At 43.0% G+C, this 142,050-nt stretch overlaps 8 protein-coding genes, 1 long non-coding RNA gene, 1 other non-coding gene and 1 gene segment (V, D, J or C); 6 read left to right on the top strand and 5 right to left on the bottom strand.

The window, feature by feature from the left end:
* galnt16 (UDP-N-acetyl-alpha-D-galactosamine:polypeptide N-acetylgalactosaminyltransferase 16) overlaps positions 1-1,017 on the top strand; it is a 26,840-nt gene extending 25,823 nt beyond the window's left edge. The window contains exon 15 of the mRNA XM_076146666.1: positions 271-1,017. Within this exon, the coding sequence (XP_076002781.1) occupies positions 271-414 (144 nt within the window). The 3' untranslated portion in view covers positions 415-1,017. The remainder of the gene's footprint in view (positions 1-270) is intronic.
* Positions 1,018-3,140: 2,123 nt separating this feature from the next.
* Positions 3,141-36,874, top strand: numb (NUMB endocytic adaptor protein). 6 transcript variants are annotated; one of them, XM_076146731.1, is made up of 11 exons: positions 3,141-3,297; positions 21,278-21,414; positions 25,747-25,821; positions 30,185-30,217; positions 30,913-30,987; positions 31,995-32,135; positions 32,273-32,477; positions 32,881-33,180; positions 33,430-33,573; positions 34,271-34,420; positions 34,671-36,874. In XM_076146731.1, the coding sequence occupies exons 2-11, from the start codon at positions 21,289-21,291 to the stop codon at positions 35,420-35,422; spliced, it is 2,001 nt and encodes a 666-aa protein (XP_076002846.1). In that variant the 5' UTR covers positions 3,141-3,297; positions 21,278-21,288; the 3' UTR covers positions 35,423-36,874. The 6 variants fall into 6 exon arrangements, with proteins under 6 accessions (XP_076002846.1, XP_076002844.1, XP_076002847.1 ...); XM_076146729.1 differs by having other exon boundaries at positions 34,668-36,874; XM_076146732.1 differs by lacking the exon at positions 30,185-30,217 and having other exon boundaries at positions 34,668-36,874.
* Positions 36,875-37,113: 239 nt separating this feature from the next.
* On the top strand, positions 37,114-43,860 carry exd2 (exonuclease 3'-5' domain containing 2). 3 transcript variants are annotated; one of them, XM_076146753.1, is made up of 10 exons: positions 37,114-37,232; positions 38,105-38,176; positions 38,271-38,696; positions 39,107-39,363; positions 39,488-39,614; positions 40,549-40,865; positions 41,091-41,197; positions 41,315-41,450; positions 41,641-42,009; positions 42,419-43,860. In XM_076146753.1, the coding sequence occupies exons 3-10, from the start codon at positions 38,286-38,288 to the stop codon at positions 42,633-42,635; spliced, it is 1,941 nt and encodes a 646-aa protein (XP_076002868.1). In that variant the 5' UTR covers positions 37,114-37,232; positions 38,105-38,176; positions 38,271-38,285; the 3' UTR covers positions 42,636-43,860. The 3 variants fall into 3 exon arrangements, with proteins under 3 accessions (XP_076002868.1, XP_076002870.1, XP_076002867.1); XM_076146755.1 differs by having other exon boundaries at positions 38,105-38,681; XM_076146752.1 differs by having other exon boundaries at positions 38,105-38,696.
* Positions 43,861-46,679: 2,819 nt separating this feature from the next.
* On the bottom strand, positions 46,680-54,072 carry LOC142995548 (BRD4-interacting chromatin-remodeling complex-associated protein). The gene is made up of 12 exons (XM_076146629.1): positions 54,032-54,072; positions 53,601-53,643; positions 53,325-53,390; positions 51,565-53,115; positions 51,250-51,483; positions 50,466-51,039; positions 50,191-50,339; positions 49,743-49,804; positions 48,460-48,608; positions 48,031-48,125; positions 47,739-47,841; positions 46,680-47,445 (listed from the first exon to the last, which is right to left on the bottom strand). The coding sequence occupies exons 1-12, from the start codon at positions 54,070-54,072 to the stop codon at positions 46,715-46,717; spliced, it is 3,798 nt and encodes a 1,265-aa protein (XP_076002744.1). The 3' UTR covers positions 46,680-46,714.
* A 2,364-nt stretch (positions 54,073-56,436) lies between these two features.
* LOC142995584 (enhancer of rudimentary homolog) lies at positions 56,437-59,087 on the bottom strand. The gene is made up of 4 exons (XM_076146687.1): positions 59,001-59,087; positions 58,192-58,279; positions 57,850-57,970; positions 56,437-56,753 (listed from the first exon to the last, which is right to left on the bottom strand). Exons 1-4 carry the CDS (start codon positions 59,001-59,003, stop codon positions 56,651-56,653), a joined length of 315 nt encoding a protein of 104 aa, XP_076002802.1. The 5' UTR covers positions 59,004-59,087; the 3' UTR covers positions 56,437-56,650.
* Positions 59,088-59,419: 332 nt separating this feature from the next.
* On the top strand, positions 59,420-67,761 carry psen1 (presenilin 1). The gene is made up of 11 exons (XM_076146715.1): positions 59,420-59,497; positions 60,485-60,570; positions 61,881-62,188; positions 62,623-62,764; positions 63,213-63,280; positions 63,437-63,657; positions 64,231-64,329; positions 64,411-64,503; positions 64,691-64,867; positions 65,570-65,688; positions 65,889-67,761. The coding sequence occupies exons 2-11, from the start codon at positions 60,535-60,537 to the stop codon at positions 66,042-66,044; spliced, it is 1,419 nt and encodes a 472-aa protein (XP_076002830.1). The 5' UTR covers positions 59,420-59,497; positions 60,485-60,534; the 3' UTR covers positions 66,045-67,761.
* Positions 67,762-67,904: 143 nt separating this feature from the next.
* On the top strand, positions 67,905-67,975 carry trnag-ccc (transfer RNA glycine (anticodon CCC)). Its single transcript has one exon. It is a non-coding gene; the product is annotated as a tRNA-Gly (tRNA).
* A 3,178-nt stretch (positions 67,976-71,153) lies between these two features.
* On the top strand, positions 71,154-90,241 carry paplna (papilin a, proteoglycan-like sulfated glycoprotein). The gene is made up of 27 exons (XM_076146769.1): positions 71,154-71,291; positions 73,034-73,096; positions 73,642-73,745; positions 76,459-76,519; positions 76,714-76,816; positions 76,979-77,109; positions 77,685-77,808; positions 77,996-78,076; positions 78,199-78,371; positions 78,709-78,832; positions 78,988-79,114; positions 80,723-80,927; positions 81,177-81,353; positions 81,921-82,071; positions 82,516-82,596; positions 83,814-84,012; positions 84,253-84,337; positions 84,545-84,671; positions 84,842-85,373; positions 86,458-86,616; positions 86,699-86,826; positions 87,270-87,321; positions 87,615-87,761; positions 87,909-88,036; positions 88,720-88,828; positions 89,324-89,499; positions 89,613-90,241. Exons 2-27 carry the CDS (start codon positions 73,040-73,042, stop codon positions 89,771-89,773), a joined length of 3,702 nt encoding a protein of 1,233 aa, XP_076002884.1. The 5' UTR covers positions 71,154-71,291; positions 73,034-73,039; the 3' UTR covers positions 89,774-90,241.
* A 1,818-nt stretch (positions 90,242-92,059) lies between these two features.
* On the bottom strand, positions 92,060-110,935 carry LOC142995539 (M1-specific T cell receptor beta chain-like). The segment is given in 7 exon segments: positions 92,060-92,494; positions 92,599-92,705; positions 92,981-93,001; positions 93,092-93,418; positions 95,357-95,416; positions 110,294-110,596; positions 110,847-110,935. Coding segments are annotated over 6 exon segments (804 nt in total).
* LOC142995541 (uncharacterized) lies at positions 109,268-109,829 on the bottom strand. Its single transcript, XR_012961531.1, has 2 exons — positions 109,657-109,829; positions 109,268-109,571 (listed from the first exon to the last, which is right to left on the bottom strand). It is a non-coding gene; the product is annotated as an uncharacterized LOC142995541 (long non-coding RNA).
* A 55-nt stretch (positions 110,936-110,990) lies between the features above and the next one.
* Positions 110,991-112,433, bottom strand: LOC142995540 (M1-specific T cell receptor beta chain-like). The gene is made up of 4 exons (XM_076146617.1): positions 112,345-112,433; positions 111,926-112,205; positions 111,154-111,452; positions 110,991-111,064 (listed from the first exon to the last, which is right to left on the bottom strand). The coding sequence occupies exons 2-4, from the start codon at positions 112,143-112,145 to the stop codon at positions 111,005-111,007; spliced, it is 579 nt and encodes a 192-aa protein (XP_076002732.1). The 5' UTR covers positions 112,146-112,205; positions 112,345-112,433; the 3' UTR covers positions 110,991-111,004.
* Between the last annotated feature and the right edge of the window lie 29,617 nt (positions 112,434-142,050).

Below are 142,050 nucleotides of genomic sequence, written 5' to 3'. Positions count from 1 at the left end.
AAACAAATAGTTTTTCTTTCATGGAATGGCAGGCCGCTGTGCTTTGCAGCTGCCTTTACTATCATGTTTCCACTGTGTGCATCAAGTCAAATATTCTTGTGATTACTGTAAGCTGGGTCTGACTCAGTCCATTACTCACTACTAACATGGATATCGTGCGCAAATGCATAATTGATGAACCGAGGGTAACTCAAACCAGACATGTGGGATGACTTCTGTGTTTTCTGTGACAGAGCTGAACTTTTGGCCTTTTCTTTTCCCCGCTCACAGAAGTGGAAGCCAAAGGGCACCGCTCTGCAGCACATGGTCAGCGGCCTCTGCCTGGACAATCAGAACCCAGCAGCCTCTCCGGTCATCACGCAGTGTCGCCCCCAGATGGCCAGCCAGATCTGGGAGCCACAGCTGATTGCCTGAGCCACAGTTACGGGGAGAGAGAGAGAAAGAGAGAGGGAGGAGAAGAGAGGAGCAGATTCTGGTCCTGACCTGCAGATGGACTCATGGGATCATTTCTGCACACTGTCTGTCACCTGGCAGAGGGATTGGAGTGAGGCCAAGAACTGTACTATTGTGATGTCTACTGCAAGCTCCTGTCCATTGTTTCTTGGTGACAAGAGCGTCGCTGAAAATATTCCAAGGCCTTTTTGAGCAAAACCGCTGAGGTCTGAACCTTTTGTGTACAGTGCTTCATCCTTCCAGGATGCTGCAGTCCTTCTGAGTAATCTAAGCTTTTCACTGAAAACAGTTGCACATCTCACTTTTTAATTTTCCTCTTTCTATCCTGGTCAACGATTTGCTTAAAATTGGAATCATGAAGAGCATGCCTCAAAATGAATGAGTGCATATTGTACTGTAGCAAATTTGTGGGGATGCACCTGACCTACTCTACTCAAAGTCACCGCTTGTCTTGTCGCCTAGTTTTAGGTTGAGGCATGGCCGATGACTACGTGGAACGGGGCAGCTTTATGTATAGCCAAGTAAGATCTTTTTAATGAATAGCAGTCTTGAACGTACCATGCAGAGCTCTGTCAGGAACATTATTTATTGTTTTGCATGGTCAGACCCAAAGAATGTTTTTTTTCTTCTTGTGTCTCTCTTCAAAAATTTTATGTAAATATTTGAAGCAGATAATGGCTTGTATTTTGTGTAAAGTACTCCATATGTTGTTTGAGAAATAAAATGTGTATACAAAGAGTTGTTATTAGTTATCCGTGTATAAATTGTGGTATACTGTTCTAAATGGCTCTAGACGGTGATTTTCAAAAATACAATCTAAACAGGCAATACCGCTCATTTTATAATGTTTGACAAGTGCCAAGTATGTGTTTACAGTAGGGACGTCCTAAAATGTCATTATTCCACTGCTGCTATATTCGCTTAGAGGCCCTGCAGGAATGATTTAGGATCCATAATAGGACATCTGTCCAGCAAATTGAGCCATTTCAAACAAGTCATGACAGCAAACATTTTAGAAAGAATCACATGAAGTCAGCATAGGGGGATTTCTGAAAGTGTCAACAAATGTCTCCCCTGGCAATGAACCCTCAACTGAGCAACAGAATTTACACATAGTAACCACAAGAGGGCACCCTACGCTAAGATTGGTGACAGACCAAGCAGGAATGTTTATGACTCTTCTCTGACCTTGACTGGTTGATGGATGACAGCCTGTTGTTAAAAAAGGGGGTAATGAAAAAGATGGAGTTTAAGATAAAGGGGAATGAGAGGGGGAGTGACAGTGACAAGGAGAGAAAGCGAAAGAACCTGTGTCTATGTATCTGCTTTGTGTGTGTGTGTGTGTGTGTGTGTGTGTGTGTGTGTGAGAGAGAGAGATTTGCTGCGGGTGCATAGTGGCAAAGGGAGGTAGACTATTTTAGCATAACAGGCTTGACAACTTTGTTAACCCAACTTCTACTGCTTCCTTGGTTTTGCAACCTTATGGGTCACAAAACACACCAGGCTGCAGCTTAGTGAGGTTTCATAGGTATGTCAGGAATGCAACTTAATACTGATAAACTACTGGCCTTTTAAAGAGGCTGAGGTTTCGTCATCAGGGGTGGATCGAGTAGAGGCAAATTATGGCAAGGGCTGAATCACAAATGTCTGTGCTTTGAAGTGCCCAATAAAGTGAGAGTTCTATTTTTTATACAGTAGCATTTTCTCAAATACAGCATGACAATTAAAACAACAGCAATTTGGATACTTAGAAGAGAATGTGACAGCATTTTCAGCCCTGATGAATGCTGTTAAGAGACTAAAAGCAAATCATGTAGTTAGACCTTGACTCAGTGTGGTTTCAAGAGTCCATCCTCAGGCAAGCAGGCGGGCATTTGCATTCAGTATGAGCGAGATAGTTGAGTTGTGATGAAACACAAGTCAGCTCAGTTGGTTTTACCACATGCATAATGTTGTGTAAGATTCCTACAAACAATTGGCACACTATTGAAAGGAATACAGTGTTGCTGGGACCAGTTTCGCAATGGGATGGTAATAGACTGCCATTATACTCACAAACTAGGCACCAGCACAGTTTTGCCATGGAAAAGAAAGTATTATTAAGATATTATTGGTAGATATTTGCTTTACAAACTTCTTTTATATCTAACTGTTAATTTAAAGTGTTATTATAGTATTTAAGTGTTACTGCAGTTATCAGACAAATTTGAAGGATCCCTCCCCCAAAATGTTGTTTATGGGATGTATGTGCTTGTGTGATATGCCTTTAATAGATTTGATATTGATGTTCAAGTCTCCTGTGCAGTCTATTGTGATCCAAACGCAATAGGGTGTTGCAGCGGAGACACACCTCAGTATAATGTGATCCCAGGAAAACCACTAAATTCAACTTCATTGGTCTTTAAAGTTTATGAGGAGGTGTTGAATTGTATTGGATTGAAAATATGAATGGTTTGTCGGCAAAGAATTAACTTAAATACACAGTCCACGTTGGAATATCTTGTAATAACCATTGAATAATGATGTTTAATGATGATTGAACACAAACTATGACCTGCAGCAAAAGTCAAGTTTACTCTACTTTGTATTGTCATCAATCGATCACCTCCGGCCTGTCTGGTCCAGCCAATCAGCGCGAAGGGGGGCGGCCCGTTGCTAAGGGGGAAGTTTGGTTGAATCTTCGGAGCGCAGCCATTCAGCGGCAGTGGCTGAAGTGAAACGATTGGACTGCGAGTGTCTCTCCAACACTTTCTGTGGAATTTGAATTATTTTGGCACGGCATATTTCGTGAGAAATAGGTGACAATTTCACGGGGCATCTTCTGGGTCGCAGCGGGGATCACAGGTAAGTTAAAACGGTGTTGTCTCTGCCAATTAGCCCACCCGGTAAACCTTGATAGCTCGCTAAGCTAAGCAACACTAGCTGTTGTTTTCGGATGCAGCTCACGCAGCTAATGGTAGCGCTAGACCACAGTTAGCCTAGCCGCTGTCCCCGTAGCACCCAATTACTTGTCATTTAGCTTCCTCGCTAACGTAATAAGACTCAGTGTGACTAAGTGTGAGGTGTGAGGCTATTCTACGACTCTTCACAGGTGTGTGACGAGGTCTGGCTCGGCCCTGCTTACGTGCTCAAACGATAGGTAGCACGTAACATTTGTTAGTTAAGTAGCTAATGTTAACTTGCCCAACCTTAGCCAACTTACCTGCTTAGGTGTCACATAGCAAAATTACGCACCCGAGCCAAAGTAAAGTAGAAGATGAAGTAATTGGTTATCGTTCCCAAGCGCACTTAAGTGTTGTGACGGTGTGAAATTGTCAGTTTTTATATCGCAATATTCAAAGCAGATGGTGTAAGAGACAGCTGCCCAGAGCATCCGACAGGTTGCCATTTCTTAAAAGATGCAAACTGTGACTCACCATCACTGAATATTTGTGTAGTGTGATAATGCACCCTACGTGTCTTATATGGCTATGTATTACATCATACCTTTAGCATTTATGGGAGTTTACTCCTTGGAATAACCACGCAACGACATTTCCATTCTAGACCACGGAGAGATAAATATCAGTGAGCAGATTACGTTTCACAGAAAGACTTTAGGAAGATAACTCCCTGATAAATCCCTAATCTCTTGTTTGTGGTTGCTCTAATTATTCATTCATCTTGTTTTGTTAACTAGAGGGGTGATGGAATGTGTGAGTTAAATGAATACATGCTGAGATAGACCTCTCCTCAAGGTGATATGAGGTAATAATAATTTGTGAGCCGCCTGATGCTGATTCTTGTAACACATGATCCTAGCAATTAAGAATCTGTTGGCGTTTGGTGTAACAGTCTGTCAGTGTGATATGATTTGTGAAATCCATTAACAGAGAATGAATCAGCACCAATTTTCACAGTGGGTTAATTGCGGTAGAGAAAATGCAAAATATCTGCTCCATTTCTGCCTGGAAAATCAATCTCATTTATGCTTTTTTGTAACTGTTATGACAAACTAATAAGTTGGTAGACATCACACAAGCTTCTGACAACTTTAGAATTTCAAGAGTATCCTTCTCAGCAGAGCTCGTCCCAATTATTGAACAGAAAGAACGCTGTGAGATTGGCTGTCTGCCATCCAACGCCATACCACTCTGTCAGCTGTTTGAGAGAGGAGGAGAGGACAAGAGCAAGTCATCCTAAAGCTCAGTGATTCACTATCACTCTCTCTCTCTCTCTCTGCTCTTGAAGGAGTGGTAGCTTCTTGGCAGTGAGCTGTCCAAGTGAATGCTGAATCGTGATGTAACGTAGGCAGATAAACTCGCGTTACGACAACGCAATCGAAGGCCCCTGATAGCAGCAAGATGATTAAACATCTTGACCCCCCCTGCCAATGTTATCGTCTTGGTTACTAGTCGTAACTGAATTGGTATGACATGAGAGAAAGGGTACTGCATACCTCTGTGGAATGTCTCATTCCGTTTTTAAACACAGTCTGGATCAAGGCAGATTGTCTATGACCATCTCCTGACTGCTCACCTCACCTATTTTATTTGTTATGGTAATCCTTTCTGTCAGCTGCAGCATTAATGCGGGCACTTGAATTTGCTGGCTGACGGTGTCATACATAAACAGTGTTTGATGTCAACATTACCTGTTCACAAGGGTTATATTCACACAAAGCAGATGCGTGCAAATGTGTTTACTCTTACATACATATTTGTGAATATTTGTGCTTAAAGTAGGCGAGAAGGTCATTAGGAACTTGGATCCAATGAAAAGCTCGCCGATTTGTTTTGGTTCTCTGTCAAGCGCACCGTACCTTCCAAGGGATGTATGAGTTACAACATAATCCGAGTTCATGTCAGGCCAACGCTGAAACAGGTCTAATGGTTACAGTCTGCCATTACCCTTGTTTTGTAATTGCATGAATACCAGATAGTTGAAATAATTAAAGAGAACACAGAGTCCATCGTGCAGAGATAAAGCAACTGGAGCTGGATTTGTGAGATTTGTTGTGATGGTCAACTCCATAAATGTCTCTGATTTTGCAGGATGGCAAGTCACCAAAAACAATGTGTTGTTTAGTCACGACTCACGACCCCTTCTTCCTCTTAACGATGCAAAGGTGAAGTCACAACCGCGCTTGTTACACACCGCTCCATATTCTAAGATGATTGGGAATGGATCCAACAGACGGACACTGAGGAGATTCAACCAGAGGGGAGATTTTAGAATCGGGATCTCAAATGTTCAGCTGACCCCATTTCAACATAAGTAGCCCGAAATAGGTCCTGTTACATTGCAGTGTTGATTTGATCTTACGTATGTCTTCAGTCTAGATGTGAGTAAACAGTGTCATCTTCTACCACATTGACAAATTGGGTGGATTGTCAGCTTGTCTATGCAAACGTTTTACTTTTAATGATTTCCATCTTTCACAAACTGTTTGTACATAGACACAACTTTATACAAAATCAAGACCAATGAGTGTCTTTGACTGTTTCCATCCCAAAATGGCAGATGTTACCAGGCACTCTGGTCTCTCCGGAACATATTTTGCTGTGATAGCTGGTTTGATTTGAATCCTATAATTATATAAAGAAAACTAGGTTCCATGTCTACAGAAACATTGGTGAAATCAGGTACATATCCATTGAAAGTGCAGAGTGATTCCATTACTACAGTTTATGTAAACATGCCATACTCTATTTGTCCCTAATGGTTGTTTCATTTGTTGTCAGCACTCATTCAAATACTGTATGGGTGGGTGTCTCATGCTATTTAGTGCTTTAAACACAACGTTCTGGCTGTGGTCATTTGGGACAATACCTTTAACTCTTAATTGGGTCCAATGGGCTTTGAGCTCCTCTCTGCTCTTGCTGTTTGAACTCTGGATTAAGGATGGGAGGGCCGGAGGGGGGGGGGGTCACTGTGTGCTATAAGTTGTCTTTCAGGTTTCCCTGTGTATCGCTGTCTCCTCCCTGGCTATAGTATGGGGCTCAGAGACTCCCTTTGTCTCCTCCGGCAGCACTGGGCCCCTACGTAGAGCGATACCTGAGCCTCCCCTGCAGGAACAGCTCATGCTTTATTCAGCCCTCTGATCTCTGCTTTAATTATGAGTGACCCCAGGCAGGAGTGACCGCAGGTGTATCTGTCAGGGTGGGAATTTGGCACCAGCCAGTGCCAAACGGAGTGCTAGAAAGCTACACCTTTTGGTTGCAATGCATACATGCATAATTGTGACCCATGCAAACAACTATAGACAAATTGGCAACCAAGAATTTTCACACCAATGTTGCCATAGGTAAGGAAGCTGCTAATTCAGAAATTAAAATACAGAAGCTGCTCTTTCTGCTCTGTGCTCTTGACAGCCACTTAATTGTGTTAAAACTAACTGTGGTCAAGGTAGCATGTTTATGGATTCAAGCATTGTTGCCTGCAAAACACCCAACTGTCTGTGTGTACAACTCAACCAACCACATTTCGGGTTCTCCAATGTTATTTGTGGTACCAATATTAAGTATACTACAGAATACCTCATACACTGTCACCTTAGCCTCAGAAAAGTAACCGTCGTGAAAAATAACATGACCTGTGTTCAAGATCGGTCTTGTAAAGTTGTGCTGTGGATTTTAGACTTTTTCAGTGACAGCTGATTCTTGCAAATGGCTGTATATCTAAAACTGGAGTTTCATGCACAGGCTCACCCCTTGGGGTGTGATTTATCCCTGTTAATCTTCAGCATATGCACTGACAGTTGCAGAAGCTGTGAAGACAGCAGCTACCTTGTTCACATTTCAGATCCTTCCTCAGGGTCTGCCCTTGGGCTCATGATGGTGCTCTTCCTACTTTGGTGAAGTGGTGTGACTACGAGTGGTAGTGACGTATGTAAGACCGAAGACTCAATCACTGATTATTGGTTTTAGACTCTCAGTAAGCAATTTCAAACTTCCGATTAAACTGCGATCAAGGCAAATGCCATGTCTACACCTTAATGCCATCACAATTGACACAAAACACCTAGATTATGTCGCTGCAAATTGATTTTATTCAGGTATGTAAACATCTTAATTGGAGTAAGCCACTTGTGCAGGTTTGCGTCATAGTACAATCAAACAACATCGCATGTGTTGTGTACTTGTTGGATTCTGTGCATGTATACGGCTTAACCACATTTTTATCGTTATTCACAGAAAGGACAGATATGCAAATGTTCAGAGTGTCACAGAGAAAGATAAACTGTACAAAGGGAGACATTTTTAAATGACCAACTCCCACGAGAACTTGCAACTCGTCAACCGAACCGACCAAAGGCTGGAACTGCAACTGCATTTCTACCAAAGCATAGTGAGAATCTGTACATGTTCCATCCCTACTCCGCAGTTCCTCTTAACAGGCTGTTGGGAGCATGATAATGCATGGTTGGTGTAATGACTCCCTATCCAAAACCGAAGTGATGCCTATATGCGGGTGTGCATGCTAGTGTCTAATGACTGCCTGTCTGTAGCGCAGGCCACAGTGATATTATTGCCTCACACGTGTTGCACAGTTTCCGTCTACCTCACTGAGCAGAGAGACTGAATGATCTTTGTTGGCCCACTTGCTGTCGTCACACTGAACGTGTATGGACGTTGCTCCGGCTCCCGTTCCCTGGTAACCACCGCTGCTGTTGCTGGGTGACGCAGTGATAAGAACAATATGACCACACAGAGGGAAATGTCCAGAGTTGATCCATGCCAAATATTGGGATTATTGGAAATGTTATTGGAGATAGAAGTACTTTTGAGATGGTTGTATTTTTGGCCATGCTTGTTTGTTAAGAGGATATTTTAAAAGCATGTCAGTGGTTATCAATGGAATTTGGTGACCAAGGAACATTGTTCAATCATTACGGTTTTATTTGGATGCAGGAATTCTTTGAAGGCTCCGTAAACATGGCAATAAAGGACTTTTGGGAATTTTCTTTTTAATGTAATTTCTTTATTTTTATCGTTTTTATTCGCTCAAGAACTTCTGGATTTCCAGTAATAAACAGGGTTTCGTTATCATCTACAAATGTTTGTTTTGACCCAGTTTTCCAGGTTTCTCACCCCTGTCACTGAAAAGAGAGGCGGTGCGGTGGCTCGGTGTTGCTCTGTTGCCTCACAGCATGACGGTCCTGGGTTCCATCCTTGTGCAGATTGTATGTTCCCCCCATGTCTATGTGGTTTCCTCTGGGTGCTGTGGTTTCCTCCTACTATCAAAAACACGTACGTTAGGTTTCTCCTGTCAGTGCCCTTGACCAAGGCACTGACTTCGAATTGGAGTGGTCCCAGGGTGCCGCACAGTGTTGATTTTTATGCTGTTATAGTACAGGTTTATAGTCTTTGTGTTAAGAGGAAAACCTTGTGCAAGTTAAACTCTGAAATGTGTCTCTGGAAACTCTTATACACAGCATCGAAAGAGGTATGGCATCAATATGTATGCACCAAAATACAGATATTATTAATGTGAACGGTACACTACCCTGATATCAGAAGCAAAACAATGGTTTCAGTAAATCTCTACGTGTGGTGCAAACCACTGCAATCCCCACACTCTGACCATGTGGTGATGTTGTAACATTGTAATGTAAACAAGCTCTCTCTCCCCAGTGTAACGTATCTTGGTCGTCCAGGCCTCGCTGCTGTGAGATTACGCTCTTCTGCTGACTCGTGGTTAACTGGGAAGCTTCTTCTGGCCCATATGGGTCCGCTTGGACCAGCAGTAGCTGTTGTGTAACCACAGAGTGTCTGATCCAAAGTCCACTGGCTGCTGTGAGGCTTTGAGATAACTGTATAAGGTATACGTTTGACCAAGTTTAATTGGTAAGCCATATTATTGGAGGGTTCTAAGACCTGTTTTCAGTAACCGGTTTGTTGACAACAAAGGTAGAGGCAGCACAGCTGCCAAGATAGCATTCCAGCCTAATCGATGATGAAGAGTCCCTAGAAGAAAGTTGTCAATTATTAATGAGCTGAGTATCATGTTTGGATTATCGCTTACTTGCATTTGTGCTAGACAAATGCTAGAATGCCACGGCGATGTTGATGACAGGTATGCTTGATGCAAGAGAGAGAATGCAACACTTGTATTGAGAGGACACTCAAGAAATAACTTTGTCAGTCTGTAGTCCTCAAGATAAGATGAAAAAGGGCAGGTAGAGGTAGTAGAAGGGTATTATCAGAGGAGGAGGAGGATGGTGAGGAGCGTGTTACATCAGTGTGCAGTAAGTGCTGCCTTAAGCACTGCAGCGTTTTGTTTATCACAGAATTACAGGGACAGGTGCAGGAGCAGCATGTGTTTACACATTTGTTTTTACGCATGTTACATGCTTGCATTGCAGAGCCAGGGATATGTCTGCAAAAAGCCTAAACCACAGAGAAACAAGTTCACACACCCCACGTCATTGCACCATTCCACCATCACTGAGTGGTCTGCAGAGAGGGATGTCTGGCTTGTGAGAGTGCCACTGTGCTGAGTCGACAGGAGGGGAACAATGGCTTCGCTGTGCTGCTTGTCCGTTTGGCCGCCTTCGTGCAGCCTTTCAGTGAGGGGCACCGTCAGCTTTTGGCTCTCTGAGCCTTGTTGACCAGGTCTTTGCCTGCTGGTCACTGACCCGTTGTGCCCACAGTGCCTGCAGCTCGTCAGGCCTCTAGGGGTTGCCGATTATCCCACAGTAATTGGTGCCTGGGCTCTGACTGATCAAAGGAGCCCAGCTGATTGTGGAGCCCTGGTAATTTTCCATACTCTGATGCTCTGCAGTCGTGCCTGCTTGCCTGGCAGTCTGTCTTCCTTCTGGTCAGACTCCATCTTAAGCGGCGAAAGAAAGGCTTGATGTCTCCGGGCTCTATCAACCTTATTATCTTCCTTATTAAATAAGTTTATGTATGCAACGAAATGGTTTCAGCTTGATTTCTTGTAATCAGCACAATAAGGTGGCATAGTCCTGCTGTGGATTTTAGTGGCTTAGAAATCATTTCCAGTAATTGAAAGGTTACAACTTCAATTGCTGGAGCAATCGGGTTGTCATTATCACATGTGAATCTCAAAGGTGTCTATGTGTGAGACACTATGCCTCGAGTGAGTCATGAGCCACGCCATGACTCATCTCGACCAAACACTCCACCAGGTGTCTTTACTTCAGTTTGCCAGTTGATTAAAATGGTCTTGGTTTAGCTTGTGATTGACTTCAAATTGTTATGCATCCATCCATCCCCAATAGAAAGCCACACGAACATGATAACACACACCACTTTGCATGTCTTACAACTTGTTGAATATAGGACTATCCCTAGTTAAATGTGAAATTCCTATCTTGGACCACAGACCAAGAAGCTTTAACTTGCATGTACATTTGTAAAGGAGAATTTACTTTGCGTCAATTGCTTTTAAAACCTTAATCTTTACGATATCATTTGAATACTTGCGATTTCATATCCTCACTGCCATTTTTGGGTTCAAATTCCAGCTGCACTCTGTCACAGGTGCCTTGTTGGCTGGTTTCCAGTTATTGTCACCACCACAGAATTATTGCAGTCAGTCATTGGTCCATTGCTCTGAAGTTGGCAGAAATTTGAAAGACTGGAAAGTTGTCTGTCACTTTCTCCGAGTATCTTTCCGTCTCAGTTTCTCAGTGGCGTCTTTGACACATCTCAACTATTGTGGTTTCCTTTTTGTAATGCTGTAATTCCTAATTCCTTTCCAACTTGAGAGCAGAGTACAGCCTCTCCACATCTGCAGTCTGGACACGACGCTGTGAGGGTGACAGCTGCTGCTGCGATACAAACGTGCACATTGCATGACTGTGAAACTGCCGGTGCACTTCAGCGTAACCAGTTGACAACCTTGCGAAAGAGGCGTGTCTTTTGTGGGTCGTATTCTTACCGAGGCGTCCCTCTTGCTGGATACCTATAGCTGCTGTGTGGATTCTTCTCTTCTCCCTGAACTCTAAATGGAGCATCCAAACTAGCTTGTTCCCGCTGCGCTTTTTGTTGTTGTTGTTTTATTTTCGTCTCTTAGGTACCGTGGAAAGAACGCATTCTAAAAAAAAATTCTTCGCATATTTTTAGTTTCTCCCCGTTCATTTCTCTTGGGGCACTGCACTAAAAACTCTTAAGGCGCTGCCCCTAAGCCGTATAATGGTCGGGAAAATCCTGGCATAACTTGGTCTTTTACAGTCGTCCATGGCTTGACAAATTGCTTAACTAGAATAAAAAGGCTTTGAACTCGGTTACAGTATGTGGAAAGCATTCCTGAAATGAATGAGCACCTACAGTATTTGCATTCATGCAGGCCCGACCTGTTTGGGTGGCTGATTGCAGACGTCACTTCATTGTGTCTTGCCTCATGCGGAGTCCTGTTACCGCCTGAGTCATTGTGTTTCCTCAGCGGTGGACTGCGGTCAGAGAAACCTCAGCCACTCATAGGTCAGCATGTTTTCAAAAATCCGTTTTTACTTAGGAAATTTTAGACTCGGAAATGGTGCGGCGTGTTTTCTCTCTCTCTCTCTCTCTCTCTCTCTCTCTCTCTCTCTCTCTCTCTCTCTCTCTCTCTCTCTCTCTCTCTCTCTCTCTCTCTCTCTCTCTCTCTCTCTCTCTCTCTCTCTCTCTCTCTCTCTCTCTCTCTCTCTCTCTCTCTCTCTCTCTCTCTCTCTCTCTCTCTCTCTCTCTCTCTCTCTCTCTCTCTCTCTCTCTCTCACCTGTGCCAGGTTAGAGAAGCCTTTTCGCGATTGCATGTCTGTTCGCTCAGCAGGAAGTTCCTGTTCCACTCCATCCTCTCATCACTCCTGCTACTAGAGTGTACTGTTGCTGCTGCTGACATTCGCACACAGCGCACACTGACCGTAATGCCACTTACCAGTGATGTCGTTGGGGTGAAAAGCTGTACTATTAGAAAGAAATTAAGAAGTGGATTCTCTATAATATTGATTCATCTATGAGAACTCTCCACGTAATCTCTGTGTTCTGCCTTATAATTATGCAGCTTTTCAAATTCTTTTCATGCTGTCGTCTTTCTGTACGCCTCTGCCTCTTATTTTCCTCGTACTTGTATGTGTGTGTGTGTTCCCCTTGGAGTCTTACTTTCCCCTTGAGAACACGTTTGTGTCTAAGTGACATGTGTGTTTTCCAGGGTGTATGTGATGACTCGCAAAGTGTCAAAGCACCTTCTGTCAACGTCAGAAATCAGCAGTGCAGCGTTTCAAACCCCAGGAGAATGTTTCCCCCGGAGTTACCGCAACGAGGATGATGATGAGGATGATGAAAGTACAAGCCCTGGCAACTGATAGGACTTGTGTTCACTACAGTATCAGTATCAGCTCTTGGACATGTGGACCTTTTATAACAACAGCTCAAAAAAAGAAAGATAAGAAACAAAATGCCTACTACCACACGAAAACAACTGCCACTCAAAGCCTGATTACTTTACCCCTCCTATATTAGCACCAAATTTAGGATTGAGAAATCACCCCATGCAGTTTAATTCCCCCTGGATTCACTCCCAAGCTCATTTGGGTCGTGACTTGATTGGCTCTGATTACTCTCTGTTTTTGTTCTAGTTTTCCATTTACATCTACATGGATTCGCTCGTTTCGTCAAATTTGCGTTCTTTAAAACAGTAGCCACATTTATTTAACAGTTAAATGTCTATTAACTGAGCTTTTTGCCTTTTGGCCGCCTGGTTGGATCCATCACCCAGGAGCCGGTACTGCATAATTACAGCCTCCTTTAAGAGCCATAGTCATTTAGCAGCTGCAGTGTAGACATCTCTTTTAGGTCGCCTTAACAGGGGGACAGGAAGAAGGATGAGGGGGCCTCGCGGGGAGGAAAGGAAGGCAGGCAGGCAGGCAGGGGGTTTAGCATTGTCACCTCACTATTGAAGAATCACTTGCAAATAAGAGTGTTTTTGGATGAAACACAAGGATCCCAACTTAACCTCCTGAGACCCCTCGTCCTCATATGTGGACATTACATTTTTCCTTCCCTGAACCTTACACGTCATTGTGCTTAAGTTAAACATATGGTTTTACATTTGTTGGGTTCCACTAATCCTGGATCTCAGGAGGTTAACAGCAGTAGAGGAGAATCAACAGCCTACATACAGTATAGTATAGAAGCATGTATACTTCCTTCTAGTTGACCTGGCGTGAAGACCAGCCGTTGGCAGCCAGATTTATTATTATTATGGTTTTACTCTCTCTGTACAATTTGTGCTCGTGATAGCCTCCTTGAGAATTACACCACATGTTTAATATCTTTGGAATGGTGCTCAAATTGAAAACATTTTTACAGATGGCAGGAGGGGGTGCCAGTAGTAAAGAAAGTGCTGAAAAATCCATCCAGCATTGGACTTTCACTCACTCTGTTGTTGTTGTTGTTGAATCGGAATTGACGGCGCTGTCAGCGCAGGGAAAAGAGACGAGGGATAACTGTGAGGTCATTGACCGCCGCCTGCCGAGGCCTACACTGCCAAACGCTGTGCGCCGGAACGGTGTTGGGTGTGTGACAAATGCTAATACGGTTTTGTTCCTGAGAGTTTAATGTTAAATCTTCAGTATTTTTGGCTTTTCTGTTCCCTGTCAAACATCCAGCATTGTTCTGCTATTCCAGTTTGCTCAGGAGGAGTTTTGATGGACTTGTTTTCCATATGAGTAAAGGCACACTACAGGCATATTATCTGTGACCCTACTAGATCAGCATTCTTCCTCTGAGACTCATTATAAATGTGCTCATGTTCACTTTTTGTTGCAAGTCAACCATAAGTAGGAGTAATAGATGATGTATTAACTGCCGTATGCCGAGTTCAGAGACTGCATTACCTCAGATCAGTTTAGTTCTTGGGTAGAATATCCAGCGTGTTGTGTTTGTCAAGGTTTACTACCGTGTGGCACAACTCTTTAGTTTGTTTGTTTCCTGACTAAAATGCAATAAAAGAGTCATTATGACTCTGGGGCCTTTAGACGCTGCAGTCATCTATCTCATTTTTCGTGCGAGAGTCTTTGCCACAGCACTGTGTCGAGTGTTGCGAGTGTTTGTGGGTTTGCAGCAGGTGTGGGTTTGTGTAAGTTTGTGCTCCACATGTGCAGTATTTGCGCGTTTCCTTTGCTGCTGTTTGTGTGTGTGTGTGTGTGTGTGTGTGTGTGTGTGTGTGAGAGTAATGTGGGTGATGTCAAGGGGAAAGTAAACATAGTCACCAAAAGTAGCTTTTTTTTTTTGTGTTCCAAAGTTTACTCAAACTTTCCAAGCGGAGTTCATGGACAGTGTGAGCGATCGCACCGCTCCAAGCTTCCGTCCCACAGTTTGCACACAACCAGTGTCGCCCCGGTAATGGAGGAAGATGAAGAGTAAGGAACACATAGTTGGTTTCAGGTCAGCCACATGCAATCTAATCACTTCCCAGAGCTGTCACAGGAGTGGCTACTTGTTTTCTCCTCGGCATCAGTCTGCCTAAGGAGGGAGCAGGATTGATGGACTTGGGGCACTCATTCTACTACATCAAGCCACTCTGAGCCTGCCATTGCTTGTAGTCAGCAGTCTCTATCCACAGCAGGCCTATAGTCTTTACAGCTCTATTCATTTAATTAAAACTACACTCCAGTTGGCATACCATCACCCCTGGCAACATTTTTGAAGAACATCCAGTTTTTAGGGGTCAAAAACACCAGACGTAAATCTCAAGGTTGCCATCTCGGCGCCCGGTGCAGCCCTATGTTAGAAACGAGGCCAGACCCTGCCTATTGATTGAGTGTGAATCATCGCTTGTGCACGCCTGAGGGGAGGCGATACGGCGACAGTGATTTGCCTCTGCGCGATGCCAGGGTATTGCCCCTGGCTTCTTAAACGTGGCCTCAGCTGTTCCCCTCCAGTGATGTGTGGCTGACTTGCTGTGCTGGGCTGGGCCCCCTTTAATGTCATGCCTGGCTGCTCCTAGACACACACACAAACACAAGCCTGACCACACAGATACTTGCAATTGATGCGCGCACATATTTTACAGACGGACACGCACGGAGCGGGAGGGAGCGGCAGAGAGCAACTTAATATTCCCCCGAGCAGCAGTCGGGTCCTTGTTTTCTTTCTCCGCCTCAACCCTAACCCAGGTCAGTCGTGCCAGGCGTGCTCAGGAAACAGGGGGGTCATCGTCTCTCTCACAGGGGCCAGGGAACAGATTGAAGTACCGCAACTGTTCAGTGGCAGACAGACGGGGAGCGAGTGAGCGAGCCCCGCGAACGGTAGCAAGCACTCCGATTCCCATTTCCCACCATTTCCTTCCTGTCAGTAGTACCGCCCATTTACCCGAGTCTTCACCTTTTCGGCATGAAAGTCCAAAAATAGACACTTGTTCTAAAGACTAAAACAAGAGCTTCATCTTTTCAGCGGGCACATGAATATCTGAATGACTTCTTAGGAAAGGAATGGCAAAACATTTCCACGAGCTTGGACACACTGCTGTCGCTGCGGTTTAAATGCACTTTGTTCTTCTGTTCCAGGTATTTTGCGCCTTTCAAGCCTTTTGAAAGGAGTTACAGTGATATAATGAAGGATGGATTATGTAGTCATAGCTGAAACAATAGCAAATATACCGTACGTAATCTGGTTCAAAAGCTTTGCGACGCCAAACTGCGTGACTCGAATCCGCACAAAACTCTTAACAATGGGATTGTAATGGCTAAAGGAAATGCTTTGCAGTCTAGAGTACGAACTAGAGTACGAACCTAAAAACGAGCCAATCTATCTTTGATGTCATAATACTCACAAAGATGGTGCTGTAATCTACAAAACACAACTACGCAACCCTGCTGAAACACAGTGTTTACATTTTGTCTGTTGGAAATTCCTACATATTCTGTTTTTGACCAAATGACTTCTCTATTTCACACTATTCCAAAAGCTTCTTCTCTCTCTATTTTGGAGCAAATCTAAAATGGCATTTGGCATCACAGACGGGGTGGTGCTGCAGAAATAGACTCCAGTAGAGAAAAAAAATGAATTGGCACATTTGTAGTCACGACACCGATCATTTCTTAACGCGGGGGTATGATGCTACTACCTGCATGTAAGGGGAAACAATGAGAGACCTTCATTCTGATCAGACCGTCCACCTAGTAGCGCAGCCAGAAACTGGAAATAACCATGATGTCATTTGATATAAAAAGCATCAGTACAAAATTGGAGGGTAGCATTTCTGGAACGGAGCAGGAGCGCCCGAAGCCTGTCGTTGTTTCTGCGCAATAAGCTTACAGTCTGTTCAATTCCAGTTGTTGAATGTTATTGAATATGCCTTGTGTCACCGTTGACACACCCACCAGTCAGCTATAAAGGAGGAAGGAGATTGCTTCACTGTCATTTACCCCTGAGGTAACGGTCATTCTAGCCTCACTCTTATCGCTCCACAAGCTCCAGCCTTCCCAACTGTCTCTCCTGACCCTTGACCCTGATCTCAGTCTGCTGGTTTTGTCCTTGACTCTCAGGGTTTCTTATCCTCTCCCCTGTGGGCTGAGGCCCGGCTTTCATATTTATGAAACGCATATTTTCATTCGGATTTCCCTCTTGTCCTTTTTTTTTCATGGCCCCCTTTTTTTTTTTTTGAACAAGAGCATACCAAGCCACGAACTGGGGCCTGGAAAATTGGATTACCACGGTAACAGCATTTTTAAAATTCTCTCTTCTTATGGCCAATTGGGAGCAGAACGGAGGTGCTATCACCTTAAGTCGGCTGGCTCCCAGATAACAAGGCACACATGCTTTGTATTACGGATGGCTGGCCTCACGGATTGACACTATCCTATCTTATTGTCACTCTCCCAGTCCAAACACAGACAACATGGAATTCCCAGAACAGAACTGTTTAAAATAGGATGAAGAGTATCGGCTGGCGCAGTAGTGGGGCCAGTCATGAAAGGAGACAGACAGTGGGGCCTTTTTTGTCTTGAATTGGTGCCCTCTCTCTCTCTCTATCTCTCTATCTCTCTCTCTCTGTGTCTCTGTCTCCGTCTCTCGCTCTCTCTCCCTCGGTCCCTCTAGCTCTTCTTTGAAAGCCCAATGCCGCTCTCATCCCTGGGATCCTTCCACAAGGATTAATCAGTTTTCCATTCCTAGAGAGATTATTCACATACTTACAGCTACAGCCAGCAGTGGCACACCCTATGTCTTCGCACTGGCAGAGGGAAAAGTCCCTCTTTCTCTACATATGGAGCTTTTTCTTACACTCTCGTTCCATTTAGCTGTTTCTGCACATTTCTCTAGTTTTCTTGTTTTGCTCGTCTCTTTCGGTCTCCAACATACAAGCCCTCTTGTGTGGGATTAGCACCGGTTTGGGCCGCGAGCGAGCCAACGTCTGTAGTTGTCCAGTGTAGCAAGTTGATGTTGAACACGAGTCTTTGAAAGGTCCATGCTTTCTGTCATTCACTTCTGCTTGTTTCTATGTATATGAACCCAGAAAGACTAAATGTTCCTTGGGTAATCACCCTCATTAGTGCTGGCAGGAGAAAGTCCAGGCCTCTTCACAGCACCAGACTGTAGCCGCACTGACAGCTCTGGAAGGGTTCAGATCCTGCTTTCTTACACCAAATCCTTCACCGTCCTGCTGTTTTTCTCTCCCATCCTCCCTCCCTTTCCCACTTCCTCCCCCTCCTCCATCCTTGCCTCAATCCCTCTGTTCATGTTACCTAAGTATAGACTTATTTGATTCTGTAAAGACTGACCCACAGACAATAGGTGCTCTTGTCTGTAGATTAGAGCGACATGTTTCAATGTTTCTAGACGGTAGCTGACGATCAATGCAATATCTTTCATTTCTGGGCTCGTGTTGGTGTTTATTGTGGTTATTATTATCATTATAATACTTATCCAAACAGGGGTAAACTGCTGTTATGCTGACCCTTATGGTCCTTACGGTCACAAGACCTTCCTCAGACATCTCAGTGATTCCCTATGAAATCAATAAGACAAGGCTTTCTTTCTAGACCTACCCTATATGTCCGGTTTGTCTATTGACAGCAGCCTTGATACGCCACAAAGTGATAAAGGCACAAACTATTTAGCATGTTTATTAAAGAGTGTGACTCACTTTTTTCAACAGGAAATATTGACATTGCCGCTCCGTCCAAGCAACGGCAGAAGGCAACACGTTTATAATTAGCAGCAAGTAGAGTCTGTAAATATGTGCAAACGTATTAGAAATGGGGCTACTTAATGTCCTGGTGCCTCTACCACCGTGGTACCTGTTTGTTTCTCATATTCCCGACTGTTCCGTTCCGTTCCATCCGTCTCTGTCCTTCCCTCCCTCTTGCCACTTGTCGTGAGGAAGGTACTCCTCTCCCTATTTTTCCCCTTTTTTGTTCGAGCTTTGTTTTCTACCTTCCCTCCCTCCTCAGCTTACTCCTTCTGGCTCGTGGCCAAGTCAGAGGCTAAACCCACCTCACATGACCCTCAACCCCCCCCCCCACACACACACACACACACACACACACACACACACACACACACACACTCCATCTCAGCACCCAGCCAAACGTTCCCTCTCACTGCTCATTCTCTGCTCTGCTCCCTCTGGCTCACACTGCCAAGCCTGCATCCATATCACTGCTTACCTCCCCTGCAGTGCCAACACCACACACATACACGATTGAGTTAGCAAAGGCTAATGCTGCTCGGAATACCAATTTCGTACACAATCCTGTGTCGGACATAGAAAATAATGAAAATGTGCCTGGCCCGTTTTGATCATCACCATTCAAAGATACCCAAAATTTGCAGAACAGACTCATTCAGACCAAAACTCTGCTGTTGTATTCTGTATCTTTGCCACAGACATGTAATGAAAAGCACCCCGTCTTTCTCACACACACACACACACACACACACACACACACACACACACAACCTGTAATGCGCTTTTACCCGCATGCTTTTCTGCTTCCCCTATTAGTGTCTCTTATGTGTGGGTTGTGCGACGACAGTAGCACAAGTGTTAAGTGTTTTAGGATGTGAGTTTAGTAAGGCACTGTGATAAGAGACAAAAACGGCGCAGTAATGGACCCACATTAGCCTGTAAGGGGAAGTAATGAATGGCTTTCTAGACTAATGGTCTTCCATCTACCTGTGTTCCTGGGATGCACTGAAAGAGGCCATTTCCAAAATGAGACTTCCTGTCAGGAAATGGCTTTTTTGTGTGTGTGTCTCAGCTGAAGTCACAGCGGTGGCTTCTTATGCGCAGAACGAACCAACATCCGTTTTGAGATTTTCCACGGCAGCTTTGAAAACAATTGTTAAAGTATAGGAGCAAAGGCAAACGACGGGATCAGGTCAGAGTTCATGGAGAAACACGTGAGAGCCAAAGTGTTGTTTATTTGAATTCACCTGTCGTTTGTGTCATTTTTGAAAGAAATGCTTTAATTCGTCTCACCGGCAATGAGATTCTCCCGCGTTCTCCTCCTCTTCAGTCTGCAGGCTGGAAGCACGCTGCCTTGTCCCTGGCACTGCAGTGAGCCCAAACATGATATGACCTAAATAAACGGGTTCATTAAAAGAGAATGGGAGAGTGGGATGAAGCAATATGTTTCACTCACTCTGTTATCAAACAACCTCCCTCTGCTGCAGTCATGACCTCATGTGCATGTGCAGAAGGTGTGCACATAGTATTTGTAACATTCAAATCATGTTAAACGTGTCAGAACACCTGCAGGGATCTTGTGTGTGTGTATATATACATATCCATATTTTACACACGTGCAGGGACCAGCATTACATGTCATGTGTCTTCTCTTTCTTCTTGCGTGATTTTTCACCGAGTGATGTCACGAACAGCCGATGAAGGGATAAAGGAGCGTTCATTGTACCACACAAGGGCCCCAGTTTCCAGTAGAGAAGTGGAAAAATGGATGAAAAAAATAACCTTAAACTACAGCCAAAATTTAAATTTGGCTGGTGGCTCGCAAGCCCGGCCTCATTGCCAGCCATCTGGCCAAGTGACCAACTATCGCTGAGAAGTCTTACTTTGTTCCCAATATGTAGTCGACTTGAAAAGCGGTGAAAGCAACAAATTTTTGGAATTTAAAATCTTTTGCGCCATTGGTGAACTCTACCGTCCGCTCTTGTCTCTTTGTTTTACTCCTCAGTCCACTCTCCATGTCCCCTTGAATCACAGTCGCAGGGTTGTTGTTTATGTGTGTGTGCGTGTGTGTGTGTGTGGATGGTCTAGTCAGGGCTTTAAGCTTTGTTTGTGCTGCCCACAGAGCTGGAGCCTGACAGGGACAGATAAGAGAGACTCACCTCAAACAGACGTTCTACCTCTGGTCATTGATGGCTCACGGGACAGGTTTGAGGATGCAAACAGACAGCCCAGTCCTGTCAGCATGTGCAGTTAAACATTTGCATCTTGTTGATGCATGATACCACGAGCATAGTTGTGTAGAGTTGGTGAGTACCAGTCCAATTAATCTAGTGGTACGGTTAGGTGATGTGTCCATGGTAATGATCTGCATTGCTTGGCTCCATGAATTTCGCAGCGATCACACCGGGAGGAAGTAGCTGTTCCCTTTCTCCCACATTTCTTCACCCACCTTATAATCAAATATATATATATATATTTGATTTGGCATAAAAGGAAAGTGTACGTTTGCATGTTTTGATTCACCAGTAGCACCGTCTAAGTCAACAGCTGCAAAATGCTGCAAAACAACATAGTGCTTGGCGATGATGCTCATTCTGCAGTTCCTACACCACATACGCATTTCTTTCCAGTCATGCACCATTTTATTTTGCTGCTCTGAACAGACCAATTTCCTCTACAGGATAAACAAAGTGTCTCTCGTCGTTTGCAGGGAGCTCAGCGATGAATAAGCTACGGCAGAGCTTCCGTCGGAAGAAAGACGTCTACATGCCAGAGTCGAGCCGGCCGCACCAATGGCAGACGGACGAGGAGGCGGTCCGCAGTGGCAAATGCAGCTTTGCCGTCAAGGTGACTTCTCCTTACGCCCAAACACACACACACACACACACACACACACACACACACACACACACACACACACACACACACACACACACACACACACACACACACACACACACACACACACACACACACACACACACACACACACACCCCTGCATAGGTTGGACAGAACAGCACACGTACATTCACAGATGCGCAAACACTCTTCTCACACAGTCGCAGAGTGTGAGGATGGCTTTATTGTGGTCCAATCATACCTCTGAGAAACTCACACACTGCCTGGCTCCCCAAGGACACCGCTTGTGATTAATCATGAGAATTGGGAGAGTGTGAGCACAGCTTTTATCTGGGTTGCAGGATAATCTGCTGCACCGTGCTGCACATCGCCGCTTGATTTGTAGGTTTTCTTGCCTTCCGGGCTAATTGGAACCACTTTTATCACTAAATATAACAACGTACACAATGTAAGAAATGTACTGTAAATGGTAAACGGCAGACATTTGGTTACAATGTAATGCAGGGCAGAGAAAGACACGGGAGCACAGTACAGACGGCATCTGTCTCCATACATGCATTCAACAATGGACTGGTGTTGGGTGTTTTGTAGCGAGGAAATGTTCCACTTTTGGAAACAGAAGTGCAACAGTACAAATCCTCACCTCAGTCAGGACAGAGGGGAACTGAAAACGTTTAAGTTGAGAAAGTGTTGTTTTGCTTTTCCCCTGTGAAGCACTGTGAGTGTGTGTGGTCGGTGGTCGTCCGGTTAGGGAGTTGTGTGTGGGATTTCCGATGTGAACTCTGCAGTTTGTTGTGTGTCAGTAGATAGTGGACAGAGGGAGGCTAGACAGGTGTCGGTTTCCGGACCGATTATTTGCATAGTTGCATTGTGTGTTGGTTTATGAGTTCAAGTAACGAGTCGTTCCCGTTGGTGTGTGTGTGTGTGGATTGCCTCAGAGCTCCTCCAAGCTGTCTTCCTAATGCAAATACAAACACACACACACAAAGACACACACACACACACACACACACACCTTTCCTCACTGACCTGCTCCCCATTATTGGCTTCTCTCTGGTGCATTCAAGACCCGGTTATTTTGTCCGATTTGTTAGTTTTTTGTGTGCGGTTTAATTGATGGATCTACGTTTTATGTGTTTTTGTATCAAAGCTGGTTTTCTTCTCTCTGTACAATTCCTATACATAAGTATTTAGTAGTGTTTACTAGCGTTTACTTGTGGCACAAAATAACAAAGACCTCCTGTTTACCACCGGCAAGGATTTGTGCCACTGCAATCAAATCTTTGTTGTGACTTTTGCAGTTACACACATTTCTCCAACCATTTTTCTCCCCCCTTTGCTCCCTGCACTAGCTTTCATCGTGCCACTGCAACCTACCTTGCTATGCCTCCTCTTCCCTCCCCCCCCTCCTCCCGCGCCGTGTCTCCCGCTCTAGGTGCCTCAGAGGTTGTGTGTGGGTTGGAATAGTCGCAGCGGAATGATCACTACTGCGCTTAGAAGTAAGAGCTCACCAAATAGCGGGGAGGAGAGGAGATGGAGGGTGAATAGAGAGGAGGGGAAGAAGCGACTTTACGTGGTGATTTGGGAAGCTTTTTTGGGGAGAGTTAAGAGAAGGTGTTGCTCTGCTCATTGCCAAGCGTTCCCCTCTGACTGAACACAGCCTACTGGCCATGTTTCATATTAAACAGCACGCCGGTGTGTCGTTTCCACACTAAATCCTCCCTTCGAAAGAGAATTCTTCATGACTCAAGGTGATTTGTGTTTTGCAGTCGCACAAAAATACAGACCGCTGCTATTTGTGAGCCGTATTCAGAAAGTGAAATTTGGAGAAGGATGTGAGACTCGATTGATTTTTCTTTTTTTTGTGTGTGTGTTCCTTACCAAGTCAAATAGTTCAGAAGAACAATAATTCACACCATTCGGGAAAGAAGTGTGTGTGTGTGTGTGTGTGTGTGTGTGTGTGTGTGTGTGTGTGTGTGTGTGTGTGTGTGTGTGTGTGTGTGTGTGTGTGTGTGTGTGTGTGTGTGTGTGTGTGTGTGTGTGTGTGTGTGTGTGAGAAACATCTGAGAAAACTTGAATGAATGAATTGACAGTGCCATAACCTTGTGCACTGATTCTATTTTGTGTAAGCAGGCGAGTTTGTGGACTTTTTGTCGCAGCTGACAGAATTTTGCACTTTTACTGATGTGTGGCCAATACCTGGTATTTAAACAAAGAAATTCACAAGTTCACTCTGTTGCTATGGTTGCCTACTGGCCTGTATGTGAGATGTTGTTTTGACCCAAGTCCCTGCTTATTATGGGCTGCTTATATTGTTAGCCTTCAGTGTTTACTTTATGTTCGACGCGGTCGCCCTTTACAACTGGGCAATTGCTGCTCAGGCGAGAGAATTGCTAATACAAGGTGTCATCTTACCTTGGTCCGGTGGTTCCCAAAGTGGGGGGCGCAACCGCTAGGGGGGGCCTGGCGGGGGGGCGCGGCACGGGACCGGAAGAGGAGCTATAGGAATAAGTACCGCCTCAGGTAAATGAATGAGGCTTATTCTCCTGCAGCTATACAAAAAACTTCTGATCTTTAAAAGGGGGGCGCAAAAAAAAAAGTTTGGGAACCACTGCCTTAGTCCTTAACTTTGCAGTTACAGCGCAATTTTTACAAAACTCATCCTACATGGATCTATACAAATCTACTTCATTTAATCCTAGTCCACTTCAGAATTAATGTCAGAATGAATTCCTGAGTTTCAGATCCTAAATGCCCCGGCCCACAGACTGTTTCTAGAGTTACCAACAGAGCAGAGCAACATAATACAATGGAGCATCTGTTCTGACCGTACGTCTCTCATGCATTTACTCATCAGACAAGTATCCTGATCCTCCTATTAGGATCATCAGCTCTACTACTTCTGTTGTCACAGCTGCCTCCTCGCAGCAGTATTGGCCTTTTTGTCTGTATCCATGTGTGTGTGTATATGTGTACACAATGTGCCACTAGGTCGAAGACGTGACTCGTAGTTGTGACGTCGCCTTCTCAAAATAGCAGGGCCCAAGGGTGGAGGTCTCAGGCGGCGGGGTCAGCGCGTGTGTGTGTGTGTGTGTGTGTGTGTGTGTGTGTGTGTGTGTGTGTGTGTGTGTGTGTGTGTGTGTGTGTGTGTGTGTGTGTGTGTGTGTGTGTGTGTGTGTGTGTGTGTGTGTGTGTGTGTGTGTGTGTGTGTGTGTGTGTGTGTGTGTGTGTGTTCTATAAGGGAAGGGTATGGACTTCCTCTCCGGCCCTTCACACACAATGGTTTGTGGGGTGGTCAGGTTTGCACCTCCGGATTGACACACACCGCAGGGCGTGATGCTGCTTGGAATCTTAGGCGGTAGGATGGGAGGTGAGGGTCGGAGGGAGCAGCCTTTTCCTTTCATTCATTTACACTTAAACACACCCGCGTAGGATGTGCGAATAATCCCGAATGCCTATTCTGGAGTAGAATTGGCCCAGTTGCACATTGTACAACGCATCCAGCAGGATTAAACATTTTTTGTAACGGCAGGTATTCTGTGACAGATGACCTGATTTGATTTGTATGACCGAGTTGTGTCTCACTCAGCTGGGACTCTTGTTATTTAGGCCAAAACAAATATCAGAGCCAGGGTCAGGTTACCCTCGGCAGCCGGCCACAGGAACACTTCGCCTTCCGGAATGCCGAGCGTATATACGAGGGTAGTCTAGTCACGCGTGTCATCCTTACCCTTCTCATGTCGGCTTCATGTCATCACCCACTCACTGGATCAGACACTTTTGCTATCACACACAGGCGCGTTTGTATTTCTTTGCAAAGTGTTGTCATGAGTCCAGGGTGATTTTGGACTTTGCCCCGTCCACCATTTTTATGACAAAGTCTGGATTACGGATTAAACTACCTGTGTGCTTGTATTCTGGTTATCTGTCTGCTATTCACCACAACTATAGAGGCAACAACCTTAATCCTAGAAATAGTAATGAATGAAAGTCAATTCCTATCGCCTTTGTTTCTCACAGTAGTTCGACGCGGCTTCACTGCGGTTATACAGCCTTCATGATTGTTATATAGCATGTTCTGTGGTATATCTACTCTTGGCTATCTTAACTAAATTGACAATATTGAGCTACTGATTAACCAGGGAGCCATTACACTAGGTTTGAAGTCAATGCAGTGATTAATTAGGTTTATAAATCACCACAAAGAATCTACTGTGGGACTGGAGTCAATCCGTCCTGCTTAGATACTTGACACCTAGCCACTAGAATCATTCGCCACTGTATTCTTCATTCTCTACCTTCTTTCTGCCCCCCACCAGTACCTGGGCCACGTGGAGGTGGAGGAATCCAGAGGCATGCACATCTGTGAAGACGCTGTTAAGAGGCTCAAAATGGTAAGTGTCATGCTGTTGTTCTGTTCTGCCAGGGATGGACCTTCTTCACGCCCTTTCTCTCTTCCTCCAATACCTTTCCATCTCTAAGATACCATCATCTTATTCCACTGACTCATTCACATTATCGTTATCTCACATCCGCTCTCCATTATCTTCATCTTTCCCCTTGTACATCTTGTAAAGTTTTCCCTCTTGCCTTTCGCCCTTTGCATAGAAGCCCGAGTGCGGCTGTACGTCAACGTTTGTCGTTGAGGGCCTCCACCCAGCATGACTCTACTTAGATAACCTTCAGAAATGTTTGGGCCTGAGTGTCTTTTCCCCCCCTCACACCCCTTATTCTCTCACCCAGAGCTGATACACATACTTCCTGTGGCAGTAGATTCCGGGTGAAGTTGCGCAAATGAACAAATTCCAGTGTTGGGGGGTGAAGGGAAGGAGGAAACCATGGTTTTCCATGTTGTCAGTTATTTACCAAGGCCCCTCCCACATCACAAACTCCTCTGGATGAATGTGACTGGCGCTTTCTAGGTCGGTGCCATGACTGAGTTTGAATGCCAGTCAGCTGAGGGTCGATGTGTTTTTTCCTGAGTTATAACACAAAGATGAATTGGAATTCTCTACGGAAAGAAAGTGAAAGTCTTGTTTGATTTGAATACCTTAGAATTAAAGTTTCAGTTTGAGATGTCAATCTTCACAAAATTCACAACAGTTTCCTCCTGTTATCAAACTCCATGACTTGTTTCATGACGTACTGCAGAATGTCCTTGCTTTGGGCCTTTTTAGCTGTATGAGCAATGTGTATTACTCATTGAGTTGCTGAAGAAACACTTAGCTCAAGGGTAATGTCCTCAAATATTAGAGACAGGTGCAACAAGGAAGTACTTAAGAGAGTGCAAATCTCCACCAAGGCTGAACATTCAGTCAATTTGTCATAACACCTTTGACCATGAATACAGAAGAAGATTAGGAAGCCATTTGCACCCCCATCACCAATCTGGATCTCAGCCATCTTATATTCCTAGCCCTAAGGTGACTGAAACACTATCCTTAACCTTTAGAGTTGTCCCTCCAACAAACATAACTGAAAACGCATTGACAACACACACAAAGATTTCACACACACACACACACACACACACACACACACACACACACACACACACACACACACACACACACACACACACACACACACACACAGAGTCAAGGCTCAGAGATAATTTACAGTACATACACAAAAGGGGGAAGTCACATTTATGCACAGAAGCATAGTGTCGACATAAACACAAGCCAAACACGTTTTAACACAACACACACACACACACACCGGCACAAGGTCACGTGCACACTCGCTGACGTTACACGGTGGACACAGAGCCTCTGGCAGTGGAGTCTTATTGAGTTACAGTCATTTTAACAAGGTGGACGTGATTGAGTCGACTCAGAAGGAGGGCGGCGGGTGTTTCTGCCTCCTGTCCTGCAGGCGGTGACCGTCTGACCTTCCTTTCCCTAATGATATTTCCTCCCCTTTTCTCCTCCATCAGTCTCACGCTTCCAGACTCCCCAGAGGACAGGAAACACACAGAGTTATTGATCTGTGTGTTCGTAGAAATAAAATGAAAAGGGAAATTAACACCCGCCAACTTCAAAATGTCATGTAATCAATTGATAGTGTCTGCGGCGAGCTCCTAAGGACCGTTTGCTGGTGAAATGGTGACATTAGTGATTACATTTAGCAGTGTGTCTTCTGTTATGGTTAGTGAACATTGACATCCCTGCTTAGAAGTAGCCAACATCCATCTTCAACTATTTCAGACAAAGTTACTGTTGTTTGACTGCATTGTTGGCTGTTTTCTTCTGCACGTGCATGTTTACCTGTACGTTTGACGGACCTGGCTTACAGGAAGTGGCAGAAATCCTTCACTATTTATTTGTTTGACTTCCCTTCTGGTGCCAGTCCAGACCAGACGTGGGTCACGTTCTGTAAACAGATATGATTAGTGAGGCCCCCGGCGGTTCCCTGTACCTCTGCCTCCTCACGGTAATTGTTGCCAGGCAACAGAAATGTCTCCTGATGGCAAACAAAATGTGGGTTATTACTACCTTGCAATAATCATTTCCAGAAACTAATAGGCGAATGAATTGGGACAAAGCAGTCTGACAGCATCAGCATTAACATCTGAGAGCAGGAGAGGCGAGGAACCGACGCCACCTGAGGCTCAAATGGGAACATGCCGAGAAATGTAAACACACACATTTCCACATGTGTCCACCATGCAGGAGGGTGTGTGTGTTGGTGGTCTGGCTGTCCGTCGGCTTGTTTGTGTGTCGAGATCCCCACTGCTCTAAGCTGACCCCATTGTATTCCCAGTAGCCTTTGGACCAATAATGAGAATTTCCTCAAAGCGCTGTGACCCATGACTCAGATAGAGGTGGAGGAGGAGGAGGCTGCACTGCGGCACCACCAACCTCCGAGCTACCCTTTTGCTTTGTCATCACGATGTCACTTCCTGCTGCCGTCGCCCAGGGTCAGATGTGTGTTCTGTTCTCTAGCAGGGGGAATGTTGATGTAGGTGTCAGTGATGGTCTCTGGGTTCATTATGGAGAAAATGAATCTAATGACTGGTGATTTAATTTGGAAAAAGCTGCATACGGTTTACCTTTACAGCAAAATCCTCCCTCACACTCATCAAAGCAAAACACGATTTCACGACCAAATCAAGGCGTATGCTTAAAGAATTAAATCTAAAAGCAAACCATCTCCTCCTGGCAGCTACTCCACAGACTGGTGGATTTACATTCCTAGACAGCCCAGGCAGGTAAAATGACACATCTACTGTTCACCGTGTGCTTCTAGGTATTGCAGTGAGAGTTCCAACATGTGATTTAATCCAAATGTCATAAAGTGTTATACGAGCTGTTGATTGCTTTTGCGGTCGGTTAGGTTTGTTTGTGAGCGGCGTGTCTAATATTTCCAAAAGAAAACCCAAGTTTGCAACAACGAGACTTCAACGAGGTGCTGCTGGCATTTAGGCATCGAGTAGAAAAAAAAAGAGTTTAAATATCTGCGCATTTGAAACGCCAATATTGTCTTATGTGAATAAGAATAAAGCTTATTAGATAGAAATCCATGTTCCTGCTGAAGTCCTTGTATTTTGCCTTGTCCGCCTCCCTCTGCTCTGCCTTAAAGCTTTTCTCCTTCTCTGTTCTCATCCCAGTTCACACACACGGTTTAACCTTTTTGTTGGTGTTGTACGTTGTGTCATAATGTTTTGTCTTTTTAAGCAGGTTATTTATTGTGGTGTTGCTGAGAAACAGCCTTCCAAATCCCCCTCCCCGACACTGCTGCTGCCCTCCTTTTCTAGTTTGTTAGCCTTATCTCCTAACCCTAGTTTACTAATACCTCGCTGTGCAAGCTCTCAATCATCTGCATGTCTACGGTTCTCACAAAAGCACACGCTGACTAACAAGCGCTTACTCACTGCTTTACGAAGCTCCTATGGTGGTAACACGTCAAATCATGCATTAACACAGCGCTCTGAGTGCCGTCTCCACTATGGCTGTGTAACAGGAGCGGAGTGGCACTCCTTTCCACAGCTTATGTGGAGGAGAGGAACTCTGGGGGCGTCGTAGGGAGTGGGGGAGGAAGGGAGGATTAAGAGCAAGTCTGGTCTGGTTGCGGGTTCTTTTTTTTGTGGTTGCAGCAGCCTAAACTTGACCTCTTACTTTGACTGACCAGTGAGCAGTCACAGGCCTCACTCAGAGGTCAAACAGCCGAGTGCGGGAATCAGTTCCCGTCTGCAACAACCATGGAATGACCACGTCTGGGTCATGGAATTGAAAGGAAAGCGAGTAAAATTGGATTTTTGGGGTAATCGCAGAATGGGTAATTCCCACACACACACACACCTGAAGATCAACCAACTCTGCTAGTTGTGGGTCCGTGGTTGTCCTGTAAGACGATTCAAATCTTCTCAGGAGATTCCCCGACACTGATTTACAATCTCCTGATCCGGAGAGGGCTCTGGCTGGAAGAGTGATGTGATTGACTGGTTTTCAGTGTGGCAGTACTAACACTGATCATAATAACAACAATAATAACCACAGTATCACCCACCAAACACCGATCAACACAGAATCATGTAGAACCGCCAAATCATTGCCTCGCTCACTCACTCTAACCCAATTTCACCTCCGCCTCCAAAACAACAAATCCTCCCCCCGCCCCCCCCAAACCAAATCCGTCCCTCTGGGTTCCAGACAATTTGTAGCCCTCATAGGTAACATTCTCATACCTTGTTCCTCCCCCCCGTCTCCCCCCCACCCCTCTCACCCACCCTCCCTTTACCACATCCACTTCCAGGACAGGAAATTCTTCAAGGGATTCTTTGCAAAAGTAAGTTCTGCTTTTGTGTGTGCCAGTGTGTTTCACTTTGTTATCAGTGTTGTTACTCATCTTCTCCCCCCTCACGTAACACTTTGTCACATCTGAAGGCTGCAAGAAACACACACACACGCACACACAGGAGGAAATCTGTCTGAAGAGAGACACGATGATGCATGTGTTTGTTTGTGTGTGTGTGTGTGTGTGTGTGTGTGACCGGGTGGGGTGGGGCACTTTTGTTGCGTTTGTGTGTCCGCGTGGTATTGTGTTAACCATTCTTCTTCCCATCGGCCCCTCTCCCATGAATGGAACAATGAACACTTTACAAATGAAATGGCGATTGTTTTTGCGCACAAATAATTGATTGTTATTATTCCCACTGTTGACTGCCTTATCGCACCAGAACTCATACCATCCTTGTTTCTTTGGTCACTTTTTGTTTTGGGTTACTACCACACAGCACTCAGAGGACCAACTCCTGACTTGTGTGTTTCTCCTCTCTGTCTCATACATGGTGCCTTCTCTTCGTTTGCAGGTGGTGTGTGAGGTTTTGTGTGCGTGCCGATTGAACTTTTGTTGCGTGTGTGTGAATTGTATGTACAGGTATCAAGGAAAGGTACAAAGGGGAAGTCATCTGGGGGTGGGGGAGGGGAAGGTACTGAGAAGTTGCCTGCTTTCTCACTCGTTGCCCGTCTCTGTTTCTGCAGGCGGGGAAGAAGCCGGTACGAGCTGTGTTATGGGTGTCGGCAGACGGTCTTCGAGTTGTAGACGACAAAACAAAGGTAATAAGTCCCTTCAGCTTTCGGCCCTCTATCACAGGATCTGAAACGCCTGGATCAAAAAGAAAAGAGCTGCCAGAGGAAATACATGTGGCTTTACTGGCTTTGAAAGAGGAAACAGATCTTTGTTTGGCTCCAAGAGTTACTACTGGTAGTGCAGTTGCTAAACTTATGGTCCAGTGACCTCCAAAAGGCCCTTTTTGGGGTAAAATGTACTTAATGCACCTGCAAGAGTAGATGAGTTGAGTAAAGGCTTTCATGTTGGTTTGGTTTCACATTCTGGGTCGCACTGCCACCTGCTGGAACATACGTGATCGTATGTTCGAATTTGCAGCAATTCTTACAGTGGGCCATGTTTGAAAGCCACGCTGTGTCGTCAGTGCTGATGGAGTTTTTGTGGGTGAGTGGGTTGTGTGAGGATGTGGTCACGCTGTGTTGTCACATCAAAACGTTGGGCTGTGAAAAGGAAAAGGTGCTCTGTGAAAATGAGTTGTCTGTTCAGAACAAGCACATCTTATTCAAATCTTATCAGATCGCAGAGCATAAGGAACATCTAAAAATAAAACCGGGCCCACGAAAGACATTTCTGAACCATTTCACCTTTTTTATTTAATGAAAACTAGAAAAAGCAAGAAGGTAGAGAATTCTAAATCGTATCTTTTTGAAATTCAGATCCTCTTCAAGTGCTCACTTATTGTGTCACTGTTCTGCCTATGTTTTGAACCGACTCACTTCAAACTCATGCAGTGGTTCCCAAACGTTTTCTTTCGCGCCCCCCCCTTTACATAGATCAGAAGTTTTTCTCTTTCTCCTGCAGCGAGACGAAGAAGTATCGCCTCATTCATTTACCTGAGGCAGTACTTATTCATACCGATCCTCTTCTGATCCTGCGCCGCGCCCCCCCCCCCTGCAGTAGCTCTGCGCCACCCACTTTGGGAACCACTGAACTCAATGTAATACTTCAGTTTTATTATAATAACAAGGTCATCGTAATGCTGCGTGTGTTACAGGACCTGATTCTGGACCAGACAATAGAGAAGGTGTCGTTTTGTGCTCCGGACCGGAACTTTGAGCGGGCATTCTCTTACATTTGCAGGGATGGAACCACGAGACGCTGGATCTGCCATTGTTTCATGGCCATCAAAGACTCAGTGAGAACATTTTATAATTCTATGTTTAGACAGAGTAGGTACAGTAGGACAATACAGTTGTTTTGTATGTATTTTTGTATTTTGTTTGAACTGAAAGAAACCCAAAGACGACTGTTTTTTTCCTTCCACTCGTTCAGGGAGAGCGTCTCAGTCATGCTGTGGGTTGTGCATTCGCCGCCTGTCTGGAGCGAAAACAGAAACGGGAGAAGGAATGCGGGGTCACAGCGACCTTTGACGCCAACAGAACTACCTTCACCCGCGAGGGCTCATTTCGTGTTACTACAGCAACAGAGGCGGCAGAGCGGGAGGAAGTCATGAGGCAGCTGCAGGACTCCAAGAACGGTTTGTATTTGCTGTCTGACACAGTTATTCCCTGACCCAAGAAATGGGCTGCTCTTCAATTTAGACTTGACACAATCTAAGAAAGGTCTGTTTGTGTTAATGCTCCTTCTGCCAGCTAATGTTATTGCTTCACTTCTTTGGCTTTGCTTTTCTTGTCGCCAAGCCAAGAGAAGTTTAAAGCTGTCATTTGAAGAAAGGCTAAAATGATGCATACTCAGTTTTAGCCATATTAAGACCATAAGATATGTCAGTCAAAGGACATTTGTATATTTACTATTTTGTAAATCAAAACGGTGTGTTCTAAAAGTAAATCCATCATGTTTGACTTGGCTTTTCTTGCAATTTCTGGGCACAGAAATTTTCTGTCATGGATTTTTTGCTGATCCCTGTTCTTCCCCAACAGGTGAGACGGATGTGAATGTCACCGGGAACTCAGCCACCTGTGTGACAAACTCCCTAGCCCCACAGTCGGGAGGATCCCCATCTCCCTCGTCCTCCCCACCCCTTTCTGTGGGTGCTCTAGGGCCCCAGGCGATACCTCGCAGACATGCCCCAGCAGAGGCTCTCGCCCGGCAGGGCTCCTTCAGAGGTTTCCCCGTCCTCAGCCAGAAGACGTCTCCCTTCAAACGCCAGATGTCCCTGCGCATGAACGAGCTGCCCTCCACTATGCAGCGCAAGTCTGACTTTCCAATTAGAAACACCGGTGAGCCTGGGATCCTGGCCAAACACTTACTCAGCTCCTTTGCTTTCCCTCACATACACGTTAGCCCTCAGCTCCAGCCCAGCGCTCTTATTACCTATGAAAAGTAAACAAAATCAGATTCAGTAGAAGAAGATGAACTTAATCGCATCTCTAATGTGTGTTTATTCTTAGGACTGTGTATTCTGGCTTCAGAAAAACAATCCAGTATTTACATTGTCTTATCTTCTTTCTCGGTTGTTCTCTCTTTAGTCCCTGAGGTAGAAGGAGAAGGTGACAGCATCAGTTCGCTGTGCAGTCAGATCACCACAGCCTTCAGCGGCCCCCCAGAGGACCCCTTCTCCTCTGCGCCGATGCCCAAACCAACTTCACCCCCGCAGTCTCCTGTCGCACCTGGTAATGAAAGAGAAACCTTATGGGATATTCTTCAATATCTAACATGTGTGCATGTTTTTAACAGTGCATTCACCCTGCAAGCAACTTGGGTCAATGGGTTGTTATATTCTCACCACAAGCGTCAAACCCCTCCAATTGCCTGTTTGAAGTGATTAAGTTTAGTTTTAAATGGACAAACCACATTTTGGATGCATTGTTATTGGTTATAGTCAGACGTTCACATGGCAGGGTTAGTAATTCTAATCAAGTAGCGTTAATTGAATATAAAAAGCATAAAAACCATTTATTTCAGATTTACTTTTGACCCAATATCAATGTGAAACGATTATCATTGTATTATTATCTAGACTACGAAGATTACAATGATTGCATTTAAATATATATCTATTTTGCAAAAAAAAGGCATAATTGTAACCAGACGTTGGGCCTAATTCTCTTTAGGCCCTGTAGGAAAAAAATAAACTCCCACTGACCTGTTAACGTTGTTGCTTGCGGTCTAAATATGCAGTGTGACTTCGTTTGCCTGCATAAATCTTCTCTTCCTGTAGTGTTACAGTTGATTTTGTACGCCGTACGATTAACACGTGTTGAGACTGCTAATTAAACGCACGGGAATGTTGCGCATGTCTAACATTAGATCAGACGACATCATCCACGGCCCGTCCCCGTACTAGCTTCTGTCTCTTATCTGCTGTAGTAAACGGCACAGCTCCCGTCTTCTGTGTTGCTGCTGTTGCTGCTGCTGCTGCTACCGTTAACCCCCCAGTTCTGCCGCCTGCTCTGCCTGCTAGAGACACTAACCCCTGGGCTAAAGGCCCTGCAGGGGTCCCGGTCTTAGCCCATCCAGGTAAGCAGGACTCATTTGTCATTATATTGCATGCCACGTTTGCACCCAGTGTATGCTACTGCCTTGACAAGTAAGTGAAATGGATGTTACACTTTCTGTGCCGTATCCATCTTATCGTCCGCAAACTCGTATCTAGATTTCTATCTGGATATTGCCCTCATCATCATCATCATCGATATACTTTGACGTATTTGATTTATTTGTTGGGTTGTGCTCCTTTTAACTTTTTTTGTGAACTTTTGCCCAGCAGGAAATGACTGGTCAGCATCTGCTCCTGTGATAGTTGTTCCCCCGACATCTTCCCCGTCCACGCTCTCACACAAACGCACACCATCAGAAGCAGACCGGTGGTTAGAGGAAGTCACCAAGTCTGTCAGAGCCCCGCAGCCCACTCCAATCATGGCAGCCACGCCTCCTAACCAACCGTACGCTGCTCCCATGCCCATGCCTGTGCCCGTGGCGTCTGCACCCCCGATGGCCTTCTTGCCAACATTGCCCGCAGCAGTGCCCATGTTGCCCCCTCGTCAGCCTGCCTTACATGCTCAGGCTCCGGCCTCCTACCCGATGTCTAATGGGCTTCCGTTTCCCCAACCCAGCGTGCCTGTGGTAGGCATCACTCCTTCACAGATGGTGGCAAATGTCTTTGGCTCTGCGACACAACCCCAGCCCTTCCCCATCCCTGTCTCCACAACACCCCAGCACAACGTCCATGCTGTCAGTAACCTTAGCCCATTCAGCAAGCCCCCGCAATCCACTGCTCTCAATCCTATTTCCATCCAGTCATCCAATGGTAGTGCAACCTTTAACGGGGCAGATAATTGGGCTGCTCCCGCCCAACTTGCTCCATCCTCCCCAGCCACTCAGTTTCCCTCACAGCAGCAGGAAGATGCCTTTGAGGCTCAGTGGGCAGCTTTGGAGAGTCGCTCACGGCAGCGAACCACACCCTCACCCACGAATCCCTTCTCCACCGAACTGCACAAGACTTTTGAGATCCAGCTCTGAAGACTGATAGTGTTTGCAATTAGACAGTACTGGACAATGAGACAATTTTGTTGAAGGAGAAGGTGGGTGATTGACTAGAGAGGAGGCCTTCCTCCCTCTCTGTTATGCAGGACAACCTCAGCAGGACTGAAAGCAACTCGGAGGCAGGTGAGAGCAACGGTTGAATCAACAGGGAGCAGGACTCGGCACAGCAGGGAGGCTTTAAAAAAAAAAAAAAGAAGAAGGTTGCTGTTAACAAGGGCTCCCCAGGCATTTCATTAGCATTGTCTGCATTGATGTGTTTGTGTTTTGGAGCGGCGCGGACGTTATTACCCTGTGGTATACTGGTGTCAAGCCACACCCAGCCCCCAGCCCCCACCACCCTCCTAACCCCTGCTGGCCTTCCTTCTCTGCTCAGATCAGGTCCTTGCACCCCCTGTTGACAGGACATGAGAACTCCCTCACCTGGCAGAGGATCTGCAGCACTGAGAAAAAACTCAGCTTCCATATGAGAAGTTCTCATTAAAAACTTCACAATCAGAAGAATAAAGTGAGACAATGCCAAAATCTTTATTTTTATGCATTAAGTATATTTTAAATAGCTTTGAAATCTAACAGAAGAGTTGTAAGTAATCTTGCCAAAGGCACAGGCTAGCTACCATGAGACAAATGTATGTGTGTGTATACAAGAAATGGCCGCATATATTATACATAAATATATATATATCTCTATAAAGAATCTAATCTGTACACACAGCCCACAGCAGTCGTCATTTCTAATATGATGTAAAGAGAGATTTTGTGAAGGGACAGCTGCTTTACTTGTGTTTTGTTTTGTTTTGTTTTCATTGTTTTATTTTCTCAGAAACATTGCCCTCTGTTTCATCCTGTGATCGGATATGAAGCATCTCACTGTAAATAGGGATCATTGCAGTAACAATCAATCCAGACCTAGCGATGGTGGTGGTGCCCAATCTGTTGCCTCTCTTACCTGTGCTCAGTTTAAAAACTTCAGTACTGATCAGTACTTAACATTTTATATCTCTGTCTTCATTGTCAATCTTTTTTGAGTGGTAACATTCTTACTTTTTTTATTTAACACAGTAGATTATGTCATCGACCCTTTCTTCACATCATCTATTATATTATTTAGGTGATTTCTAAAGTTTTATTTTGCACAAGCACTAAAGTAGATGATTGGACCTCACAGGTGACAAATGGCCAAATGTTTGGCTGACCCGCCGTCTCTGATGTTCCGGTCTGCTCCTCTCAGCGGGAAAACAACAGGGAGTTTAAAGGCTTTCATCTCTCACTTACTTATTTCGCTCTATCATGTTTTATTTTTATAATCAAACCTGTGAATATGATCTATTCTCTGAACTATTTTTCCATTTTGTAATTATTTCATTACTTTATTCCACTTCCTTGGAGAAATGTTGAAACTAAAAGATTGAATAAATTGATGGTGGTAGAGGAGAAGGTGGTTTGTGTTCTTGAATGAATTCTATCATATTTTGAAAGAAGACATCTATTATTGACATATGACGCACGTGACAGACGAACATGTATTATGAAAGACTGAAATTAGTTCAAAGGGAAAATGAATGAATTAAAACATGGTGCTTTAATGGAACAATAGAGTAGAAAACAAACGAAAACACTAATAATAGCGACATAATCGTTGTTGTTTCTCTCTCCGTCCAGTGGGCGGCGCTAGCGTTGTCGCACGTCAACACGGTTATAAATACAGCACGGAAGAAATGGGTCCATTCAGTAAAGGGAAACACGTGTGCATGTGTTTGAAAGCGCAGTGCTGGTTTAAAACGTGAAGGTAAGACGCCAAATGTTTCCACGAGCACGAAAGCGCTGCGGCGACACGAATTATTATCTCAAACAAGCCGCTGTGGTTAAGCTAGGCTAGCAAACCGGAAACCAGTTAAGTTGTGGTTAGCTGCTACGTAGCTATCGTTACCCTTGATTTGCGTCACACAAAGACACAAACGAGCCGCAATTTAACTTTATAGAACAATATACGTCGTGTAATCAAAATATGTTTGTCACGTTTCAATGAAGTGCGACGCTGGTTTAGTTTTAGACGCCGGAACGCCACGGTTTGTCGTTTATCAGTTAGCATTTAGCTCAAGTTGGCAGTAAATGTTGACTAATATGCAAGCTTACGACAGCGCACAGAAAAGGTTCGTGTTCGATTTAACCTCACTGTCGCTACTTCGGTCATATCCTCCATGCCTGCTTTGTGTTGTCACGTTATGTCACTCGTTTACATTGTCGGTGTTTGTGATTACAATTGGCTAACTGGCTACAAGCGACGAGACAGAACTTGTCCTGTGGTCGGTGTTTAGGATTTACGAGTGACCGTGTTAACTGAACCCGGTGTAGTCCGTTAAACTGTGACCACACTTGGCAGGTTTGTACACAGACGGTGACGTTAATATTAAGGACGCGTTTAGGCAGAGAATTTGAAACTTTCATCGGGCTCTCAGCTTGGGAACCGGAGGGTCGCCGGTTCGTGTCCCCATACGGACCAAGAAAGTAGACTGGCAGCTGGAGAGTTGCCAGTTTGCCTCCAGGGCACTGTGTTGTGCCATATGCAAGAGGGGCATACAAGACACATTTCAGATAACGTGTGTGCATGTGATTTGACTTGAGTGGGGCGCTGAGTTTGTAACCTACCTACTTTTCCAGAGAGATGCTGTCCACATCACAGAGGTTAAACCAGATCCAGCTTTACAGGGAAGTCCGCTGACACAGGAAAAGGTGAAAAACAGTTATTGGTAGGATCAAAACGGTTTAGTGCCTGTGGATGTGACCGCCCCAGACAAACTGGCCTCCTGTATTCTGGCTCCTCAAGTCTTCTCAGGTCAAGATGTCAAATCGAGGACATTTAACCGCTGTGATAACCACAGTGCTTGGAGCCACGCTAGGAGGACTGCTCATATGGCGTGTGTACCGTACACAAAAGAAGAAGCTGCCTTCCATTCAGAAGGTGACTGCTGCTGTGGAGGCGTCCCAATCTGTGGATAAGGGATTTACCACTGAGGAGTACCAATACACAAAGCCACTGCAATGGGTAGAAAACAAGGTGAAGGCTGTGGCGTGTCTGACCACACTGAGCCCCCCTCTGGTCCAGATCCCCTCTCCAGAACAGCTGTTAGGGGTGAAACCAGTGATGGTGAGCTCTGAGGAGGAATGGCAGCAGCTGTGGCCCCTGATGCAGAAGGAGCTAGAAGTCTTCCCTGTGCTGGGCCTTGACTGTGAATGGGTAAAGACCGGCTGCGTAAGAAACACTTTTTGCATGGCTTCATATTAACAGAGGAAACGGCTGATGTGTTTAGGATTACACCAGAGCAATTGTTAACATTTATCAGTCTTAAGCTGAAACTAAAGAAACTGACTGTATCCTCAATAGAAAAGACCCAAACATTTAAGTTGATACTATGGAATTTGACACACAATGATGGTAAGATGCAGCAAATACAAGTGTATGACGTTGATTAAAATGCAGCAAATTTAGAGCATGTGTGTAATTCTGAACCATCACTGTAACATACTAAATGCAAACGGCTCCTCAAATGCAATCAAGTGATTTATGTGTATGAAGGCTGAATGATAAACTTCAAGTTCTCATCTGTGATGTACCATGGGGCTTTCACTGTCGTCTCACCTTGGTGCCCTTTCCTCCTCCAGGTTTCGGTGAAAGGCCAAGCGTCTGCGGTCTCCCTGCTGCAGATGGCCTCTTACTCAGGGTTGTGTGTCCTGGTCCGGCTGCTGGCATTTCGCAGTGGACAGCATCCGTTCCCACTTAGCTTAATGGAGGTCCTCCGTGACCCCCACATTCTAAAAGTCGGGGTCGGTTGTTATGAAGACGGCAAGCGTCTGGCGCGGGACTACGGCTTGTCGTTGTCCTGCACAGTGGACCTGCGTTACCTCGCCTTAAGACAAAGGTACGGCTGGTTGAGCCTCCTTCAAGCTGGAATGCATCGATTTGTTTTCCTCATTTACATTGTTTTGTTTGTTGTGCATGTTGCAAATAGGCTAATAGTTTTTCCATGATGTTGCTATTTTTAGGCAAGCAACTGTGAATAATGGCCTCAGTCTTAAGTCTCTGGCAGCCGATCTGTTGAATATCTTCCTGGATAAATCCCTGGAGCTGCGCTGTAGTGACTGGGAAGCGGATCAGCTAACACTGGAGCAGGTAGGGATGCAGGCTATGACCACACCAGTCTAGATACTTTTGTCTTAAAGCTAAATTTAACACGTAACAAGCATCAACAGTACAGAGGAAAGAAAACAACAGCCCGCCATGCTCATCTGCCGTATGACAGAGTGTGAATCACTCTGCAACGTCAGTGTTTTCAGAAGCCTTCCCTCTCCACACTAAATCCATGAGCTGGCATCTACAGATTCAACCCCTCTGGACTTTTTTTAAAGATGAATTTTCATATTCATCCGTGTTTCTGTGGATGTAGTTTAGATTTAACATTGATTTGGAAAAATTACACACAGGTGCAGCTCAATGAGTTAGAATATCGTGGAAGTTAATTTATTTCAGTAATTCAATTCAAAAGGTGAAACTCTTATATTATAGATTCATTACATACAAAGAGAAATATTAATTTGTTTTATTTTGGAGATTATGGCTTACAGCTCATGAAAACCCCAAGTTCAGTATCTCTCTTTAACATTGTGAAAAAGTTCAATATTGTCGCCTCAGTGTCTCACCCTAATCAGCTCATTAACTCAAATCACCTGCTGAGGTTTCCTGAGCCTTTGAAGTGTCTCTCAGTCTGGTTCAGTAGGAGACACAATCATGGGGAAGACTATGATATTATTTGACTTATTTATTGAGCTGCACCTGTATGTTGCTGACGACAGTTGAAGTACAGGAATTGGGTTTTGAAATCGAATTGAAATTGAATCACAGAAGTACAGACTGCATTTAGTTGTGACATTATAGATGCTTTGTAGTAAATAGTGCAAAGAGCACTGTATATAAAACCAAACTTTTTATCATCATCGTCAGTAGACTATCCATCGTCTATCCATACTTTTTTTTTAATAAATCATGATTTTAGATGAGGTCATCGTTGACTTTTTGGTTCTAAACCTCTTGGTCCCGCTCACTCTAGATGACCTATGCGGCCAGAGATGCCCAAGTTTCTGTGGCTTTGTTCTTCCATCTGATTGGCCTCTGCTCCAACGCCAGCCCCGCTTCCTCCGGCGGGAGCGCTTACGCTGAGCTGGCCGCCCGCTGCCAGGGCCTGGTGGACGTGCCCTTCAAGGGCCGGGCCGGGGGCGACGGAGATGACAAAAGCGCCGACCGAGAGAGGAGACGCAGACTGCGGAAGCCACCCACACATGAAAGCCCAGAGTCTGGAGATCAGCAAGTCCCAGACCCTCGGAAGAATAACAAGAGAAAACCACTGGGTGTGGGCTACTCTGCCAGGTAAACGCTCCAAAAATGAACGTCATTTTAAAAGCATCTGGAATGTACATCCATATTGCGTGTTAAAATATTGTGTAATATAGGAGGATTTGATTACGTGTAGGCTGTGCTTATTTGTTTATTGCAGCAGGTGTATTGAAAGGATAGATGCACAATCGCCATCAGAACAGGAGTTGAATTATTACTAATTATAACTCGATTAACCTTTCACTCTTTCTGTTACAGGAAGTCTCCTCTCTATGATAACTGCTTCCTGCATGCTCCAGACGGCCAGCCTCTCTGTACATGCGACAAGAAGAAAGCCAAATGGTACCTAGATAAAGGAATAGGAGGTACACTAGACAACTTGACTGTATTCAGAACAAACGATCAGAATTTCTCTCTCACTTTTCAGCTGCAATGTAACAACCCTAACTTACAACCTTGTGATGTAAATCTCCCTCTTCCAGTGCTCCAGAGTGAAGATCCTTTCATAGTGCGGCTGCTGTTTGAACCATCAGGACGTCCAGACTCCCAGCAGGACTATTACCTGACTGCTAAGGAGAATCTCTGTGTGGTCTGTGGCAAAGAAGATTCCTACATTAGGTTTGGAGCTTTGATGAAACTTTCATTCCGAACCTGATGGGAGTTTGAGCCAAAGTTATGTCAAGCTCTATTGGTCACTTTTGTAAATGGAGTCATGTTGTTCTCGAGGAGTACATGACTGATTTTGTGACTTTTCAATTACTGTACAGTTGTGATCAACTTCTGTGATGAATTTCCTCTGCTCCCTCAGGAAAAATATTGTGCCGCACGAGTACAGGCGTCATTTTCCTACAGAGATGAAGGACCACAACTCCCACGACATCCTGCTGCTCTGCACTAGCTGCCACGGCGCCTCCAATGTGCACGACGGCTTCCTGAAGCAGCAGCTGGCCGACGAATTTGCTGCCCCTCAGGGTTGCGAGGAAGGAGTGCGCCTGCTGGAGGATCCGGACCGGCGGCGGGTGCGGTCGGCAGCTCGCGCTCTGCTCAACGCCGGGGACGGGCTGCCGGCACAGCGGCAAGAGGAGCTGGGGGCCATAATAAAAGGGTTCTTCAACATGAATGAGAAGGAGGACCTGAAGGCTGAGGCTCTGGAGCAAGCTGCTGGTTTAGAGACGAGGTGAGACCTAGTGACTCCATGGTTGGAGAGATGCATGAGTCATTATTTTGGAATTTTGCGGGACATTAAAACGATCTATAATAAATCTGGCTCAAGCTTTAAATCAGTACTGTGAAGTGATGCAGAAGTCGTTCTTCATCCCTCAGCTGAAGTTCTGTTCTTTATCTCTATCCATCATATGTAACAGACTAAAAGCTGAGCGTTGGTCAGTAAAATGCTGTGTCTGTTAAATTATAAACGTAAAAATTGTACATGGAGGTTGACCCGACCCAAACCTGTGACCTAATCCTGGTTCTTGTCGATCCTTCACATTCATTGGACCAACATGAACATTCAGGTCTTGTTGGGTTTGGACAGTCACATGTTGTATGGAGCTCTAATGCTTACCGTCCTCTTCTCCTTTCTGAAGGATATTCAACGAGGCTTACATTCCTCACGGGCTGAAGGTGGTGCGCATCCATGCCAAGCTGGGCCTGCGGGGCCTGATGGACCTGGAGCGCCGTTGGAGGCAGCACTTCCTCACCACCATGCTGCCGCGCCACCTGCCTCCTCTCTGGTCCGTGGACCACAACCACAGCAAATTCCTCCGCAAATACGGCGAGGACTTCCCTGTCCAACTGAACTGACCAATGAGTCCCGGTAAGAAGCACAAACAGCCAGGAGACGAAGGGGAAACGTACGATACTCATCCACCGGTCAGATTGCCGGATGGAAATCAAAGTCCTGCAGCCACATTGTTATTTTCTCGAGCCACATAGATTTCTAGGACAGTCGAGTCTGTTGGGTCAACATGTGGCTGCTGTCAAGTTCCCGTCCTGGGGTCAGCAAGGCCATAGGACTTTGGGGTGTGTGTGTGTAGAAAGATGTTTCACTTTCATTTGGTGATGACGCATATCTGAAGGTGATTGACCCGTCTGCTGTCCTGAACCTGAATGAACTCGAGCAACCAGCCTGTGGAGAGCAAAGCCAGCACTGAATCTGAAAAACACTAACTTTGCAATGCCATGACAGAAACATGTTATTGTATATGGACACTTTTTTATAATGGAAAACATAATTAATTTATGAGAAGTAAATGCGTTGTGTAAGATCTAAGCTACAGCCTGCTCTTAATTTCCCCCTAAATTTAATGAATCCCCCCCCCCCTTGCAGGTTTGCAGCTCTTATTACCTGTCGGTTTGTGCAAATGAATGTTTTGCTTTGCAGAGAGAGGGTCATTTTAACATGACCTGATACTCAAATATTTCCATTCTTTATTCAAGCTATTGTCTGTTTTAAGGCAATTGACAAGAGAATGTGATTTTTCAAAGATACCTTGAAATAACGTTCATCTTTACCTTATTCTCTTTTTTAAAGATGAACTTGGTCTCGAGGTGCCTTTTGAATGATCAGATCCTGGAGAATATCCATGCTCAGGTTCAGTTTTTTGCAGGGGGAGACGTTGTATCCTATAGCTAGAACAGAGTTGCCTCTCAGACTTCATCTTCACACGTCCTAGGGTCGACTCTGCTGCTAGATTGGACATGGCTCATGTTTTAATGTGCCTCTTAAATCCCCCAAACCTGACCAGAGACGTGTCCCAGCATCAGGACACAACCTCCTTCCCTCTGTAGTTTAATTCTGACACTGTTTTACCAAAACACACATTTTACAGTGAAGAAAGGTGCCAGCTGTGATGCATTCATTTCCTCCAAACGAAACCTTGCAAAGCATAGATTAACTTCTTTCGAGCATGTAAAGTATGAAACTATGAAAATTGTTGTTTTATTTGCACTTGATCAGGTGTAAACCCTCGTTCTGATCTTGTCCAATTAGTAAATGAATAAGTAATAAAGGTTGTGTTTGTAATAATTTCTGCATTTTTGGCATCCAGCATTTATTTTTCAAGACAAAACCACACTCACTCTTTTTCTTACAAAATCACAGTTTAATAAATAGTCTGTAAAAATGAGTACAAAAGCGTTTTTCATAACTTCTCATATATGAATCACTCGTGACTTTCTGGTCAAAGGAGTCTTTAGTTGGATTTTGTCAGGAATGACATTTTCTTACAATCTAGTTCTGCTGAATTAAGGCCTCTTGATTTTGGCATCAGAACAATCTCAGTCAAATGTTTTTGTATCTAAAGTTGAATTAGTGTAGCGCTATGAGCTCCCCTGGTTTCACAGTTCAGTCAGGAAAAAAATAAATAACATTACGATTAAATAATACCAAATGGCTCAACATGCAAATGTAATCTGTTGCTCCTAAAATGATACAAGCACATGTTCTAATGGTCAGTATTTCACACTGCTGACAGGAATAACAATGGCACATGAGGCTGCTTCAGTAAAGGGGATTCCATCAAAGTTGACCTGGTTTGTCATCCTTGACGCGAGAGAATTTTCTTTCGAGAAGAAGCTCAGGGAAAATACTTTTACCAAACAAAGAAAATAATTTTGGCAGGAAAATACTTAATCCGAACAAAAACCAAAAAGTAAATTTTGGTGGAATTCCCCCCCTTTTTTTTTTTTTTTTTTTTTAAAGTTAACGCGGTGGCGAGGAGTGTAATCCCGTTTTGTGAACGACACTCTGACATCTTTACTGCATTACAGCGAAACCTCTACCAGGACGGAAACACATCATCTTCTGAAATCCTTTTAAAAGAATGAATGATGTTAAGACCCTCTTGTGTGTGTCCACCCCTCACTACTGCAGAGGTTTCCACTATTTTCAACACTATATTACTGCATATTATAGCAACTCCTTTGTTCACTTCAACAAAAGACAATTACATTTAAAAATGATAATGCAATTCAACAAATGAGAAGGCCTGTTTGATTCAACCCCAAATGTTGTTTTGTTTTGAAGGGACGGTTGGCATTACTTTCACATTTCAGACCAATTATCACATTAGATATTGAGATGTTTATAACTGTTTTCTCTAGTTTCCTTTTCCTAATAGTTGCAATGAATTACAATAAGGCATATTCCAATCGGCAGTCAAACTATGACCTCTTTCAATACCTCCAAAAGCTCAAATTTGATGCTTTTTTTTCAATTTATATTGCAATAATTTGACGTGTAGCTTTCACAATGACCTTCAATGTGAATTCCATTTACAAAGAACATTATTACACACATTTTATGAGGGCGACTCGTACAACCAATACAAAAGTTTTATCTTAATGACCATAACTCTCGCGTCCTTCATATGAACAGAATTCACATTTTCCACACAGACCAATAGATTGTCATGTTAACATAAGATGCTGCAAAACCATATTGCTCCACAATGGCTGAGAGAACATAAATCTTAGGCTTAGAACGAGAGGCTACAAACCAGTAATTCAATAAATAAATGTAAAATACTGAAACGTGGTTCATGTGAAGCGGACGATTCCTCTAGTTTTTGGTCAAAGGCTGTGTGATGATGCAGTCAATGTTCTATCTGTCATGGAAAAACAACACAACTGCAGATATGGTGCTTTTCTTTGCATGATCCTTTATCCTTCGGAGTTTCGTGACCCTTGAGGCCTTTTGAAACGTGTTGGGACACACAATCTCTTAACAACACAGGCTTTAATGATAAAGTAAGCAGCTTTCATTCTTGAAAAAAACAAACCTGCAGATTTGTGTTTTTCATCCAACAAAACGGCATGACAGACAAAACTCTCCCTCCTCACTGCACCACTAACCACTGCTCCTAACAACCCTATCTCATTATTGCTTGTATGTCAATACACACAGTATGAGAACCATTCCTGTCTCACAGAAAACTAGAAGTATTTCACAGTCAGACTCCAGCGATGAATGACAACAAAACACAAAAACGCACAACTCTGCCAAACGTTTTTTGTGCCCCCTTGGATTCTTTCACAACAGACTCCAGTGTGTTAGTGTGTATACGGGAAGAGACACAATATGTATTATTGTATTTTGCTGGTGTATTCAGGATGTAGCAAGTAACAAATTCTTTGGAGTATATTCGACGAGCCAAGACGGAGCGTGCCAGATTCCACGTCGCAGGATGCCGTATCAGATCAAAGCACGGACACACTCAATTCCAACAAGCGGTCGCCTACCGGAGACATTCCGCGTTCACGCGCTCGCACAAACTTACTGCCTTTCTCAGCTGAATCATCTCATCGGAAAACAGAACTGGCACAGATTATCAAAATAAATACCCTGGAAGCTTGGCACTATGCAAAAAGAAAAATTCACATTTGAAAGGAATCTTATAAAAAACTATTGAATAATCTCAGTCTACTCCACGTTTCATTATCCTCACTATTACTTATATACTATATGCTGATGAAGGTTACACCAGTGTCGTAAACCTCTGAATGACTTTAATCTACCACTGAAACAATATAGCTCCTATTCAAATAGATTTTTTTCCACAAACATACATCAAAATGAAGTATCTAACATCTATCGATCTATAGATAGTGCTGTTGTCTGGTATGCATCTCTTTATAGTGCCTTTTGATTTTTTTCCCTCCTCCCCCTCATGTTGCACAATCGGTTCCTTAACGTAATCTCTGAAGTGCAGAGAAAAATCTCTTTTTTTGTGCCCAGGTGTTGCCATTTTGGTTCTGGGAACAAAGAAGTCAAGATCCCTGCTTAACAGGAAGTATGCCTTCTCACGTTCCTTTCATCCACCCTTCTTTCTGGTTTCACCTTTGTTACATTTCACTCTGGCTGTCTGTCGGGTAGATTACCTTTACAAGTGCCCCTCCAAGATGCTGGTGACAGCCTGGTCCAGTGTGGGGCCTGATGTGGCCCTGGGTTGGGCTGCAGAGGGGCCCTGCAGGCGCTGAAGCTCCAGGATGCTGTCGATGGCACTCTGTAGATGTTCGCTGAGCATGTTGTCCTCTTGAAGAGGCGCTGGCAGCGGACTGAACCTCTGCTCAGATCGAGGCGATGGATCTGGTCTGTAGCATTTCAGTTTTGGGGCACTGACATCTCTAGTAGGCAACTCGAAGCAGGCAGCCTGTGGCTCTGGCATAGAAAGAGGATTTGGGGCTTTTATTTTGGAATGGGGCGCTGTCTGTGGTTCCGCAGCTCTGTCACAGGGTGAGACCTCCTCAGCAGCTTTCCCAAGCTGAACCCCATTGGAAACATCCTCACCATTCTGAGGTGTTCCATTGGAGGCCTTGCGCTCACTCACAGCTCCACCACCATTTGTCAGCTGCCCTGTGTGATCTCTCTTGAGGCCAGGATCACAGGCCGAGTTGTGAACCACTTTACGTGAGCCAGATTCCTGCTTGATGGTGAGCCTGAGAGCCCCGCGGGAGCTGGAGCGGTATGTCTTTAGCCCTGGGGGCCGGTCAGAGAGTCTGGTCCAGGCTGGTGGGGAGGAGGGGCTGCCAGAGGTGGAAAGGTGGGCGGGGCCAGATGAGTGTACACCACGAGGGGAAGACGCTGAAGCAGCCAAGGCCATCATGAATGACTCTGGAACACAAAATCAGCTATGTTGATCACTGAAGCTTTGGTGAGCCCTTTTACGCACGTTTGTTGGCCTTGAACCAACCAGCAACTCACTTCACTTTCCCAGCCCTCATATTTACTCCCTCCCTTAAACACAACATTTCTTAACTGTAGCAAGTGTCACTAATTGACTTTACCCTGACCAGATTTTCTTCCTGAGGCCCGGAGTTTGTAACCATAACAGACCAGACAGACTCACACTGACTGCCTGTGTGTGTGAAGTGTTTCCCAGCTATGTTTCCTGCTGGCACACTGACCTGGATCTCTGCGGGCCTTCCTTCTGTCCTCCGCCAAAGCAAAGCGCTCAGCCTGGAGGAAGAGACGCTCCAGCATCACCATCTCTGCTGATGGACTCTCCTGCTGTGGAAACCAGTTAACATCCCATTACTCCTACTGTTCGTTTTCTCTGGTGCCAAAGGTAGTCAAGTGGACTTTGTCGCAGTGTAATGTTTTGTATCTACTTTTGCAGTTTAGTCACGTGATCCTTGAACACTTTTAGAATACGATAGGATATCTGCATGAATCTGATGATATGATGCACTGTCTTACCTGGGTTTCTCTAACCAGTAGCTGCCGGTATTTATTAACCATGTCCTTGGTGCGTTTCAGCAGGAAACCCGACACAGTGTCAAACTCCTCGTCCACTGTTGATGGTGAGAGGATGAATCTCATTATACACCACAAAACAGTGTTAATGACATAATCATTCCCAAATGTTACTTAATATGAATTTTAATTTCTGTATCGTTTGCCCCAAACTGTATTGGAGGCAGGCGTAAAAGCACCGGTGGAACATAATATTAAAATCAATACTCATATATTAATTACATTACATTAGAATGAACAAATCCATACTCAAGGTTTGTCATTCAATTTCTCAGAAACATTCAGGAATGTCTAGTTTGTTAGCATTACGGTACATAATATTGACAGGGTTCAGTTAGTCTATGCATTAGTCATCAATCAGAGCTCACTAACCTAAATTGAAGTCATCATGAGTGGGCAGGTGACCAGCACAGGAGTGGTAGGGCAGCAGGCATCTGACAGTGTCCTCCAGCGTGGAAAAGGCAGGACCGGTGTGCGGGCTCTGAACTGCTGCCCGATCCAAACAGAGCTGCTGCTGGAACCTGAAGGACACAGCTTCTCATTAATAATGACATAGATATTTAACCTTCTATACATGTAGGAACTCAAGGAAGTACTTTTACATTTGCTTTTCTAAATCTAAACCTACATTTCTGATCTGACTTTAATAATTAAAATGATGCCATATGGCAAATTTCATGCTTGCTTGTAATAAATAGAAGATTAATTGGATGGTTAGCCTGGACAGTAATCCAAAGCCTGTAGTGGTACTAATAGCAGAAGCAGCAGCAGCTGGCTCTAGAAATCCTTGTACTAAAAGTACCAGAGGCAGCACTAGTAGTATTTTGGGGAAATTGATAACGGGGATGAAAACAAAATGTAAGCAGCACTGGTATTTTTTCCCTCTCAAAATATTCTGATGAGATATGTTCTGTATCTATATTTATTTTGGACAGGCATTGAAGTAAAAGTAATTATTTGTAACCATATAATTACTCTTCCAAAGTACAAATTCTCCCAAAACATACTTGATAGATAGATAGATAGATAGATAGATAGATAGATAGATAGATAGATAGATAGCCCCCAAACTGGTAAAGTATTCTGTCACAGCAGCGTCACAGTTAAACACGCTAGAATAAATGAAAACAAAACACAGAAAGTAGTAAATAAATAAAAACACAGTCATAATAAACAGAATAGAATAAAGTAGTAAAAATGCAAAATACTGATTAAAAGGACAGAAAGAGTGGTAAGTATAGTGATGAAGTATTTTTATTTCATCACTTTACACCACGGCTGGTATTTTAGTAGTATAAGCGGTAGTAAAGAGCAATATTAGTAGCAATGGAAGTATTAGTGTTGAAGGTAAAAGCAGCACTTTCAGTAAGAGCAGCAGTATCATAGATGTACCAGTAGTTTATAGTAGTAGTAATATTACTTGTTGTAGAATCAAGCAGCAGTAGTAACAGTATCAGTAACAGTCCTCAAAAACAGTCTGGGATTAGACTTAATCCATGCAATCCTGTGAAAGCAGCCAACCAAATTAAATAATAATCAATCTCATTATTAAGATATCACAGAGCTTCTCCCCAGTATGATGAAATATGTCAAATGCGATCTGAAAACATGTATTTTCCCCTCAATGTGAGTGTTATGAGCGCTCTGCCTCTTACCTGTGTCGGCGCATTGCTGGTGTGAGTCGCTCCTCTCTCTGCTGCTCCAGAGAACCTGCCAGCTGGCATGCACAGGACATTTTCAATGAGATCAAAAGATGGAGACAGTGGTGCAATTTTGTAGTCATTAATAAGTGTGATGTATCTAACATCTTTTCAAAGCCTGCCATCTGTTTCATGACTAGGTGGGGTCAGTCCAATTGAAAACCCAAATTCTTATCAGCTCTTGTGATTCATTATGAGATTCTTAACCTCAGTTTAAAATAAATACACTGCTAGAAACACGATCCTCTGTTCTGCTGACTTTAAGTGATGTATGTGGACGCCATTTACCTTGTCATGTTTATATTTAGTTTATATTATATTACATTTTTTCATCACCTCGCTGTGACATCTGCATTCCGCAGTCAATTCCAAGATGAAAAGTTTGTTGTTGTTGTTGTCTCACCTTGGTGCCAATCTGCTGACCTATCTGCATGGGAACACACTCCCTGGGGTCCAGGGGCTCATGGACCTGGACACCCTGGGGTGCAGGAGAGGGTGGACGGACATCGAGAGTAAATGCTTTACTCTCCACGGCCAAGGCAGCTGTTGGCTCTGATGAGGGAAACATAGATTAATCAGTGATGATGGAGGTGTTGATGATATTCATAATCTTCACCAACAACAACCTTGCCTGTCAAATTTCAGTAGTGGGATTCATTTTCCATCTATGAGACTCACTGTTTTGTGTGTGCTGTTGGACAGCAGGGTCCTCTCCTCCACTGGAGAGACTAGCAGATACAACCATGGGATCAGGCTGCAGCTGAGGCACCGAGACATTGACAGGCAGAGGGGAGGGGCTGCTATGAACTGAAGCATGGATCAAGGACTGGACCTGGACCTGGGCCTGTGGAAATAAGGCCTGTGGGACATGGAGCTGGTTTTGGACTTGAGTCTGGACTTGGGGTTCGATGTGGGCCTGGGGAGCTGTTGCCTGCGGGACTGCAGTATCTGCTGCAGACAGAGTGAAAGGTGGCCCATTTGGTGGGGAGAAACTTGCTGGAGCAGTTCTAACTGTTTCCTGAACGGAAGGAGAGGAGGACAGCAGGGCAGCATCCTCTGGGTCTGAGGGAGGAGGAGAAGGCTCAACAGACTGGACCGCCATCACAATGCGGGTGTGAGGCTGAACAGGGACTGTGTGCGTCTGCGGTTGGACGTCTCCCTCATTGGTGACAGGGGAGGGGAGGGACACCATTGGCACCACCGGCAAGGCTCCAACCAGTAATTCAGACGTAATAGGGGAACTAAGTGCTTGCTGTCGTAACAAGAATAAAGAGACACAAAGTAAATTGTTACATACAGAAATACACAAACAGCAGTAATCAGAAAATAGAACCACAAATGCAACATGACACAACAGCCTTCATCGTGGAAGCTGAAAAATGTTTTAGTTATTCTTTATTACAACTATTTTAGGGCGGTTATTTAGGGACTATTTAATCTCAGGGTATGCTGATTCTCTGACCTGTTGCAATTCTTGCATAAAAGCTTGGTTCTGACTCATGGAGTGGGTCACCTCCTCCCCAACTTGGGTCATGTCTGCTGGGGGCATCAGGAGTTTTGGCATCTCTACAGCTGGATCAGGGGCCAGAGGTGGATCTGGAGGGGGCTGAAGGACTGTGACTACAGGAGGAGAGGAGGACTGGAGCCCTGCAGCAGTGGGCTGTACAGAGACATGCTGGAGCACTCGTCCATAGGGCTACACAGAAAGAGAGATGACAGGTAGATAGGTATCAGAGAGAGAACATGATCAGCAGGTTCTGCAGGGGTGGCACCTCACCTGTGGTAGTTGATGGAAAGTCTCTTCTGAACTGGTCCTTTCCTCTGGGACAGCGCGCTCAGGCAGCAGCACCACAGAGGCCTGCTGAAGGTTCAACTGTCCATCTCTCACTCCAGCCTGCGGACCCTGGGCCTGGGCAGCAAAAGGCAGCCCCTGCACTACCGGGTGGCCATTAACAATAGAGATGGACGTGAGGTCTGGAGGAAGCACCCCAGAGCTGTTGATCAAGGTAATGTGGTTTCCCAGAGCGGGACTGTGGACCAGGGTGGCACGCTGTCCCTGCCCTCCTGGTGTATAGGTTCCAGTCAGCTGTGCTGGCATCTGGAAGACAGTAGGGGGCGCTGACTGCAGCTGCAAAGGTCCTGAAAGCACAGTGGCCTGGCGGAGTGCTAGCTGCCCTGTGGGCGTGGTGAAGACAGGGCTGAAGTTCAGCTGTCTTTGGGGCACAGTTAGGATCTGAGAGCCATCTACTAGCTGCGCGGTGGAGGGATTCACACCGTGGACAGACGGTCCTTGGTGACTCGGGGTCAGCAGGGGTCGAGCTGCACTGGCAGGCTGGGAGATTGTGACAGGGGACTGGCCTGGAAGAAGGAACTGGTTTTGGCCATGGAAGAGTCCCTGAGGCTGAAGGACGAAGGAGCCTCCCTGATTGACCAGTTGCAAGCTGACTTGTTTGGGGAGCTGCTGGGTTGGTTGAGACGGTGGAGCTGGAGGCTTTTGTCCAGCAGTTTGGGACAGTAAAATATTTGATGAGGCAGTCCCAGGAACGAATGTAAGACCTGTGGTGTGTTTCTGCCCTGAAGGCTTGGGGCTAATTTGAACAAGTCTGGGCTGAATGCTGATGGGCAGCTTGGGTTGGATAGGAAGAGGGGCACGTTGCAAGACGATGCCCGGTGCTGCTGCTGCTGCTGCTCTCAGGGTCGGGGCAATAAGGGGACGGCCAGTCACACCGGGCATAGTCTTATGAATGATCATGCTGGAGCCCTGGGCGGGACTAAGGGAGAAAGAGGCCTCTGGAGAAGGAGCAGGGAACACATTTCCTGGCAGGAGCCCCATCAGCTGAGGAGGGGCAGCTGGCTTCAGAGAGGGACAGCCAGGCCCAACAGCCAGCAGGGAAGGCTGAGGAGGCTCCACTGCGGCCTGAGTGTCCCTGGGCAACGCTGGGGTGACAGGCAAGGTCATGGACTTGGGTATGAATGGTACAGTGGGTGGAGAGAGGAGAGGAGCAGGGGAGTATAGAGACAGACCATCTCCAGGTTGGACCAGACCCGCCTCCAAAGCCATGGTCTGCTCCGTGATATCCGCCTCCTGGAGGCTTTGCTGGAGGATATCGCACGCCACCTCCACCTCCTCCTCCTCCTCCTCCTCCTCCTCCACTTGTCCCTTCTTCGTCTCACATCCATCCTCCACAGGCCCACCCTGTCCCACCTGCGGGTCTTCACCTGACTCTGGCGATGACAGGAGAGCCTCCTCCAGGAAGGACAGATCCACACACCCGGGCGGAGGCGAGTCTGGGGAATCCCTGCCATCTCCCAGCAGAGAGACAGGGCTCTGGAGGACGCAGAGAAACAGCGGGAGACAAAGAGAGATGCAAACAAGAAGAGAAAGGAGGGATTGTGAAAAAGGAGGGGGAATTGTGTTAATCACACAACAGCAGAGTTAACAGAAAGCCGTTTCAGGCACAGAACGAGAGAAAAATCATTCTCTGGGGAAAAATGTAGGTTGTTGTGACGCTGCTGGCTGTGGTTCCAGACACTCACCGGGGCATCTGGGAAGAGGGAGGGCTCCCCAGAGGAGGAGTTAATGAGCAGGTCTTCAGTCTGCAGCTGCTGGGATAAAATCAGCCCATTTTAGGTTGCACTCGCATACTCATGGTGACAACAACATGCAGAAGTACATTTAGAAACTACTTCCACACCTTCAGCCCCCTTCTGCACATCTCCTACTCCAATTGTGCCAAGGACGAACTGCAGCTCTCATGTACTACACAAACTATTGAGTTTAATTTGAGTCCTGTTCTATTCTGTTTGTTTTACCTCATTGGTCCCATGAAGGAAGTCATTCAGGGCTTGGGGGTCACTGAGAACAGACAGAACAATGAATGAAAATCCCTTTGATCCTGGTGAATATTTCATGCACCATATAGTATGGGTAATAATAATATATATAAGTTAACCGGGACCTTAGATACATACACAAAACATTAAACATCAAGAAGAAAAGCCCTGATTTTTACAAGTACTACTCATATCTAGAGTACTGGTTTCCAAACCTAAGGCCATGACACCCTTAAGGGGTCGCACGATAAATCTGAAGTGAACCGATTATGCTTTTTTCTGGCCTGTAGAAAATCTTTACTAATCTTTATTATTCATAGTCAGCAGCATCACTTTGTAAAGCCAAACAAGTATGGAACTATTGATCATTGAATTTGAGCCGTATCCAAGTTACAGTCTAAGTTACTCACCACAAAACATCAAGTAGACAAGTCCCATCTTCATCCTCCATGTCAACTGAGAGGAAGAGGAGCAAAGGCAATCAGATACGTAAATCAAGTCATTACATTCTATACTATTCTGTCTGATTGATTGATGTCCATTAAAACTCAGTCGAGGACGCCTCAAATATAGTGACATCATTCATTTCATTACATTACATTGGAATGAAGGCCCGTTAGTTACCCAGTTAACCTTGTTTGAACTTTAATCGATCAGGGTCAATGAGTCTACGCAATAGTCATCAATAAGAGCTTACTAACATGAATTGAAGTCGTCATAGTGATATAGGGTTGATAAAACACCGTATCAGGAGTCCCCATGTAGGACTTTCGCCATACAGTGATTACAAAGACGATGAACAAACTGGTCCCCGTGAAAAACTCCACAACATGGGGAAGAAACTGTTCACCTGCTGATCATCCCACCTAGTAACATTTGGAGTGGTAGATGAACGATGCCTACCTACTTCATAAGTGTGAGGCCCCATACAGAGAGGTCAAGCTGAGTTCTGGTGGTGGCCTCATGGGAAGTGGTGGTCGTGGGTCAGGATCTGGAGACGGAGGGTTGCCAGTCCAAGGCGGCGGGACGGAGACGGATCCTCCCTCAGGTGGGGCATCTCTGCTGCGTCTTACAGGGTAGGAGGAAACCAGTGGAGAGCCTGTAGGGGCGCAAACCCAACACGTGTTGTCAGGTCACCCCGGGTTACCCTTGGCTAAAACACATTTTCATGTCAGTAGTGAGACATAAGATCAATATACATGATTCATCAGTCTCTCCTCTTGTTGTGGGCAGTTGTGTGGTTTTTTACAGACACACACCTGGGGAGAGTGATCTAAATCTACCAGTATACCAGTAATAGCATCATATTTTTGTCTGTATCGATTGTGCCTGAGGCTTGATGAGAGAGAACGGAAGCTATTGTTGTGGCAGCACAGACGTGAGGAAGGCAAATCTGGACGCCTCAGCTGTAAATAGATGGCTCCCCCTGCGCCTTGGATGTGACTTGCCCTCATGGCTGGCTGGACCAAAAAAACACACACACACACACAACGCGTGTACGTGTGTGTGTAAAGGCTGAGCACACTGCAAGCCAATTATAACATTACTCACTACCTCGCGCTCCGTTCAGCGGGGTGGTCTCTTCCAAAAAAAAAAAGAAAAGAAAGAGACAAACCTCCCTCACGGATTCCTGCTGACATATTTTTTGTTTACAGCACGACAACCGCATTAACACCATCAAGGTGCCGCATCGCCCAATGAAATCCACGCAAAACGAGCCTCATCAAAACCTGCAGCGGCGGCAAGTGCATCCTCCTATACACACCGATGCATATATAGGTTACGTAAGGTGAATGTGTGTGTTCATGTGAAAATAATGCCCGAACGATGCTGGATGGAGGAGCCGCTGCTTGCTTGCTGCGCCTCCGCGGTCATTATTTTCGTTATTATTATGATTTTTTGGGGGGGTAAAAAAGGGAACACGGCAGCTGACGCCTGCTGTAAATCATATCGCGGTAACAAAAGGTGCCTTGTGTTAAATATCACCGCCGCCCACAGCCATCCACGCATCGCTCTGCCAGAACGAGTCATTCCGCAATTCACAAACAACCACGGGAGAAAAAAAACTCACCCCTTCTTTTGTGGTTTATTGTCCTGTCAAGCGGGCCTCTGCGCCATCGATTCTCACTCAGTGGTCTTTTCAGATGCTAAAAGGAGGAGAGGGGGGGTGGCGGTGGAGGGGGGCTGGGGGGGAGAGGAGGTGGCGGTGGATGGGGTAGGGTAGGGTATGGTGGAGTGGGTGGGTAAGGTGGGGGTACCGGGGTGGGTGTGAGAAACAGACTGGGAGAGCCGATCACAACACAAAGGTGGAGGAGAAGAAGGAGGAGGAGGAACAAAACAGACGCGGATGATCCATGTTCAGCGGCAGCACGAGGCGAGACTGGCCGCCTCCTGCGCTCCTCCACGCGGCCACTCTACCTCACATGTCCCCTCTGCTCTTTGGACGGGGTATCATATCAGCCAAACAGATGATGACCCGTCCCCCCACACACACACAATTTTTTTTTTTACTCCGCTAGTCATAATAATGCAATCAGCAAATCATAACTCCTTAAAAAAAAAGTAACTTTGAGCAAGAAAAGAGGGAAATTGCAGTTATTCCATGTCTGTTTCCTGTGAGCACATAAGAGTGGAGGGAGGAAAAGGGCAGAAAAACAGAGAAAAGTGGTCTAAGACAGGAAAAGGAGCTGAACAAATTTGCTCAAAGGAGAAACTAGGGGCTCAAATAAAAGTCAGACAATGAAAGAATAATAAGAGGAAGATGAGAAGAAGGATCTCTGTTTGTACGAGCGCCACAGTCCATTCAAAGCCAAAGTTACTTAAAGCAAATCTTTATTACAACTCAGTCATGTGAATACAAAACAGACCTCCCCTCCATGAGAAAAAAAGTATTTGAAAACGCTTACAAATAGGAAAACAATATTGCGTCACATCGCTCCAAGCCTTCTCCGTTCATCGTGTTTCAGTTTCCATCGTGACCCCCCCTCCCCCTCCCCTCGCCCTCCCTCCTCCTCCTCCCATCAGAGGCTTCATTTTGCGGCCTGTTGGGCTTGACGGCGAAGCAGCACGTAGATCTTCTCTTTGATCCAGTCCTTGTTGTACGGCTGGTACGTCTGTGTGTCGGCACGATACCTGAGGCGCACAGAGAAACTGCATTAGGTCTCCGCTGAAGCGTTTCAGTCATTGTGTCGCGAGTGTTAATAGAACATGTCGATGATTGTCTCCAAGCATTCACAAAATCATGCCAAACGGAGTTATGAATCATGTGCAGGGTTTTGTTTTGAGTGGTTTCCCATTTGAACCAATTTGGCTGGTAAACATGTGGAAATATGAGGCTTGGGGGAATGTGGAAATAATAATAACATCTAACTATTCTTTCCATCATTTAACTAAGAACAAACGCAACTAGTAAGAGCATTATTGCAGTTCTACACACTTATTGTTAATATTTGTAGGGTTTCTCCCCCTGAACCAGGTGAACTATAGTGGGAGGCTCTTTTGATTTGCTTGCTGTAACCAAAAGCATTCCCACAGCCTCATTTCTCACCCATCTGTTGTGTTACATTATGTGTCGTTTAGCTGCAAACGCATGACAATATAATGAACATGTGCTATGAAATAATTGATGGGTTCCAATTGAAATTCACCCCGGCAAAAAAGATTGTTTTCCCATTTTTGTCTGAAGACGCTGTGGAAATGCAGTGCAAGTGTTTTTTTTGGCATTTTGAAGCCATGGCAACCAGCCAGTGTAGCCATGCACGAGGAAGGCAGAAGGAAAAAGCTGGAGCAGTAGATTTAAATCCTAGGTCACCAAATGTGACAGCACACACACAAACACATGTGTATGTGCTTCGAAAACTCCCTCTGCCCCTTTAGTTTCAACACAATGGTGATACTTTGAGAAACACTTGTAGTGAGGCGGTTTGTTGGTAGAAAGGTTAAGGTTGTAGAGCTGTCAACATTGTGATAATAAATATGTTGAGACATGACTCCCTACAAAATCTAGATATTCAAAGGGAAAGAATCTGTGGCCGTTTTCACCTCGCAAAAAGACAAAATATACCCCATTAAATAACAGGAGTTAATCTTTCAGCATAATGTATTTGAATTGGACCTAAATGTTGCAGTAGAGTCCAATCAGACTGAGGGGTTTCACCTTTGGCAATGCGCTAAAGATCAATTATATTTAATGATACGCTTACTGAACCCATCTCCCTGCCAAACTTACACCAAACAGCTGAGGTCGGCAAGGTCGTCGATGAAGTCAAACAGCTGGCTGATGTCGTACGTTATCGACGGGCTGTTGGGGTTCATTCTCTTCAAGTGTTCTTCATACATCTTACACACACCTGTACAGGGGATACAGAAATAAATATCACACCGTGCAGTTATAATCAAAAACTGAGCTGGACATTCATTTCACATTTACTAGATACTTTTTGAGTGGAATCTATTTGGAATATCATGATGCAGAAGACGTTGAATGCCTTGGCTGACTGTGCTGGATACACCAATCTGTTACAGCGCCGGTCTTTTTAAAGCTTAGGACACAAAAGCAGCATCAGTTTACCTTCCATGCACTCATTGACTGATTCATAATCAGCGTATGTTCTTCCCTCTGGCCTCTTAGTGGGCTGAACCAGTAAGATAGTGTGGGACTGAAAAACAAAAACACATATTCAGTTATTCAAAGGAATGAATCACTACTAAATGGAACACTTTTCCGAGCACTTCGTTTTTATCAATAATTATTCTAATTTTGCATTGGCTTGTGTATGTGGAGATCACAGCATGGAAACGTGTCTGTTTTAAATTGTTTAAATGCCGATTAATTATTCTTTTTCCTCCAAAGTGATTGTGTGCCAGTTTGCTCACGTTAAGACAACATAAAATCATTTTGCAATATAGAGACTAAATGGTTAAACAATTACCGAACATTAAATTAGTAACCACTTAATACATAATAATATGTTCAGGAGTTTTAGTAGTTCAGAACATTAGGTTTAGTTTAGCTGTAATGACCTCACGCCTTCACGTCTTTATTCTGGAACACAAATTAGCTTCGTTCCAAGAAAAAAATGAAATCAATCGAACTCAAACCACAGCCTAAGATCACTGCACTATAATTAAATAGATGCACCGTCGGTGAAAAAGACAAGTATATGTTTAATAGTAAGTCGAGGAGCCGGTGAATGAGCTTGTTTGGCCCAGTGCGGCTTGTTGCAGCTGTTGCAGCTGCATGCTAACGTTAGCAGCTACCTTCTAGTCTTAAAAACGCACATTTTGCAGTTATACGACGTTAAAAGTAGCAATCAAAGTCGACCTTTAATTTGCAATGATAGTACCACGGCCAAAAACATTGCGGCAAAACGTACTGACCATGTTTTAAACAGCGTAGGGGCAGATTCCTGTCGATTAGTGGATCCTGTTTCCGTTTGAGAACGAGGACCTGACCTTTGATCACCGGAAGAAAAAAAACAACCTAAACTAGCTTGATTTATTCTGAATTTGGAATTTCACCTTTTGAAAATGCTCGTTGTTGTAAATATACATCAAATATATATGTTGATTTATATTTAATACACTTGTATTTGTTGCTTGAATTACTTTCTGTATGATGTATAGTTATAAGTATAGTTATAGTTGCTTTGTGTATTGCCTTAGTTAAAAACCACAAATTATTGTTGTCATAAACACATTGTCATATTTAAGTCTTTTTCTATAACATTAACTTAATCAACTTTAACATAGTTTTCAGTCTTGAACACTCCGCGAATGCCGGAAGCGTTTAATCTGTACCGGAAGTTCTGTGAACAGACAGGAACAATAAAGAAAGAGGTGTTCGGTATTGATACCATTGGAAACCACAGCAGAAGGTAAAAAACACTAACACCACCCACACAAGACTACAAACGGAAAGATTTAACAGAATGCGGCCACTATTCAGGAATAATTTGGATGTTATCATGTTATAAGGATAGCTAGCTGCGAGCGCGGCCACTACCTGCTCTGCCGCTTTAACACCATTGGCTAACGCGCTACTTTAGCACTGATGATACCAAACCTCCAGCAGTGATTCATACAGCGGGCTAAACTGGATAACTAACGCTGTACTTGCTGCATTTAAATAAACTAACCCGGGGTGGTTTAATTGTTATCCAGCTATCTAGCTACGTGACTTTTACTTCACAGCTACTAATAATAACGTTATTTATGGTCCGTTATTGTCAAGAGGAAGTCCTCAGGGTTTTCTTCATATTACAATTTTGTGAGCCGGGTTACTCTTGCATTTAGATGCCCAACGCAGCGTTACTCATTATTTAGCACTAGGGCGGTAACCTCATCAGCTTCAGTGAACACGTTCATGCTGCTGGGAGCTAGCACAGGCTGAGGAATGAAGATCGCTCCTTCTCTTGACCCCTGACCTTTGTTAATTGCCGCAATTGATGATGTCATTATGAGGGGGTTGCTACATTGGTCGTATTCATGTTAATTGGGATATTATTGATGATGTCATTATGGGAAGGTGTCAAGATAGTTCCACTCATATCAACGTTTTGGTAAGGTTAATAAAAATGCGAAGTATTCATGTGAAATACAATGGTAATGTAGAGCGCCTTATACAAAAGCCAAATACCTGAAGTAATGTTTTGGTGAGTTTCGAGCCACAGCAAACACACACACACTCTCCAATGTTTCCTGCCGACCCTCCAGCTACTATAATGTGGTGATGCAGCACAATAGACCCTGTTAAAATATTGACGAGTTGCTTGTTCAACGTTTTAATGTCTTCTACAATTTGTTTACTTTTCCAATTTTGTCGTTCCTCTTACAAAATCTCTCCTATTGCTCTTTTTTTTCAGGGCAAAAGGATCTTGTTTGCATGTGAGTGCAAGTGTCAGTGTCGCCAACCATGGCCAACAATGCAGAGGATGTAGAAAACAATAGGGTCAGTATAAAGGCTGTGTCAGTCTCTCTGTCTCTGTGCAGTGTTAATGTCTTGCCTAATGGTTTCCTAACATTGTAGTTGCGTACATCCCAGTGTTTCAGTGCATAGCCTGTTATGAAACGGGCTGGAGAAAGTTTTTAAAGTTACAGTCTGGACGAATTTGAGTGCGGTTCTTTTGTAAAAATTACAGAAGTTGTAGATTAGCTACTACATTTTTCACTCGATTGCTTCACCAATCATTTTGTAATAATTTACCCATCACAGTGTAGTTCAAAGTCTAAAGAATTATTACTGTGTCAATAAGTCACGACAGCTGTATTTGTCCAGATTCTCAATTTTGTGTTTTGCTTTGCTGTATGCATTTTGCTCACCAATAAAGGTGTGGCCTCATAAGCCAGATCATGATGTCAGAGAGGGACTTTGACTTCATGATCAGGCTTATGATCATTGACTTCACTGTTACACTCCACTGTACAACCACAGCTCCCGCTCCCTCTACTGTTTTGTTTATAACAAGTATGAGGACTTGGTTTTAGGGCCTCACAAAACTAGGCCACATCTTTATTTAAACTAACCCAATTTCTTTTGTTGTTCAAAGGGAACTCTTAACAAGTTGTTACATATTTGCTTTACTGCCTTGAGGCACTGGCTGATTTAGCGTCAAAGTAAAAGTAAATAAAGTCGTCTCTGTTTCTGCCCGTCTGGAGATCAGCGTTGTCTTTCTTCTCAGGATTGAGCAACGGTTGGGCCTGTTGCACAGTGAGGTCATTTTGTGCTGCGTTCAGGTTTTCTCGCCGTCTCAGGAGAGGTCTGCCTTGATTTTTGTTGTACCTTGGGTGAGATTGCTCCTCGTCTGGGCTGCTGCTTGTCTCGACTTGCAAGGCGTGCTGACAGTTTTAGTTCAGTCTCTTTCCTTTTTAATTTTTTCCTTGGTTGACGGAGCTTTGGGGTGAATGGGAATGTGGGCAGGTCGTCAGTTTAGCTCCAAATTGAAAACATGGATCATCGAATCTAAGCTCGGTTCGATTTTAAGTCATTACTACAGCAAATTAAAAGCTTCAGGCGAACATTGAGCTGATAACAAAATAACAATGCTCCTGCACATCCAATGTGGTTAGTTTATTATTTTTCATTCAGTAGTACATTTTCTGTAATTGGACATGATTTTATTATGAAATGTTTGTTATGTGTCCATCTCCATTTCCTTTTATGATTGGTAGATACAAATAAATTCAAAAGGGCTCTGCCTGACTACCAAATGTGTTTACAAAGTGTACTTTTGTAATAAAGTGTTTCTTAAATGTTGACAGGATGCCAATGAGATGTCAGAACCCCGTCAGCAGCCACAGGAGGCTACAGTGACCAGATCACGGCCCGGAAGAGGTTCAGGAGGAGGAGGAAGTGATGGCAGCAGCGGACCCGAGCAGAACGGGCAACCACCCACACCGCGGCCTCCACGCGTGGTCGACGCCGAGGACGACGAGGATGAGGAGTTGACCTTGAAATACGGAGCCAAGCATGTCATCATGCTGTTTGTTCCCGTGACCCTCTGCATGGTGGTTGTCGTGGCAACTATAAAATCTGTCAGTTTTTACACCCAGAACGACGGGCAGAGACTGTGAGTGTTTATGGCTTTGACTGGACAGATTGTGATAAACAGAGAGACGGGAAAGGACAGGACAGGGACGGGTTCCAAATATCAGGCTCATTTGCTCCCGTGCTTGAATGAAATGCAATGTAACAGTCGTACCACTAGGTGGGGTTAAATTTATACGTATGATGCCCTCTTACTGTAGTTTGGATACAGAGGCAGCACTGTAATTGTGAAAAAGCACAGACAGATAGAAACTGATCTCCAAGCAAACAATCACACAAATATATAATTGTACAATATCAGCTGTCTCCCAGAGCCATTTAGAGCCATGTAAGGTTAGGGATATATTGAAAAATACATAAAGTGCATCTCTAAAAACTAATGCAATTAAGTTCTTTGGCTCCTGATTATCTTGAATGTGTTTAACTTAGGTGTGTGTTTGTAATGTTACCCTTCAGGATCTACACACCATTCCCTGAAGACACAGAGACGGTAGCACAGAGAGCCCTCAACTCAGTCCTGAACGCCATCATCATGATCACCGTGATCATTGTCATGACTTTGGTGCTGGTGCTGTTATACAAGTACCGCTGCTACAAGGTATGGTCTGGATTTTGTTCTATCACACTGTCCCTCGTATGTTATGGCCTTATCCAATGCATGCCTCAGATAGAGTAATGTGTGTTGTTTAATGCATTGCTTAAAGGTGATATTGGCATTTTGTTAGTGGTGGTGCTTTAAGACAGGAACACGACTGTAGAATTTGCCTTTTTTTCCCCACAAGCCAATATGGAGGAAACTTGAAATATATCATATTTGGCATAAGAATAAGATTAAAAGGTAAAAGTAGTTTGGCTGAATCTGTTTTGGCCCTCTCACTCAAAGCAGCAGGCGGGTGGAGCTGAGCCCTTCAGGACAATGGATTTTCTCTTTGTCCCACTCACATCTGCAAACCCCACCCATGTTGTAGTTCATACTAACATGTTTATGCAAGCACTGCTTTGTAGGAACAGTGTTGTGCATTAACTCCGCTCTTTTGCTCTCACAGGTGATCCAAGGCTGGCTGTTCCTCTCCTCCCTCCTCCTGCTGTTTTTCTTCTCTTACATCTACCTCAAGTAAGTCACTCCCAGCAACGTTTTCCCACTTTCTATTTTCCCCATGGTTCCCAAAAATCCCAGGTTTTTCTCATTTTCACTCTGATTGATGGACGTCTTCCTGTGTCCTCGGCCATTACACGGGTGTCTCTGACATGTCCCTGCTCTGTCCAACAGAGAGGTTTTCAAGACCTACAATGTAGCCATGGACTACTTCACCTTGGCAGTGATCATTTGGAACTTTGGAGTGGTGGGTATGATCTGCATTCACTGGAAGGGACCGCTACGGCTCCAGCAGGCCTACCTCATCATGATCAGCGCCCTTATGGCCCTGGTCTTCATCAAGTATCTGCCAGAGTGGACTGCCTGGCTCATACTGGCGGTGATATCAGTCTATGGTAAATCTTCATCTTCTCCTCTTCCTGCTCAGTGTCATAACAAAACAAAAATATATACTTTCAAAAATGGAAAATCTGCTAGAAGCACAATAAAAGAGGAATAGACGTCGACAAGTGTCTTGATATTTTATAATGTGTCGTGGCTAATGTTTCACCCAGGGGCTATGTCTGCAATAAGGGATGACTAATGGCCTCACTTGTGTACAAAAAGGAAGGAAGTGTCTCAAGAGGTGAAACCTTTAAACAAATGTTTCAAGGAAACGTGCAGAGAGGAAATGTGGGCAAGACAAACATAAGATGGCCACAGTGCAAGCAGAGATAGGAGCTGTAAGCTGAACTAGCAAGAGAGGCAGACATACATCCACCAAGTCAGACAACTGGCAGCCAATTGCTTGTTTGGTGCAAGAGACGTTACTGTGACAACCTTGTTCATCTTTGTAGAGCCACAGATATTATTTTTTACAGCCTTGTGTTATCAGTGGTGACATCTGTGTGTGCTGGTTTCCATCTGTCAGAGAGCTCTCTGTTTGGGGGCTGACATTCATCGGGCCTCTGTCTTCTGTCCTCACACAGATCTGTTAGCGGTGCTCTGTCCCAAAGGGCCTCTGAGGATCCTGGTGGAGACGGCTCAGGAAAGGAATGAACCCATCTTTCCAGCTCTCATCTACTCTTGTAAGACGATCGCTCATTATAAAGCTGAACATTGATGAACACTATAGTATGCAATGTAAACCTCAACCTCTCCGTCTCCAGCTACCATGGTGTGGCTCGTCAATATGGCAGACACCGACCGGCCCAAGAGGAACTCCACAGAAGGGGAACCGCCACAACAAGAGAATCAACAGGGTGAGCGGCATCAACACACACACACACACACACACACACACACACACACACACACACACACACACACACACACACACACACACACACACACACACACACACACACACACACACACACACACACACACACACACACACACTGATCAAAATATTGTGTTTCTAGTCTAACGTGTATCAAACATTGGCAGCTGTAGGATCCCCGGCCCCCTCTAGTCCATCACAGGACGACGGAGGCTTCAGCTCAACATGGGTCAACCAGCAGGAACACCAGCTGGGGCCGCTGGAGTCGACCGACGACAGCAGACGCGAGATCCAGCAAATGCCCTCTGCACGCCCTCCTGTCGACGACGAAGACGACGAGGAGAGTGAGTACACACCTAATATCATATCGTATAATAATAGTCTAACTAGTTTAGTCTTTCGTAAACACACAGCCAAGTCTGATTTCATGGCGCAAACACAAATAACTTCAGTATAAATAACGTGAGACTGTAATTCCATTGGGCCCTCTGTGTGTGTCTCTCCTTATTACCTGTCAGTCTGGCTGGCATTCTAAATAAATGTAACTCCTTTCATATTGTCGTGCTTTGGCAGAGAGTGTTCTAACATCCAATACAACAATTGTGATATTTTGGAATTCCCTGTCAGCCCTAATATGAAGCTCAGCGCGTCGCCCTGTAATTCAGTTTTATGCGAGCTCTTGGATTGATTTTCTGCCCGGCTTTCACTTTGTGATCATCTTTGTTGTTCCCCGAACACATTAAAACATGTTTGTGTGTGTTCCGTTGATTACCACTGTATGTTTGGTGGCAGACTGTTTTTAGTAATGAGGGATTAGGAAGCAATTATTCATTGCAATTGCTGGGTTCCATGTCTGTTTCTATATGGAGCCCAGAGCTCTTTCTCTACAACTTAAAGCTTCCAGTAAATATGGGGTTTAAGCTCTTGTTTGTACAGTAATTACAGTCAAGAAAAGATTTCTATGGGGGCTGCAGGGTGTGGGACTGGAGCAACTCTCGTGTTTGAATCGACGCCGCCCTAAATGTGGCGTCCTCCTGTGTTCTCAGGGGGCGTCAAGCTGGGCCTCGGAGATTTCATCTTCTACAGCATGCTGGTGGGGAAGGCGTCAGCCACAGCCAGCGGCGACTGGAACACCACGCTGGCCTGCTTCGTAGCCATCCTCATTGTGAGTGACCACGGCTGCTTATTTTGGTTGCTCCACCAAGTCACCGCAACCTCATGTGTCAGATCATTATCTAGCCTTCTTCACGTAAACCTCTCCACTCTGTATCAAAAACCTTTCCTGTGCCACTGATTTTGTTTGGTACACAAGTCTCTCAACGCTTCCTGACTGTTTTTGTTTTGACCCCCTCTCTGCCCCCGCAGGGCCTGTGTCTGACCCTGCTGCTCCTCGCCATCTTCAAGAAAGCGCTTCCTGCTCTGCCCATTTCCATCTTTTTCGGTCTGGTCTTCTACTTTGCCACGGACAACTTGGTACAGCCCTTCATGGACAAGCTGGCGCTTCACCAGTTCTACATTTAGCAGGACGGTGCCCTGATAATTGTCACCCACACAGCTCTCAGGCCACCATCACACGAGAGCGAGTTCCCTCACAGCCGGGGGAACAGAGGGTGATGTCGGGGCCCCTCCAGCCCCCACATCCCCGCCTAAGAACTGCTGACGGGACTCAAGTTGTTTTTGTTCTGCCTTTCTGTCTGGCTTCAAGGGAGGGTATTCCTCACGACAGCTTTTCTTAACATAAATGTTTTATTTGAATTTTTTTTTAACAGAATGAACTCGGGACCTCTGTTTCAAAATCTTATCAGAGGTCTCAGACGCACGCAAAGCATTTTTCACTTTGATTTACCCAGGGATGCCTCACAGAGTCTGAGCTCTCTTTTCAGCAGCGCCCTGCTTTTTCCACACACACACACACACACACACACACACACACACATTCGCAACTGGGGCTTAGGTGCCTTGCTCAGGGACACCTTGGCGATAGCTGCTGAGAAAAAAAGAAGGACCACGTCATTTAGTCTCCCTTTAAGGACTTTTTTTCCCTAGCCAGTCTAGGACCAAATATCTGTGCCGTCACCTCCGCCGCCCCCTTATTTGAAGCCTTCACTGACCTAATGGACAAATATGTGGCGTTCTCGTGATGATAATGATACTGGCTTGGTAATTGTGTAGTTTTTTTTTTCTCACTTTGATTGCGTATCGGTCACCAGAGCGTGCTTTTCTCGCCATGATTAAGTATGGTAGAACTTTCAAGTTTTTTTCCAACTTCAGATACTAAGAAGACTGAGCTAAAGTGAATTTCACCCTTTGATTTACTCTTCAGAGGATGCTGTGGAAATGTGGACAGGTGTTTATCTGTAGATTGAAAGTAAATGCGTTGAGTTTGACGTGACGCTGCCATCAGTGATTCACCTTTCACTTCATTTCCTTGGATTCCATTTCAAAGCCGTTGCCCTGAAGACTCTGCAGGAGAGATATAAAAAAAAAAAAAAGTTACATTTCCACCAGAGACTCACCTGCTGCATAAGCCTCATACTGAGCAGGTTGGAGGTTCAGTGCCTTGCTCTTGGGCATCTCAGTAGTAGTCGTTGTGGGACAGATGTGTGCTGTTCCGTTCTTCTTCCTTGCTGAAGCGTTTCCCCAGCCGATCCAATAAGAAGTCATCCCCAGCTGTCCCCAGTTTGCTCACCAGGTGCTGTCTGAAATCTATGCTACATCAAACGAAAATGACTCGGGATGATACAGATGCTGTTGTGTTTGATTTCTTTACAAGATGTGCAGAGAAACCTTTTTTTTTTTAATTTGTGGGAGTTGTGACACGTGATATGGTGTTGTGTCATTTTTTTCGCCATCAAGCAATATCACTCCTTTTATACCGGCATCTAAAACAAAAGAACAGCGGAGAAAGTAATAGTCGGTCGTGGAATGTTGAATTGGTTTTGGCCCACCTAACTGCATCCCCCTTTCGTATCGGAGCTATGGCTGCGATGGTAGAGGAAGAATAGCTGCACTGATTACTTTTGTCACACTCGAGTTTCATGCTTATGGAGGAGAAGCCAAGAGGAACAATGTAAACGATGTAATGTCTTGGACTGTTCCCCCCCCCCCCCCCCCCTTTCCTGTTTGTTTCTGTGGAACATATTGGGCGACTGGCTTTCTTCTGTCCACATACATACGTGTTATGCAAGGTTATTTGATTCAGATTTGTTTTTTTTAATAAATAATGAGAATGATTTTAGTCTTTATGGTCGTTTTTGATGTTGAATTGGGTCTTGACTGTGCAGATTGATCACGACGGTCTTAACGGTACTTCATTTGTATTACAGCTGCCGTATATATAATGATGTCATCGTCTGTATACTCTTGAGAAGTCTTACTGAGGCACTGCTGGTGTAGTGGTATCATACAAGATTCCCATTCTTGTGATCCGGGTTCGATTCCCGGGCAGTGCATCCTTTATACTTAAACAACTTCCCTCGGGATTAATAAAGTTGTTTTCTAACCTATTTTAGCACACAGGTCAAAGTGCCGGGTCACTCACTCACAGAGCATCGCTCCTGTAGCTGGTAGTGTTTTTACTTGGAACACAGTTGGAAAAAAGCTGTTAAATTAATGCCTGGCAGCTTTGCAGACAGTGGGAACATTGTAGAAATGCCTCTGCGTTCTACACCCGTCCCTGATGCCAACTGGCCAAAAGTGGGGTTGGCATCTTGCCTAGATCACTGGACATATTAACGGTCACCATGGGGACCGTTTGGCCCCGTTGGCCAGCACAGTGGGCCAGCATGGTTGACCTCATGCTGTGACTTACCTTAGCGAGGCCTCATTTCAGCATGTGAATCTTGTAGCTTGGCTGGGATACTGATGAAGAGTTAAATCCATGAGGCATCAATTCCTCACATCTGTTCTGTTCAGATTAGGTTGCACCATGTATTCGGAAACCCCTCGGGCAGTTTTCCCGGTCAGGATTAACACTTGCGCCCGCTTTCTTTCAGCGGTTAATTTGCCAGTGATGCAGATGAAACTACATTGTGAGATGACATAATCACCTTAATTGTCTGTGTACAGAGTGGCCTTGGGTAGGCGATATTACGACTGTGTCACCTTTCTACATGGAGGGTTCCCAGGAAAGCTCTGCTAATGGGATTACTGGGTAAAGGGATGTGTGCCCCTTGTGTGACATGCAAAGGAATAGAGGATTAGACTTGAGCTTCAGAGAGGCAACATACACAGAAGACACTTGAAGAAGGAGCCAAAGATACCACACCTCACACCCATTATCAAGAAAAACCAGTGCACCTTAACCGTGAAGGGAAAGCGTTTGGGAGAAGATGTCTAACGACAAGCTGGAGAACCTGGTGAAGCGCATGGAGGAGACGCTCTCGGAGATGGAACAGCTTAAGTTGCAGTGCGGGAGGCAGAGCGAGGAGCTGAGCCAGCTGGTGGTGGAGATCCGCAGAGAGAACCAAGAGCTGGCGGAGAAGTACAATCAGCTCACAGCTCAAATGAAGGAGGCCAAGGAAATTATAGAACAGCTACAGGACACAAAGTACGCTTTCAATGCCAAAGAACGACAGGCACAGAAGCTCAGCCGGCAGCTCTGAGGCGTCACGGGGAGAGATGGATGGAAACGTGACTGGTTAGAGGCTGTATAGGTGGACGTGACCTGAGAGTTCTGAAAACAGAAAGCTGGCGGCATGATGGAGAAGAAAAAAAAAGGCAGGAGGTTTCAAAGGAGAGCGGGTGGACATGCAGGCTAAACTGGGCACACATGTTTTCTAAAACGTATAGTTTCTTTCCGAATGAGCACATGTGTACATTTAAAGCTGGGAGAGGATGTACTGTATGTAAAGCTTAGTAATTTGAATGTTAACTTAAATCCTGTGGTTCGAGGCTAATTTTAAAGCCATGGCTAGACTTAATGAGCAGGAATCAAAGTGGAGGTCTGTAAGAAATGTGGATGTGGAAAATGTGGAATTTAGTTGAAAAGGTTTTGGGTTTTTTTCCTCAAAAGTTGGCATAGATTACAAATAAGACTTCACACACATTCGTTTTCTATAATTAAACAAAAACAACAACTGTGTCTGCCACTTCGGCTCCAGATTTTATTTGACGGAAGCCAGCGGATGGCTTTTTTAGTTGTTTAGAGACCAAAAGACGTGGGTGGTCACCTATTTTTGGCCTGTGTGGAATCCGTGTGCTAGAAAATACCTGATTATCCCTCCTGTCCACCTGGAGAGCTGCTCTGTCTACACTCGATCACAGTTCAGACTCAGAAATGTGGCTTGATTTGCATTTGATTTGACCTAATGTTGACCCTGAAGGAAGGATAATGAAAATCTGTAACTTTCTTCCTCTTTTGAAGAAGTTTTGCCCAACAATGGTGCTACAGGTTAACTAATCAATTGTTATTCACCAACTTTCTAGCAAATTTCATTCCAGCCATTAGTGTGTGTGTGAGATGTTGAAAAAGCGACTAGATGTACGCGATCTTCCATGACAATCTGGCCGTTTGTTCATCTGATGTTTTGGTCACGTAAATAAAGAGATAGATGTAAGAATACTTTGGTCTTGATGGAAATGTTTAACCTTCACTCCCATATAAGGCAGAACTCCATAGATGTTTGCAGAACCCCCCCACTTAGATCAATCTCAGATTTCACCCCAAAACAAGCATGTTCGTCCAGTCTGCACATCCAAAAGCATGAAATCTCCATTATTTTCCTACAAATGTTAAATAATTACCTCATCATCTCCCAAATTCCCCTTGTATTTATCTCCCTATTATCTCTAATGTACTATGATGAATATTGTACAATTGTTCTGTCACAGCAAACCTATACAGCACAAAGTGGAGCTACTTGAGCTGTGATGTGGATCTATAAGCCGCTCCGGAGTTCAATGATGTTGATGACTGACATAAAAGTGATTCCATGTCTACATTTCACTTTCCTATTACTGGATGCAATGACTGGAATTTCTAAGGACATAGAATGAAACCTCATGGTCGATTTCTTTTTTCCCTTCACTCTCCACCCCCACAGTGAACATACAGAAGTCCAGCTATACATACTGTACTTTCATTTAAGGCACCAAGGCACCATTTGGGACCCATTTTAGCCAAAGATTATAAGTCTATCCACTCATTAGGCTAAATGCAGACCCAGAGCCTTTATGGGAGATGAGTTTGGATGATTACCCTGGTATTACATGGATATCCGACACCAGCAGTGCTCCAGTGGGACAGCATGATAATGACGCGTTGGTTACAGTGAAGTGGGAATGAACATCTCAAAAAAACTCCTTCTAGTATATTCTTATGGGATCCTGACAACAAACGAACTCGTTGATCGACTGTTATTTTTACAGTCTGAAATTATAGTCTGTGCGTAAAACGTCCCCATGTCCGTCAAGGGGGGGGGGGAGGTTGCGCTTGGGTTGGATGCGCACCGGCTATAAGAGGAGGAGGTCTCACCAAGAGGACCTCATGTTGTTGTTTTCCTGTTGGAAGTTAGCGAAGAGGGAGTGAGAGAGACGGACACACACACACACACACATACCCACACACATCCATATCCACACACAAAGGGGGTCCTCCTCATATAGCCAGGAGGACGCAGATCCGCTTTCAGACGCATCTCCAAGTCAAGACCTCCGGAGAGACACCAGCTGTCATTTCTGCGGCGCCTCTGCTCGATCCTCCGCAGGGAACCCACCGGGACTCTGATCCTTCTCTTCTGAAATCCGCATTTGAAATCACCAAACGGGGTAAGACGCGATTTCCTCTATTGCACAATGAATAACCTGTTTCTTGTTAGTTTGAAGACAGATGCGAAATCGAAGATGAAGTTTCAGTTTGTGAGTTTCGAGGATATATAAATGTTATTAGGACACTATAGGACAGCAGCGAGGACCCAAATCACACGATTTACACTCGATTTGGACTTGAGTCACAAATTTGCTGTGTCGACTTGTAACTCAATTTAGTCTTCAATCACCGACATGTGGCTTCACTTGGTCTCGATCCTTCTGACGCGGGATAATGACAGCATCCCCAAACGAATGAAAGAAAGAAAAATACGAGAAGTGTTTTTATCGTTATATCATGTGTATCATGTATATTTCCTCACATTAGGTTATCTCCAAACTACTCCATGTGAGACATCAGACCTGATGCCTGACACTAGATTTAGTTTAGAGCCCATTTTATTTAACATTTTATCGATATTTATATGGAAATGTAAATACATTTTATATGGAAAAACAAAGATTGATACATTTCACTTTGTACAAACACACTGTGTCTTTATTAATATCATAAGGAATATGTTTCCCTTGGGGTCTATTGATCATTGAGCCAAGTACACACTGAGACACACAGGACACAGCTTGCCTGCAGTGAATAATCATTAATGTGGATGGATTAAAGCCTGTAATAGCCTGCAGCTGAGGCTTTATGAGGCGATACAATAAGGAGGGAAAATTTCAAACAACCCAGTAGTTGATTGTTTCCTGTGAGCTGGTAAGATGATGTCAAAGTGATTGATCAAACTTTCATTGTTAGTGTGTGTGTGTGTGTGTGTGTGTGCGTGTGCGTGTGCGTGTGTGTGTGTGTGTGTGCGTGCGTGTGCGTGTGCGTGTGCGTGTGCTGTGTTGGGAGATCACGATCACAATGTTGTAGAGAAATGAATGAATCTGTGTGTTCAGTTCATATAAGCCGGGGCAGTTTGTGTGTGTGTGTGTGTGTGTGTGTGTGTTTGTGTGTGTGTGTGTGTGTGTGTGTGTGTGTGTCAGAGGAGCAGGAAACCCTCCTTTTAGCCCTGGAAAAAATAAACATCCACTCCTCTAGGACAACAAAAGACACATAGCTCAGTTAAGCAGCACTTTTACAAGCCTCACAATGACAAACATTTCAAATCCAAACCATTGATTTATTTACACAAAGTGTTCATTCATTTATAGCTATTCACCTTTGAAAATTACAGATTAAGAGGATTTACATTTACTTTGGAATATTTGTGTGGTGTTACTTATCAGCACAACAAAACACAGTTCACTTTTTCAGTTCTTACCTTACATTTTATTGCTCCTCTGATCTGTGCGCTCAACATTTCTCTCTCAAATCCACTCAGAAATCTTGAGTGGTCAAACTAAAACCAATACTGACTTTCTTAATTCTTCAATGTTTACATCTTGGACATTAGTTACTCTACACCCACAGCTGTGGTTGGTGGCTGCAAACCACAGTGAAGCACAAAACTCACTGCTACAGGGTATAAACATCTGCAGCTGAATCACTGCACGAGATGGTATCAAAGCAGGAAAGCAGCGTAAGTGTGGGATTGCTGCAGGGTCAACACACTTATGCTGCAATAAACTGTGGTCTTGTACGCAGAGATGAAGATGATGTCCTGACTCGTTTCTGAAAAATCAAAGTTGCTCAATGTCTCCTGACCTTTATTAGTCATTTATTAGTGTCTTACTCTGGTTGTCTTATTTTTTTCTTCCAGGGAACAATGACGATGTTTCTGCCTCTGGCAATCCTTCAATTACTCTTGGCTCCGGCACTTTCGGTAAAATCTGAACACACACACACACACACACACACACACACACACACACACACACACACACACACACACACCAAATACAACCTAACATTGTATCCTCAGTAAAAGAGAATTCCAAAAATTCCATAGACGTGCTTTAGTTTAACACAAAAGAACCATAACTGTTCTTGTTAGCCTTTCATAATGTCAATGTCTGAAATCACCTATTCAAAGGCTGACTGATAAGTTCTGGGCCTGTAACACATTTTTATGGTAGTCGATGTTTTTCATCATGCATCAACTGCAGTCATTCCAAAGATACCCAAGACTCTGTGAGCTGTAAAAGATAGGCAAAGCAGGTGAATGTGTAGTCATAATGCAGATGCTGGCTTCTACCCACGATTGTGGCCTTAAATTAGTTCAGCTTGCACCCTATTCATCTGATTTGGCCCCTTTGGAATTTCGTCTCTTTCTAAACATGTTGGAAACGCTGTGGCTTACATTTTTTCCCACACTTATCTGTTGTGTGTGTGTTATGATGGATGAGATAAAATGTTTTGTGCGTCCAGGTGCCGAGTGTGGATCACTGGGACGCATGGGGTCCTTATGGAGAATGCAGTCGTAGCTGTGGCAGCGGAGTGGCCATGAGAACGAGACGCTGTATCACCCTGAGGTAAGTTTGTCTCATCACTTTTTGATCAGCATAAAACCCACATGGGCACTTTTTGGCACTTTTTAAATATTTGTGTGTGTAATTGAAGCGCTTTATGAAAGCCTGAATATGCAAACACCTTTTTCCTCAGTGGAAAAAGATAAAAGTGTGTGAAGTGTGGGTAGTCATGAGGACGTGAGTATATCTTCCATCTAAAATAGAAGACAGGAAGGGACATTGTTGGGAAGTTAATATTTTAATCTACCCGTTTGAATGTGAAAGAATGAGAATGTGTATAAATGTAACATGGAGTGAAGAGATCCAGTCATGCTCACTCTGTATTTGCCAGCTTGCAGTGTGAGTGTTGTGTTCATAGGTTTAATTACTGGAATCCAGGCAACATGTTGCCTCATGTAAAATCTAAAATGGACTGTATTCATCAGTTGGAAAATGCTGTGTCTCATCTTTTGGCAAACTTTCAGTGTAGGTCAACATTCCCTCTGTTTGCATGTTACACCCAGCACAACACAGATAATACAGAGGGGGCTGCTACATACAGTAGGTTTGGCCCACACAGATATACAGGCATGGAGGAAACAAGATCCGTGGAGTTCCTTTATTATTAGGATCATGTATAATTTTTTTAGCTTAGTTCATTTAAGAACAAATTGATGTGTAACACCACCACTTTGATTCTTCAGTGAAAGCGGTGGCCTGAATATAAACAGAGCCACTGTGATGAACGTTACTAAGACTGGAAGTGAAAGAGTGTGACACATGTGTTTTTGTGCGGATCCTGGTTTAGCTGTGGCTGTATATTTGATACTTGTTTTGATATTTTCTGACATCAGGCTACCTGTGCAGTGTCTAACACAACACGCCCATGCAGTGAGTCAGTCAGTCTGTCTTTCCTGGATGAACTCTGTTATATCTTGTCTGTCAGATTAGTCATATGTTACACCACATTCAACACAATGATTAGACTGCTGATTCACCGTGTGCTTTACAGTAAATCAGTGATCCATTTATCTATAAATCTATAGAGCAAAGCTATTGGGTGACGCCCATCTAGAAAATTCTGTTATTAACCATCTAGGGCCTGTAGACACTTTTATTAATTGTAGTTTTCATTGATTCTGTCCTCCAATTATCAACTAAAAAGCTGTCCTCGCTATAGACAGGATGACAAATGTTTGGTTAATGAAAATTCGGGCCATTTCTGTCAAACCTGTGAGCAACAAACAAGGCATCAAAAATCTTGACTATAGTACAAAATGAGGAACTTTCTGCAAAAACTTTGAAAAAACGTACGGTCGTACCTAAACGTTGGTCGTCAAGGGATTGAAAGGTTTCTGGTTTGGTTCTGGGCTCCTCCTAGAGAGCTTTTCAAATTGCTATTGAGCAAGACGCTAAACCTCTAACTGCCCATGATGTGCAGGTTGGCGCCTTGCATGACGAGCCTCTGCCATCAGTGTATGATTGTGTGTATGAATAGGTGAATATGAGCTCATTATAAAGCTCTTTGCATAAAAGCATTATATAAGTATAGTCCATTAACCATTTAAATGGCAGAAGTTCAATGAAAAAATTAAATTGCAATATAGCCTCAGACTCCAGGGGGTTGAAGTATTCCTATTAAGATGGAGGTTGTCATTTTCTCAGTCATGGAATTACCCTAAGCGGCATTAGGCTATAATCTGTTGACATTTTCTTAGATCATAATAATTTTGATGAATAGCTGTCACTTCTGCCACACTTCAGGTTTATGATTTTCAAATGAAAGTGTTAAGTGATGCCGCTGACTTTTATTTTATTTTCCTGAGCGAACAGCAGAAGATATTCCGAATGACTGTTTTGAGATGCTTTCGTTCCAGGATTGGCGTGCCAAGTAGATGTGTTGTCTTGTTTTTAGGCTTAAGGGCAGGTACTTTTGGGGATGACTTAATCATGAGTTTTCAGCCTGGCTGGAAGGGAGGGCGGGAAACAATCTGCTGTCTCACACTTCACCACTGAGTGTGTGCATGGATGTTTGTGGGAAGTTGGATTTGAGGCTTCTGCTGTGTTGAGAGTTTGGTTTTACAGGCACAGATTAAAGAGGAATTTCAATGAATGTCAGAGCTGAAAGTTGTTATTTCATTGCTCTCAGACCGTTTGAGTTGTATTTGCATACATTTACTGCATTCACACCCAACCATTAACAGTTTGTGAGTCACATTCATGTTCAGCTTATTATCTCCAGCAAGGAGGCTACAGTATGTCTCCACTTCTGTCTGCTCATGTTAGAGCTCAATAAAAAGAATTTCTGAAAAGTTAGTACACAGTTTAAATGATTAATTGTTGGTGCAGGTTTGGATTCCTTTACATTGTAAAATATGTTTTCTCAATTTTCTCATCAACTACCTCACTTGAAATAGCATCAGTATTCCTTGATCACTGTGTTCTTTGATGCAGATTTAAATCCAGATAGCTGATTATGGCCCCATTTACAGCTTGCATTAAATGCATTAGGTGGTCTGGATCAATGTTATCCAGATAGAAATGCACAGTATCACTGCTAAAACCCACCTTCAATTTGACAACACCAGCCAGCCTCATTGTCACACTTCATCTTTCTTCTATGCTGAATTTTGAGAGAAGATTTTATTCCTTCTGGTTGTAGGAAGATCACGTGAAGAATATCTTGTTTATATTTTAGCCTATAGCGTCTGATATTCATGTTCCTGCCTCTACATAGGAGTGATGGGGGACACAACTGTGTAGGTCCAGAGAAGTCCTACCGCTCCTGCAACATCCAGGTGAACATTTTTCTGTCTGGTCATACATAAGGATTTTTGAGAAGAGATGTTTTGCACATGAAAATGTATACAGCTACAAATCATTATTTTCTGTATTCATTTTTATATGAAAAATTTGACATGACTTTGTTTTCTGTATGCATTTCTGCTCACTTGTGTTTTGACCTTTGACCCCTTTCTATTGCTCCCCTCAGCTCTGTCCTGAGGGATCCAAAGATTTCCGTGAGGAGCAGTGCTCCCAGTTTGATGCGACTGACTTCCAGGGGAGACTCTACAAGTGGCTCCCATACTATGGAGGTAAGAGGCGAATATAGTTTTCCACTCACAAGTAAACATACAAAAAATATAGATATATAGTTAGAACTTAACTGGCTCCACATACGAGAAACTAACATGAGTTTGCACTGAAGCCCTCCTCACAAACATTCAGTTCCAAAATGATGCTCATCTGTCTTTCAGCTGAGAACCCATGTGAGCTGAACTGCATGCCGAGAGGAGAAAACTTTTTCTATCGCCACCGCAGTGCAGTGGTGGATGGGACACCCTGTCACCCTGGACGGAGGGATATTTGCGTGGGCGGAGTCTGCAAGGTTAGTGCAGATGATATAAAACAAATTTACTTGATTCATAGCACCTATTTGTTAATAATCGGATTCAGGTGGTTCTATGTCTGGCTTCCAGCATTTATATGTTACAAATGGAACTTTTTGTATGGAGTTTCCCAAACAGATTTAGACTCTGTTTCATTAGTCTTGACATGCCTTTGTTGACTTGTGCTCACTATTTCCCTCTGGGGAATCCGGGCGGTCAACTTGAGTGACATTTCATCCACTGTAAACCTGAATTACCTTTGTGAGGTTGACCTATTTGCGTGCCAAAGGATGAAATCAACAACAACGTACACTGCATGAGGAAGGATCTCGAAGGAGGTGTGGTAAGGTTAAGTGGTTAAGGGGTTATGTAGCCTGAATATACAAATATATGGCCATATTCATACCAAACCGAGAAAGAAGTGCATGAAGTCATGCCTATTACATTGATTTCCTTCCATATGTACAGATGAAAACATGAAAACACATAAATTATGAACTGAAAAATGTATCTAATTTGTTTTCAATCCCCTTTTTTCTTATTTTAAATCTGTCCACCCCCTTACCATCACCAGCGTTTAGGCTGTGACAACATGTTGGAGTCTACGCAGCAGGAAGACCCCTGCCTGCAGTGTGGGGGTAATGGCCAGTCCTGCTACATCGTCAAGAACACCTTCACCCAACGTGACCTGCCAACTGGTATGGTGACAGATTTTTAATCTATAAAGTTGGCACAATAAAAGTCTAGGAGAAACTATACCAAGCTGTAGTTTGTGTCATAACCCTTTTTGTCCGGAGCCTCAAATGTGCATAGAATCTCAATGTTGTTGATATATTGGGAATGAAACCCCTCCGATTTTTATAGTATTTCTGCATAATGTCTCAGGCTATAACCAGATGTTCATCATCCCTGTTGGAGCCACCACCATCAGCATCAGAGAAATGGTGCCAACACGCAACTACCTTGGTGAGTCTATGTCATATATAGAGAGTACAGGATGGTTAAACATCCTACACATGGTCTAGTGGTGCAGTATGTTTCTCTATGCAGACACAGTATGACTGACCAAAGTCTAATTGCTTGTCCAGCTATTAAGAACCTGCGTGGGGAGTATTACCTGAATGGCCACTGGGTAATTGAGTTTTCCAGGGCGACAACAATTGCTGGCACCACACTGTACTATCAGCGCGGTGCTGAGGGTGACAACGTCCCTGAGACCATCATCGGCCGCGGTCCTACCACCGAACCCCTTGTTGTTGAGGTAAGATTATAGAAATGCTACCTTGCTACGGGTCTCTAAAGGCTTCTACTCTCATTTTTCCCTGTAACAGTTACCAGCACTTGGTATGGTTAAGAGATTATAAGGCAATTTACTCGCTGATTCTGAACTTTTGGCTTGAGAATGGCGCAAAACCAATCATGTCAAATGGAAAGGGTTAATCCCCTGAGGAGTAGGAACTTGAGTTTACTATTTTGGTTGATTGCGGTGTTAAAAATAGAGAATGATTGACATCATCATCCTGTGCAACATTTTTTTCTTCATGATCTCACACTATATGAATGGGGTTTGATGTTTCTGTACAATCTTGTCTTTCTAGCTGATCAGCCAGGAACCAAACCAGGGTGTAGAGTATGAGTTCTACCTCCCTCAGGGACGCTCCAGAGCAGGCTACTACTGGAGTTCCGGATCCTGGTCTGCCTGTAGCTTAGAGTGTGGAACAGGTAGGAGTCACGGAAAAGCAACCCATTTCTCCTGCCTGAGACCCAGTGCTTCAAATCCTTATATGTAGCTCTTCTATGAATCATCCTTCAAAACACGATGACCTTGTATATGATTCCTTGAAAGTGAGATCAGCTCTCCTCCTCTTGCTTCATAGGGTTACAGACTCGCTCTGCCTTCTGCACCATCGATATCGAGCCCTATCCTGACTATCTCTGTGCATCTCTGCCAAGGCCACAGACCAACCGTACATGCAACCCCCATCAGTGTCCGCAGACCCGCAGGTAAGAGAGAGAGTGACACTTTGCAGAGAAAGTGTTGAAGAATACATCACACTTGTATATGTGCGCTTGGTTTCTCCACAGCCTTTTGTGAGAATGTGAAATTCTGACATTCCCTTTCTGCATGTGCTTACACATTTGCTGAACCACAGGAATGTTTCTTAGTTCAGCTTTTCAAAGGTTCTTGGTGTGTGATTATGACTGTTTGAAAGGATGGCGTACCTGTATCCACCACAGTTGTGGAGATCTTCAGAAAGACACAGACCTTTTACGTACAGGTAACCATGGGCTGCGAGTAGAGTAGAGTAATATGTGATTTCAAACACAAGAGGGAGATGTAAATCATTCCGTCATTGTCTCAAGTAGATGATTTCTTCGGCTTGCATAAAGCAAAGCAATTCCTAGTTTAGTTGCGTACATTAGAGAGCTGCCCAAACACTGCATGAAATTGCAAAATAAATCTGAAAAGTAATGTACACTGAGACTGGAAAAGATATTTACTGCCACTCCCCCTTCATATGTGTTTGGCTGTAGTGCTTTAGCATCTGTGTTTAGAGTAAAGCCTGCTCCTCTCCAGGGGTCTTCAGAGGTCCAAAACCTGATGTCCATAAACCAAATTGAAAAGGACTCAGGTCCCAGCTTCCGTCCTGTTTCTGAATGAACCCATGAATACCTCTAATGAGAAGAAAGGTGTGGGGTAGCACATAGATGTCCTGTCAACCTTCATTCCCTTTATTTGACCTAGACACCGTTAACATGCCTCTCCAGGATGCAGAAGTGTGAATTGACCGTTCCTGTGAACCGCACAACTTATGGCCCCATACTTGACCCCTAAGCTGGACTGCCTCTTGGCTCCTTAAGCAAACACTTGAATCAGTGAAAGAGTCTCTCTGATGTACCCGTGGTATTCTCCATGTAAGAGGCAGTCTTGTAGGAGGTTTGGGATGGCGTATGTCTGAATGCAAAGCGACAGTAGTGGTGTGGTAGTAAATAGTTTAGGCTTCTATAAGTGACTGTGGTATTTCCTGGACCTTGTCTTTGATGCTGCTTCTGCTGCTCAGAAACCTGAGACGCCTGAGAAGCTTAGATGAATCCAACTGAACCCTTCATAAGCCCCAATTTAAAAGATGAGAAATGGAAAACTAGAAACATCTGATTGTTCACTTCTGGAATGTGACAAAATTTGAATCCATGTGCTATATTTGGGGACAGATTTCACAGAATGACTGCCTGGGTGTACGTCTTCTTAATTTTGCTTTCTAGAATGTAAATGCTAACTGCTTCTAGTCAATTTAAGTGTTTGTTAAAACTAATCAGTAGGCAAAAAACACTTTCTGCACTTTCGCTGGGAGCAAGTGGTGGCTTAAGTATTTCCACACAACAGCCTTTCGAAAGATGTTTCATACATACACATACATGCATTTACATACTTCATATAGATGTGTGTTAATTTAGGATAGAACATATAAGTGCTGCTTTTAGACACAGTGCATACTGATCACAACACATTTATTTACTGTTGGCCAAATCGATCCAGTTCCTCACGTTTGTTTCTGCTCTCTGGTTTCTACTCTTTCCACCCACTCCCGACCCTCCCGGTGGCATTCCCAGCTGGAAAACTGGGGAGTGGAATACCTGCTCTGTCACCTGTGGTGGAGGCTCCCAGGTACGCAGCGTGCAGTGTATGACCCAGGACGCCTCAGGACCTCGCGTGGTGGAGGATGCCATTTGTGCTGCCTACGCTGAGGCCCCTCCCACTCTGCAGACCTGCAACATGCAAAAGTGTGCTGAGTACCAAGCGGGCAGATGGAGCGCGGTGAGTTCAAGGTTCTAAAAGGTGTTAAATACAGGTCTTTGTGAAGCAAAAGTTTAAATAGAACGTGATTGTCTATTATTCAAAGTCAAAGACTTAAATGAAGATCACACTACATTTGGAGAGTAAAAATCACATGTGATCCCAATTGGTTTCACTCTAAATGATATGCAACCAGACCACAGCTACCATGTGACCTAGATGGACCCAGGATTAATCTGTGTTGTAAATTCTGTGCCATTGTGTGATCAGTGCTCAGTGACCTGCGGTTCCGGTGAACAAACCAGAGAAGTGACCTGTGTGGGTTCTGGAGGAGCGAGACAAGAGGAAACTGCCTGCAGCGCTTTGCTTCGCCCGTCCTCTGTCCGAACTTGTCAGATGGCTGCTTGCCCAAAACACATCGGCTGGCATGTGGGAGAATGGGGACTGGTGAGTGGGACGTCTGTCTGTCTATCTGCCTGTCTGTCTGTCTGTCTTTCTGTCTGTCTGTCTGTCTGTCTGTCTGTCTGCCTGCCTGCCTGTCTGTCTGTCTCTCTGTCTGTCTGTCTGTCTGTATTGTATATACAGAGAGAGAGTCTCAAACTATTTTCTACTTGTTTCTAGAAAACAAAATGTCTTGATTCTATATCTGAAAGTACTTGATTTTCACTGTAAATGGTATAATAAATAAGCATAAAAGTGTGAATATATATCTAAAAGTAGGTTCTGACTGGTTTACCACTTCACAAGTCAGGCAAAGACAAAGATGATGAAAGTCTCAGTTTAGTAAAGCCACCTTATAAATAAATCAATCTTGATACGGCTCCTTTTTTGGGCCAAAGGTGTCTCAACCACCACTGCAAACCCACAACTTACTCATCCATGCACTTATGGTTGTATTGTGGGTGAAGTTGCAGTGACCTGTGGAGAGTGTTGTTACCATGTGTCACTTTATCTCTCACAGTGAAGTTTTTAAATACATTTTAGGACTGATAAACTCGTTCCTCTCCTCTCCAGTGCTCTATGAGCTGTGGCTCCGGTTCTCGTGAACGCCAGGTGCTCTGCTCAGACCAGGACATGAACCTGTACCCTGCGAGCCACTGCAATGCTAACCCCAAACCCTCCACAGTGGAGACGTGCAACACCCAGTCGTGCTACAGCCCACAGGGTGAGTGTGTGAAAAAGGGGCACCTAAATTATGCATGCTTACTGCTCAATTAATGCTTTTACTTCCAAATCTATTTTATAAACAGTTTGGATAAATATTCCATTTGCTGTTATACATTGTAGATTTATATAACACAATTGTGATTTAATCAGCTCATAAATAGCGCTGGCTGTTACTGTAAATGGTTCATATTATGCTTTATGTTTTTGTTCCCTAATTTTATAGTGTAATATATTAGAGAGTGTGTTGTGAACAAAATTGCATACAATTTAAGGTTGACCTATATAGAAATGAATTCAGTAAGACCAAACAACAGGTCTGAACTGCGCTGAAAGCTTTATTGTTTACTGCTTGATGACTAAATTGTGAGAACAAAGAAAGACACAAGAGATCAGATCATATCAGGAAAGTCACTATAACTGATTTTGCCTGCTTTGTGTACAGTGGTCCCCAGCATTCAGGACCCAAGAGGACATGACAACACACAAACTGGATTCCTGCCTTATGTGCCAGATCCTGCTACAGGTTGTAGTTCACCTCCATATCTATTTGTGTATTCATGACATTTGGTGGTAGTACGATACTGACTATGTGTTCTAACATCCAGTTGTGTTATAAAGTAAATTTAGGGCCGAATGCAATCTGATTTGTGGACAAGTCATCAAACAATGCAACCTTGTAGGATGGCAGGTTCCCAAAAGTCTGTCTCTGTCTGTCTGTCTGTGTCTTTGTGTCTCTTTCCCTGGGTCACTTTACCTTTCCAAACCAATTTAAAAACACTACAAAGTAAAATGTACAACTTGGTGCCATCTGATTTTCTCAAACCCTGCTGTATCCTGGAGATCCCCTATGACCCTCTTCTGCTGATATACACCCTCTCACTTTTCCTTGACAAGCTCCCCCTCGGTTCTCTCCAAACCTTTGTCCCAGCTCTAATTATCCAGGCTTGATTGAAGTATTTTTAGGGGTCTGTGGGTGCTGTCAGCCTGATTAAAATATTTCAGAAGCATTGAAGTGTGTTAGTGTGTGTTAGTGACTAGTTGCTGGCATGAGCAGTGTTTTTCTGGCATTTTATAGCTTTCTCCAACAAGGCTTTGGCACTATTCTCTTTCTTTTCTCTTGTAAGTAGTGTATTTTGGTAATAGTTCATTCATGCATGTTCTTACTTTTTATCGTGCTCCAAACAAATAGTAGTGTCACAGTGTTTTTTGTTCATTTAGTTTCCTGTTCATGCAACCATGTGGCCTCAAAGCAATAGAGATAGAAAGTAACTCAGTACTCAAAGTCTGAACTAAAGTTCAGTTTTGAGCCCTTTGTTCAGTTTTGTGTGGTATCCTATTTTTACACCACTAGAGGGAAATATTGTTCTTCTGCACTTTTCTGATTGCTGAGCATGAAAACTCATAGATTCAGATTTTTATTGCTTCATTCCCGAATTTTCATTATTTTATTCTTTTATCCTATTCTCAAAAATTGGAGACACAAACTTGTGAAAAAAGTTGGCCAAATTGGGGATTCACGTGATCGATACTTTAACATGTGTGTGTGTGTGTGTGTGTGTGTGTGTGTGTGTGTGTGTGTGTGTGTATGTTAATGCCCCGATCACACAAAATATTTTTACTTTGGTCATATGAATATGTTGTATTGATATTCTTAAATATTATATATACATCCTGAACTGTGTGGTTCAGTCTGTGTGTACACTGTCTCTAAAATTATTCCTCTACTGTGGTTCATCTCAGCCCGCAGACCAGACATGGTGGACCAAACCCAAACAAACTCAGTCCAAGACCCCCACAGCTCTTCCCCTGCCATTCACTGTAGCCAGTCTTATTATGGCTGCTGTCCAGACGGACGCACTGCCGCTGGGGGCCCACAGGGCCTCGGATGTCCTCGGGGCCCATTTCCAACCGCTGCCCAGCCCTCCTGCATACAGACCAGGTAGCCTTTCCCAACCCGTCATTATACAGTAACTCTTGGTTACATTTAGAGTAAAATATGGGCTCTGTTTTTATACAAGTGTCAGTTTATGGTTTAAGTGGCCACGCTAACCAGAGTCTGTGTAGAATTTACATGAGCACAGTAATTACCCGTAACGGAACAGACTGAACTGTACATTTTTCTATTTTTGGTACACATGTTCAGTACAAACTGTGTTTTTGTATGTATCCTGTGCGTCAGCTTTGGCTGCTGCCAAGATGGTGTGACCACAGCCCAGGGCCCAAACAAGGAAGGCTGCCAGGAGTTTGTGGCCCCTGCACCCACTGTAAGCAAACGCACACGGAATCCTAACATGAGATGTGTATTTATTTGATGGCACCAATTAGGCGTTGAAAGGCAAACTCCTCTCTATCTAAATATAGCCATGGACTGCACAGGTCAAATAGAAAAACATCAGTAGAAATCATTTCAGTTTTGTTTCCTGGGAACCAATTATCTTCCTCTCTCATCAACGCTTTCTGCTTTGTCTCAGGTTTCGTCTTCTCTTCCCACGGAGAATGCAGGACAATGCCGTTTAACCACCTATGGATGCTGTTATGACCGCACCACACCTGCAGCTGGACCCAATGGGGAAGGCTGCCCCAACCCACCCAACTACAGTAAGACCAGAAAGCTCTGCTCTAAGGATATGTTTTTATAAGAACAGTTAGTGATGAAAGGTGATGCCAGATCCCAGTTCCATCATACTATATTATTATTGTTATATTAATTATACAAGGATGTTCTACTTTAGGTGAAAAATGTACTATTTTCTCTTAATTTCCTCTAGTTGAGCGTTCTATCTGCTCCCTGCCTCGTGCTGCTGGCTCCTGCAGTGTCTGGACGTCACGCTACCACTATGATGTCATCACCTCCAAGTGTGCACACTTTTGGTTTGGAGGTTGCCATGGAAACAACAACAACTTCATGACCCGAGCAGAATGCAATAGGGCATGTCAGGTACCTGCATCCAGACAGCAAGGCCCAGGGTCAGGTGCTTCCTCAAGGGTAGCTACAGCTGGAGGCTCTGGAAGATCAACATCTGGAGTTGACGCCACATCTGGCGGGTCTAGACCAGGTGGATCAACATCTGGAGTTGACGCCACATCTGGCGGGTCTAGATCAGGCGGATCAACCACTGGAGGGTCCACCGCTGGGCGGGACCGCAGCATGGGAAGGGTTTTCACAGTCCAGGGTGGCTCAGCCCCCACTGGTAGACAGGCCATCAATGCTGCCAACCATGCTCACAGGGCGAGAGTTTACCTGCGAGGCCGCCGGCCTTCACCTGCTACTGCTGCACAACACGCCGGCCCAGCAGCCAGGTAAGAGCCTGTGGGCTCAGGGAACGGAGCCAGAATATCTCTCCCTGTCCCAACCACCTCACATAGGGCCACATCATATGTTAATGGCCTTGTTACCTTTGCTGAACGAGCCCCTTTCCAATCTTTCCTGTCCTGGGGCCAAACCACGAGCGGACGGAGATTGACACTCAAATGCATTCCCCTTCCCCCAGAATATGAACAGTACATACACATACATATCATATGCATACATGCTCTCCACTTAGACCCACATCATTGTTGTGATGCTGAACTAAACTCTCTCTTGTTCAGGTTTATATTTTCTTTGAATAATACACCACTGCTACCCTGCTTCAGCTCCACAGACTCTCACCGTCACCTATCTAAACAGCCACGCTTTATTTCTTTCTTTAATCTTGACAAATGTCAGGAGAAGTTGATGACCTCACAGCGACCCTAAATGGACAGCTCTGTGTGCTTTTGGGACTCTTCACTTTTTAACTTTTCTTATGGATCTGCATAGATTTGTGTTTAGTTTTGTGCTTATTTGTGTCTGCTACCTCACTGTCTCAGCCGCCACCCTCGGCTTGTGTTGTCACTGTTATTGTCATTAGACTGAACTAATAAAGGATCTGCTGTGATGCTACACCTGTCCTTGTGCGTGTGTGATCACTATAACCTGTCTTTCACCATCTTACATCACTTTGGTGTCTTAGTTGTGTGTATTGGCTCCATTCTTGGGTTTCACTGGGATGGGTTCACACAAGCAGGAACTTTTTAACAATGTTGAATATATTTTGTGAGTCTCTAACATTTGTGGATCTTCCCATGTGATTTTGTTGCTTGAAGGGTGAAGGTTGCCTTGTTTGTGTTGTCAGTATTCATGTTGCATGGGCCTCTTTGTGTGCCACAGCTTGGTTTCTATCTTTTCCCTCTGAGCTCTCTCTCTCACTCGGGTAGTGGGCGATCTTTATGCTTGCTTTGGTGATGGTTACTTGATCCAACAGTAGAGCATAAAGTGAATTTCATTTTGTTCCTCCTCCTTCAATGTTCCCCCTCCTCCCTTCCTTTGTTCCTTCCTGTCTATCCACTTGTTCTCCCCTAGTTTGACAATCGGAGGAGTGAGCATTGATAAGACTGACCCCTCTACAGTTGAGGCTCTAGTTGGTCAGACAGTCGTGCTGCCCTGCAGAGTCAGCCCGCCACCTTCATCTACAGTGATCGTGGAATGGCGAAGAGACGGCGTCCCTTTGACGACTCACAGGTAAACTAGTGTTGGATTAATTGAACTTGTTGAAGTCAAAGTAGTTGTGGGCCTTGTTTAACCTTCATTCTTACTCTTGCAGGCATCACCAGCAGCCAAATGGTTCCTTGTTAGTTGGTCCTCTCACTAAATCAGAATCTGGTTGGTTCCTGTGTGTGGCTACTCGTGAGCGTGAGAGAGACCATCGCTACATTTACCTGTCTGTTTCAGGTAAGACACTCATTTATTCCTTCCATAATGTGTATTGTTATTTCTATTACCGCCCACTTACTAATGAAAATATATGACCAAGAATAGTCATAAACAAATGTCTGCTAAAATGTATTCCTGTATTTCATCTCCTTACCATTTCACGCACCCTCAGTATATTTCCCATGTGTTAAGATTAGGCTGAAACACTGAATTTAAGCTTTACATACTCGTAACCTTAACTTGACTGACTTTTGCCCCAATTAGTCCATCCAACATAAATCGAAGAAGAAGACCGGGTTGAAATCTGATGTCATAGATTACAGACCATACAGAGCAAGTAATTTGTGTGTGTGTGTATGTGTGTGTGTGTGTGTGTGTGTGTGTGTGTGTGTGTGTGTGTGTGTGTGTGTGTGTGTGTGTGTGTGTGTGTGTGTGTGTGTGTGTGTGTGTGTGTGTGTAAGGATCATCCCAGCTGACTCCAACACCATTGCCGGGGGATGGTCCAGTCACAAAGTGAGAATAAGACTCGAATCTCACTAATCTCTCTCTCTCTCTCTCTCTCTCTCGCTCTCTCGCTCTCTCGCTCTCTCTCTCTCTCTCTCTCTCTCTGTCTCTCTCTCTCTCTCTCTCTCTCTCGCTCTCTCGCTCTCTCTCTCTCTCTCTCTCTCTCTCTCTCTTTCTATGAAATCCAGATGTTAGGAACAGAGAGACTAACATTAGAAGAGATGGGCTGTGAATAATGAGAGGGACATTGTATTTATGATAATCAGTTGTGCAATAATGATATCTGTAACAATAATTCTCAGATTCAGCATCGAGCGATCAGACTCATCTCTGCTGGAGATGCGTGTGGGACAAACTGCAAAAGTGCCCTGTAAGATTGTCCCTCAGTCAGCACTCTCATCTGTCACCTTTCATTGGACACGAGATGGACAGACTCTCAGAGACTCCAGGTCAGTTTATAATGAACAAAACAATCCACATGACTTCAAATCCAGGCTGAGGGATTTGATTTGTATTTGCATCATTCAATTAACTCCCGCTACCTGTTCGTTTCTGCTTCTCATCCTCCTTTGTCTCAAATGTCCTCTGTTTAACAGATTTACCCATAATTCAGATGGCACTTTGACCATTGCCTCATTGACCTCTGAAGACTCTGGTGTCTATACATGCACGGCGTCCACTCAGCAGCAGCTGGAGCAGAGGCAGCTGCAGCTCAGAGTCCAAGGTGATTTTTATTTAGGGTGTATTTCATTACATTGCTCTTAGATCTTAAATCTTAAAGTCATATTTGTATTGTGCATTACAGGTAATACTAATAAATTGTTCTTTTAATTTGTTGATTTATATTGGTTTTAAAAAAAGTGTGATTTTACCTGAATTCACAATAAGAACACACACACAATTTATTTACATTTATTTGGTTTATGCAAATCAATTCTATAAACAATTTTCACAACATACAGTTTGACCGGTTGCAGGAAAAACTTAAGGATTTAAGCATTTAGTTGAGCCAGTGAGTCACAATACCAGGACCTTGGAACTGAAAACTTAAAACAACTAAATGGAATGTAGCCTCTATCAACAACATTGGACACGTCACAAACGAAGGCACAACAAATTTTGATTTTGTATCCCAAAATCCTCTGCCAATTTATCCACATTACTGATTCCATTCCATTCCTCTTTAATCCCACCTCACAGTGCAGTACTGATGTTGTTGTAATCCCTCTTAATCACCAGTAGATGTCAGAATAACTCAAATCCATTCTCTCTTTGCTTTACACCACATATGGACGTATCCTTCACATGTGTAAAAATATAAATTACCATCCGTGTTCTCGCATGAAGAAATGATCTGTATTAGAAAGATATAAAATATTTTTTTGATGGTGTGTTTTTCTTTTGCAGCCGACCTGAAGATCACCATAGCTCCAAACAACATCCAGGTGTCTGAGGGCAGCGTAGCTCATCTCCCCTGTGTGGTGTCAGGAGACAATGTCAGTTTGGGCTGGTCCAGGTAATAATCATGATTTTCAAACTGAAATATGTATCCTGTTATCTCACTTTCTGAAACAATATCCTATACAATATATTACTTCTATCCTTAAAGTCCTACATTGGTGCCTCTGTACGCAGATGTGAGGCCCCACATGTTTTTGTTATTGTAGCACACACATACCATTTCCTGTTTATCAAACTCCAGTGAGCACAAACATGTTTGTCGAGGCAACAAACACTTTGATTCCCACTGGAGTCTGAAATGCAACGTTCTGCACCAGATTATAACCACCTGCTGTGTGTCTTCACCTGGTTTCAAAGGAGAGCATAATGAAATCATGACATCTGCTTTAAGAATTGGCAGCACAACAACAATAGTTTAATGGTTTATTCTATTTTCATACCTTGAAAACTTTCTAAATGAATTTGAGGCACCAAAAACTTCTATCAAACAACAAAAATCCAAAACACTCTTGGTTTAACAGTTGTATGTCTTAATCCTCTGTTACCATAGGAACGGTGTCCCGATACGTCCAGATGGTCGCAACATCCTGATGTCACCAGATGGCAGTTTGATCCTGAATAACGTAAAGCCATCAGATGAAGGAACTTATACCTGTAACGCCTACACGGGCATTTACTCAGTGAGCGCCGCGGCTGATGTCAAAGTTACTAAAGACACACAGCAAGGTGAGAGTAACAATGTTCTGCTACATGCATACAAGTACAAATATCTGTGTACAAGCTCAGAAAATCTTTTTTGATAATTGTAAGATAAAGACACGTGTTTGTGTGTGATACAGGCACTGACGTACCACCAGAATGCGTGGACCAGCCTGATCTCGCCAACTGTGAGCTCATAGTTTACGCCCGACTTTGCTCCAACTCGTACTTCTCCAGTTTCTGCTGTGCCAGCTGTACCAGGCACTCTCAGAGGAACAAAAGGTTTGGTCGGCTCGGCTAAAACCACAGGTGTCTTAAAAACTGTGGGAGGGGAGGAACAATGGCGGAATGTACCTAGGGACGATTGGGGGGTTGAAACCATGGAGCCATTTTAGACCAGAACTTTCAAAAAAAATATCATCTGACCAAACTGAGTATAACCAAAATGAAAGAATACAATAAAAAGGCTACATTTCCTTATATCACTTAGATCTGTGAGGTAGACCATGTTCAGGGGGCGTCTGTACATTCAGCATGAAACATTAAACACTAAATATATGAATGTAAACAGAGTACAACTACAACTCTCACTGAAACCGAATGTGTTCTCTGTTTTCTAGAGAATCGAGTTTATTTAACTTTTTAGATCCTCAAAGAAGTTTTCATGTAAATCCATTTAATCGTGAAATGATTCCGTGTCTGCTATACAGGTGTCACCACTATCTTATATGAATACGCTACTTAACATGACAATTCACTTTGGGGAGCTCCTAGCAGGCCTTTTCCTTTGTATTGTTTTTGTAATTATTTGATAATAAAGATCATATTTTGATAAATTATGTATGGGCTGTGATTATCACTTTCCACCACAGGTCAGCATAATTACTACGCCTACCCCTCCACCACGGGTCTCATTGATCACCTTTCTTTGAATACACACACTCTGCATCCAGGCACACAGTATTCACAATTAGAAACAAAAAATAGAAATTGAAACTACAACACACCGAAATTGATTGAGTGCTTGATTGATAATTAGATGCAGCTGTTACTGCCTCCCAGCCAGCGGCCACCTCAGAATACTTCACTGAGGCTAATTGCTTAATTCTCACTCTTTGTGTTTGTATGTTGAGTTGTGCATCCACTGCACTTTGCATCATGCTCATTCTTCTATGGAAAACTATTGATAACATTTTTTAAAAAATTTGGTGGCCTTGACTTCACAAAAATGACCGGAAGTGACACCTTTTCCTGCCTGTTGAATAAATTCACTACATCGACATTTTAGCAGATCAGTCTCACACTAGACCATGAGATTCAGGATCATCATGTTCACACATAAATTATTTTTGGAGGCTAAATATATATTTATATATTTCACAGATTAGTGAAGGCCATGAAGCGATGGAAAGGCCTCTCTCGCATCTGCATAATGTCAGTTTGTACACACGCTGGCAAGTAAAACCCACACATCAGTGCCTCTGTACACAGATGAGTCCCCACATGTTTCTGTTACTGTACCACACACTACATTTCCTGTTTATCAAACTTCAGCGAGCACAAACATGTTTTTTGAGGCAACAAGCACTTTGATTCCCTCTGGAGTCTGAAATGCAATTTTCTGCACCAGATTATAACTACCTCCAACACACATACTCATTCAGATGTGTGTGTTGGGGTTTGTTGCAGAGTCGCAGGTGTACGTCTCTGCAAAGTGTAGAGGTTGTGTTAGACTGGAAAGTTGCTGCTCACTCTGTGACCACATCCTCTCCTCCTCCACCGCTCCTCTGTTCCTGCAGGGTTTCAGTTATCACCAGCAGCACACACACACATACACACACCACAACATTCATTTCCTGTTGACACGTTTAGATTCTCACATATTTTCCACTGAGAGGCTTCAAGCTAAACAACGATGGTTATGTGAAGAAACTGTACATTTATAATTAATAAGTAATTCAGAACGATCGATTTCATTGAATTTATTAAGTGAATGTCATTTGAGACACTTGACAAGACAGACCAGACAAAGCACAATAAATGAAGATGATGAAGATTACTGTAGTTCAGTGGAAACATTTGAGCTCATGTGGGCCTGAAATGTCTGATTTCTGAGAAAAGAGATGTGCAGCTAAAAATAACTCCCAGTGAGTGTGTGAGGTGTGTAAGAAGGTGTGTGACTCATGTTATCATGAGTGTATAATGACAAATTCCACAATGTCTGTTCAGTACAAAGACAAACAGGGCAAAGTGCTGACAATCATCCAGTATGTAGATAATGTTTGAATGCAGAGCCTCATTAAACCAGGAGCTTCATATCTGAGACTCTTTCTGTCTTTGCACCTTAAATCTCTTTAACGTTCCATTTTTAAAGCTGATGTGACACAAAGCTCCATGCTGCTTCACTACTTTGGCTGCGATGTTGTCGCATCTCATCACATCATGAATCTTTTTGTCTTTGTTTAATTTATTGCTGTTGTCATTTATGTGTTCTGTGTTTTACCTGGAGGCTTCTAGCAACAATCTCAACATTGTAACACAGAAAGTCAGGAAATCTTGACAGAAATAAAACCGCATAATCACAAGATCCTCTGAAATACTTTTATTGATGATGAAGCAGTTTACACGGACTCAGACAGCATTATTGATCATTCATCAAAACATCAGCATGTCGTTCAAATCAGTAACACAGAGAATTGTATTCTATTTTATTTTCGTTGCAGAAGCTGATTGGATGATTGAGCTCTTAGACGCTACAACATGAAAGCATGCAGCTTAAAACATGAAAGCATGTACATTACACACATACACACTAGTCACATGTTTTACTTGATAAGTCCTTCATTCTACTAAAGAGGAAACATTTGAGTTGAACAAACAAAATGCACTACGTCATGCAAAACAAGAAATATTGTAACAATACTTCAGATTTGTATTGGCACGGTAACATCAATCAGTTTCCCAGAGCTCAGTTATTCAGGCCACAGCTCCGCTCTCTGCTGCTTTGTTTTCCAGATAAACCCTGTGAAACACAAAAACAAGAAAGATTTACTACTTACTTCCACATTCTTGAAGAATGTGGAATAAATGCATATTTATAATGAAAGGAGATCCTGGGAAACAAACCTTCAGCTTCCACACCAGAAACATGATGAAGACTCCGTAGATGAAGCTCTTGGCGATTAAAACGCTGTAGGTTAGTTTGGCGTTCTGCATGATCTTCATCTTTGTGTCTACAGAAGATGGAAGCATTCTTTTATCATCGTCCAAAAAATCATTTATAATGCATCTGTGTGCTAAACCTGGAGTTTACAGCTGATGATCAAATGATTCAAATCAGCAATGTGAAACAAATCTAACAAAATACTGGTATAAGTCTAAGCAATTAAATTCTTTTGTTAAGTCAGGAAACGTGATCCATGTTTAGCTCTCGGCTGATGACCTCGTCAGGGTCAGAAGCCGTCACAGCGGCACCAGTTTGACCTCTGCAACCAAAGGGTTTATTTACCATTTGGCATTCCTCCTGAATCTGAAAGACAAAAATAGAGAAATAAAAGTTTTTACACTCAAACTGTGCAGAAAAAGCAAACATTTATCCCACTCCAGTGCTGTAAATCACCTGTTTCACCAATAATGGAGTCTTCTACGGGGATTGTGTCAGTCCCGTTGAAGAAGCTGACCCTGCAGGTGAATGTCCTGCTAGGTTTGAACCATGTTTTGCTCTGGACTGTCAGCCTGCTGCTGAGGCTGTAATGTTTCCCTTCCTTCAGGGCCGTGTTGTCTGTGGCCACGCTATCAGTCTCTGTGAGCCCGTCCACCTCCCAGGACACACTCACATGGTCCGGGTAGAAACCAGAGGCCACACACACCAGCGTCTTTACTTTACATTCTTTTTCTGAAGGTTTAAAGACTTGAACTGTTGGTGGAGTGACATCATGGTCAGGTTCTGAGAGGACAAAAGACAGACATCATGGAATTAAATCCACAAGTTTACAGAATCCTGCATGTATGCAGTGGATCAAGTCCATAATTTAGACACATAATCCAACAGAAATGCTTAGATTTTTATTGAATTATTATTTTAATTTCGTGTTTGCTTCCCCCACACAAATAAAAATCCTACAGATATTTAGCACCGATTCTATCCTCAGGCTTTTTAAGTTACAAATATAAAATTATTGACAGACTATTCTTGTCTTTATCTGACATAAATATTTCTTCTCCATTTCATCTTCAGACTACAAAATCATATCTAAATTAATATCATATTAATTTATTAAAATGTTATCGTACAAATTCTAAATCTTCACTGTCACTTCAAACTGCAACAACCAGCATTTAGACACGAACAGAGGAGCTTTTTACAGTCAATAAACTCCAAAACAACATTTAGAGCCTTTAAGATTTCCATTTCTCTGATACATTTGAGGATTTTATGAATTTGTTGCAGCGATCTTACCGAGAACTGTAAGTCTGGTCCCTTCTCCAAAATAAGGTGGATATGAGCCGGAGCACATCGCTCACTCACCATGCAATAAACTGAACAAACCCTTAACTTACTGTATTAACTTATACATTTATAATACCAGCTCATAATCACACTGCTTAACTCACATCGCTCTTATCTTGCTTTACTTTCACAGAATCATCAGATTATGTTAATCTACGCATGAGGACATCAGTTTACAGCTCCAGGAAATTACAACAAAACAATGAAAACCTTAAACTCTGCTCTCAGTAACGTTTATGATCAGAGAAGCTCACAGCACAAACATTGATGTGCATGATGTCATTTTCTTACCTAACACAGTCAGTTTGGTGCCGCTGCCAAAGTAAGCAGGGTCGTAGTTCACACTGACACAAGGCTACAGAAAAAACTCCTCAACCTTTCAGCACCACAAAATAACAAACCATTCATCTTTTTGTTCTACTTTAACTAAGAATTAAGATTTCAAAACTTTGTACGGACAACAATTCAGTTTAATGCCAAATTGCTGATATTATTATCTCTTTTTGACATTTTCAGAACATTAAAATGGTTCAAATCTAAGCTGTAAACCAACTACACACCACCTATCAGACAGAAGCTTTGTAAAACACAGCATGTTTAGCATGTTTAGAGTTATATTATGCTGTGAGTTTCTTACCTAAGACAGTGAGTTTGGTTCCAGCTCCAAAGTGAGCCTCTGCCTGGTAGCTCACAGTTTTCACTGAGCTGATAAGAACTCAGGCTGAGAGCAGGAATCTGGGCTTACAGCCAATTTATTATGACTGCAGAAGTCATGCTGGAGAACTCAGACGATGTTTGGTGCAGAACTCACCAACAATCTAACTTCTGTTACAACACCTTTACAGTTTAAAAGGAGCATGAATCTTCTCCTGCTATCAAATAAGACCTATAAAAGCACATTGTTAATGTTCAATCTCTTTACCTTCATAATGAAGCTGTGAAACATCCTCAGTGAGAGTTTTGTTGGAGATTTTCTTACCTAAAACGGTGAGTTTGGTCCCAGCTCCAAAATGAGCTTCAGCGTATGAGCACAGAGTGATTGTGCTCTAACAAAAACTCTTCCTCCTGCTTCTCCTTCTCTCTTCTACGTTGAATTTATCACAACAAGGTTCTGATTTCTGAATAATTTAATGCCAAACTCAAGTGTTTCCCTCATTCAACCTCTTAAACTCTCATAAACTTCCCCAAATCCCACTTAGCATCTTTGGAAGCTTTAAAATTTGACTGGAATTTCAAATTAAAGTTCAGAGGCTTGGACCAAACTTGTCCAAACAGTGTCAGATTGAAAATAGTTACCAGAGAGTTTATCAGAGATAAAGAGGTTTATCCTCTATTTTACTTCTTATACTGAAGAAAATTTGAAGTTTTACTCACCAAGAACCGTCAGTTTTGTTCCTTGGCCGAAATATGCTTCATATTGACACAGCGCACAAGCTTATCACCAAAAAGCTCTGAGCCAAACTAAAACCATAAAGGTCCATATTTTCTGACAGTAACACTCAAAACACACAATTCTAACACACTCCACTCTGACTAAACAGCTTTTTACATAGCCTTCATCAGCCTTCACTCACCCACAACCGTCAGTTTTGTCCCTTTTCCAAAGTACGCTTCATTGACGTTGTCACAGTGCAGAGATACTGCACATGAATCTCTTTTGTTATCTGGGGGCATTTTCACTCATTCTTATTCATCCTGAGGGTTTATATTAAAGTGAAATTTACCCAAACACAATGTTAGTCTGAAAAATTTACCTAGAACTGTCAGCTTGGTTCCTTTGCCAAAGTAAGCAGGTTGATTCGTCACAGTGATCTCAGTTCAGCACAATAGTTCATCTTTTTCATGGTAACAGATTATTCTTTCATTTTCATACCAACATTGACACTCTTCCCTGTTTCTTACAGTGAGTTGAAGTTATTAGAGCGCTGACTTACCTAAAACTGTGAGTTTTGTTCCCTTTCCAAAGTAAGCTTCCCTTCCAGTGTCACACTGAGCTCCTCCTCAACCAAAAAGTCACAAAACTCCATAATCACTTTGTTCTCATGATCCACAAGATGAAGATTGCTCAAACGTTACTGATCAACCTCTTCATGTCCATGTTTGCAGGGTTTTTGTCAAGATGAGGGAATCAAAGCTCTAAAGCAGTTAAATGACCATATAGTCAAATTAAAATATTAATTCTGTCAAAATTTCCCCTTTAAAACAGATTTGATGATACCATCTGATACCAACATCTTCTTGGCTGTCAGAATTGTCAGGTTTTCTTCTTTACTGAGTGTCCCAGGCATCATGGAGCTCTCTACACTATGCATGTGAATGGGAGGAGGTTTTTGTACGGCGCCTCTATGGGTTTGTATCACCGTGGCCCCCTGTCCCCACGGTGAAAAAGCATCATACAAAAACACAAAGTGTCTTTGCCTCTCTCTTCTTCCCTCCACCCACCCAGAGTCTCCATATCTCAGCCTCCATCTCTGCCTGTTTGTCTCACAGAGCAGCTGTTCAGACAGGACGAGGTTAAGGACGAGTTGACAGACTGCTGCTATTTCTGTGACAGCTAAGAAAAGACGAAAGAAGAAGGGAGGGAAAGGGAAACTGTTTTTGTTTGTGTTTCCTTGTAGATGCTCAGAGGAAGTGACATCTTTCCTGGTTACACCTCTTTATTGACTCAGATGTCAAACACTCAACAACATGTGAGCGATACTGAGAGGAGCTTTGAATGATTCTTATTCTCCTTTTCTGGACAAAGAAACTTCAATCTTTTATATGATCAAACATCCTTCTGTATCGATCAAGGTTAATATAAAAACTACTCATGTAATAAGTTGAGACAAATGTTACTTTACTGTACCAAAGGTACTGTTTCCATCTAGGGGCAATTGTAGTCAACTCCATCCCTGGTTTCGCGTTGTTGCCCTCTAGTGGCAGTTGTGTTTAACTCCAAATCTAAGTTTTCAGTATCGCAATTTGGTGGTAGTTTCAATTTAATCCAACATTAATTGTTCATTATTTCCAATGAGTTTGAGTCAAAATATATGCGTACAATTTCTCCATCTAGTGGTAAATATAATTATCTCCAATGATAACTGCTCATTGTTGCCCCCTAGTGGCAATTGTGTTTAACTCCCACCATAAGCGTATCATATCTCCATCTAGTGGTCAATACAAATAACTCCAACAATAACTGCTCGACGTTGCCCTCTAAGTGTACATTGTTACTTCTGCAGCGTTCTACTGAACTCTCCACCCATAATTTATACTGCATCTAGGAGATTTGGCTGTCTAAGATTATGTAGAAGAAAACAAATGAAATCCTGGAAAAAATAAAACATCTTCTTACACCCTCCCACAGATAACCCTACAATTATTATAATTAGATGTAGTTCCCATATTGTGTTGTAGTTTTATTTCTTATCACTCTATTAACATTAAACATGTCAAATAGTTATCTACAGCTGACCACAATTCCTCTTGATGTATTCAAATCTTTCAAATATACTAGGGATGAATTCTGCAGAATCATGTGTTCAACCGTTGATGAGCTGTGACTTCAGATAGTCGGGGTAAATGTGTTCATCCTGACAGTTAAATACAGTTTGGTATCAAAGCAAATGAGCCACAGCTCCTTCCTGTCATCTGTCACCACACTTGTTATTTGTATGAGGGTGTCTCCTGTGTGCATCACTGTGACTGGCAGCACAGTAGTAGGTGCTGCTGTCATTCAGGAACAGCTCAGTAATCTGCAGGGAGAAGTTGTTGGTATGGAGAAAGCTCTGGAAGCGGCCCTGGTTTTTCTCGTACTCATTGGTGAGGAACTCCAGCGGTGCTGCATTGAGGTTTTGTCTGTACCACATCATGGTGTAGCTGGACATGCTGAGCCCTGCAGCCATGCTGCACCCTAAGGTCACTGTGGCTCCTGGGTGGGGTGTTTGATCTCCAGACTGCAGAACGATAGCAGTGAGACCTGTAGAAGAAGAAGGACCAAAGCATGAAATGACTGAAATGTAACTTGTGATAAGAAATATGTTGGAAAATACATCAATCATGAATTCATGACTAGGACTGACCTGAATGTAAAAGAAACAGCAGATGAAGGACTGTGACAAACATCTTAGTGATGAACTTCCAGCTGAATGATGCTGGACACCCACACACACACACACACACACACACACACACACACACACACACACACACACACATTGTTCATCACAAAGGAAACACGAGGTCACATGATCCCTGCAGTCAGTCAACTTCCTGTGTTCAACAATTGAAAATGAACATTTGATTTATGTCTCATGAAGTCAAAACAGGTTTCAGCAAAAGCCAGCAACCATTATTTGTTTATTTTATGCAGTTATTTGATATATTGACACATTAAACTGATAAATTGTACTATGGTTCAAACTCATTTTAGTATTTAGTATTTTACTTGATTGAATGAAATGAATGATTGGTCTCTGATGAATGGTGATTCTGTGTTAATGCATCATTGTGCGTCAGTTTGGCTCTCAGGATGTTGAACTTGTGTTTTTAGTGAGGGAGCAGCGTTAAACCACATCACTGTGTACTGGCAGCACAGAAATACACAGCTGAGTCTAATAGATTCACACTGCGGATGATCAGAGCTCCTCTCATCGTGTTCTCTCTTGTAATCTCAAACCGATCTTCCATCTGCTTCTCATAGTTTGGGTCACTACCAGTGTAGCTGTATCCTATTAAAGTCATCAGTCCGCTCCGCTTCTGCTGGTACCACAGCATTATGTAGAGAACGTTGTCATCATGACTGCATTTAATTTCTACTCTGGCTGTTTCATTGACTGTTCTTGGTTGAGGAGGCTCAAACTTCACACTCTTGACTTGATCTGTGGAGAAACAAATTGAAAAGCAGTTGAAGTCGACACCTGGATAAAACATTCATATGATTGATGTATAAAACTCATAATAGAATGAAGCTGCTGGGTTTGTTCAGGTCATTGTATTTTAGGTTGTAGATGGAAACATTACATGGAAGCAAAATGAGCAGAAATCCGATCAGAGCTGGATTCATCCTCCACATGTGAGGAACACAGCTTCCTCTGAGACTCTTCCTCCCCTGTGTGAAGATGCATATGGAACACGTATCACAACAGAAAGAACACTGAGTGCTTTTAGTGAGGGAGTGGCATTAAACCACATCACTGTGTACTGGCAGCACAGAAATACACAGCCGAGTGTGACAGGTTTGCTCTGTGAACCGTCAGAGCCCCTTTCACTGTGTCTTCTCTCGTCAGTGTGAATTGCTCCTTAAACTGACCCTCATAGTTTGGGGGGCTAGTTCCATATCCAAACCCAATGAGGGTCAGAGACTGACTGTGCTTTCTCTGCTGGTACCACAACATTATTTGCAGATTAGTGTCATCATGAGCGCAATTCATCTGGACTTCACTGTTCTCCTTAACAATCTGGGAGGCCGATTGCAGAAACTTCACACTGCTCACCTGAACTGTGGAGAAAACAGATTTAGAAATGCGTTCAGTTTAGTATAAATGATATTTGAACATATTTTGATGAATTTGTGCTGTAATTTGAGCTCTTACACGGCAACCAGATGAAGAAAATAGCAAATGTGAGCAAAGATGAAGACATTGTCAAGAGCTGCTGACGCAGAATGAATGAGGCAGTAAGGGTTGAAAGTATGTATGTGTGTGTGTGTGTGTGTGTGTGTGTGTGTGTGTGTGTGTGTGTGTGATGGGGGGGGGGGGGGGAATGTCCAATCTCACTTTTGGTAAAAGATGTATGTTGTGTGCTGTGCTTCCACCTATTGGTTGCGTCTACTCTTAACCTGATAAAACCTTAAACCATTATTTTGCATTTAATATCTCAGAATACAGTGAGTTTGTCATTATACATTTATCAATAAATCTTCTTTACAGCCTCACATTTACTGTACTGTAACATATTAATGTTACACCTGTGTTGTTTGTTATTTACTTGTTGAAGTTTCCATTTTATGCATCATTTATACTCATTTTCCCCCAAATTCATTCTGACATATTTAGTACCTTGCAAAATTTTAGATAGAGTTTGGTGATTTCAGCAGATCCTGTCTCTAAACAAATAAACATTGGAAGCATTCCATTCTTATGTAATGTAAAGTGAAACTGCCAAAGGGCCTTTAGACTCCACAGTGTTAATATGAACACATGCAGTGAGACACTGATATCATCTTCTCTGTGGTCGGCTTCATTCCAGCATTAAATGTTTAGTTGTCAGGTGTTGGAGAACAATAAGAGTCTCTCCTCTGTATGATTTCAGTCACAGGGTTGAGCTCTGTTGTGTCACTGTGTGGACTGGCAGCACACAGATAAACAGCCTCATCTTTCCTCTGAATGCTTGGGATTTTCAGAGACCAGTGCTTCTTCTCCGACCTCACAGCCTGAAAACCTGATTTGAAATCTGCTTCAAAAGTCTCACTGTTGACCACTATAGACACAATTAACTGAGGAGCAGCTTCTTTCTGCTGTCTGTACCAGTACAGATAGTCATACTCTGTGTTATTCTGGTAGCAGTGCATTTCTGCTAAAGCACTGGGCAGACTGGAGATGAAACGGGGCCACTGGGTGATCAGCACCGACTGAGCTGCACCTGAAAAGAAAAGAGCTGTGACCACACTGATCTCCAATATCACTGTGTTTTTACTAAAGTCCTGTAATTATGTGTGATCAGTTTTACCTGCAGCCCAGAACGTGCAGAGAGTGATGAAGCCTGAGATCATTTTGACTTGAAGAACAAAATGTGAGAATGCACTTCGGTAGAGAAGGCAGGAAGTGACATCACAATCTCAGCACCAATAAGGCTGTCCTGATGTTGGGACAGGAAACAAACCCGACAGCAGCTGGAAAAAGATCAGATTGTGTATCAATGCTTCTTTTTATGAAGCACTTTGTGTTTCATGCAGGTGTTTTTGTGAGGGAGATGGAGGAGCTGAAGCACAGTGCAGACTGGCTGCACAGAAATACTCCCCGCTGTCTGCTGGCTTAAGTGTGGAGATTCTAAGATGACCTTTGCCCTTTGAGTGGCCTGTGATGTTGAAACGTCCTTCAAAGGTCTTCTCCAGGTTTGCATTTTCATAATGAAGCACTCCAATCAGGTCCACAGCTCTCTGGCCTCCTGCTGTTGTTTTGTGCTGGTACCAAAGCATGTAGGGATAGTTGTTGTCTCCATGGTGACAGTCAAGACGGCCTCAGTTTGTTCAGGTTTCCTCAGGAGATCTTTAGGCGACTGCTGGATGAGCAGCAATGATAAGACCATGTCTAAAAAAGACATTTGAACAGAAAGGTCATGTAAATTCTTACCTGTGAGCAAAGACAGAGACAGAAAGAAAGTGAGCAACATCTTTAGAATGGATCAAATATGTGATTTGGTGTCTCGTGGTGGTTCAGGTTTTGAAGAGGACTGAGACGTGTGTGTGTGTGTGTGTGTGTGTGTGTGTGTGTGTGTAGCAGTGGTGAGACAGTGAAGACAGGTAGAAGAACAAATTGAAAATATGGACGCCTTTTATTTTTCCTTTGTGATAAGAAAGGAGGAGCTGACAGCAGAGCTCATGTCTGTGTGGCATCACTGCTCTCTGCTGTTCAAAGCTCAGACTCAGAAGTAGAGTTTGTTTTTTCTTAATTGTGCTGTAGATGAAATGCAGAATAGATGACTTTTGAGTTTGGTAGAGACCTAAACATCTCTGTCATCTCTGTGCGACTTCTTGCATTTTAAGAAGTTAGCACTGGTGTAAATCTGTCATCATCAGGAAGAGACTCTGTGCTAAAGACATGGAGCTGTTGACACTGTGTCACTAAGGCCTCAAAATTTGCTCCAGGAGTTTCCTGTGAGATTGAACGTGTGGACAAACTACAGCCAGTCTCTCCCGATGTTCAGAACCACTGCACCTTGAATAAAGGTGTTGTTTTATGCATTTAAACTAAGCCGTCTCTCCTGACTTGCATGAGTGATGAGCTGCGCTACAAGCTGTCTACGACTTTAGACGTCATGAGTCCTTATCTCCATGTGATCCACTCAGAAATTCATCATTGCCCTACAGCGGCTCTACTGGGTCATCATGCAAAACAAAGACTGGCTCTCCTCCACTTTGGACACACAATACCTGCATTTCTCTGTGTTGTAGATGTAAAGAGTGACTTCAACAAGATGTGCTCTTCTGTCACAGGCGTAGCTGGCAAATGGAACAAGTTACACTTCATTCATGTCAGATAGGGGAAGAGGTTTTTGACAGAGCAGATGGGTTTTTGACAAACTGTGTCAGTCACAACACAGAAGTATGTCGCACTGTGTTCAGGTGTACACTTCAATATAAACAAATAATCACGGCCATTTTTGTCTCTTATTAGACGCGTAGTTGCTATGAAATGTTCTGGAAGTAGTTCTTCCACAGTGGTGGGACCTGTGGTTGGATTTGTGTCTCTAGATCCAATGAGTTTCAGGGCCTGGTCTACTGGTAGCTGCTGGTACCACAGAGTAGCATTAACTCCAGCTGGATAGGTGCAGATCATCTGCAGATGAGTTGTCGGTTGGGTGATGAGCTCAGAGGGAGACTGAGGGACCTGAACACCCAGAGAGAAAACTAGAAACACAGAAAGTCTCAGACATTAGCTGCTCTCATGCTGTATTCACATATTGAGGGTAACAAAACAATCTGCCGTCTGCTGCTGACAGCAACAGTTCCTACATTTGTACAGAAACAAGAACATTTCTCCTTTAAAGTATTTGTTGATACCTAAAATGTATCTTTTTACCTAAAAAGTGACAGGAAAGGAGAAAGCCGATCATTTTGATAAGAAGAGGATGACGATGATGATGATGATGATGATGATGATGATGATTTCTGTCTGCAATAGTTGGATTACGTAAACCAAGAGTGAACAGTAAACTGCTTTCCAACCGATTTCCAACTACAAAGTACCATCACAAAATCACAAAATAAAGACAGAGAGAGAGAGAGAGAGAGAGAAAGAGAGAGAGAGAGAGAGAGAGAGAGAGAGAGAGAGAGAGAGAGAGAGAGAGAGAGAGAGAGAGAGAGAGAGAGAGAGAGAGAGAGAGAGAGAGAGAGAGAGAGAGAGAGAGAGAGAGAGAGAGAGAGAGATATATGCTTCCTTCCTACCACTTTTGAAGCATGATGGAATAATTGAGGCAAACTTAAAGAAGCACTGTGAGTTCAGAAGAACACACACTACACTCAAACATAAACGTGTGTGTGTGTGTATATGCTGGTTGATTATTTTAAACAAACAAACTACTTTGGGAAAATGGCAGCATTAAATGAAACAGGCTTCATGAATGCAGGTGGCTGGCTGGTGTTTGTTTTAAGCTTTATTGAAAGCACAGTCAGTCAGTTGTCTTTGTTTTGGTATCAGTGACAGGAGATCTGTGTCATTGTGCTGCTCGAGCTGCACAGTAATACACTGCACTGTGCTCAGACTGCTTTACATCCACAATGTACAGAGAGCTGTTCTTTGCTGTATTTCTGCTCAGATCCCCACTGATATTAAAATGCCTTTCATAGAACTCTTCATACGTTCTTGTGTTGTACTCCACATATCCAATGAGTTTGATCGCTGTCTGTCCGTGTGGCTGCAGGTACCAGAGCATCACTCTGAAATCAGTCTGTTCATGTGTGCAGACAAGCTGCACGTCATCTCCAGGCTTTCTGAAGAGAACAGAGGGAGACTGATGGACCTGAACATCCAGAGAAACAGCCACTGCAAGCAGAGAGGGAGAGAGAAAGTATCATTTTAACATCTTACAGTCACTTAACTGCAAACTGTACATCAGATACCATCAGAGGTTTCACCTGTGAGGAAGAAGGAAAGGAGAAATCTGTTCATCTTGTGGAGGGGATTTCTCTAAAGTCATGAAAGAGATGTCAGTGTGAATGTCTCTGCTGTTGGTGGTGGATTGTGTTGCATCATATTAATGAGCCGAGTACATTTAAGGAGGAAAGGGAAGTGTGAAGTGTGAAAGGAGGAGTTTCTGCATGACTCTGGTGTGTCTCTGTCAGAGGGATAGCTCAAAAAGTAACACATGGATTTTGATGATATTTCTTTGAAAAATGTAGCTGTTGTCAAGGAAGAATGAAAGAAAGTCAATTTGATTTTTGAGACAGATGTGGATCCTTATTTGGATTCACACTTTTTTTAATAGACATGTTGTTGTTGTTTCATCACATATAATACAGATGTGGTTAGAGAAACAGTCACAAATGTACAAAAAATCATAAACAAATTAAGCCAAAGTTCTCTGTGTGCCCTATATTATTTATTTTATATTTGTCTTTCCTCCATTTTTGCCTGAATCTTGCAGTGTATGTGTGTGTCTAAACCAGCAGTCACATGGTTAAATGAAAACAAACCAAGAAATGAGAGCAGAGTCACATTAGCTGATGACACGACTGCTTCAAACCAAATTACAACCACAACAGCAGGTGTTCAGGAGCAGTTTTATTCCACCTTTTATTCAAGACCACTGATGATGTAGGATCATGTGGAGTTTTTGCAAAGAGCAGAAGAGATCTGTGTCAGCGTGCTTCACTCGCTGCACAGTAGTAAACTGCACTCTGCTCAAAGCCTTGGATTTGGAATATTAGAGAAGCATTTTTTGCACTTGTCCCACCCAAATCTCCAGTGATATTGAAAACCTGTTCATACGACTCTTCCATTTTGACTACTTTGAAGTTCAAATATCCAATGAGTGTCATAGCTGTGTCTCCATGAGGCTGCAGGTACCAGAGCATCACTCTGTAGTCGGTTCTTCCATGAGTGCAGAAAAGCTGCACTTTATCACCTGGACTTTGGATGAGAGCAGAGGGAGTCTGATGGACCTCAACACTCAGACAGCCACCTGGAGAGAGAAGGGAAACATCAGATGGATCATATTTGAAATTCAAAATGTGAGAATAGTTTGTGCAATACAGTAACTACCTGCTAGACAACAGAGGAGGAGAAAATACATCATTCTGACTTTAGAATTCATCGTTTGTCATCACTCAGACTGATGATCACAGAGTTTGGGATTGGCACCAATAGGGTCGAGGAATCCACTGGTGGCTCTGCTGCTGCTGATGATGATGAAGAAATCAAGTGCAGCTGGCTGGGAGGAGCCTGTTCAAGCGCTTATTCAAACCCATAAATGCTGATGGGGTTCATATATGGCTTTTTGTATGGAGGAGAGGGGATCTGCAGCCAATGTGCATAGCTGGCTGCACAGTAATAAACTGCACTGTGCTCTGGTGCCTTTAGGTAGACTATAAACAGAGAGCCGTTCTTTGCTCTTTCTCCGCTCATATCTCCAGTGATGTTGAAATGCTCCTTGTAAGACTCCTCCTGATCTATGGTGCTGTAATAAACATGTCCGATGCGTTTGAGAGCGCTGTCTCCAGGGGATTTCTGGTACCAGTACATCTGTGTGTAGTCGTTTTTGTCATGGGTGCAGACCAGCTGGACTTTGTCTCCAGGGTTTCTGAGAAGATCTGAGGGAGTCTGAGAGATCTCGACACCCAAAGAAACACCTGGAAAAACTGCAGCGAGCAAAATCTGCACCAAGTTTATTCTGTTATAGTAAACAAAGCCATTACCAAGGAACATGTTGGGCATGGTGACTTCTTTTCTGAGCTCCCAAAGACACTGAATGGCTTTAATTCTGTTCACTCTTTATCCAAACCCTCCTCTCACATCTACACCAGCAACATTATGACCAAGAGACACATTACTGATCTCTACCTCCACCTATAGGACAGATATGAAAGTGAAAATCAGCTTCACACACCAAACATAAAGGCAACCAGTTTTTGTTGATCTGCTCTCACGTCTTCCATCACTGTGTTTACTGACAGCACAGAAATACACAGCGCTGTCTTCCCGCTGCAGGTCTTTCACAGTGAGCTCTCCACTCTCTGAGACAGTTTTCACTGCTGAATATTTGTGTTGACCGCCCGCCACATAGTCTGGCTGTCCACCGACAACCGTGTAGACGATGAGGCTCATGGCTTCTCCTGGCAGCTGTTTGTACCAGTACATCTGTGTGTGACCAGCGTCTCTCTTATGGCTGCACTTCATCTCTGCAGACGTGGACACAAGCTTCCAGATGATTTCAGGGTCCTGGGTGACGTCCTGACAGAGACCTGTGGAGAGGAAATACAAAAAATGTGGGTTTAACCCTTGAATAACTTATTTATTATTAAAATATATTACAGTATAGTACTTATCAGAACCTCTCAGACAGTCAGGTGTGACATAATGAGAAAATGCATGTTCATTGTACCTTGAAGCTGCAGAGATGAGACTATAAATGTGATTAAAATGTGAGCGTTCATAGTGATCCTATTGAAATGAGCTACAGCCACATACAGACACAGTGAATGTCTCAGGCTGGTGTGTGTAAGAGGAGGTGGGAGGTTAAATAGAAGGACACTCCCATTCTAATAATCTCTGATCTGAATGAGAGTGGAGACGAGCTTTGCTTAGAATGGCTTCATGCAGGTGCAAAAGACTGTGAACACCCTGAATGAAATGAAAAACTGTGTGATTATTGAGGTTTTTGTGTTGAGGAGCAGCAACCTGAAGCACTGTGGAAACTAGCAGCACAGAAATAAACACCACTGCTGTTCAGGCTGAGTCCTTCAATGGTTAATGTGCTGGTTTTGTCTTTATCTGCACTCCCGCCCATCGACACATTCTGTCCAGTCTCTGGGTATCCAGCGTTTGCGAACATGTATCCTAGAAAATGTAACTGTCTGTTCTTTGTCTGTTTGTACCAGAGGATTTGGTTGTAGTTTTGAATGGAGTGTGAACAGCTGATTTTGGCTGTTTTTCCTGGATTGTTGCACATGTGAGCTGGAGTCTGGTTGACTTTGTCACTGAGAGAGGAACCTGTGAGAAAGACATCAACAAGTGTAACACACCATTTACACTCAATGAAGTGTTCTGAAAAATAACTAACATGATGAGCAGCATGATATACAACAATGACACACAACCAAGTTATTCTGTTTAAAAGGTTACCATTTACCTGAAACCAGAACAATGTTCAAAGTAATGCTCAGGAATAAGAAGATCATGATGTGTGTTTAGAAATCTGTTGTACTGCAGAATATAAAATCATAATCTTGCTGTTGCTCTGAATCTCTGTGTTTCCATCAGTGAGCTGATTATTCCACCTGCTTTAGTGAGGAAACCTTCCTGTAGCAACATCAACATGAACTCATCAGGTGGGAGGAGTCATAGAGGATGGATCCTCCTCCTCTAAATATTCAAATCATCTCATCAACTTGCACTCTTAAACACTGGCTCAATATAAAGAGAGAGTTCAGCTAATGACATTTATTCAAGTTTGGAAGGTCTTATCTTTAATCTTTGGATTGTAGACCTGTAAAATTACTGTTTCTAGTGATTACAACTATAAGTAACAAGTGTTCAAGCATGCAACACACACAACATGTAGTTCATTTGTGCTATTGCTGTATAGGCCTAAACGACTGAGTACAGCAAAGCTAGTGACAGTAGGCGGCGCTTTCCCCTGGGTTTTAATTATGGCTTTCATTTCTGCCTCTGAATGTAACAGCTTTAGTTGTGAAATATCTCATTTGGAAACGTGTTCTGTTTCTGTCATACAAATACATTGAGCTCAGGATGTAAAAAAACAAAGTTTTGTCAAAGTTCATGAGTTATTGTCTTCTAATCCTCAGCTTGTGCCACATGACGTGTTTGCTGCTTGCTCCTCTTCATTTCAATCCTTTCAGAGTGTAGATGAAGGTTTTTGTCGAGCCCTGTGCTGTGGTTGCGTTGCCGTGCAACAATGCGGCACAGAAATACACAGCAGTGTCTTCTGATGTGAGATTAGAAATGGTGAGCAATGCTTTCTCATTTGTTGTTGCCTGTCCTTTCATCGTGAGCTTCCCAGTGAACTCGATGCTCTCAATGTTATAGCTAAGTTTTCCTAACAGCAGAAGCTTTCTGTCCTGGGATCGTTTGTACAGCAGGATGGTGTCGTAGCTTGGAATGTCATGACTACAGTGGAGATTCACTGTTTCCCCCAGATTCTGAACCACATCAGCTGGATTCTGGGATACAGCAGCCAGGCAGAGATCTTCAACAGAGCAAAAACACACTTGGGTCAATCTTACATGGCAGAAGATCAGTGTTAAAGTGTAAGTGTCCTTAGACTCACCAACAGAAAGGAGCAAGGTGAAGAAGCAGAGGGCCCAAACACAGGCCATGTTACCTCCACTGAGTTTCACTGTAAACTGTCTGTAACCCACATGTTTGCTGTGTGATTGCTGTTGAAAGTGCTTTATGTTTCTGCAGAGGTGACATGTTGATTCATCCAAGCCCCTCCCACAGACACACTGAGCTGAGAAACAACCAAACTCAAAATCTGTCTTACTTGTGATTTCACCACATATTTTATATAATATCATTTTGTTAAATATAAAGAACATGTTACAGTTATTTAAAGATGTTACAAGATATAAAATTAGATCAAAGAGTATATTTAGCAAAGTATATATAAATAGATGAAAGCAGCATAATTGAATGGAACTTATGACCACTGATGCTACGCAACAAGAAATTAAATGAAATGATAATAAGCAATTTGTCATTGACAAATCATTGAAATAAGATGTTTAATTATTGATTCAAGATCTAACAATATGTCTTAGTTATGTATTCAACAACAACCTAATCTAAACTATTTTAAGCTTATAGATTATAATATAAAGTAATCTAATGTTTAGTATCATAATACAACAACATAATACAATCTAATTTAATATAACATATATTATCTGTATATAATATGCTCCATTGTAATCTATATTTATAGCAATTTATTGTGAATTTCGGCATGAGGCATCATCAAAGTTTAAACAGACCATCAAGATAGAATCTTCCTTGAAGATGTGTGGAGAAACACTACACCCCACTGGACAAAATAAGTGCTGACATCGTCATGGTGATACAGCTGTCTGTCAGTGTGTTTCTCTGCTGTTAATGTGGTTATCAGCAGCTGAATGATTGTGATTGTGTTTGGCGATTTCTGTGTGTGGCAGAAAAACTGAACAGACTTTGTTGAATGAGCTTTGAAAGGAGGAGACAGAAACTGTGACGTCTGCAAATGGATGAAATGATATACTGTATGTCTGAGTCAGTAAGATGAGGAGTTCTTCATAGATTCAGACAGTGTGCCAGCCTGAGTCACATGTTTTGGGGTTTTTGTGCAGCTTATTGAGTTTCTGCATTACTGTGTGTGCTGACAGTACAGAAATACACGCCACTGTCACCTGGTGCCACATGTTTGACAGTGAAGGATCCTCTCTCAGCTTCATTCTTGCTGGCTGAGAATTTGTCTAAGCTCAAGTCTCCAAAATCAGCATCGGCATAAGGGACAGAGATTACGATCAGATTCAGAGTCGTCGCTGATAACTGTTGATACCAGGACATTTGAAAGTAGCTGCCGCCCAAGTCGTGACTGCAGTCCATCTGAGCAGACTGACCCACATTTACCAGTAACTGTGAGGTCTGGTGGACTGGACCACTGAGAGAAATACCTGCAACCAAACCAAGAGATTCAGGCATACTGCTTATTTACCTTCACAAGGTGCTGGGATGAAAGAGATGTGTGTGTGTGTTTACCTGCAGCACAGAGCAGAGAAATGATGTAGATGATGAGAGGTGCAATCATTTTGTAAAGAACTGATCAGGATCACTGTGAGACCTTCAACAAAACAACTGATCGAAGCTTCTCATCTTCCTTCCTGTCATGTGACACTTTAAAAAGGTGTGTCATTACTTAGTGACAATGCATTTGAAAAAATGTGTACAAATTTCACAGTGTTCTAGTCTCATTTAAATTGTTATGATGCATTGTAAAACAGCCCAAAAATCATCAAAAACCTTCAAATAGACCTTGAAATGGTCAGTCAGTCTCCAGTTCCCCCCACAGTTCATTACAAATACTGCAGTCTTATGCTCCCTTTCACAGTTACAGGGGCAGTTGCTATAGTTGCATTGTCACCCTTGTTTTTACAGAATATGGGCGTCTGGATGACATCGCTCCCATCAATAAGACCTGTGAGGATGAAAAATCTTAATTATTTATTAATGCTCTGTGTCTGTGATGCTGTAAGTTGCTGTATCAAAACCTGCATCATTCATTAAACTGTCATCAGGAAAAGTTGTGGTTCTTGAGGTCCCCCTACTGTACAGATAATACACAAACTCTTTGGGGTTTTTGTTCAGCTGTACAATAAGTCTGTATCACTGTGTTCACTCACAGCACAGAAGTACAAGCCTTCATCTTCTGGTACCAGATTCTTCACTGTGAATGTCCCACTGTCAGCATCAGGTTTGGTGGCTGAGAATTTCTCCATGGTGAACTCAGGTTCAAAGTTGTGATCTTTTATGCCGGGTCGTGTGTACACTATTTGTCTCATTCCTTCTCCTGGCAGTTGTCTGTACCAGTACATCTGGTTGTAGTCTACACCCTTGGTGTGTCTGCAGTCCATAGTTGCATCATCACCCTTGTTTTATGGGTGTATGGGTGTCTGGATGACTTCACTCCCATCAACAAGACCTGTGTTCACATTTGGAAAGATGATCAGTTGGATTTTTCTTCCTTGACCAAAAATAATGTAAAGCACTTCATTTCATTAACTCTTCTGTAGTGTTTAAAAAAAAAATTCTTTCGTTTTTTTCACCTTCTACGCAGAATTCCATTCATTTTCATAGAATATGAAAACCTATTTTCCAGCTCGTATGACTTTACGAATGTTGTTTGTTCAATTAATCTGCATTTAAAACTACATTCTAAAACTATACTTTACCTTTTATCCAGAGCAGAAACACTAACAAGCTGAGGAGTCCATGTTTGATTGCGTCCATGTTGTGGAAGTCTGATGATCATTTATGACTGAGTTCAGTTACAGAGATGTGAAGAGATGCAGTGGGAGTGTCACTGCTCTCTGTGTGATGTGGGGTGATCTCAAAGCTGCTGTATCAAAACACTCCTGTAATGTGTGTAGTTGTGGTCCTTGAGGTCCCCCTGCAGTACATGACATAAATGGATGTGATAACAGTTTGGGGAGTTTTTTTTCAGCTGTACCATAAGTCTGTATCACTGTGTTCACTCACAGCGCAGAAGTACAAGCCTTCATCTTCTGGAACCAGATTCTTCACTGTGAATGTCCCACTGTGAGCGTCAGGTTTGGTGGCTGAGAATTTCTCCATGGTGAAGTAAGTTTCAAAGTCGTGATCTTTTTTGCTGGGTCGTGTGAACACTATTTGTCTCATTCTTTCTCCTGGCAGTTGTCTGTACCAGTACATCTGAAAATATGTAGCACCCTTGGTGTGTCTGCAGTCCATAGTTGCATTGTCGCCCTTGTTTTTCCACAGTATGGGTGTCTGGATGACATCACTCCCATCAATAAGACCTGTGAGGAAAAATCATAAACCAAGCGTCAGAACCACCAGTAATTCAATGATCAATATGCAACATTAGAGCATTAATATGTTTTCAATCGGAGGAAAAAAAACAAATGTTTTCCTTTCAGTCCTCTGTTTCATTCAGTACCTATAACACAGAGCAGCGCTGCACAGAGTTTGATCAGACCAGGTTTGATCATTCTTGTGTTGTGATTAGAATAAACACAGAGAGGAGAGACTCTGTCTGTGAGATGGGAGGAGTTATGAAGCTCCAACAAAGATGTGGGTGTGTTTCTGCACTATATTATGATCTGTGTTAGTGTAAGTCCACATCATTAATGAAAGTGTATTCAGGAAAAGTTGTGGTTCTTGAGGTCCCACTTCTGTACATGAGATAATACACACTAACTTTAGGGGTTTTTTGTACAGCTGTACCATAAGTCTGTATCACTGTGTTGGCTCACAGCACAGAAGTACAAACCTTCATCTTCTGGAACCAGATTCTTCACTGTGAATGTCCCACTGTCAGTGTCAGGTTTGGTGGCTGAGAATTTCTTCATGTTGAACTCAGGTTCAAAGTGGTGTTCTTTTCTGCTGGGTAGTGTGAACACCATTCGTCTCATTTCTTCTCCTGGCAGTTGTCTGTACCAGTGCATCTCATAATAGCGAACCCATGGTGTGTCTGCAGTCCATAGTTGCATCCTCACCCTTGTTTATCCACAGCATGGGTATCTGAATGACATCACTCCCATCAACAAGACCTGTGTCAATTACAGTAAACATTACAGAGAAAATGATCATCAGCATTGAGCGTGTTCATCTGCTGTAAGTCTCGTAGATACTTCAAAAGTAACGATCACTTTTATGTCAAAGTTGTAATTCAGATCCACATTAAATTACCTGTAATCCACAGCATAAACACTGACAAGCTGAGGAGGCCATGTTTAATGATGATCATGTCCATGATCTGGAAGACAGAAACTGCCACAGCCTCTTATGGTAACATAAATATGTGGGAGTGTCTCTGCACTGAGTCACACAGGCTGAGCCCATAAACTGCCATATGGAAATCTGCTGAGCTTTGGAATATGAAGAGACGACAGACTCCTTCCATCCCCGCTCACTTTGTAACTCTTTTTATATGGATCCTCTACAGTCAGAGCAGAGAATCTTGCAAATCCAATGAGATCCATGTCAGTGCTCCCAACAGGCTGTTTGTACCACTGAATCATGTCAAAAGCACTGCTGGCATGGCTGCAGTACATCAGGACTACGTCTCCAGGATCCATGATCATGTCAGGGGGGCTCTGATGAACGCTGCTTTTTGACACTTCTGCACAAACAAAAAAGCTTTAGCAAAGAGAGAAAAGTGGACTGCAGATATTTAGGATGTTTAGCATGTCAATGTTGTAATTTTACTCATGATTTAGGTTTAATTTGTCCCCTAAAAAGCTAGACTGTAAAAGTACTTACTTACTTACTTACTAACCCTATTGGATAAATGGTTTCAAAGAGAAGGATTAAACAACTACCACCACCATAGTAAACTAAGCTAAATAAGATAAAATAATGGAGATAGGCTCCAATACAGCAGAGAAACATTTCTTAAATTCTACCCATAAAAATTGTAAACACAGTAGAAAATTGATGCTATAAAAGTCTATTCATAATTTATCAAAAAATCAGAAGACAATTAAAATGAAATGATAAGAACTCCAGAAAAAAGGCACATTTGGTTGGGGAAAATGTAGAAAATACAGAGAAATAATGCGAGAGAAAAAAAATATTTTAGGTATTTAAAAAAGATAGAAAATGTGAAAGAGAAAATGACAATTCACAAAGTGTCAAATTTTTCTCAAGCCAAATGTCTTCATTCTGTCAAGGAAAAATATTCTTTACAGTACAGCTTGGTTAGGTGGAAAATAAAGTCAAATCAAAAGAAATGGAAACAAAAATGGATGTAGTGTTAATGTGATACTACCTGTGACACAGAGCGGCAGAGCTGCTAAATATATGAGAAATCTGATCATGATGTCTGTTCAGATGAAAATGAGAGACTGTAAAAGCAAAGCGGAGGAGTCGACTCTGTGGACGTCAGAGTGGATTTCTATCCGGCTGTGTTGGTTGAACAGGAAGAGACACATTTCAGGGCTGATATATCAGTGATGATTTCCTGCTGTAAGCTTTGGTTGCATGCCGCTGTGTTCCTCTTCAGTGGGAATGAATGTGGCTGATTATCAGCAAAGGTTTTTTTAAAGGAAAGAAGGTGATTGAGTCACTGTGTCTACTAGCTGCACAGTAAAACACACGGCTGTCCTCTGCATGTCTGACTTGGAAATGAAGAGAAGATTTCTTTAAACCGTCTCCACTAATGTTGAAGTATTTGTTGTAGTTTTGCTCAAAGTTTGTGCTAGTATACATAATATATCCAATCAGTTTGAGGGCAGAATCATCCGTCTGCATGTGATACCACAATATTGTATTGTATGAAGGGATTGAATGGCTGCAGGTGATTGTTGCTGAATCATCAGGGTTTCCCAAGATAGATGTAGGAACCTGAAGGACTTCATTGCTCAGTGAAGGACCTGCATTGAAAGAGAAATATAGTGAGCAAATGGAATTCTGGTTAGATTGCAAAGTGAAAGTGATTCAAATCCAAACCTACAGGAGAGCCAGAGAGTCAGCAGAGCGATCCTGCTGAAGTTTATGATCATGACTGTGATGATGACTTCTTCTCTGTGTCTGCATTGGCAGAAAAACTGAACAGACTTTGTTGAATGAGCTTTGAAAGGAGGAGACAGAAACTGTGACGTCTGCAAATGGATGAAATGATAAACTGTATGTCTGAGTCAGTAAGATGAGGAGTTCTTCATGAATTCAGACAGCGTGCCAGCCTGAGTCACATGTTTTGGGGTTTTTGTGCAGCTTATTGAGTTTCTGCATTACTGTGTGTGCTGACAGTACAGAAATACACGCCACTGTCACCTGGTGCCACATGTTTGACAGTGAAGGATCCTCTCTCAGCTTCATTCTTGCTGGCTGAGAATTAGTCTGAGCTCAAGTCTCCAAAATCAGCGTCGGCATAAGGCACGGTTTACGATCAGATTCAGAGTCGTCGCTGATAACTGTTGATACCAGGAAATTTGAAAGTAGCTGCCGCCCAAGTCGTGACTGCAGTCCATCTGAGCAGACTGACTCACATTTACCAGTAACATGTGAGCGATACTGAGAGGAGCTTTGAATGATTCTTATTCTCCTTTTCTGGACAAAGAAACTTCAATCTTTTATATGATCAAACATCCTTCTGTATCGATCAAGGTTAATATAAAAGCTACTCATGTAATAAGTTGAGACAAATGTTACTTTACTGTACCAAAGGTACTGTTTCCATCTAGGGGCAATTGTAGTCAACTCCATCCCTGGTTTTGCGTTGTTGCCCTCTAGTGGCAGTTGTGTTTAACTCCAAATCTAAGTTTTCAGTATCGCAATTTGGTGGTAGTTTCAATTTAATCCAACATTAATTGTTCATTATTTCCAATGAGTTAAAGTCAAAATATATGCGTACAATTTCTCCATCTAGTGGTAAATGTAATTATCTCCAATGATAACTGCTCATTGTTGCCCCCTAGTGGCAATTGTGTTTAACTCCCACCATAAGCGTATCATATCTCCATCTAGTGGTCAATACAAATAACTCCCACAATAACTGCTCAATGTTGCCCTCTAAGTGTACATTGTTACTTCTGCAGTGTTCTACTGAACTCTCCACCCATAATTTATACTGTAGTCATCTCCTTTTTTTTTCAACGTGGGAGACCTTGTTTTCCATTGTGGAATACGAGAACATTGGCTCCTCTTATCCTGTCTTCACACGGAACACCTGAAGGAACTCCATCCATCCCCCTCATGTCATTTTGCAGCAATATGTGCATGAAAGCTGACTGCTGTTTGTACGCGCTGAATGTATGTAGGAGATTTGTCTGTCTAAGATTATGTAGAGGAAAACAAACGAAATCCTGCAAAAATATTGTGAAAAATAAATAAAAGATCTTCTAACACCCTCCTACAGATAACCCTACTAGAAGTAGTTCCTATATTGTGTTGTAGTTTTATTTCTTATCACTCTATTAACATTAAACATGTCAAATAGTTATCTACAGCTGACCACAATTTCTCTTGATGTATTCAAATCTTTTAAATATAATAGGGATGAATTCTGCAGAATCATGTGTTCAACTGTTAATGAGCTGTGACTTCAGATAGTGGGGGTAAATATGGTCATCCTGTCAGTTAAATACAGTTTGGTATCAAAGCAAATAAGCCACAGCTCCTTCCTGTCATCTGTCACCACACTTGTTATTTGTATGAGGGTGTCTCCTGTGTGCATCACTGTGACTGGCAGCACAGTAGTAATGATCCTCGCGTCCTGCCGCTGCTGATGTTGAAGATTTCAGAGCTCTAGCTCTTGAATTGACGGAGATACGAGCTTTTGAAAGAGACCACGAATTTGGTCCATGGTTACACTGGTTTCTTTAAAAATTGGACCAAAATGAAATTTTCCCCAAACTTACAGAACATGATCCTCGCGTCCTGCCGCTGCTGATGTTGAAGATTTCAGAGCTCTAGCTCTTGAATTGACCGAGATACGGGCTTTTGAAAGAGACCAAGAATTTGGTCCATGGTTACACTGTTTTTCTTTGAAAATTGGACCAAAAATGAAATTTTCCCCAAACTTACAGAACATGATCCTCGCGTCCTGCCGCTGCTGATGTTGAAGATTTCAGAGCTCTAGCTCTTGAATTGACCGAGATACGGGCTTTTGAAAGAGACCAAGAATTTGGTCCATGGTTACACTGTTTTTCTTTGAAAATTGGACCAAAATTGAAATTTTCCCCAAACTTACAGAACATGATCCTCGCATCCTGCCGCTGCTGATGTTGAAGATTTCAGAGCTCTAGCTCTTGAATTGACGGAGATACGGGCTTTTGAAAGAGACCAAGAATTTGGTCCATGGTTACACTGTTTTTCTTTAAAAACTGGACCAAAATGAAATTTTCCCCAAACTTACAGAACATGATCCTCGCGTCCTGCCGCTGCTGATGTTGAAGATTTCAGAGCTCTAGCTCTTAAATTGACCGAGATACAGGCTTTTGAAAGAGACCAAGAATTTGAACCATGGTTACACTGTTTTTCTTTGAAAATTGGACCAAAATTGAAATTTTCCCCAAACTTACAGAACATGATCCTCGCGTCCTGCCGCTGCTGATGTTGAAGATTTCAGAGCTCTAGCTCTTGAATTGACCGAGATACGGGCTTTTGAAAGAGACCAAGAATTTGGTCCATGGTTACACTGTTTTTCTTTGAAAATTGGACCAAAAATGAAATTTTCCCCAAACTTACAGAACATGATCCTCGCGTCCTGCCGCTGCTGATGTTGAAGATTTCAGAGCTCTAGCTCTTGAATTGACGGAGATACGGGCTTTTGAAAGAGACCAAGAATTTGGTCCATGGTTACACTGTTTTTCTTTGAAAATTGGACCAAAAATGAAATTTTCCCCAAACTTACAGAACATGATCCTCGCGTCCTGCCGCTGCTGATGTTGAAGATTTCAGAGCTCTAGCTCTTGAATTGACCGAGATACGGGCTTTTGAAAGAGACCAAGAATTTGGTCCATGGTTACACTGTTTTTCTTTGAAAATTGGACCAAAAATGAAATTTTCCCCAAACTTACAGAACATGATCCTCGCGTCCTGCCGCTGCTGATGTTGAAGATTTCAGAGCTCTAGCTCTTGAATTGACGGAGATACGGGCTTTTGAAAGAGACCAAGAATTTGGTCCATGGTTACACTGTTTTTCTTTGAAAATTGGACCAAAAATGAAATTTTCCCCAAACTTACAGAACATGATCCTCGCGTCCTGCCGCTGCTGATGTTGAAGATTTCAGAGCTCTAGCTCTTGAATTGACCGAGATACGGGCTTTTGAAAGAGACCAAGAATTTGGTCCATGGTTACACTGTTTTTCTTTGAAAATTGGACCAAAATTTAAATTTTCCCCAAACTTACAGAACATGATCCTCGCGTCCTGCCGCTGCTGATGTTGAAGATTTCAGAGCTCTAGCTCTTGAATTGACCGAGATACGGGCTTTTGAAAGAGACCAAGAATTTGGTCCATTGTTACACTGTTTTTCTTTGAAAATTGGACCAAAAATGAAATTTTCCCCAAACTTACAGAACATGATCCGCGCGTCCTGCCGCTGCTGATGTTGAAGATTTCAGAGCTCTAGCTCTTGAATTGATGGAGATACGGGCTTTTGAAAGAGACCAAGAATTTGGTCCATGGTTACACTGTTTTTCTTTGAAAATTGGACCAAAAATGAAATTTTCCCCAAACTTACAGAACATGATCCTCGCGTCCTGCCGCTGCTGATGTTGAAGATTTCAGAGCTCTAGCTCTTGAATTGACCGAGATACGGGCTTTTGAAAGAGACCAAGAATTTGGTCCATGGTTACACTGTTTTTCTTTGAAAATTGGACCAAAATTTAAATTTTCCCCAAACTTACAGAACATGATCCTCGCGTCCTGCCGCTGCTGATGTTGAAGATTTCAGAGCTCTAGCTCTTAAATTGACCGAGATACGGGCTTTTGAAAGAGACCAAGAATTTGGTCCATGGTTACACTGTTTTTCTTTAAAAATTTGACAAAAATGACATTTTCCCCAAACTTACAGAACATGATCCTCGCGTCCTGCCGCTGCTGATGTTGAAGATTTCAGAGCTCTAGCTCTTAAATTGACCGAGATACGGGCTTTTGAAAGAGACCAAGAATTTGAACCATGGTTACACTGTTTTTCTTTGAAAATTGGACCAAAATTGAAATTTTCCCCAAACTTACAGAACATGATCCTCGCGTCCTGCCGCTGCTGATGTTGAAGATTTCAGAGCTCTAGCTCTTGAATTGACCGAGATACGGGCTTTTGAAAGAGACCAAGAATTTGGTCCATGGTTACACTGTTTTTCTTTAAAAATTTGACCAAAATGACATTTTCCCCAAACTTACAGAACATGATCCTCGCGTCCTGCCGCTGCTGATGTTGAAGATTTCAGAGCTCTAGCTCTTGAATTGACGGAGATACGGGCTTTTGAAAGAGACCAAGAATTTGGTCCATGGTTACACTGTTTTTCTTTGAAAATTGGACCAAAAATTAAATTTTCCCCAAATTTACAGAACATGATCCTCGCGTCCTGCCGCTGCTGATGTTGAAGATTTCAGAGCTCTAGCTCTTAAATTGACCGAGATACGGGCTTTTGAAAGAGACCAAGAATTTGAACCATGGTTACACTGTTTTTCTTTGAAAATTGGACCAAAATTGAAAATTTCCCCAAACATACAGAACATGATCCTCGCGTCCTGCCGCTGCTGATGTTGAAGATTTCAGAGCTCTAGCTCTTGAATTGACCGAGATACGGGCTTTTGAAAGAGACCAAGAATTTGGTCCATGGTTACACTGTTTTTCTTTGAAAATTGGACCAAAAATGAAATTTTCCCCAAACTTACAGAACATGATCCTCGCGTCCTGCCGCTGCTGATGTTGAAGATTTCAGAGCTCTAGCTCTTAAATTGACCGAGATACGGGCTTTTGAAAGAGACCAAGAATTTGAACCATGGTTACACTGTTTTTCTTTGAAAATTGGACCAAAATTGAAATTTTCCCCAAACTTACAGAACATGATCCTCGCGTCCTGCCGCTGCTGATGTTGAAGATTTCAGAGCTCTAGCTCTTGAATTGACGGAGATACGGGCTTTTGAAAGAGACCAAGAATTTGGTCCATGGTTACACTGTTTTTTCTTTAAAAATTGGACCGAAATGAAATTTTCCCCAAACTTACAGAACATGATCCTCGCGTCCTGCCGCTGCTGATGTTGAAGATTTCAGAGCTCTAGCTCTTGAATTGACCGAGATACGGGCTTTTGAAAGAGACCAAGAATTTGGTCCATGGTTACACTGTTTTTCTGTGAAAATTGGACCAAAATTGAAATTTTCCCCAAACATACAGAACATGATCCTCGCGTCCTGCCGCTGCTGATGTTGAAGATTTCAGAGCTCTAGCTCTTGAATTGACGGAGATACGGGCTTTTGAAAGAGACCAAGAATTTGGTCCATGGTTACACTGTTTTTTCTTTAAAAATTGGACCGAAATGAAATTTTCCCCAAACTTACAGAACATGATCCTCGCGTCCTGCCGCTGCTGATGTTGAAGATTTCAGAGCTCTAGCTCTTGAATTGACCGAGATACGGGCTTTTGAAAGAGACCAAGAATTTGGTCCATGGTTACACTGTTTTTCTTTGAAAATTGGACCAAAAATGAAATTTTCCCCAAACTTACAGAACATGATCCTCGCGTCCTGCCGCTGCTGATGTTGAAGATTTCAGAGCTCTAGCTCTTGAATTGACCGAGATACGGGCTTTTGAAAGAGACCAAGAATTTGGTCCATGGTTACACTGTTTTTCTTTGAAAATTGGACCAAAAATGAAATTTTCCCCAAACTTACAGAACATGATCCTCGCGTCCTGCCGCTGCTGATGTTGAAGATTTCAGAGCTCTAGCTCTTGAATTGACCGAGATACGGGCTTTTGAAAGAGACCAAGAATTTGGTCCATGGTTACACTGTTTTTCTTTGAAAATTGGACCAAAATTGAAATTTTCCCCAAACATACAGAACATGATCCTCGCGTCCTGCCGCTGCTGATGTTGAAGATTTCAGAGCTCTAGCTCTTGAATTGACCGAGATACGGGCTTTTGAAGGAGACCAAGAATTTGGTCCATGGTTACACTGTTTTTCTTTGAAAATTGGACCAAAAATGAAATTTTCCCCAAACTTACAGAACATGATCCTCGCGTCCTGCCGCTGCTGATGTTGAAGATTTCAGAGCTCTAGCTCTTGAATTGACCGAGATACGGGCTTTTGAAAGAGACCAAGAATTTGGTCCATGGTTACACTGTTTTTCTTTGAAAATTGGACCAAAATTTAAATTTTCCCCAAACTTACAGAACATGATCCTCGCGTCCTGCCGCTGCTGATGTTGAAGATTTCAGAGCTCTAGCTCTTGAATTGACCGAGATACGGGCTTTTGAAAGAGACCAAGAATTTGGTCCATGGTTACACTGTTTTTCTTTGAAAATTGGACCAAAAATGAAATTTTCCCCAAACTTACAGAACATGATCCGCGCGTCCTGCCGCTGCTGATGTTGAAGATTTCAGAGCTCTAGCTCTTGAATTGATGGAGATACGGGCTTTTGAAAGAGACCAAGAATTTGGTCCATGGTTACACTGTTTTTCTTTGAAAATTGGACCAAAAATGAAATTTTCCCCAAACTTACAGAACATGATCCGCGCGTCCTGCCGCTGCTGATGTTGAAGATTTCAGAGCTCTAGCTCTTGAATTGATGGAGATACGGGCTTTTGAAAGAGACCAAGAATTTGGTCCATGGTTACACTGTTTTTCTTTGAAAATTGGACCAAAAATGAAATTTTCCCCAAACTTACAGAACATGATCCTCGCGTCCTGCCGCTGCTGATGTTGAAGATTTCAGAGCTCTAGCTCTTGAATTGACCGAGATACGGGCTTTTGAAAGAGACCAAGAATTTGGTCCATGGTTACACTGTTTTTCTTTGAAAATTGGACCAAAATTTAAATTTTCCCCAAACTTACAGAACATGATCCTCGCGTCCTGCCGCTGCTGATGTTGAAGATTTCAGAGCTCTAGCTCTTAAATTGACCGAGATACGGGCTTTTGAAAGAGACCAAGAATTTGGTCCATGGTTACACTGTTTTTCTTTAAAAATTTGACAAAAATGACATTTTCCCCAAACTTACAGAACATGATCCTCGCGTCCTGCCGCTGCTGATGTTGAAGATTTCAGAGCTCTAGCTCTTAAATTGACCGAGATACGGGCTTTTGAAAGAGACCAAGAATTTGAACCATGGTTACACTGTTTTTCTTTGAAAATTGGACCAAAATTGAAATTTTCCCCAAACTTACAGAACATGATCCTCGCGTCCTGCCGCTGCTGATGTTGAAGATTTCAGAGCTCTAGCTCTTGAATTGACCGAGATACGGGCTTTTGAAAGAGACCAAGAATTTGGTCCATGGTTACACTGTTTTTCTTTAAAAATTTGACCAAAATGACATTTTCCCCAAACTTACAGAACATGATCCTCGCGTCCTGCCGCTGCTGATGTTGAAGATTTCAGAGCTCTAGCTCTTGAATTGACGGAGATACGGGCTTTTGAAAGAGACCAAGAATTTGGTCCATGGTTACACTGTTTTTCTTTGAAAATTGGACCAAAAATTAAATTTTCCCCAAATTTACAGAACATGATCCTCGCGTCCTGCCGCTGCTGATGTTGAAGATTTCAGAGCTCTAGCTCTTAAATTGACCGAGATACGGGCTTTTGAAAGAGACCAAGAATTTGAACCATGGTTACACTGTTTTTCTTTGAAAATTGGACCAAAATTGAAAATTTCCCCAAACATACAGAACATGATCCTCGCGTCCTGCCGCTGCTGATGTTGAAGATTTCAGAGCTCTAGCTCTTGAATTGACCGAGATACGGGCTTTTGAAAGAGACCAAGAATTTGGTCCATGGTTACACTGTTTTTCTTTGAAAATTGGACCAAAAATGAAATTTTCCCCAAACTTACAGAACATGATCCTCGCGTCCTGCCGCTGCTGATGTTGAAGATTTCAGAGCTCTAGCTCTTAAATTGACCGAGATACGGGCTTTTGAAAGAGACCAAGAATTTGAACCATGGTTACACTGTTTTTCTTTGAAAATTGGACCAAAATTGAAATTTTCCCCAAACTTACAGAACATGATCCTCGCGTCCTGCCGCTGCTGATGTTGAAGATTTCAGAGCTCTAGCTCTTGAATTGACGGAGATACGGGCTTTTGAAAGAGACCAAGAATTTGGTCCATGGTTACACTGTTTTTTCTTTAAAAATTGGACCGAAATGAAATTTTCCCCAAACTTACAGAACATGATCCTCGCGTCCTGCCGCTGCTGATGTTGAAGATTTCAGAGCTCTAGCTCTTGAATTGACCGAGATACGGGCTTTTGAAAGAGACCAAGAATTTGGTCCATGGTTACACTGTTTTTCTGTGAAAATTGGACCAAAATTGAAATTTTCCCCAAACATACAGAACATGATCCTCGCGTCCTGCCGCTGCTGATGTTGAAGATTTCAGAGCTCTAGCTCTTGAATTGACGGAGATACGGGCTTTTGAAAGAGACCAAGAATTTGGTCCATGGTTACACTGTTTTTTCTTTAAAAATTGGACCGAAATGAAATTTTCCCCAAACTTACAGAACATGATCCTCGCGTCCTGCCGCTGCTGATGTTGAAGATTTCAGAGCTCTAGCTCTTGAATTGACCGAGATACGGGCTTTTGAAAGAGACCAAGAATTTGGTCCATGGTTACACTGTTTTTCTTTGAAAATTGGACCAAAAATGAAATTTTCCCCAAACTTACAGAACATGATCCTCGCGTCCTGCCGCTGCTGATGTTGAAGATTTCAGAGCTCTAGCTCTTGAATTGACCGAGATACGGGCTTTTGAAAGAGACCAAGAATTTGGTCCATGGTTACACTGTTTTTCTTTGAAAATTGGACCAAAAATGAAATTTTCCCCAAACTTACAGAACATGATCCTCGCGTCCTGCCGCTGCTGATGTTGAAGATTTCAGAGCTCTAGCTCTTGAATTGACCGAGATACGGGCTTTTGAAAGAGACCAAGAATTTGGTCCATGGTTACACTGTTTTTCTTTGAAAATTGGACCAAAATTGAAATTTTCCCCAAACATACAGAACATGATCCTCGCGTCCTGCCGCTGCTGATGTTGAAGATTTCAGAGCTCTAGCTCTTGAATTGACCGAGATACGGGCTTTTGAAGGAGACCAAGAATTTGGTCCATGGTTACACTGTTTTTCTTTGAAAATTGGACCAAAAATGAAATTTTCCCCAAACTTACAGAACATGATCCTCGCGTCCTGCCGCTGCTGATGTTGAAGATTTCAGAGCTCTAGCTCTTGAATTGACCGAGATACGGGCTTTTAAAAGAGACCAAGAATTTGGTCCATGGTTACACTGTTTTTCTTTGAAAATTGGACCAAAATTGAAATTTTCCCCAAACTTACAGAACATGATCCTCGCGTCCTTCCGCTGCTGATGTTGAAGATTTCAGAGCTCTAGCTCTTGAATTGACGGAGATACGGGCTTTTGAAAGAGACCAAGAATTTGGTCCATGGTTACACTGTTTTTTCTTTAAAAATTGGACCGAAAATGAAATTTTCCCCAAACTTACAGAACATGATCCTCGCGTCCTGCCGCTGCTGATGTTGAAGATTTCAGAGCTCTTGAATTGACCGAGATACGGGCTTTTGAAAGAGACCAAGAATTTGGTCCATGGTTACACTGTTTTTCTTTGAAAATTGGACCAAAAATGAAATTTTCCCCAAACTTACAGAACATGATCCTCGCGTCCTGCCGCTGCTGATGTTGAAGATTTCAGAGCTCTAGCTCTTGAATTGACCGAGATACGGGCTTTTGAAAGAGACCAAGAATTTGGTCCATGGTTACACTGTTTTTCTTTGAAAATTGGACCAAAAATGAAATTTTCCCCAAACTTACAGAACATGATCCTCGCGTCCTGCCGCTGCTGATGTTGAAGATTTCAGAGCTCTAGCTCTTGAATTGACCGAGATACGGGCTTTTGAAAGAGACCAAGAATTTGGTCCATGGTTACACTGTTTTTCTTTGAAAATTGGACCAAAAATGAAATTTTCCCCAAACTTACAGAACATGATCCTCGCGTCCTGCCGCTGCTGATGTTGAAGATTTCAGAGCTCTAGCTCTTAAATTGACCGAGATACGGGCTTTTGAAAGAGACCAAGAATTTGAACCATGGTTACACTGTTTTTCTTTGAAAATTGGACCAAAATTGAAATTTCCCCCAAACATGCAGAACATGATCCTCGCGTCCTGCCGCTGCTGATGTTGAAGATTTCAGAGCTCTAGCTCTTGAATTGACCGAGATACGGGCTTTTGAAAGAGACCAAGAATTTGGTCCATGGTTACACTGTTTTTCTTTGAAAATTGGACCAAAATTGAAATTTTCCCCAAACTTACAGAACATGATCCTCGCGTCCTTCCGCTGCTGATGTTGAAGATTTCAGAGCTCTAGCTCTTGAATTGACCGAGATACGGGCTTTTGAAAGAGACCAAGAATTTGGTCCATGGTTACACTGTGTTTTCTTTAAAAATTGGACCGAAATGAAATTTTCCCCAAACTTACAGAACATGATCCTCGCGTCCTGCCGCTGCTGATGTTGAAGATTTCAGAGCTCTAGCTCTTGAATTGACCGAGATACGGGCTTTTGAAAGAGACCAAGAATTTGGTCCATGGTTACACTGTTTTTCTTTGAAAATTGGACCAAAATTGAAATTTTCCCCAAACATACAGAACATGATCCTCGCGTCCTGCCGCTGCTGATGTTGAAGATTTCAGAGCTCTAGCTCTTGAATTGACCGAGATACGGGCTTTTGAAGGAGATCAAGAATTTGGTCCATGGTTACACTGTTTTTCTTTGAGAATTGGACCAAAAATGAAATTTTCCCCAAACTTACAGAACATGATCCTCGCGTCCTGCCGCTGCTGATGTTGAAGATTTCAGAGCTCTAGCTCTTGAATTGACCGAGATACGGGCTTTTGAAAGAGACCAAGAATTTGGTCCATGGTTACACTGTTTTTCTTTGAAAATTGGACCAAAATTGAAATTTTCCCCAAACTTACAGAACATGATCCTCGCGTCCTGCCGCTGCTGATGTTGAAGATTTCAGAGCTCTAGCTCTTGAATTGACCGAGATACGGGCTTTTGAAAGAGACCAAGAATTTGGTCCATGGTTACACTGTTTTTTCTTTAAAAATTGGACCGAAATGAAATTCTCCAAACTTACAGAACATGATCCTCGCGTCCTGCCGCTGCTGATGTTGAAGATTTCAGAGCTCTAGCTCTTGAATTGACCGAGATACGGGCTTTTGAAAGAGACCAAGAATTTGGTCCATGGTTACACTGTTTTTCTTTGAAAATTGGACCAAAAATGAAATTTTCCCCAAACTTACAGAACATGATCCTCGCGTCCTGCCGCTGCTGATGTTGAAGATTTCAGAGCTCTAGCTCTTGAATTGACCGAGATACGGGCTTTTGAAAGAGACCAAGAATTTGGTCCATGGTTACACTGTTTTTCTTTGAAAATTGGACCAAAAATGAAATTTTCCCCAAACTTACAGAACATGATCCTCACGTCCTGCCGCTGCTGATGTTGAAGATTTCAGAGCTCTAGCTCTTGAATTGACCGAGATACGGGCTTTTGAAAGAGACCAAGAATTTGGTCCATGGTTACACAGTTTTTCTTTGAAAATTGGACCAAAAATGAAATTTTCCCCAAACTTACAGAACATGATCCTCGCGTCCTGCCGCTGCTGATGTTGAAGATTTCAGAGCTCTAGCTCTTAAATTGACCGAGATACGGGCTTTTGAAAGAGACCAAGAATTTGAACCATGGTTACACTGTTTTTCTTTGAAAATTGGACCAAAAATGAAATTTTCCCCAAACGTACAGAACATGATCCTCGCGTCCTGCCGCTGCTGATGTTGAAGATTTCAGAGCTCTAGCTCTTGAATTGACCGAGATACGGGCTTTTGAAAGAGACCAAGAATTTGGTCCATGGTTACACTGTTTTTCTTTGAAAATTGGACCAAAAATGAAATTTTCCCCAAACTTACAGAACATGATCCTCGCGTCCTGCCGCTGCTGATGTTGAAGATTTCAGAGCTCTAGCTCTTGAATTGACCGAGATACGGGCTTTTGAAAGAGACCAAGAATTTGGTCCATGGTTACACTGTTTTTCTTTGAAAATTGGACCAAAAATGAAATTTTCCCCAAACTTACAGAACATGATCCTCGCGTCCTGCCGCTGCTGATGTTGAAGATTTCAGAGCTCTAGCTCTTGAATTGACGGAGATACGGGCTTTTGAAAGAGACCAAGAATTTGGTCCATGGTTACACTGTTTTTCTTTGAAAATTGGACCAAAAATTAAATTTTCCCCAAACTTACAGAACATGATCCTCGCGTCCTGCAGCTGCTGATGTTGAAGATTTCAGAGCTCTAGCTCTTAAATTGACCGAGATACGGGCTTTTGAAAGAGACCACGAATTTGAACCATGGTTACACTGTTTTTCTTTGAAAATTGGACCAAAATTGAAATTTTCCCCAAACATGCAGAACATGATCCTCGCGTCCTGCCGCTGCTGATGTTGAAGATTTCAGAGCTCTAGCTCTTGAATTGACCGAGATACGGGCTTTTAAAAGAGACCAAGAATTTGGTCCATGGTTACACTGTTTTTCTTTGAAAATTGGACCAAAATTGAAATTTTCCCCAAACTTACAGAACATGATCCTCGCGTCCTTCCGCTGCTGATGTTGAAGATTTCAGAGCTCTAGCTCTTGAATTGACGGAGATACGGGCTTTTGAAAGAGACCAAGAATTTGGTCCATGGTTACACTGTTTTTTCTTTAAAAATTGGACCGAAATGAAATTTTCCCCAAACTTACAGAACATGATCCTCGCGTCCTGCCGCTGCTGATGTTGAAGATTTCAGAGCTCTAGCTCTTGAATTGACCGAGATACGGGCTTTTGAAAGAGACCAAGAATTTGGTCCATGGTTACACTGTTTTTCTTTGAAAATTGGACCAAAAATGAAATTTTCCCCAAACTTACAGAACATGATCCTCGCGTGCTGCCGCTGCTGATGTTGAAGATTTCAGAGCTCTAGCTCTTGAATTGACCGAGATACGGGCTTTTGAAAGAGACCAAGAATTTGGTCCATGGTTACACTGTTTTTCTTTGAAAATTGGACCAAAAATGAAATTTTCCCCAAACTTACAGAACATGATCCTCGCGTCCTGCCGCTGCTGATGTTGAAGATTTCAGAGCTCTAGCTCTTGAATTGACCGAGATACGGGCTTTTGAAAGAGACCAAGAATTTGGTCCATGGTTACACTGTTTTTCTTTGAAAATTGGACCAAAAATGAAATTTTCCCCAAACTTACAGAACATGATCCTCGCGTCCTGCCGCTGCTGATGTTGAAGATTTCAGAGCTCTAGCTCTTGAATTGACCGAGATACGGGCTTTTGAAAGAGACCAAGAATTTGGTCCATGGTTACACTGTTTTTCTTTGAAAATTGGACCAAAAATGAAATTTTCCCCAAACTTACAGAACATGATCCTCGCGTCCTGTCGCTGCTGATTTTGAAGATTTCAGAGCTCTAGTTTTTGAATTGACTGAGATACGGGCTTTTGAAAGAGACCAAGAATTTGGTCCATGGTTACACTGTTTTTCTTTGAAAATTGGACCAAAAATGAAATTTTCCCCAAACTTACAGAACATGATCCTCGCGTCCTGCCGCTGCTGATGTTGAAGATTTCAGAGCTCTAGCTCTTGAATTGACCGAGATACGGGCTTTTGAAAGAGACCAAGAATTTGAACCATGGTTACACTGTTTTTCTTTGAAAATTGGACCAAAATTGAAATTTTCCCCAAACTTACAGAACATGATCCTCGCGTCCTGCCGCTGCTGATCTTGAAGATTTCAGAGCTCTAGCTCTTGAATTGACCGAGATACGGGCTTTTGAAAGAGACCAAGAATTTGGTCCATGGTTACACTGTTTTTCTTTGAAAATTGGACCAAAAATTAAATTTTCCCCAAACTTACAGAACATGATCCTCGCGTCCTGCAGCTGCTGATGTTGAAGATTTCAGAGCTCTAGCTCTTAAATTGACCGAGATACGGGCTTTTGAAAGAGACCACGAATTTGAACCATGGTTACACTGTTTTTCTTTGAAAATTGGACCAAAATTGAAATTTTCCCCAAACTTACAGAACATGATCCTCGCGTCCTGCCGCTGCTGATGTTGAAGATTTCAGAGCTCTAGCTCTTGAATTGACCGAGATACGGGCTTTTGAAAGAGACCAAGAATTTGGTCCATGGTTACACTGTTTTTCTTTGAAAATTGGACCAAAAATGAAATTTTCCCCAAACTTACAGAACATGATCCTCGCGTCCTGCCGCTGCTGATGTTGAAGATTTCAGAGCTCTAGCTCTTGAATTGACGGAGATACGGGCTTTTGAAAGAGACCAAGAATTTGGTCCCTGGTTACACTGTTTTTCTTTAAATATTGGACCAAAATGAAATTTTCCCCAAACTTACAGAACATGATCCTCGCGTCCTGCCGCTGCTGATGTTGAAGATTTCAGAGCTCTAGCTCTTGAATTGACCGAGATACGGGCTTTTGAAAGAGACCAAGAATTTGGTCCATGGTTACACTGTTTTTCTTTGAAAATTGGACCAAAAATGAAATTTTCCCCAAACTTACAGAACATGATCCTCGCGTCCTGCCGCTGCTGATGTTGAAGATTTCAGAGCTCTAGCTCTTGAATTGACCGAGATACGGGCTTTTGAAAGAGACCAAGAATTTGGTCCATGGTTACACTGTTTTTCTTTGAAAATTGGACCAAAAATGAAATTTTCCCCAAACTTACAGAACATGATCCTCGCGTCCTGCCGCTGCTGATGTTGAAGATTTCAGAGCTCTAGCTCTTGAATTGACCGAGATACGGGCTTTTGAAAGAGACCAAGAATTTGGTCCATGGTTACACTGTTTTTCTTTGAAAATTGGACCAAAAATGAAATTTTCCCCAAACTTACAGAACATGATCCTCGCGTCCTGCAGCTGCTGATGTTGAAGATTTCAGAGCTCTAGCTCTTAAATTGACCGAGATACGGGCTTTTGAAAGAGACCACGAATTTGAACCATGGTTACACTGTTTTTCTTTGAAAATTGGACCAAAATTGAAATTTTCCCCAAACTTACAGAACATGATCCTCGTGTCCTGCCGCTGCTGATGTTGAAGATTTCAGAGCTCTAGCTCTTGAATTGACCGAGATACGGGCTTTTAAAAGAGACCAAGAATTTGGTCCATGGTTACACTGTTTTTCTTTGAAAATTGGACCAAAAATGAAATTTTCCCCAAACTTACAGAACATGATCCTCGCGTCCTGCCGCTGCTGATGTTGAAGATTTCAGAGCTCTAGCTCTTGAATTGACCGAGATACGGGCTTTTGAAAGAGACCAAGAATTTGGTCCCTGGTTACACTGTTTTTCTTTAAATATTGGACCAAAATGAAATTTTCCCCAAACTTACAGAACATGATCCTCGCGTCCTGCCGCTGCTGATGTTGAAGATTTCAGAGCTCTAGCTCTTGAATTGACCGAGATACGGGCTTTTGAAAGAGACCAAGAATTTGGTCCATGGTTACACTGTTTTTCTTTGAAAATTGGACCAAAAATGAAATTTTCCCCAAACTTACAGAACATGATCCTCGCGTCCTGCCGCTGCTGATGTTGAAGATTTCAGAGCTCTAGCTCTTGAATTGACCGAGATACGGGCTTTTGAAAGAGACTAAGAATTTGGTCCATGGTTACACTGTTTTTCTTTGAAAATTGGACCACAATTGAAATTTTCCCCAAACTTACAGAACATGATCCTCGCGTCCTGCCGCTGCTGATGTTGAAGATTTCAGAGCTCTAGCTCTTGAATTGACCGAGATACGGGCTTTTGAAAGAGACCAAGAATTTGGTCCATGGTTACACTGTTTTTCTTTGAAAATTGGACCAAAAATGAAATTTTCCCCAAACTTACAGAACATGATCCTCGCGTCCTGCCGCTGCTGATGTTGAAGATTTCAGAGCTCTAGCTCTTGAATTGACGGAGATACGGGCTTTTGAAAGAGACCAAGAATTTGGTCCATGGTTACACTGTTTTTCTTTGAAAATTGGACCAAAAATGAAATTTTCCCCAAACTTAAGGAACATGATCCTCGCGTCCTGCCGCTGCTGATGTTGAAGATTTCAGAGCTCTAGCTCTTGAATTGACCGAGATACGGGCTTTTGAAAGAGACCAAGAATTTGGTCCATGGTTACACTGTTTTTCTTTGAAAATTGGACCAAAAATGAAATTTTCCCCAAACTTACAGAACATGATCCTCGCGTCCTGCCGCTGCTGATGTTGAAGATTTCAGAGCTCTAGCTCTTGAATTGACGGAGATACGGGCTTTTGAAAGAGACCAAGAATTTGGTCCCTGGTTACACTGTTTTTCTTTAAATATTGGACCAAAATGAAATTTTCCCCAAACTTACAGAACATGATCCTCGCGTCCTGCCGCTGCTGATGTTGAAGATTTCAGAGCTCTAGCTCTTGAATTGACCGAGATACGGGCTTTTGAAAGAGACCAAGAATTTGGTCCATGGTTACACTGTTTTTCTTTGAAAATTGGACCAAAAATGAAATTTTCCCCAAACTTACAGAACATGATCCTCGCGTCCTGCCGCTGCTGATGTTGAAGATTTCAGAGCTCTAGCTCTTGAATTGACCGAGATACGGGCTTTTGAAAGAGACCAAGAATTTGGTCCATGGTTACACTGTTTTTCTTTGAAAATTGGACCACAATTGAAATTTTCCCCAAACTTACAGAACATGATCCTCGCGTCCTGCCGCTGCTGATGTTGAAGATTTCAGAGCTCTAGCTCTTGAATTGACCGAGATACGGGCTTTTGAAAGAGACCAAGAATTTGGTCCATGGTTACACTGTTTTTCTTTGAAAATTGGACCAAAAATGAAATTTTCCCCAAACTTACAGAACATGATCCTCGCGTCCTGCCGCTGCTGATGTTGAAGATTTCAGAGCTCTAGCTCTTGAATTGACGGAGATACGGGCTTTTGAAAGAGACCAAGAATTTGGTCCATGGTTACACTGTTTTTCTTTGAAAATTGGACCAAAAATGAAATTTTCCCCAAACTTAAGGAACATGATCCTCGCGTCCTGCCGCTGCTGATGTTGAAGATTTCAGAGCTCTAGCTCTTAAATTGACCGAGATACGGGCTTTTGAAAGAGACCAAGAATTTGGTCCATGGTTACACTGTTTTTCTTTGAAAATTGGACCAAAAATGAAATTTTCCCCAAACTTACAGAACATGATCCTCGCGTCCTGCCGCTGCTGATGTTGAAGATTTCAGAGCTCTAGCTCTTGAATTGACCGAGATACGGGCTTTTGAAAGAGACCAAGAATTTGGTCCATGGTTACACTGTTTTTCTTTGAAAATTGGACCAAAAATGAAATTTTCCCCAAACTTACAGAACATGATCCTCGCGTCCTGCCGCTGCTGATGTTGAAGATTTCAGAGCTCTAGCTCTTGAATTGACCGAGATACGGGCTTTTGAAAGAGACCAAGAATTTGGTCCATGGTTACACTGTTTTTCTTTGAAAATTGGACCAAAAATGAAATTTTCCCCAAACTTACAGAACATGATCATCGCGTCCTGCCGCTGCTGATGTTGAAGATTTCAGAGCTCTAGCTCTTAAATTGACCGAGATACGGGCTTTTGAAAGAGACCAAGAATTTGAACCATGGTTACACTGTTTTTCTTTGAAAATTGGACCAAAATTTAAATTTTCCCCAAACATGCAGAACATGATCCTCGCGTCCTTCCGCTGCTGATGTTGAAGATTTCAGAGCTCTAGCTCTTGAATTGACCGAGATACGGGCTTTTGAAGGAGACCAAGAATTTGGTCCATGGTTACACTGTTTTTCTTTGAAAATTGGACCAAAAATGAAATTTTCCCCAAACTTACAGAACATGATCCTCGCGTCCTGCCGCTGCTGATGTTGAAGATTTCAGAGCTCTAGCTCTTAAATTGACCGAGATACGGGCTTTTGAAAGAGACCAAGAATTTGAACCATGGTTACACTGTTTTTCTTTGAAAATTGGACCAAAATTGAAATTTTCCCCAAACATGCAGAACATGATCCTCGCGTCCTGCCGCTGCTGATGTTGAAGATTTCAGAGCTCTAGCTCTTGAATTGACCGAGATACGGGCTTTTGAAAGAGACCAAGAATTTGGTCCATGGTTACACTGTTTTTCTTTGAAAATTGGACCAAAAATGAAATTTTCCCCAAACTTACAGAACATGATCCTCGCGTCCTGCCGCTGCTGATGTTGAAGATTTCAGAGCTCTAGCTCTTGAATTGACCGAGATACGGGCTTTTGAAAGAGACCAAGAATTTGGTCCATGGTTACACTGTTTTTCTTTGAAAATTGGACCAAAAATGAAATTTTCCCCAAACTTACAGAACATGATCCTCGCGTCCTGCCGCTGCTGATGTTGAAGATTTCAGAGCTCTAGCTCTTGAATTGACCGAGATACGGGCTTTTGAAAGAGACCAAGAATTTGGTCCATGGTTACACTGTGTTTCTTTGAAAATTGGACCAAAAATGAAATTTTCCCCAAACTTACAGAACATGATCCTCGCGTCCTGCCGCTGCTGATGTTGAAGATTTCAGAGCTCTAGCTCTTGAATTGACCGAGATACGGGCTTTTGAAAGAGACCAAGAATTTGGTCCATGGTTACACTGTTTTTCTTTGAAAATTGGACCACAATTGAAATTTTCCCCAAACTTACAGAACATGATCCTCGCGTCCTGCCGCTGCTGATGTTGAAGATTTCAGAGCTCTAGCTCTTGAATTGACCGAGATACGGGCTTTTGAAAGAGACCAAGAATTTGGTCCATGGTTACACTGTTTTTCTTTGAAAATTGGACCAAAAATGAAATTTTCCCCAAACTTACAGAACATGATCCTCGCGTCCTGCAGCTGCTGATGTTGAAGATTTCAGAGCTCTAGCTCTTAAATTGACCGAGATACGGGCTTTTGAAAGAGACCACGAATTTGAACCATGGTTACACTGTTTTTCTTTGAAAATTGGACCAAAATTGAAATTTTCCCCAAACTTACAGAACATGATCCTCGTGTCCTGCCGCTGCTGATGTTGAAGATTTCAGAGCTCTAGCTCTTGAATTGACCGAGATACGGGCTTTTAAAAGAGACCAAGAATTTGGTCCATGGTTACACTGTTTTTCTTTGAAAATTGGACCAAAAATGAAATTTTCCCCAAACTTACAGAACATGATCCTCGCGTCCTGCCGCTGCTGATGTTGAAGATTTCAGAGCTCTAGCTCTTGAATTGACGGAGATACGGGCTTTTGAAAGAGACCAAGAATTTGGTCCCTGGTTACACTGTTTTTCTTTAAATATTGGACCAAAATGAAATTTTCCCCAAACTTACAGAACATGATCCTCGCGTCCTGCCGCTGCTGATGTTGAAGATTTCAGAGCTCTAGCTCTTGAATTGACCGAGATACGGGCTTTTGAAAGAGACCAAGAATTTGGTCCATGGTTACACTGTTTTTCTTTGAAAATTGGACCAAAAATGAAATTTTCCCCAAACTTACAGAACATGATCCTCGCGTCCTGCCGCTGCTGATGTTGAAGATTTCAGAGCTCTAGCTCTTGAATTGACCGAGATACGGGCTTTTGAAAGAGACTAAGAATTTGGTCCATGGTTACACTGTTTTTCTTTGAAAATTGGACCACAATTGAAATTTTCCCCAAACTTACAGAACATGATCCTCGCGTCCTGCCGCTGCTGATGTTGAAGATTTCAGAGCTCTAGCTCTTGAATTGACCGAGATACGGGCTTTTGAAAGAGACCAAGAATTTGGTCCATGGTTACACTGTTTTTCTTTGAAAATTGGACCAAAAATGAAATTTTCCCCAAACTTACAGAACATGATCCTCGCGTCCTGCCGCTGCTGATGTTGAAGATTTCAGAGCTCTAGCTCTTGAATTGACGGAGATACGGGCTTTTGAAAGAGACCAAGAATTTGGTCCATGGTTACACTGTTTTTCTTTGAAAATTGGACCAAAAATGAAATTTTCCCCAAACTTAAGGAACATGATCCTCGCGTCCTGCCGCTGCTGATGTTGAAGATTTCAGAGCTCTAGCTCTTGAATTGACCGAGATACGGGCTTTTGAAAGAGACCAAGAATTTGGTCCATGGTTACACTGTTTTTCTTTGAAAATTGGACCAAAAATGAAATTTTCCCCAAACTTACAGAACATGATCCTCGCGTCCTGCCGCTGCTGATGTTGAAGATTTCAGAGCTCTAGCTCTTGAATTGACGGAGATACGGGCTTTTGAAAGAGACCAAGAATTTGGTCCCTGGTTACACTGTTTTTCTTTAAATATTGGACCAAAATGAAATTTTCCCCAAACTTACAGAACATGATCCTCGCGTCCTGCCGCTGCTGATGTTGAAGATTTCAGAGCTCTAGCTCTTGAATTGACCGAGATACGGGCTTTTGAAAGAGACCAAGAATTTGGTCCATGGTTACACTGTTTTTCTTTGAAAATTGGACCAAAAATGAAATTTTCCCCAAACTTACAGAACATGATCCTCGCGTCCTGCCGCTGCTGATGTTGAAGATTTCAGAGCTCTAGCTCTTGAATTGACCGAGATACGGGCTTTTGAAAGAGACCAAGAATTTGGTCCATGGTTACACTGTTTTTCTTTGAAAATTGGACCACAATTGAAATTTTCCCCAAACTTACAGAACATGATCCTCGCGTCCTGCCGCTGCTGATGTTGAAGATTTCAGAGCTCTAGCTCTTGAATTGACCGAGATACGGGCTTTTGAAAGAGACCAAGAATTTGGTCCATGGTTACACTGTTTTTCTTTGAAAATTGGACCAAAAATGAAATTTTCCCCAAACTTACAGAACATGATCCTCGCTTCCTGCCGCTGCTGATGTTGAAGATTTCAGAGCTCTAGCTCTTGAATTGACCGAGATACGGGCTTTTGAAAGAGACCAAGAATTTGGTCCATGGTTACACTGTTTTTCTTTGAAAATTGGACCAAAAATGAAATTTTCCCCAAACTTACAGAACATGATCCTCGCGTCCTGCCGCTGCTGATGTTGAAGATTTCAGAGCTCTAGCTCTTAAATTGACCGAGATACGGGCTTTTGAAAGAGACCAAGAATTTGAACCATGGTTACACTGTTTTTCTTTGAAAATTGGACCAAAATTGAAATTTTCCCCAAACATGCAGAACATGATCCTCGCGTCCTGCCGCTGCTGATGTTGAAGATTTCAGAGCTCTAGCTCTTGAATTGACCGAGATACGGGCTTTTGAAAGAGACTAAGAATTTGGTCCATGGTTACACTGTTTTTCTTTGAAAATTGGACCACAATTGAAATTTTCCCCAAACTTACAGAACATGATCCTCGCGTCCTGCCGCTGCTGATGTTGAAGATTTCAGAGCTCTAGCTCTTGAATTGACCGAGATACGGGCTTTTGAAAGAGACCAAGAATTTGGTCCATGGTTACACTGTTTTTCTTTGAAAATTGGACCAAAAATGAAATTTTCCCCAAACTTACAGAACATGATCCTCGCGTCCTGCCGCTGCTGATGTTGAAGATTTCAGAGCTCTAGCTCTTGAATTGACCGAGATACGGGCTTTTGAAAGAGACCAAGAATTTGGTCCATGGTTACACTGTTTTTCTTTGAAAATTGGACCAAAAATGAAATTTTCCCCAAACTTACAGAACATGATCCTCGCGTCCTGCCGCTGCTGATGTTGAAGATTTCAGAGCTCTAGCTCTTGAATTGACGGAGATACGGGCTTTTGAAAGAGACCAAGAATTTGGTCCCTGGTTACACTGTTTTTCTTTAAATATTGGACCAAAATGAAATTTTCCTCAAACTTACAGAACATGATCCTCGCGTCCTGCCGCTGCTGATGTTGAAGATTTCAGAGCTCTAGCTCTTAAATTGACCGAGATACGGGCTTTTGAAAGAGACCAAGAATTTGGTCCATGGTTACACTGTTTTTCTTTGAAAATTGGACCAAAAATGAAATTTTCCCCAAACTTACAGAACATGATCCTCGCGTCCTGCCGCTGCTGATGTTGAAGATTTCAGAGCTCTAGCTCTTGAATTGACCGAGATACGGGCTTTTGAAAGAGACCAAGAATTTGGTCCATGGTTACACTGTTTTTCTTTGAAAATTGGACCAAAAATGAAATTTTCCCCAAACTTACAGAACATGATCCTCGCGTCCTGCCGCTGCTGATGTTGAAGATTTCAGAGCTCTAGCTCTTGAATTGACCGAGATACGGGCTTTTGAAAGAGACCAAGAATTTGGTCCATGGTTACACTGTTTTTCTTTGAAAATTGGACCAAAAATGAAATTTTCCCCAAACTTACAGAACATGATCCTCGCGTCCTGCCGCTGCTGATGTTGAAGATTTCAGAGCTCTAGCTCTTAAATTGACCGAGATACGGGCTTTTGAAAGAGACCAAGAATTTGAACCATGGTTACACTGTTTTTCTTTGAAAATTGGACCAAAATTGAAATTTTCCCCAAACATGCAGAACATGATCCTCGCGTCCTGCCGCTGCTGATGTTGAAGATTTCAGAGCTCTAGCTCTTGAATTGACCGAGATACGGGCTTTTGAAGGAGACCAAGAATTTGGTCCATGGTTACACTGTTTTTCTTTGAAAATTGGACCAAAAATGAAATTTTCCCCAAACTTACAGAACATGATCCTCGCGTCCTGCCGCTGCTGATGTTGAAGATTTCAGAGCTCTAGCTCTTAAATTGACCGAGATACGGGCTTTTGAAAGAGACCAAGAATTTGAACCATGGTTACACTGTTTTTCTTTGAAAATTGTACCCAAAATTGAAATTTTCCCCAAACATGCAGAACATGATCCTCGCGTCCTGCCGCTGCTGATGTTGAAGATTTCAGAGCTCTAGCTCTTGAATTGACCGAGATACGGGCTTTTGAAGGAGACCAAGAATTTGGTCCATGGTTACACTGTTTTTCTTTGAAAATTGGACCAAAAATGAAATTTTCCCCAAACTTACAGAACATGATCCTCGCGTCCTGCCGCTGCTGATGTTGAAGATTTCAGAGCTCTAGCTCTTGAATTGACCGAGATACGGGCTTTTGAAAGAGACCAAGAATTTGGTCCATGGTTACACTGTTTTTCTTTGAAAATTGGACCAAAATTGAAATTTTCCCCAAACTTACAGAACATGATCCTCGCGTCCTTCCGCTGCTGATGTTGAAGATTTCAGAGCTCTAGCTCTTGAATTGACCGAGATACGGGCTTTTGAAAGAGACCAAGAATTTGGTCCATGGTTACACTGTTTTTCTTTGAAAATTGGACCAAAATTGAAATTTTCCCCAAACATACAGAACTTGATCCTCGCGTCCTGCCGCTGCTGATGTTGAAGATTTCAGAGCTCTAGCTCTTGAATTGACCGAGATACGGGCTTTTGAAGGAGACCAAGAATTTGGTCCATGGTTACACTGTTTTTCTTTGAAAATTGGACCAAAAATGAAATTCTCCCCAAACTTACAGAACATGATCCTCGCGTCCTGCCACTGCTGATGTTGAAGATTTCAGAGCTCTAGCTCTTGAATTGACCGAGATACGGGCTTTTGAAGGAGACCAAGAATTTGGTCCATGGTTACACTGTTTTTCTTTGAAAATTGGACCAAAATTGAAATTTTCCCCAAACTTACAGAACATGATCCTCGCGTCCTTCCGCTGCTGATGTTGAAGATTTCAGAGCTCTAGCTCTTGATTTGACGGAGATACGGGCTTTTGAAAGAGACCAAGAATTTGGTCCATGGTTACACTGTTTTTTCTTTAAAAATTGGACCGAAATGAAATTTTCCCCAAACTTACAGAACATGATCCTCGCGTCCTGCCGCTGCTGATGTTGAAGATTTCAGAGCTCTAGCTCTTGAATTGACCGAGATACGGGCTTTTGAAAGAGACCAAGAATTTGGTCCATGGTTACACTGTTTTTCTTTGAAAATTGGACCAAAAATGAAATTTTCCCCAAACTTACAGAACATGATCCTCGCGTCCTGCCGCTGCTGATGTTGAAGATTTCAGAGCTCTAGCTCTTGAATTGACCGAGATACGGGCTTTTGAAAGAGACCAAGAATTTGGTCCATGGTTACACTGTTTTTCTTTGAAAATTGGACCAAAAATGAAATTTTCCCCAAACTTACAGAACATGATCCTCGCGTCCTGCCGCTGCTGATGTTGAAGATTTCAGAGCTCTAGCTCTTGAATTGACCGAGATACGGGCTTTTGAAAGAGACCAAGAATTTGGTCCATGGTTACACTGTTTTTCTTTGAAAATTGGACCAAAAATGAAATTTTCCCCAAACTTACAGAACATGATCCTCGCGTCCTGCCGCTGCTGATGTTGAAGATTTCAGAGCTCTAGCTCTTGAATTGACCGAGATACGGGCTTTTGAAAGAGACCAAGAATTTGGTCCATGGTTACACTGTTTTTCTTTGAAAATTGGACCAAAAATGAAATTTTCCCCAAACTTACAGAACATGATCCTCGCGTCCTGTCGCTGCTGATTTTGAAGATTTCAGAGCTCTAGCTCTTGAATTGACCGAGATACGGGCTTTTGAAAGAGACCAAGAATTTGGTCCATGGTTACACTGTTTTTCTTTGAAAATTGGACCACAATTGAAATTTTCCCCAAACTTACAGAACATGATCCTCGCGTCCTGCCGCTGCTGATGTTGAAGATTTCAGAGCTCTAGCTCTTGAATTGACCGAGATACGGGCTTTTGAAAGAGACCAAGAATTTGGTCCATGGTTACACTGTTTTTCTTTGAAAATTGGACCAAAAATGAAATTTTCCCCAAACTTACAGAACATGATCCTCGCGTCCTGCAGCTGCTGATGTTGAAGATTTCAGAGCTCTAGCTCTTAAATTGACCGAGATACGGGCTTTTGAAAGAGACCACGAATTTGAACCATGGTTACACTGTTTTTCTTTGAAAATTGGACCAAAATTGAAATTTTCCCCAAACTTACAGAACATGATCCTCGTGTCCTGCCGCTGCTGATGTTGAAGATTTCAGAGCTCTAGCTCTTGAATTGACCGAGATACGGGCTTTTAAAAGAGACCAAGAATTTGGTCCATGGTTACACTGTTTTTCTTTGAAAATTGGACCAAAAATGAAATTTTCCCCAAACTTACAGAACATGATCCTCGCGTCCTGCCGCTGCTGATGTTGAAGATTTCAGAGCTCTAGCTCTTGAATTGACGGAGATACGGGCTTTTGAAAGAGACCAAGAATTTGGTCCCTGGTTACACTGTTTTTCTTTAAATATTGGACCAAAATGAAATTTTCCCCAAACTTACAGAACATGATCCTCGCGTCCTGCCGCTGCTGATGTTGAAGATTTCAGAGCTCTAGCTCTTGAATTGACCGAGATACGGGCTTTTGAAAGAGACCAAGAATTTGGTCCATGGTTACACTGTTTTTCTTTGAAAATTGGACCAAAAATGAAATTTTCCCCAAACTTACAGAACATGATCCTCGCGTCCTGCCGCTGCTGATGTTGAAGATTTCAGAGCTCTAGCTCTTGAATTGACCGAGATACGGGCTTTTGAAAGAGACTAAGAATTTGGTCCATGGTTACACTGTTTTTCTTTGAAAATTGGACCACAATTGAAATTTTCCCCAAACTTACAGAACATGATCCTCGCGTCCTGCCGCTGCTGATGTTGAAGATTTCAGAGCTCTAGCTCTTGAATTGACCGAGATACGGGCTTTTGAAAGAGACCAAGAATTTGGTCCATGGTTACACTGTTTTTCTTTGAAAATTGGACCAAAAATGAAATTTTCCCCAAACTTACAGAACATGATCCTCGCGTCCTGCCGCTGCTGATGTTGAAGATTTCAGAGCTCTAGCTCTTGAATTGACGGAGATACGGGCTTTTGAAAGAGACCAAGAATTTGGTCCATGGTTACACTGTTTTTCTTTGAAAATTGGACCAAAAATGAAATTTTCCCCAAACTTAAGGAACATGATCCTCGCGTCCTGCCGCTGCTGATGTTGAAGATTTCAGAGCTCTAGCTCTTGAATTGACCGAGATACGGGCTTTTGAAAGAGACCAAGAATTTGGTCCATGGTTACACTGTTTTTCTTTGAAAATTGGACCAAAAATGAAATTTTCCCCAAACTTACAGAACATGATCCTCGCGTCCTGCCGCTGCTGATGTTGAAGATTTCAGAGCTCTAGCTCTTGAATTGACGGAGATACGGGCTTTTGAAAGAGACCAAGAATTTGGTCCCTGGTTACACTGTTTTTCTTTAAATATTGGACCAAAATGAAATTTTCCCCAAACTTACAGAACATGATCCTCGCGTCCTGCCGCTGCTGATGTTGAAGATTTCAGAGCTCTAGCTCTTGAATTGACCGAGATACGGGCTTTTGAAAGAGACCAAGAATTTGGTCCATGGTTACACTGTTTTTCTTTGAAAATTGGACCAAAAATGAAATTTTCCCCAAACTTACAGAACATGATCCTCGCGTCCTGCCGCTGCTGATGTTGAAGATTTCAGAGCTCTAGCTCTTGAATTGACCGAGATACGGGCTTTTGAAAGAGACCAAGAATTTGGTCCATGGTTACACTGTTTTTCTTTGAAAATTGGACCACAATTGAAATTTTCCCCAAACTTACAGAACATGATCCTCGCGTCCTGCCGCTGCTGATGTTGAAGATTTCAGAGCTCTAGCTCTTGAATTGACCGAGATACGGGCTTTTGAAAGAGACCAAGAATTTGGTCCATGGTTACACTGTTTTTCTTTGAAAATTGGACCAAAAATGAAATTTTCCCCAAACTTACAGAACATGATCCTCGCTTCCTGCCGCTGCTGATGTTGAAGATTTCAGAGCTCTAGCTCTTGAATTGACCGAGATACGGGCTTTTGAAAGAGACCAAGAATTTGGTCCATGGTTACACTGTTTTTCTTTGAAAATTGGACCAAAAATGAAATTTTCCCCAAACTTACAGAACATGATCCTCGCGTCCTGCCGCTGCTGATGTTGAAGATTTCAGAGCTCTAGCTCTTAAATTGACCGAGATACGGGCTTTTGAAAGAGACCAAGAATTTGAACCATGGTTACACTGTTTTTCTTTGAAAATTGGACCAAAATTGAAATTTTCCCCAAACATGCAGAACATGATCCTCGCGTCCTGCCGCTGCTGATGTTGAAGATTTCAGAGCTCTAGCTCTTGAATTGACCGAGATACGGGCTTTTGAAAGAGACTAAGAATTTGGTCCATGGTTACACTGTTTTTCTTTGAAAATTGGACCACAATTGAAATTTTCCCCAAACTTACAGAACATGATCCTCGCGTCCTGCCGCTGCTGATGTTGAAGATTTCAGAGCTCTAGCTCTTGAATTGACCGAGATACGGGCTTTTGAAAGAGACCAAGAATTTGGTCCATGGTTACACTGTTTTTCTTTGAAAATTGGACCAAAAATGAAATTTTCCCCAAACTTACAGAACATGATCCTCGCGTCCTGCCGCTGCTGATGTTGAAGATTTCAGAGCTCTAGCTCTTGAATTGACCGAGATACGGGCTTTTGAAAGAGACCAAGAATTTGGTCCATGGTTACACTGTTTTTCTTTGAAAATTGGACCAAAAATGAAATTTTCCCC

This window comes from Genypterus blacodes, unplaced genomic scaffold (genome assembly GCF_046128005.1).
Source record: "Genypterus blacodes isolate CSIRO-AG114 ecotype Tasmania unplaced genomic scaffold, CSIRO-AGI_Gbla_v1 ptg000033l_1, whole genome shotgun sequence".
In the NCBI taxonomy this organism is placed as follows: domain Eukaryota; kingdom Metazoa; phylum Chordata; class Actinopteri; order Ophidiiformes; family Ophidiidae; genus Genypterus; species Genypterus blacodes.
This window is presented reverse-complemented; position numbering and strand designations above follow the sequence as displayed.

Bases quoted from the DNA above. Each gene is read 5' to 3' on its own strand.
- LOC142995584 (XM_076146687.1), bottom strand. The intron at 57,971-58,191 runs GTAAACTGATGC...TCCCCTGTACAG, and splicing joins AGTCAATGAGTGCATGGAAG to GTGTGTGTAAGATGTATGAA. The intron at 56,754-57,849 runs GTAAGTTTGGCA...TGTGCGCCTCAG, and splicing joins GCCGACCTCAGCTGTTTGGT to GTATCGTGCCGACACACAGA.
- exd2 (XM_076146753.1), top strand. From the start codon at position 38,286: ATGTCAAATCGAGGACATTTAACCGCTGTGATAACCACAGTGCTTGGA. The intron at 38,697-39,106 runs GTAAGAAACACT...TTCCTCCTCCAG, and splicing joins AATGGGTAAAGACCGGCTGC to GTTTCGGTGAAAGGCCAAGC. The intron at 41,198-41,314 runs GTACACTAGACA...TCCCTCTTCCAG, and splicing joins CCTAGATAAAGGAATAGGAG to TGCTCCAGAGTGAAGATCCT.
- LOC142995548 (XM_076146629.1), bottom strand. From the start codon at position 54,072: ATGGAGGATGAAGATGGGACTTGTCTACTTGATGTTTTGTG. The intron at 47,842-48,030 runs GTAAGACAGTGC...TGGTTTCCACAG, and splicing joins TACTGGTTAGAGAAACCCAG to CAGGAGAGTCCATCAGCAGA. The intron at 47,446-47,738 runs GTCAGTGTGCCA...TTTGTGTTCCAG, and splicing joins GAAGGCCCGCAGAGATCCAG to AGTCATTCATGATGGCCTTG.
- numb (XM_076146729.1), top strand. From the start codon at position 21,289: ATGAATAAGCTACGGCAGAGCTTCCGTCGGAAGAAAGACGTCTACATG. The intron at 25,822-30,184 runs GTAAGTGTCATG...ATCCACTTCCAG, and splicing joins CTGTTAAGAGGCTCAAAATG to GACAGGAAATTCTTCAAGGG. The intron at 32,136-32,272 runs GTGAGAACATTT...CCACTCGTTCAG, and splicing joins TCATGGCCATCAAAGACTCA to GGAGAGCGTCTCAGTCATGC.
- paplna (XM_076146769.1), top strand. From the start codon at position 73,040: ATGACGATGTTTCTGCCTCTGGCAATCCTTCAATTACTCTTGGCTCCG. The intron at 87,322-87,614 runs GTGAGAATAAGA...AATAATTCTCAG, and splicing joins GGGGATGGTCCAGTCACAAA to ATTCAGCATCGAGCGATCAG. The intron at 88,829-89,323 runs GTAATAATCATG...CTGTTACCATAG, and splicing joins GTCAGTTTGGGCTGGTCCAG to GAACGGTGTCCCGATACGTC.
- LOC142995540 (XM_076146617.1), bottom strand. From the start codon at position 112,145: ATGCAACTATGGACTGCAGACACACCATGGGTTCGCTATTATGAGATG. The intron at 111,453-111,925 runs GTTTGTACTTCT...TTTTCCTCACAG, and splicing joins TCTGGTTCCAGAAGATGAAG to GTCTTATTGATGGGAGTGAT. The intron at 111,065-111,153 runs GTGAGTGAACAC...CATGTACTGCAG, and splicing joins AAGGCTTGTACTTCTGCGCT to GGGGACCTCAAGGACCACAA.
- psen1 (XM_076146715.1), top strand. From the start codon at position 60,535: ATGGCCAACAATGCAGAGGATGTAGAAAACAATAGG. The intron at 62,765-63,212 runs GTATGGTCTGGA...TTGCTCTCACAG, and splicing joins ACAAGTACCGCTGCTACAAG to GTGATCCAAGGCTGGCTGTT. The intron at 65,689-65,888 runs GTGAGTGACCAC...CTGCCCCCGCAG, and splicing joins GCTTCGTAGCCATCCTCATT to GGCCTGTGTCTGACCCTGCT.